The 144179-nt window shown below is 39.5% G+C and overlaps 3 protein-coding genes across 3 annotated transcripts; 2 read left to right on the top strand and 1 right to left on the bottom strand.

Annotated features, from left to right (window-relative positions):
• Window positions 1-23698: 23698 nt before the first annotated feature.
• LOC137584671 (UBX domain-containing protein 4-like) lies at window positions 23699-25942 on the bottom strand. Its single transcript, XM_068300184.1, is given in 2 exon segments — window positions 23699-25351; window positions 25353-25942. Coding segments are annotated over 2 exon segments (1959 nt in total). The 5' UTR covers window positions 25825-25942; the 3' UTR covers window positions 23699-23864.
• A 19913-nt stretch (window positions 25943-45855) lies between these two features.
• Window positions 45856-55269, top strand: LOC137585683 (uncharacterized). The gene is made up of 2 exons (XM_068301566.1): window positions 45856-46145; window positions 53984-55269. Exon 2 carries the CDS (start codon window positions 54012-54014, stop codon window positions 54906-54908), a length of 897 nt encoding a protein of 298 aa, XP_068157667.1. The 5' UTR covers window positions 45856-46145; window positions 53984-54011; the 3' UTR covers window positions 54909-55269.
• Window positions 55270-73470: 18201 nt separating this feature from the next.
• Window positions 73471-137123, top strand: beat-VI (beaten path VI). The gene is made up of 7 exons (XM_068299948.1): window positions 73471-74162; window positions 100605-100653; window positions 120619-120776; window positions 122276-122367; window positions 122637-122747; window positions 133842-134111; window positions 134220-137123. Exons 3-7 carry the CDS (start codon window positions 120647-120649, stop codon window positions 134601-134603), a joined length of 987 nt encoding a protein of 328 aa, XP_068156049.1. The 5' UTR covers window positions 73471-74162; window positions 100605-100653; window positions 120619-120646; the 3' UTR covers window positions 134604-137123.
• The last annotated feature ends 7056 nt before the right edge of the window (window positions 137124-144179 follow it).

Below are 144179 nucleotides of genomic sequence, written 5' to 3'. Positions count from 1 at the left end.
GTTTCGAGTTAATTAAATTTTAATTTTATAGGCCATAAAAATATTTATACAAATTTAGCAGTGCTTAATAAAACGTTTCATATATTTAACACATATGCAGCCGTTAGGGTGTGTCAAATTGAAGTGACATCAAATGAACCATTTTTTAATTTAGGTACAAAACGATTATCCTTAAATCTGGCAGATTAAAAGCTTAATCATGTATGCATATATATATCTAGTTACTCTTTTGATTTATTATTCAAGTTAGTGAGTTAAAGGATACTTTAATTATTGACCTATCTTTCAATATCTTTCATTAACTCAACTTTAATTGAAATATAACCTTTGAAACTAAAAAAATATTCACTTCTTTTGAACAAATTTATATACATTAATATTAATTTAAGTCCAAGCCAATATTTGTAAAAGAAGAGCGTTTAGAAATTAGGTCTAGATGCTTAAAACCCCATTTAATAATCTCATCAAATTTTCGTTTAAACGTATTTGTTTGTGGCCAATTTAAGTTTCTAGCTTCTCCCACATTTTCAGATTTCTAGTTTCTAAACTGACTGGAGGCTGTTGTGATGGTTGAGCAAATTAATTGGCCTAAAAGCAAATCTTCTCCTGGACCACCCTACTGGAGAATGATTTATTGTGTTTTGGCATTCAAAATCATTTGTGAATAATATTTTGGTAAATTAGAAATCGATTAATTTAAGTAATTTAATAATTCATTTGCTTGCAATGTGTTTTTTTTTTCTATTCATACGCTTAAAGCCACAAAAAACAGAAAAGTATTCACCGCAGGCAGCCAGCCGCCAGTGGATTTCTCCTTTTTCTCTGCTCCTCGCATTGCTTTTTGTGAGATTGTAGCAACAAATTTGGCAACGCGTGCTTATTTAGTTAATTATCTCAGATTACTCACTTGCTCTTGATTATTTTCAACCATTTGCCGTAAAGTCAGCAAGTTTGGCTGAGTCTAGGATTCTTGGTCTCGAATCCAGTCTCCTGCTGGCTTGGTGTCTTCTGTCTGTTGACTGTGTTGTCTCATGTCATGTTTGCTTATTTCGTCGTTGCCGCAGCAGCATGTGGTCCTAGAGCAGCTCAGCAGGCCAATGCCAATGTGGATTTTCTTAGACGACAACGACAACCAGCGACATTCACAGACCAGCAACCGAACGTCAGTCTGTCCGACTGCCCAATCGTCCAACCATTGAGAAGGGGCTTCTGCTTGGTCTTGGTCTTGGTTGTGGCTGATTCATTTGTAGCATCGTCGCCATATCAACAATTAAATTAAACGTGTTTGCCTTACACAAGCTGTACGAGGCGGCTTAAGCGTTCAATCAATGTTCAACACGAACCTTTTACTGCTTATTCAATGCACGTGCGGCATTTTAAATTACTAATTACTCGTGTTTCCCAGGTATGTTCCCCCTTTGACTCTCGTCTCTGCTTGCTTGCTGCACACTAAAGCCAAAAGTCTGTTTCATTTAACTTTTGCGCTCTTGTGTCCACATTTGAAACAAAAACAGTCTCGGGGCTATTTTTGTTTATTAGTTTGGCTTGCAAATAAAATTGCTATGAATTATGCGATTATTAGTTTTAGATTCTTGGTTAAAGCATTCGCAAAAAACATAGATACACACATGCTTATGGAAATTTCAAAAGGGAAAATGCTGTGTGTGTAGGTCGACACGTATTGCGGTCAACATTAACATCGTTGACCATCATCGATGGGCGGGTTGAGGGCGGGGTCATGACCTAACCAACAAATATGTATGTATGTACATATGTGTGTGTGTGTGTGTGTGTGTGTGTATAGGGCATAAATGCAGTTTCAATAACAACATCAGCAACAGCAACAAAAACCTTAACCTAAAAACCATTTCGTTGGTTCCGTTGCAAATGAGCTGCAATAAACGCCAAAAGCAGGAAAATTCGAGTTAATTACGTTTTTCAATTAAGCGTTCAGCATTGCTCCCTGATTCTGACCAACACTATCCAACATTGAACCATCATCCTCATCATCAACATCATCATTATCGTCATTGACCTCATCAGACCCTTACGCAAAAATCGTACGCCTGCAAATTTTTGGGTGGCGATTGCAATTGATTTGAAGTTAGAACTAAAGCCCACTTTATTATTTGCCTAGGATACATTTTAGTTAGCCATTGCAACGATATCCTGTACCAATTTAGTCAGTTTACTGCATTTGAATGCTGTGATTTTAAAGAAGATGCAGCAACTCATGTATTTCAATTGATAACCATAAAGTTATTTAAATATTTGAATGCCTGAAATATTTCTTTGATGACTGAACATAACTTTGAATTCCTTGACATTTACTGCAATTAAACACATAACAGCCAAATAACATATTTTTGACTACAAACAGCTAAATTGCCTTTGAGTACAAATGAATGTATGTTGATATTTTTGGAGGGAATAACTTGTCAATGGTTGTGACCACCAAATATAATTCATCATTCATGTGTCCAAACTGACACGTTTGTGGCCACAAACAGAAATAAAATTCACTTTGTGTGCGGTTGGCCAATTGTGTATGCTGGGTTTTTGCGTTCTACTCAATATTTTATTTATTCCATTTTGTTCGACAATGTTTGGACTTTAATAACGCTTCATTTGGACATTTTTTTTTTTGGTTTTTTGAGCAGGCCGAAACTAAATATCAAATATTCATGCAGAGTATACACACTCGATGGGTTTTTTTTTTTGTGTATATATATTTCAATCTAGAATTAATCACAAAAATATGCGCTCAAGTGGAAATATTTTTTTTTTTTTTTTTGGGTAATCATCAGAAGGCAGTCGATTAGCACCTGGTCCCTAACCACTCTATGTGAGCTATATTTGCTTGGCCTAGAGCAGCTAATAACTTTTTAGGGCTTATATAGATGAAGTGAACGAAATGGGTGGGAATCATTCACTGGCGTCGGCGGTGGCATTAAAATTTTATATAAATTTTAATTTTTAAATAGGCAGCGAAGTAGAAGGAAGGCGAACGAACGTCTAAGAGCTTCAGAGTGGAAACCCAAGCCACTCGAAGTCGTATAAATCCAAGATTGTGGCCTTTAACTTGTCGCAAGTGTGGAGCGAGTGTACATGTATGTGTGTGTCTGAGTGTGTGTGGTTGCTGCTATCTTGACTTCATCCATGACTGGCACTGAAGCTGGCCTCTCTTGGTCTCTTGTGTAAATGTGTGTGTGTGTATGTGTTTGACTGTAATTGAAGCAAAATGAAAATCTTTTATTCATGAGGCTATAAAATTGCCCAATTTTCAGGCCATTAGCAAAATTTACGCCTTTTTCTCTGCACGCAGCGCATAGTGCCCATTAAATACAGTCGCCTGCATAAGTATGCATGCCATACGATGCCATGGCCATTTGGTGGTGGGAGTTTAGATCTCTTAATCGCGTTCTTGTTTAAACAAACAAGCATCTTCCTCTTTCCATCTATCTATCTATGTGTGTATATACACATTTAACACTTTTCTAGTTGGCCTCTGTCATCTTGTCGTTCTTGGTCTTTGGCGGGTGGCCTCCATAAATCGCGCTGTGCCTCTTGACAACGCCGATGTCACTGCCTAATCCTATTAGGCTCGCTCTGTTTGTATCGAAAGCAGCTTAGACATGTCAACGTTGTAATTAAAAGCAGTTGAAAACATCAGTCTCTCAAACCAACCCAAACCAACCCGAAGCAATAGCTAAGAAAGTAGCGAAAAACATAGCCTGCCAAGTCAGTCACGCATTGCCATATTGACTGTCGGCTTTTTTTGGGGCTTGAAGATTTTCAAGTTGAGATGCTTGCCCAATTATTATGTTAATTTTATGGTCAAGTGGCGCGGCTCGTTGCGTGTAATTAAAGTGCACGCAATGAGCTGTAAGCCCTAATTTGTAATTTCTGGCCAAGAAATTTCTTCTTTATATCATTTGCCAGTTCATAAGCATGCTATACTTTTTGAACTCGACTATTGTTATGTTTGGTAATATTTAACAAAGTTTTAAAACGTTTTACTTAAAGTGATAGATAGTTTTCACCCATAATCTGAACTTGAAATTTACTAGTAATCAAAAAACATGTATGTCACATCTGTTTGTGTATATGCTTGCCCTAATAGATTTTCAATTTTCCAGCAATTGGGTTACCACGGAAACAATAACCAAGTTTTCAGAGGCTCAGGAGTCAAAAGGCAACCACAAGTTGCCAACTTGCCAGACATGTTGGCTGCTTTATGAGAGAGTCCTGCAATCGCAAGCAATGCTAAAAGCTGGCAATTTGCCTTTTTGCCATTGCCATTGAGTCTGAATCGAACTTGTGCACCGACTGATATTGCATTAGTGTGAAAGAGCAAGCGAGAATGTGTAAAGTTGGTAGATTTGTAGTTCTGATTGTTCTCGGTTGGCTTTCACTAAAAGTGGTTAAAGTATCTTTTCCTCTCTCCTCGCTGTGCAAGTGAATATTATCTGTTATCTGCATAAGAATTCATTTCTCTATAAAGCAATTTGTATGATTATTTTCTAGAATACCTATTTACATCCATATATGTATGAATGATGGATATAATGATTTTTCCTTATGAGTACACAAATATCTTCAGGCATATTCACATATTCAGACACTTTGGTTTGTGGTCTTTGGGTTAATAAATATTTATAATAAATCTATAAGCCAAATCTCTGGCCAAGGCATAATTGATTGCGTACGAAAATTTGCAAGAATTTAAAGTTTAAATTTTGTATAACAAGTTTGCCATTAGAAATCAAACAACAATGGCAGGCAAACTACTGTTCCATCTGGCAGGCCAGTTGGTGTGGCCATGTTCAACATGCAAACAAATGGTCAAAAAAATGTTTGTTCACATATACACACATGAGGCACACAAACACACACACACACACACACAGCCACATGTAGATAGAGCGTGCCACACTCAAAGCGGAAGTATATAGGGGCATTTAAATATGCAAAGGAAGTGTGCACTTAATTTGTGCCATCCTTGTTGTTTGCCTTTGTTGTAGTTGTTGCTGTTCCCGTAACTAGTTGTCGTCGCCGGCGCTTTTGTTTTTGTTTGTGTGGACCAAAAAAGAATAGAGAAATATATGAAAAAAAGGGGCAAGGAAAAAAGGAAAACGAAACGCTGATCTGACCATAGAGCGGCAGCAATATTCAAGCTCAAACACAAATTTCAACTAATGTGGGACGAAAAGTTTTGCGTGTGCCCAGCCGAACCAGCCAGCTGACTCTCTGTTGACTGTTGAGTGGCTTCTGCGGCCGGCCAGAATGTTGGCCATGGCCCGCTGAATACTGCCTGACTGCCCTGCCTGCCTACTAGCCAACCAACCAACCAGCCTGTTTTGGCCATGTGCCATGGCCGACAAAAGTTATCAGTGGGCCACAGCTATGCTCGTTCTTTTGCCCATTTTCCATCTCTGACAGTTTTAATTGCCTTGAATGTTTGCAAATTTCTTATGAGGCGTTTTCCCGGTGCCTTGACTAGGCGATGGCCCCACCAAGGGGTAGATGGAAGACGTGGGATACTGTTGAGTTTGGGGCGTGTTGGCTAAATTGTTGTAGCTTGCGGTTGGCTAGACAGACGGACGCCAAGATCTCAAGCTTGGCAAAAACTTCTTCGTTGTATTTTTCTAAATGCTATTGCAAAAGTTTTACAGATACATGCTATAGATAAAGTGACTAACATTGCACTAAGATTAGGAGTAAAAGGGGGAGGAAACACTCTGTGGGAGTGGGAGAGATACAGAGAGAAGTAGCTGCACTTGGCCCCCAAATCTGTGCCAAACTATAGCTCATAGTTAAAGGAAAAAATATGTTGATAATTAATTTGAAGAGAAAACTCTCTATCTAAAATTTCAACTTTAATTAACTTTTCAAAATTTTTTTTTCTTTGTTTAGCATTTCTTGTTTAAATCTGAAAATAAATTATATTTTTTGTTTTCCATCAGTCTTGGTTTGTTTTTATTTAAATCAATGTTCCATTTCTTTATTTCTTTTATTAAATTATTCAAAAAATTTTCATGTGGATCAGCAAATAAAATTTGATTGACTGCCCCAACCCCAACCCAGCAGTGTGTTCTATATATGTACATGTACATACATATATGTGAACATTGCACTGCACTTCATCTTCACACATTTTTAACATCATCTGTTGTATGGTACATATTGTTTTCCTATCGCATACGTGCGTCATGCTGAGCTGCAATGCGATGCTGGAGCTCATCACTGCAACATGCCGCAGTATCAGCAGCATCGACTTGCAAGCTAGTTGATTTTGGTTTTACTTTATTGATTCCACAACGCAGCAGGAAAACCATACATACAGTATATACATAGAAACAACAAGAGGGGGGCAGAATTGGATAATAACAAATTCTAGTTACGACTACAAAACACTCTTCAAAATGAAAGTGTAAGATTAATCTTTTCAGTTATTTTGGAATAAAATCTTTAACCAAAAGATAAAAATATAAGAGATAGTAATAGAGTTGTAGAGTTAATAGACTGAAATTGTGTTAAGAAATGTCCTTTTTTTAATTTTTAATGATCCATAAATAAAATATATCTATTTGAAACTATATAACACATACACATCTTCAAATGAATCCTAGAATCCAGCAGTTTGAGCCAATGGAAAATTTGCATTTTTTAATTAATTTTGATTCGGAATAATATAAGAGATACTTTTCACTCGCGTCCATGGACTGATTGCATCGCTTTTGCATTAAATAATCAAATTACTAGCTCACAGGTACACAAGTAGATAAGCTGCCCTCAGGGACTGATGTCGAAGAAATTCAATATGTTCTTTTATATGTTTCACGTTGCACCATTTTGAGCCTGTTTAGCTACAATTTTGATATACTCTCTAGATAATGGGTGAAAAAATGAAACAGGAGACACAAAAGGTTTTATGTGTATGTGCATACATATAAGCTACATGTGTGTCAGTCACCTCATACTCATAACCTTTTCCAATGGAATCTTGTGTAAAAGCCAACAGGCTACAGTTGGGGGTCATTCTCTTCATATGCAAGCTTATTATTTTACACACAACGTTGAGCTAGTGGCCGGGCGATTTGAGTAATTAAGTTTTAATTAAACTTAAAGTTATTACTCAACTCACGGCTGATGAGAATTAAAAAGAGAAATAAAAGTGTACACACACACACACACAAACCCATACCCATAAAGCCTTTTTAGTCGACGAGCAGAAGGAAGAAGACAAATGTTTGATCATTATTGTGCTGCCATAAATAAGGCAGACAGCCGGACAAAAGCGGACTGACACAGAAACCCGGGGAGGCAGATACCAAAAAGAAGAGGGACAGAGACGGTCAGAGGCAGGTGAAATTCCAACCGTGAGACACACAGAGACACAGCACACCGGGGCACACCTTTGCCGAGCTTAAACGATGATGCTAAAGCAAGGCAGCTGTGGAAGTGGGAGAGAGACGCAAAGTTGGCCAAGTGGGGCGGTTTGCGGCCGTTTGAATAACTGCGATTAAAGGGAACAACAAAACAATTATTGAGCATTTAATTGCTCGACAAAATGTAATTAAGCAAAGTCCAGCACCAGCACGTCCCAAAAGGACCTCACTCTGACAGATAAACCGCAGTTGGTCAAATGCCCCTCAAACGCGTTGGGTTGGCCTCGGCGCCGTCGTCGTTCTGAGCAATTTAAACGCATTAAATGCAGTGACGAGTGTGTTAAGGGCTAGCTTACATTGACAAAACTGAAGAGGCCTATTAACAACAGCAGCCTATGTGTTTGTATGTAAGTATATGTAGGGAGGCTCCTTACGCAAAACTAAAGAAGACATTGTGCTCACTCATCAAATTGGTGGACGAACTACGTGTTTTGGCAAAGTGCTCTGGCAATTTTGTCTTGCCACAATGTTAAAACTTTAGCACCAAGTTTCAATTTATTAACGAAATAAAATGCAGATAAATGCTTTGAGGTCTTGGCAATGGAAACAGCAACAACAACAGACCCATAAGCCGCAGCCGCTGTCTAAAGTTTTTGATGGCCCAGAGAGTCAAGGACTGATGCTGCTGCCATGTTGCCAAAGTTTCACCTGGGTGTGTGGGCTTTAAGGCTACACATACACACCATGTGAGCTTGGCTCGAAGAGATAAGGAATTTCGATACATACATATGTATATATATTTCAGAAAAGCACTGGATAACCTGTATTGAATTGCTGACCAAATGGTCTATATCCTTTTCTCGTTCGAAGCATGGGGTATCCTGGGCATTTCGGTCATCAATGGCAACAAAATTGCGAAATTTTATTCGTTACGCGCTCGCGATTTTCATTGCAATTCCATTTCGAATCCCACGAAACGAATTGATTTCTTTCTTTTCATTTTGTTTCTGTTTTTTTTTTTTTGTAGGCCGTTTTAGTTTCATTGTTTGCTTTTTCGTTTTGAGGATTCCATTTGTGCCATGACATTGTGGCTATACTGGGAAAAAACATATTGAAACTAAAATCGGGCAACCATTCGCCAGTTAGTTAGCCTGCAGCCGGCTATATTGTTGAAGGCTTTCCGTGTTTTTTACAAATAGAACAATTACAAGTACAGCCTGGACCTATGAGTGCTGAAATTAACGAACAAATCAAACACTTTCAACAGCAATATAGAGCTCTATAGACTAAGCTTGATTACGAGGGAGGTGGACATAAAAGAGGCCGCAAAACGAAAGAAATAAAGCTATGGTTACAGAAAGAGTAAAAAAAAAAAAAAAAAATTTGTTCTCTACAAAGAATCTTACTCTCCAAAAAGAGTAATGAAGTGAGCTAAAAACATTCCCCTGCTAACTTTTGAGACAATCAGAAAGTATTCCAAGGTACATATAAATTGTACTGCTCCATAAATATGTCAAAATGCTTGCAATATAATATAAAATAATGACAATAAATTGGATTCAGTTAAATTGCTTTGCTAACAAAAATTTTAATTGAATTGGGCTGAATTTTCCAGTGTAATTGTATCACTTTAATTAAAGGCAAGAAAAACATAGATCCAAATTAAAATTGGATTTCCGGAAAAGTTTTAGGGTTACTTTAATTCGAATTTGTTTAAAATTTTAAAACGAAAAGTCTTATAAGAGAGTTTCAACTCTTATTTTGAAATAAATTGCTTTGTGACGTGTGACCATGTTGCCTTTGCTCGAATTATTTGGTTAGAGTTTACACTTTTACTGTTGTCATAAATTATTAACTGGCATTCACTTGCAAATTATTAGAGTCTAATTCGTGTTGATAGACAGTGATATATATTTAGATATGTATATGTATAAAAATATATATAAATGTGTGCATCTGGATGTCTATCTGTTTTTCATTCGAATGAGCAATGAGCTGTGTAAAGTTTTTCGATTAAAGTTCATAATTACACTTGCAACAGTTGCTGTTGTAGTTGTTGTTGTTGCCAAGTGAACGAATTAGAACTAACTCAAACTGCTCACATATGCTGATTGCCAAAGTAGTTTTAATTGAAAATCTTTAGCTTTCTATGGCAAAAGACACACACACACGCTGGGAGAAAGTGAGACAGAGAGAGAGAGAGAGAGAATCTGTTGCCTCACTTTGACCCGCAAAATGGAACATTGCCCGAGTCCAAATGAAGCGTTTTACATTTGCCCCCTAGCCTCTAAATTTATACCCACTTTCCTCCAGTTCTCCTACACCACCTACATACGTACACATTTATACTCCCTATACACCCTAAGCCTGTCTGTCTCTTCTAAGTGCAGCAACGAAGTAGTCCTGCAGACGCGGCGCCATCAACTGTGCACAGTGTACATATGAGTACACACATCTATGCACATACATACATATACATATATCTATGTATATATGTTATATATACTTTATACGGATATATATAACTATGCTGTGCTCCCTACGCATTTATTTCAATTCCTATTTGACTGTTTAGCCAATTCTCTTTTTGCTTCTTTCGCAGACAGAATGTCTCGTAACTCTGACTCTTTATATATGTACATATACATATATAAAATCTTAAATATATATGTGTATATGTCGGCATGTACAAGTCTGTATGTTTGTCTAACTTGCTTGAATGACTTAAATGTTTTAAATGTCTTTGTCTGACTAGATGGATGGATGTATGAATAGCTATTGTCATGGGCGTATGCAATGGGAGAGGCATTCCTTCAGTTTAGTTTGTTCTTTTTTCTCAACTTAAAATAATGATGTATTCCTTTTAATAAAACTTAATAATGACTTTGCTTTGATAAACAATTTCATTGCGTTTTCGTTCCATTTTTAATTGGTGAACTGGTAAAATACGAAATATAAAGCTATTAGAAATATGTCCAATAAATAATTTCCATTTAAGTAAGTTTGTACACAAGGCAATATATGAAGTTAAATTAAAATGTTGTTTACGTGCATTTTTGATTAAATCGATCTTTGTTCAATATTTTACAATTGTAAAAATTCTGATTGTTGTGTTTTTCCTTATTGGAAAATAAAAATTCTTGGACTACTGAATAGTCTCTCCGTCTTCATCTATTTGTCAGATTGTTATTCATAAATCACAATTAAATTTGTCATCATGTTTTTGGAATTTTTCTTTTCTCTTTTTAATAAATATTTGATTTTGTTTTATGGACTGACTACGCCCTTGCATCGAAGATTGTCCGGCTGACTGCGTTGTCAATCATGTGCATCGCCATGATGTCACCCACAACAGCAATCGAAACAAAAGTAGTAAAAGGAAAGAATGGGGATGAGCAAAGCCCAAAATAAAAAAGGCAAAGGCGAATATGGGGTAAATACAAAAGGGAAACTAGTTATTCCGCATACACTTTGTAGACATTTATCAGTGCAGCTCATGATGTTCATCTCAGCAGTTGTGCTCTGGTTTATGGCTTTATTGTTCCACTTACATGTATGTACATACATATGTGTGCAGGAACAGGGTAGGAGTATGGCCACGTATGGAGAGGACGAGCAACACTATTTTACATTTAAATTAAAAATAAGCAAAATACAATTTAAAAACGCGTTTAACTGCAGTGTTTACGTCATTTATTTGTTTGTTTGTCTGTTTGCCTTCTGTCTTCGCTCAGATTAAAGGACAACAAGGTGAAATATTTGCGTGAATGCAATAAATTTAACATTCATTTGCTGGCGGCTGTTTAAATTCATGGTAAATCATTTCTTTCTGAGGCTTTTAATAAATTCCTTTTGGTTATGCTATTGGCCAAAGAAAACATGTTACAAATTAATAATTTCAAGGCAATTAAGTTGTGAAAGAACATTAAAGTAAAAGTAAAAGTTTGCTATAGGTAGGTACATTAGATTTGTATCTGGGTTTTTGCGTTTGAAACATTTAATCAAGTTCATCACGTTTATTTGTTGCCAGAGCTTTCAACTATTGATATTGTTTCTACACAAAAGAATTCACACGCACATGCCAAAAGGATTTTGTTTTATCAGAATCTTGTCAACATATTAAGCTAATCCGCTTTTAATCCCTTTGTCGACCCAAGGTCATACCCCAGCCAAAATATATGCCATGGAACTCACCTGTCATTTATCCCTTTTGCTTTTTTCACCCTTTTTTTGGGATCTCTTTTGGTTTGGCTTGGGCTATAAAAACCTTTTTATAATTATGATGACAATAAACAAGGCAGCCAGCCATCCTGTCAACAATTTGCGAGATCCTTTTTCCAGTCTCTCTCTTTGTCTCTGTGTGTGTGTGTGTGCAAGTGGTATTGGAGGTTTTTGGGACCAAGACTTTTATTAGCTGTTTTCCTCAAGCATTGTTACACCTTTCATAATGAATTTCTCAGACAAAAAGACACAGAGGGGTACTGAGGTAGAGCGGGCCTGCCGCAACAATGCCAAGACCAAGGATATTTCAATTTAGCTCCTCAAACAGTTGCCACTTTGACGTTTGTCTGCTGCCGTGGCATTGCCTGTTGCCTTTCAGGCCCGGGAATGTCAGACGTAAATATTTATGCGGCACAATGCCGAGCAAAAGGTGACGATGTCAGCTTTTTAACAGCTGCGGAATTTGTTGCCTGTCTTTGTCTGTCTCTCTGGCAATCTCAACTAATCTGCGGTTGTCGTAAAAATGTAAGAGCTTTCTCTTAGAGGGTCTCAAATGGATAGGGAAGAGAGAAAGTGGAGTTTTGTTTGGCGAAGTGGGGGGGCTGTACATAAAATATTTGAACAATGCCAGGCAAGTTCATCAATCATACCAAAAAATGCTTATCGCATTTGAAGTGTGTTTGTTTGTACTGCGGCCTATAAATAAGCAAAAGATAGCCCAAGATACTCTTTTAATTGTACCACAAGCAATCATTTTTCACAAGGCTAGAGATGGATTTACGAATATAGATATAAATACAAATAGATAGGGAGCGATGGAGACTTTAAAGACATGGCCCCGGTCTAGCGAGACATCAGTTGTCGGCGTCAAGGGGTCGGAATGCTTCTTTTCATTTCATTTCATCTGCTTCGGTTTTGGTTTTTGGGGTTTTTTTTTTTTGTACTTTCTTTAGCTGCGCTTTAAAGAGATCATCAATCTTGTTTAATGGTTGTCCGCACGATTGAATTATTACATGTGTCAGCTGCGCGTGAGTTATTGATATTGTGTAACAAATGAAGAAAGCGCAGAAATAAAAATCAACCATCAAAAAGCACACATATACACCCCAAGTCATACGGAGACGTACATATGTACATATGTATGTATATAAAGAAAAGCACAGCCTTGCTAGGTGCTTTCTTTCTTTCGTTTTCTCCTTTAAATATCGCCTGCAATTTGCAACCAGTTGCATGCCATCGACAAAAGGAGTACCAGCAGCAGGTAGCACACTTCTAGCAAAATGTTCAAGTAGTTGAGCCGCCAACAAAAAGAAGGCGAAAGCGAAATGAAACGTTCAAATTGCTTTGAGTACGACATGACACATAAAATCGATGGGCAAGCAGCAACGAGAATGGAACAAAAAAATAGAAAAGCAACGTGATTTGCATATATTTATTTACTTGTGGCAGCGCCCTCAGCTTTTGAGCTTCCAAAAACGAATTGAACTGCCGACATGAATATGCTGTAAAATTGTTTCGATTCGATGGGTCGACTATTTTTTTGAATACCCTTATATTTGAAAATTGAAATTACGTTTTGTATATGTATATCTTCTATATAATGCAGCAATTTCTATGAGAAACAATTTTTGTTAACATATAGTAAATAAATTATCTTTCAGACTTTCAACATGAATATGCAAACATATACACAAAAAAGTTCAAACAAATTTCTTGCTTTCACGAGGTTTGATTTTCTTACTTTGCATTCTTTATATTCATCCTCATTTACCTCTGTACGTTTTCGTATAACGTCTAATTTATGTAAAGGGAAAACTTTAGTGAAAACTTCCTGCAAAGAAAAAACGAAAGAGTATTTTGAACAAACGAGTGAAAACATGAAAATAAGTGCAAGTCACGTGCTTCGCATTCAAAGCTTAGAAAAGCTGCAAAAAGAAAATCTTAAATTGTCATTTCAATTTAATATGTTATTTTTACGGACACCTAAATATCTTCTAGAACATTTGCACACACACACACACAGTCTTTCCTTTGGTGAAATATTTGCGGTCGCTTTATTATGCCTGCAAAGTGCAATAGTTTGGCTCAAAGCATATTTGTATGTCGGTTAACATATAATGTTTATTTATGCCACATGAATTTCTTGCCGTAAACTGCATAGCCACACCCTTGGGCTCCATTTACATATATGCAAATGCAATTCTGCTTTAGCCTAAAGATAACTCGGCCGAAAATTCATGAGTGGACTTAACTCAAATATGTGAAATAGTCAATTGACTAAGTTTTAATTGACCTATGTGAATGATTTTCTAATAATTTGTGAAAATCAAGGATGTAAGTTGTCTTTTTACTTGGCAACTGAATTTGTTAATGGGTAGTTAAAATTACTGGCTTTCTTTTTAGTTCGTATGATAGCTAGAAGAAGGATTCTAGATAGCTAGAAGAAGGATTTCAAAAATAAAACATTTACATTCGTTTTTTATACCCTGCTAAAAAAATGGGGCATAAAGTTTCGAGAGCTTTTTGTGAAACAATTGTGATCCAGGCGCTTAAATACTTTACATTGTTTCTTACTAACTACATTTTTTCTCATTGTAAATATATAAAATGTATTTTTTGCGCTGAAATGTATGCTACATAAATTGACAGATAAGCAAGAGCATGGATAATAAAAATCAGCATTGTATATTAAATGTTGTTATGAAAATTGTATTAAAGAGTATTTCAATGTCTTCTCTCTCTTTTGATGTATTCTGCATTTCTGGTATTTTGCATTTAAGGTAGATTGTAGTAGATGGACGACAAACATTTGAAGAAGCGTGTCACAAAAAATTTCATTTCACTTACAGAAAACGCCTTTTCTTGAGCATTTCTCTCTTTCCCCCTACGGCTCTCGTTTGTTTTCTTCATCTCCGTTCATCTCATCTGTTGGTTGAATCTCTTGCTCTTCGTTCTGTGTGGTGTCAGCTTTTATTTTAGCTTAAAGCCGAAAATAACATTGAATGAAATGGCCCGTTTTTCTTCTTGTTAGATGTTTTGCTTTTTTCTGCTGCTGGTCCTGTGTTTTGTTTTGTCTCCTGGTTTTTTGTGTGTTTGTGTTGTTGTTCACTTTATCGCTCATTCGCTTTCTCGTTTCTGAAGGCGCGCGCTAAACGCTTTGGGGCGTGGCGCCGGTGTAAAACAGCATGAAAACTCAGTCACAGCCAGTGCAAAAACATTTTGACACTAATTTCATTTTGTATATAGAAGAACAGAACATTCCATTTTTGCCTTTCCTTGCCTCCTCTTGTTTCTATCCTTTTTTTGTTTTTGCTAGCCTGTTTGGCGTCAAAGAAACGGATAGATTTTCCTGCTTTTTTCAATGATTTTATTTTTTTTTGTGTGTTTGGCTTAAAAGACAACAAAAAGGTTGAAATAGAAAAACAAAAAAAATACATACAACACAAATGGTGAGTGAATGGAAAGCACATTGCCTTAGGGGATCATCAAGCTCTACACCCCAAGGAGTTATCCTTTTTTTGGTTTGGTTTTTGTGTGCTATTTTTTGGTTATTATTGCTGTGATTTGTTGAATAAAAATTTATGCGGCATGCTAATTAAAATGCCGGGTGCAAAATAACTTTCAATTCTAGCCTACGAAACAGCAAAACAAAAAAAGTTGAAGGGAAGATGAGAATGAAGCACCGCATGCGTTTCCATAATAATTAGCATAATTTTTCGGGTTACTCAACACTTTTACACCTCTGGGAAAATGCCAACCAAATGGGAGGGCATTTAACGCTTCGGTAAAATTAACTGCCGTGAAAACATTTTACAGTTAATACCCGTTTCCCCAAGCCACTTCATTGCCCATGCTAACACAGTTAGAAGGTAAAGGTACAAACAGAAGAGATGCAAAAACAAAAGCGAAGAATGAGCGACAACTACACAGTGCCATCTTAAACGAACTTGGAAATCACTTTAAATGAAATTGCAAAATAAAAATGGAAGATAGTGATTTTAAATGATGTATATTGGCTACGAACAATAGGTTCTAAATTAGGAGATAAAATGAATTAGCCTGGTCTAATATCAACTATTGCTAACGTTATTAAAGTTACTAAAAATTAACTTTTGATTACTAACAGAATTTAATCAACATTTGAAGCTGCAATAAATAGATTCTGAATCGTTTTTGAGCTCATAAAGAGAAAAGCGTGAATTTGTTGCAGAAAACATTCTGGCATTTGTAACCTTTAATTAACAATACGAAACTCTTACAATTGTTGCACTCTCTGGAAAGGTGCTGTCGGATCAAAAAAAAAAAAGTACTAAGCTGGGATTGAAATTCCAAGTGACATTAAAAGTACCTTAGAGAGACTGAGTGGATGGCAGAGAGATAGCCTAAGCAAATGGGTAACGTAAAAGCAAAATACAAAGTCTTAGCCTAAGCTGTTGACTAGACAAAGAGAACTGAGAATGTAACATGCACAATTTTTGGTTCAGGCGACAGTTAGGACCACAAGAGAAAACAGGCAACTTCGAGAGTTGTGGCTAAAAGCCTCGCGAGAACTTGGTTAATTTTCAATTTGTTGCCTAGATGAAAAGTGGGAGCGCTAAGCAACAATTGAATACAAAAAACCCAGAAACCAGTAAGACAAAAAGCAGTTGTGTATATGTGTAAGTGTGTGTGTGTGTGTTAAAATGCTGTAAATGAGTTTGCCACAAAACTTTTTGTTGCCGGGTTTTTCAATTCTCTTCGCTTCCAACCAAAAAATTACAATGAGGCGGAAGAGAAGGGCAAATAAGCACGCACAATTTACTAAAGAAAACATAAATAGTAGCAACAACAAACAGATGCCAAATGGTCTGTAGTAAGCAAACCGGCTTGCTGGCCAAAGGGGAATACAATTTCCATACAAACAAATACACACATACATGCAGACAAACAAACCCTGTATGTATCTGCGTATAAACCAGTGGGAAATGTAACTGAGCAAATGAAGTCATGTGTTCACCTGTTCAATGCAATTCATGTTCATTTGTATTGTGAATGGTTTTGTTGTTTGTTTTTACTGGCTGCCATTATCACAGCAACTGTTACGGATAACATCGGCGTTGGCGGCATGTCTATCGTCGCTACATGATATCTGTTACCCACCCACATCTTTGGGCCTCTTGTGTTCGTGTGCGTAAACATGATTGGAAATTCGATCACAGCTGCCCACGTAGGGCACATAAATCAGCTTCGGCCCTAGGCCAACGTTGAGTTGAGTCGATTTCAAGCCGAGAGTCTAGTCATCCCAGGCAACCAACAGAGACAAGCCTCTTTAGTGTGTGTGTGTGTATGAGAGAGACTGTGTGTTATACCCACATTGATATGCAAACGCTCTGTCGCCTGCTGTGTGCGTAAATTAACTGACCGCCCACGCCTATCTGACTGCCTGCTTGAACAGGGGCTATCATGCTCCAGTTTGAGCTTACATCCATGTCCTTCTTGGTATATTCTGCGGGCTATTCAACAATTGATTGTTGCATTTTGCCTATTTAAAGTAAAAACCACATAATTAATTTATACCAAAGCTTAATGAAATCCTTTATCGTGTTCAAAACATCCATAACTTAATTAAACTCTCTAAACAATATGTTCCAAATGATACAGACTAAAGAACAATAGTCTTAAATTATTACATAGCCATCCGGCAGGAGGCTTAGTTTAACAGACATAAAGATATGCCTATGTGTTTAATACGTAGTATATTTCCTGCATTTTAAAATCCACAACATAAATAAATTTAAATTGGCCATGCACAATGTTGTTATTGCTTACATCAGGCAAATTATATTACATACATACAATATAGAAACAAAATATATGTACATACGATTATGTGAAAAAAACTATTTTAAATTCATGTAACTTATACGATTTCAGAATGCCCTTACTTCTTGTAACATATGTTATCAATATCGCTTATTTACTGAAAGACCCCTTGCTTTTAAAACATTTATAAGCAAAAATAATAACTCAATCATTGATGCGTTCAATCACTAAATATATGTATGTATTTGTATATAGAGAACAGGCATTTTTCATAGCAAACTCACCAACTTTATGGCGCCGACTTTTTTTCAATAATAAAAATAAACTTATGGTTAATAATTAACTATTTTCATACCAATTCAACCATTTTTTACTAAAAGAGAGAACAGATTTTAAGCTGAATGCGTTTGGACAAACAATTTAAATATTCATTATATATTCATGAAAGTATTTCAAAATGTTTGCTTTTGTAAATATTCGTCTATATTATAGTTTACATTTTCTTTCAGCTAACAATTATTTAAGATTGAGAGATATTAAAAGCATCGACTAGCCAATGTACCTTACAATATTTCCAAGTGTATTCTGTGAATTCAAAAAACAACGTTGCATGCTTTTAGGCTGACACTTCATTTTTATAGTCGCATAAAATTTGTAGATGCGAATTGTTTTTACTGTTTGTGTTGTTCTTTTTTTGTATTTTTATATTTTTGTTTAAATAAAAACTACTAACTTTGCTTGATTATTTTGATGGAGCCAAAGCACGCTTAAGCGCGGAACAGTGAACATCACACACAAAATACCCATCCAAGATTTTGCCAACAATGGGCGATGGAGACGGCACCGTCGGCTGCTGCGGCACATGTCAATGACGAAGACAGACATATTAATGGAGCGCGCAAAGGATGGGGCGGAGCCCAATTGGCATATTCGCCCTAAGAGCGAAGAGCAATTCATTCATTTGCCACAGACAAACAATCACAGCTAAAAAAAAAAAAAAAAATCACCCACATACGTACGCATATGAATGCGAATATTACCAAATGAATGAGAGAATGGAGAGACAGAGGGAGCCGCCGTTTTAGGATGACGGGGGTGTGGTGACGACGCCAATGCCACAAACAGCGACATATTTTCAAATCAGTGCAAAATGGTAACTTCCGCTCGTTAAGCAAGTGAAAAATTAACTCTCGGCTGTAATTTGCTTATGCATGAGGCATGAACCAGAGACGAGGCGAACTGTGAATATATGCGTGTGTGTGTGTATCATGGTTATGGCTGGGTATTGCCTTCGAGCTGACAATGATGCGGCTTATGTGGCGTCGCCTCAGCCGCGACAACAAGAACAACAACAACGAGAACAAGAACAACAATAATAATAGCAATGGCGCCATAGTGCGCGTCTGGGCAGTAAATAAAAATAATTGCCTTCTGCTCCACTTCGTTGTCCTTTTAGGCTGCTTTGACTGTGCGTGCCCCAGCGACCAAGCGAGCGAGCGAATGAATACGTATGTGTATGTGTGTGAGTCATAAAAGCGTCTACATTATGAAGAAAGCCGGCTTAAAACTCACGCATGCCGGCAGTAGTTACTGCTGTTTGCTTTTTTCCTTTTTTTTCGGGGTCGAGAGAAAAGTTTGGTGTGCTGCGATTCGATTCCTTTTGCTGTAATAAATGATTACTCTGGTGCCTCCTATTTTTTCGTTTTTTTCACTGCTTCGTCTTTCTGTGTCAAATGGCACACAATACCTCACAAAAAAAAAAAAAAGAGAAAGAGAAGGAAAGAAAGGGAGTGATGGAGGGAAACACACACACAAACTGTCGATTTTTACTGTTAAATGAAACACGTGCCAAGGAAGCAATTTCTGTGCCCTCTGCCTACGGCTTTCTGGTCATTTTTGCACATTTAAAACGCCACGAGGCTCAAACTGGTCCACACTGTTTCAATTTGGCCCCCGCCAGAGTTTCCGTTCTTCTTCATTTCACTTGCTAAGAGTGTTTCAGTTTCATGGCTTTGCCAATTGAAACCTTAGTATTACGAAATTACTTTTTGCGCTTTTTATCACAAATTTTCACTATGCCCATCTTTTGTTTTAAGTGGTAGGTAATTTCTAAATAACAAAGAAAAATGAAAATTTGTATTATCGTATCATGAAAAAGAGTATAAAATAGCATGGTATAGTTTTTGTCTAGTTTTTGTTGTCATTTTCATAGTCTGTTGGTGTACAATTGGAATTGGTTCGATTGTTGCCGGTTTTGTCGTTGGCAACCGTGTGTTGCCAAGTCAGTTTTCAGTTTTCAGAGCAGGCCACCAGGATCAGACCTGACCGCCTCTATATTACCGGAAGTGAATGTTTGCGATGTTGTCGCTTATTTGTATTGCTGTTGTTATTGCACAGAGCCTCTTCGCCTGGCAGCCATGGAAATGATGAACATTTAATGAGAATTTTTTTTATTGTCTTCGTTGATTTCTGTTTTTCTGTAGTTGTGTTTTTTTTTTTTTTTAAGTCAACCTTAAGTCAAATCAAGTCTTGTTCTCTAATTAGATATATATATATACATACCTATAAAAAAAGTCATGAAGGTTAAAAATTTTAGCATTTTAGCAGCCAAGAAAATACACACACACACACACACAAGACCGTCGATGATGCAAGTTCTTGGCACGCTTTCCCAAGAATTCTCATTATTTTCTCAAGATTATGATTTCATAAAAATTATGTGCATGACCAGCAGACTCTGTACTCTTGGTCTCCAGAGAGCACTCAACTTACGAGAATGACTCTCGGACAAGTAAACACACACACACACACAATTATACAAACATATATACATCCATATACATATACACTCTTGAAAAGTTTTTCTATAAAATGGAAATATTAATTTCCGAGCAAGAAATTTGTTATTTCCGCGACGCCTGCGCCAATAAAATCATGGCCAAGCCTGCAGGATGGCAAACGAAAGGACACCAGAGAGGAGGAGAGTCAGCAGGGACCGGGCTGGGTGAAAATATTTTAATACGATAATAAATGACTAAGGCTTGAGGCCATATAGTTGCATGTACTCGTCGTCCTTTTTTTTGCCCCTTCGCATCTTTGTTTACTTTTGGGCCCTGAAAAGTAGGCAACGAAAAGTTGTTTAACAAAATTAAATTCCTATCGGACTTAAATAAAACTCCATCCGGGAGCATAGATGGTAGTGCAGTCTCAAGCGGATTTAAAGGCAATCTTCAAGACAGATTCTCAAACATGCACCTCATTAAATGCATCTGAGGCTGGGCATAATTGCTTAAGGTTGGTCCTCCACACAATCGTTCCTTCTCCATGTACCAGAAATGTATGTATGTGTCCAGATGCAGTGCTTACCATAAGTGTGAATTCATTTGGTTAATTAGAACAGAATTGTGAGATTACAATGTATGAGGTGAATAGACCAAATGGCCGTCATCCGTATGCGACGACGACGACGTCTCCATAGCACTTGGCCCGCAGACTAGAGCATTGCAAAGCAAGGCACATGCTTGCACATGCTACGAATGGATTTGTGGCTTTTGCCTGCTCCTTACCATGATTTTGGGGTTGCATCACTTAGCATACACTAATGAGGTGTCTGTGCCTTGTGAATGTGACTGTTGCTGTCCCTGCTTTTGACATCATACCATGTCAAAATCATTAAACGTGCCGACCAAAACTTTCCCAATGTGACAACAAAACTGTGACAAACAACGACTGAGACAGTAGCAACTATTTGCAACTAAACTGTAAATATTTTCAACATCACTAAAACAAAACAACAAAAAAAAAGGAACGACACAAACAAAAAAAAAAAAAAAATTGGATAAAAATTGAATGCTGTTTTGCACTTTTTTTGTGTTGTTTGTGGTAGAAAGAAAACTTTATGGCCACAAACACAAATTACAACATCAACAACAACACAAAGTTTACCTGGCAAACACAGACCAGGTGAACGCCAGCTGCAAATGGAACAGAAGAGGGCGCGAGAGAGAGGGGGGCAGAAAAGGAGACCATGCTGAAAGTGCTAGAAAAGTGCGCTGATTTACATGTTGCCCGGCTTGGCCATGGACTCTCACGGCCACTAAATTAGAAGTTACTCTGATGCTGATTTTTAGCCAGCAAACTGTGAGAAAGGTAGAGAAAGAGAGAGAGAGAGAAGGAGAGAAAAATAGGGAGAGACTAAGGCTGGCTAGAGCTTCCATTTTATCTCAATTAAAAGTTGTCCTTCAGCATGTCAGCAGGAGCAATGTAGATAGAGAGAGAGAGGGGCAAAGTTAGAGGCAGAAACAACGCTGTTGGCCACTTGAAAGTTTATGCCTTATGAGCCGCAAATGGCCACAGGACACGAACATGGACACGGCGCTCTGTCTCTTGGCTTATAATAAAGACACACGGGGCTCAGGCAACAGGAGTCGCAGCCAGCCAGCAAGCCGGCCAACCAGCTAACTAAGCTGAAAAAAAGATGTAGGAAAAAAATAATACAAAAACAAAAACCTGCTGAGTCAACAGAAGCTGTGTAGCCGGCTGCCCGACAGCCTCTTGGCTCTAGGGGGTGTTTGAAACCTGGTAGCGCCTCATCATTAGCATCAGCAACGAGCAGGCAGGCAGGCACCAGGCAACACCTATACGCGTTTGTCTGCGGTTCTGCACTGCTCGCTGTGGCCAATGTGCAAGGGTATGGCCAACCGCAGCACTAGAGCCAGAACCAGCACTAACAATAAAACCAAATGTGTGGCCTCGATGCTAGCTACCTACCTGATGGTGGGGTGGGGGTTGCATGTGTGTGTGGCACACATACTGACCACTTTAAGACCCTGTCCCATCCCTTTGCCCAAAAAGTATGCTACAAAAAAGCGCTAAAACTTAATTCAGTTTATTTGGCTTTGCTGCTTCTTCTTCTTCTTGGCTAGCAAATTCGGACCCAATCTCCATCATCTGTACATTTCCTCATCTCCCTGTCCCAACCCCAGCTCATTTTGCATGCAAATAAAATCGTTATGAATTATTTATATGCATTTGTCTGACTGCATGCGGTTTTGCCTGGCATTTGAAAATAATTTTTTATGTAAACTATACTCATGTACGATTTCAATTTTAATGCCAAGCGAGAATTATGTGAAAATACACACAAAATCACACACACACATACCATTGTAAGCCATTTTCTACTGCATTTAATTGCAACAACAACGGGGAAAAAGGCAACGAAAAAAAAAACATTAAACGACATTCAATAAAAATGCACAAAAATGATGTCAAAGATATTGTTAAAATAAACCACATTTCATAGATTATAATATTTTAATTAAAATCAAAGCAGTTTATACACACATAACCCACAGAAGCGAAAATATAATTCACATAATACAACCAGCAACAAATAAATAACATAAACTTTATGCAATTACCTAAGCCCAATGAAAATGCAAATTTAAATTTATAAATATCGAAATATTTTTACATTTGGCCACATGGTGATCAAATCAAATTGAACATGACTTCCTTTACCGTAATCCTGTGTCCAACTTGTTGTCTAATCTTTTCTTTTGATTCCTGCACAAAAAGCTAGCATTGATATTAGCGACCAATAACACGAATAGAAATATTACTCACCAAGAAAATAAGATCTTTGATTATCTAAATGATTGAAACTCACAGCCCAATGAAGTAATCACAACTAAAACCTGAGAGCATAGAAATTATTAATAATTTAAAACTTCTTTACTTACCCAAAATATTTTGAAATTTGAATAACCTAACTGAAACTTGTTATGCCGACAAACGATCTGAGCAATGCACTAACAATAACTGAGCATAGAAATAATTAACACTTTAAAACTTCTTATTCTTTGAAAATAATTCGAAATTTTAATTACTTGTTATGCCGAGAACCGATCGGGGCAAAGCCCACACTACGACTGATGCGCGCGCGCTTAGTTGGAACTTCTTTTATAAGCACTCGCAAGCATAGAAGAAGAGCAGTCGCAACTATGCTCTTTCACTAAACTGCACTCCCACTCTCCCATAGGCGCTCAGCGCATACGGCAGAAGAAGAACTATCGCTCACTGAACTGCACTGTCACTCACTCTCCCACTAAACTGCACTGTCACCTACGCTCACCCACCGAACTGCACTCTCTTGTATAGCCGCTCAGCCTATACGGCAGAAGAAGCAACGCTCACTGAACTGCACTGTCACTTGCTTGGCGGCTGAACTGCACTTTCGCTTACTGAACTGCACTATAACTCCCTCTCCCACACACACTTAGTTGTACTCTCTTTCTCTTTATTGTAGGCTTAACCGAGCGTGGGATCCCCGTTTGCGATTGATTTTTAGAAGTAATCAGATTTATTGCCATGTTGGTTTTTTTTTATTTTTTGGCGTCATCGAAAGCGTTTTATTCGTCAGTAAGTTGTTGAAATGTTGTTCTCCATTTAGGAAGATGCCTTGATAATTGGTGGAGTCTGAGCTTGTTGCGGTTGTTGATTGGTATGTTCCTTCTTGGCCTGCACCTGAGCAGCAGCTGCAGCGTTCTCCTTTGAAGGGGGCATTTCGGTATTTTGAGTCTTAGCAGCAGCAGATGGTGGTGGAGATGGTGGCGTCTGCTGGTGACCAGGAGTTGGCATTGGACGCAATACAAACATATCCATGTTGCGGCGAGCGCTTGCAGCATCACCCGGAACTAGAACGACATCGCCGCCTGCAGTAGCCTGTGGGAGTGGACGGATCCAACCAATATTGGCCAACATGTTGCGCAACTTTTGAGCAAAACGTTGAATGCCCATATTATTGATATAATCAAATGCTTTGGCCGCCGGTGTTAGCAAGGCCCAGAGAACAGTGGCGAACATGGACATAATGGAGCCACCAGTGCGAGTAACTCGATTGACGTGTTCCTTCTTCAATACCAAAACCACTGCATTTGGTACCAGATTCAATTCATACAATGTCTTCAATTCATCTTCGTACTGGAATTCACGGTGTGGATAACTTGTGGCCAATGTGAAATCGTATGTATTACTGACCGACAGCAACTCCTGGCGCACATAAATTCTCACCGTGGAGAGTAATTCGCCAGCGGGAAAAGATTTTGTGCGGTGAATGCCGCCTGGCAAACGGATCTGTAAGCGTGTCTCATCGATCGAACTAAGCGAAGAAGCACATAGCGTTGTGGCCGCCGATGTTGTGCTATTCATGTCGGCGGTCATAACAGCAACACGACGATTCAGCTCTGCACGATCGGCGGCTATTTGATGACGTATACGATCACGAGTATCCTGCTCTTCTTGACGTTCACGCCGTAATCGCTCCTGCATTGTTTTGATTTCTTGCTCTTTGACGTGTTCGTCCCTTGCTTCACGGTGGAATCGCGATTCGTTCTCCCGTGCCTGCCTCTGCTCCGCCGCCAAACGCTGCAGTCTATTCTCTTCCAAGGTGCGCTCTGCCTCTCTTCTTTCGGAGTCAGTTGTTGAACGTCCTTGTCCCTGAGGACCTTGAGGTACAGCCGATATTGCAGGCAGCAATGGTATAACATTCGGCATTAAATTGGATGTGTTTGTAGTTGCTGGGTGGAATGAAACAGCTGGAGTTGTAGTTGGTTGAAAAGAAACACCTGGAGGAGCTGCTGAATTCTCGTTACGAGAAACGTTTGCCGGTTTAACTTCCTGCTGGAGTCTTGGTGTCAGAACTAAAGTCGGCTCCTCTATAGGTCTCTCCTGATTAGGCACAACTGTAGGTTGATTCAAAGATTGATGTGGTTCATCGGCTTTGGGTGAGAATGTGGTTGTTGTAGGTGTAGGATAAGCGATCACTGGGGGGCTGAGGTATCTCTGCTTCAACGCCTTGGCGTGTCGGTGTATTTGATGCGGAAGTCTCTGCACTAACATCCTCTCTGTTATTGTTTTCAACTGTTCTGTTGCCTTGGTCATCTTGTCTAGCACTTTGTTGCGATTCTTCATCTGCTCCAGCTATGGTACGAGATTTGTTCTCAACTATAAAACACGACGATGTTGACGGCGCTTCAAATGTAACCTCAAGTGGCTTCTTTCCGGCCAACAGTAAGACTCTGTCAATTTTGGCCAATAGTTCTTCGGGACTGGCTGCTATACCAGTCGCTACTCCCAAAGGAGTTCCTGACTTTCCAATGAAAAATATTGAGGGAATAGGAACCACTTTATAAACCGACATAAACTGTGCGTAGTCCAAACTATTGCCTTGGATTTTAATTGCCACAAAGTTCGAGGTATTTAACTTATCATGCACCCGACTATCATCCACAAATCTCCTCAACTTGGCCGACATCTCATCCTGACCATCGATGTAAACCACAAATATGGCATCATTGGCTTTCGATTCTTCAACCGCTTCCGCTATATTGCCTATATGCCAAGTCATTTTTGTGGGTGATAAGAAATGAGATGATGAATAAAACAGAAAATTTTATTTTGTGTAGTTCTTTGAAAATAAAAATCTGTTAGGTCGGATTGTTGTGAGATTTTGACATTTCTCTCATTTCTCAATTCTGTATTTGAATCTAATGTTTGCTTGTTTATTAATTCTATTATTTAGGTACATATGAGGTTTTCTCCGGGTGGGCGAAGTAGAATAAAATATTACCTCATACTTTATTATTTTTGTTTCTCTTACCGTCTGATATATTTCATATTAATAGCCTGCTTAAAAAATGCTACGCGCCAGCGAAACGTATGTTCGGCATGTTCTATCGGATGACTGCGAAACAAAACACAGGCAATCAAGCAGCCTGCCAGTCAACAGGCTGGCAGACAGTCAGTCAGTCAGCCACAGTACAGGTGCCACCTGTATAAGAACGAAAATGATATGCGCGGCTCTCTGGCTCTGTGTTATAAACATTTTTGCTGGGTTGCGTGATGTATTACACTGTGGCATATGATTGTTCATTTCATGAATTTACACATGTTTACAAGGCCCCGCAACGAGTTGTTGTTGCTTGTTGTTGTTGTTGTGTTTTTGTTTGTTTGTTTGTATGCTGACGAAGTATTACAAATTCTCTGGTCGCATTATGTTTTGTCAACGCACCACGCACCTTTAAGCCATGTAATTTTCGTTAAAATATTGTTGAGCTTTGCATTTTCCACAATGACGGCAATGTTGTTCTTCTTATGATTATTATGATGATGATGATGACGATTTGCGGCTAAGCCCTTAAATGCTGCACAGAGCCCAAAAAGGATGGCATTCGCTAGCGCGATTTAAGTGTTAAATTCCATTTGGTCCAGGGCCAAACTCAGTCAAGAATGACGGCCAAACCCTTTTTTGTTTGCCACGCAGTTAACTGCGCTTGGCCTTTAGCATTCAACCCGTTTAAAAGAAAAAGATACAGAGAGAGGGAGAGAGAGTCATATCCTCATACCGCCAATTCGGGAAACTGCCACCAACTGCCTCAACTTTTTCACCCGTTGTAGCGGCTTTCACTTTGTGACTGTGGCGCACTGTTTCACTCTTTGTTCAACTCAGACTGCAAAAAGGATACTGTAGACGAGAAGCTCCTCTTGTTGAATTATAATTACTGGGAAGACAAAATCTGCAGCTTATTGTTGAGTGGGAATGGGAATTCTTTTTATTTTTTGCACAGGAATAATTACGAGTACAATGAAAAAGAGCATTTACTATTCGAGAAAGCCCTGCAAGAATATTTTGGTAGGTTTGTGTTTCTGCAAGGTCAACACGTGCCCTGGTTGGCCATTAAAATGATTAAAAACTGCTTAAGCAATTTTTAAAGCCTCTACTCGTATCTCTTTGTTCTTTTTGCTTTATTTTTTTTTGTTGAAGGGCCCTCAATAAATAAGTTTTACGTGCAGCAACTCAAATATTATGTTTGTAAGTCACATTGGACAATTTACGAGTGGCTAACAAAAAAGACAATGGCCCTGTATGTAACTGTGAATCGTGTTTCCTGGGCACGCAACAAATTCTCACATCAAGCTTAAGTCGCTTAATCCTTTTAGTGTTAAGCGCGAATGGGCCAAGTGGCAAATGTGAAGACAACTTTCGCCCTGGGCACAAGATGGTGCACAAGTATGTATTTCTTTAAACTCTCTCCCTCACATATACCCTCACACTCACATACACGAGTGTGGAATAGAGTTCGTTGGAGATGATGATGATGATGATGTTGCCTTGGGCTGCTGGCTTGGGCGACGTGGCTTTGCGCTTTACACGCGTGTAATGTGCAAAAACTGCGTTTAATGCTTCACTAATCCCTCAACTACAATACTGCCAATTTACGCAAGTGGAGAGCAGTACAGCGTGTCTTTCTTCCACTTGTTCTCAAACTTGCCTTTTCCTAGCCTTTCGCGATTCTAAACCAAGTTGTTAGTGAAATGAATGAATGAATGGTTCGTTGGTGAGTTGGCGTGTTGGTTGCGTTCGGTTCGTTGGATGGGCAACAACTTCTGAAATAGTATACCATCAATTTATTTAAGTGGATTTAGGCTGCGGGCATACATTTAAATTTGGCAAATATCACTGGCTTTTATGTATGTATGTAGACATTCGTTGAACCACTCATTCATTCATTCATTCGGGCATTGAGAATGGTGACTGCACTTCAGTTTGCTCTATTATAATAAAGTTTTATATGGGAATATGTTAAATTGAGCGCTACAAGACAATTTAACATGAATTCATTAAGATTAGATTATTGCTTAAACTGTTTAAGAATAGACTTAAACATTAATATTGATTAATTAATTTAAACAAGACTTTATCTGGATATATTGCAAACAAAAACCGCCAACTCAACAAAAAGGACAAAATTTTAAGCAATCCCTCACGTTTCAGTTGCTTTTATATGTTGTTTGTGTGTGTGTTTTTAAAATTGTTTGTTTTGGAATACATTATTTAGAAATCTATGTAAATAATATGTCTGTTATGGTTTGAATGTTATATGTGATATTAGAAGATTAACTGGGAAAGTTCCAACTCGAAATGAAATAATTTTATTGTAAAGCAATTTGGTCTGCTGCGCCTTTGCTTAGCTATTGCGGAGGCATTTAAAACCAAAACTGTTCTTACTACTCATTCTCTCTGTTGCAATTCGAAAATTCTTGTTGTTTTGTTGCGGCTTTTGAGAGCATTATAAATGAGAAACCGCAAAACCTTTGAATTTGCGTAAAACTAATTGGCCTCTGAGTATATAACCATTTAACCTTAACTATGTTTACCGAGATTTCTGCCATATGATTAATTCGAATGTTGCTTAGTTCAATGGGAGGAAGATATCTCTGAGGTTTTCTTGTGGCATTTTGCAAAATGCATTCCGCCTTCAATTTGCCCAGATCAGCTCAAGCTTAGCTCAGCTCGTTCGCTTTGTGCATTTTTTAGTAGAACAAAAAGCAGAAAAAGATGAAAAAAAAAAAAAAGAATAATAGAAGCAATGGAAACTACAGCCAAAGGCTGAGAGTGACTGTTGGAAAATGTTATTGTGCATTAAAGTCAAATCAGAGAGTGCTGCCGCATCGCTTCAAGGAGGAACGTTTGTTTTGGAGTCGGATATCCATCTCTCGTATTGTTTGCTTAGGCAGGCAGATGGCTGCAAAACAAAGTAGAATATATTATTTATGGGCGGAAGCGAGGCGTGGCAAGTGTCATATGCGTTGTAACAACAAGACAAACAACATAAAACAGGCAGTCTTAGTTGTCGTCTTCGTCGCTGTCTCGATCTCGGTGTGCCATTGCCTTTGCCGTCTGTCAACTGACTGGCAAATGAACAACTTTAACAACAAATGCAAGGTCCCCTGCCATTGCTGAGATTGTCACAACTTGAAAGATTTTCACACAAGTCAAACAGACTGACAAAGTCGACAATGATGGTGCAGGGACAGAAGCTTGGACTCCAAACACACACACACACACACACACACACACACAAACACACATACTATCAGAAAGTGAGATAGGGGACAAAACTCAACTTTCTAATGTTATTTAAAGCACTTTAAGTGCCATATTTCCTGCTCTTGCCATGGCTCCTACTGTGTCGGCTGCTTTATTTATTATGTGGCGCTACTGTGCTTACTTTTGGCACTCCAGCAGCAGCAGGAAGAATCAAGTAGTTTTTTATGTTTTCCGGCTGAACTGCAATGCCAACAGCTAGCGGCGAGCCAGCCATAGCTCTCGACTGCTACATGCAGTCCTTGCGGTCCTGAACGGCTAGTCTGCCTACTTTTATTCAAAAGTTTAGTGAGCCATTGAGAGCAGCATCGTCAGTCAAGGCGAGTGCGCGAGAATCTCTCAGTGCTGCGGATATATCTTGCCAATGTTTGTTTTATGTTGCAAAGTTTGCCGACCGACCAACCGTCCTACCAACCCACCAGAACAGACTTCGGCAACTTCAACTCCGTTTCCATGGTACCACAATTTAATAGATTTTCTATGTAAGCCTCTCATGGCTGTGGTCCTTAGATTTGACACCGACGACCACACACAACCCACCCACCCAACCAACCGCCAACCATCCGCCAACCATCATGCTCGTATCCGCCCACTAGGACAGCAGCTTTGTATGTACGATGTCCTTGTGTTTGTCGTTGTCGTCGTCGTCTACCTGCCTACAGATATTTTGCACATCACAAGGACACAACACAACTCGACGTCGTGTGAACCTCAACAACTTAAAATGTAAATAACTTTTCAAGTGGTTTCGCAAAGTTTTTGGCCCGAAGTTCTCATCACCTCCTCTTTTCTATCTATACCACCCTGATCCCTACTTGTTTCGTCTGGTGGGAGTCTGTGTGAAGTGCTCTGTCACTCAAGTGTTTCGTTTCAATTTTCGCCTGGGTTTTTATTTTTTTGCAAACCTCTACATGCATCTCCTCATTTTATTATTTTGGTAGTTGGTTAAAAATGGGGTAAACACACACACACACTCACACACATTTAAACACAAAGCCAATAGCTGCAAATTAATTTTGTTTTGATAGACTTTTGAGTATCGAGCCAAAATAATAATGAAAAGCACAAACATGAAGAACACACACGGCGTATGCGTAATGCGCGGACAAAATTTAGTCATTTAGACTAAAAACTGCTGTGAATCAATTAAAATGCCTGTACCGTATGCCAAAAATAAAAACAAAGATAATAAAATTACCCAAACTCAAAAGTTTATCCGACCTGCGAATACCCTCTTGATAGCTAAATTGAAATAGTCCCAAGTGGATACCATAAAACTCTTGGCGAAACTTTTTCTTTATGCTTACTTATGTTTTACACACTCTGTATGCGAGTCATTTAATTCTTTCAACTTTTTATCGAAATACACACTGAGAAATGTAGTTCACAGATGATATTTTTGTTACCAACATTTTTTTTTTTGTAGATCTTAATATGCCCCTTATTTCATTTCAATGCCTACGAGGTATGTATGAAAAAAACGAGGAATATTGAACAGGCACGCAAAACCAACAATGAAAATTGTTTGTTAAAAATGCAATTTATATGCGCTTCGCAGCAAAGCAATAACAACAACAACAACAACAGACACATACTCATAGAACGTGTGTGTGTGTGTGTGTGTGTATGTGCCCACTGACAATCGACAGGCGAATCGAACAAAAACAAAGTTGATGCATTTTCATGCACAGCTTCACAGCAATCAACTCTTCATTTTAACTAAATGGTTTAGGTGTGGGAAGAGTCCTATTCAGATCTATCCAATCTATTCCTGGCCAGACCAACGTTCCGTTGTCATGCATAAGCTAAAGCCAAGGGAGTTAACATGGTTCCCAGCTAAATATCCATTTCATTAACACGATGACAGTTCCCTTTATATGCATAATGGCTGGCTGATTGGCAGTCAGACATATCAATATTCACATATCAATTACATAATTTTGGCTTGCAACTATTTGTTCGGAAATTAAAGAAGTAAGAGCTGAAGCTCACGAGGTACATACATACATACATATATGGATATACATATATACCATTAATAAGAGAATATTCAAAAAAATTCTGTTGTGGAACTGTCTGCGCAATTTATAATAGATTTTTGTGGTTGAGACTAAAAATCACATGCCTCATTTAATATCATCCTTTGCCTATATTTAAAGCTGTTATTAATAAGTTATTGCCCAGTGTAAATAGTTTACAGAAATTAAAAATGAAAATGAAAGACTTCTATGTGCTCATCGCATTAGACGCGCTCTGATTTCTTGTCAGTTATTCTAAATTTTGCCTACTCTAATATAATGAACTACATAATTAGTTGAAGGCAAACTTTTTGTTGCAATTTTTGGTCCCCTTTTTTTTGTGACGCAGACGGACAACTTTATAAAGAACACAACTAATGCAAATTTTCAGGCTCTTATTTTGTCTCCATTTACTCGTTTTTTTTTTTTTTTTGCCAAAAAAACTTTTGCTTAATTGGCAAAGAGAAGCGCTGCAGAAGTAGAAGACAGAAAATGAAAATGTGAATGCAAAAAAAGGATGAGAAAGAGGGCAAAAGGAAGTGCAAAATGCACGATTTTGGCTAGCCGCCTTCAGTTTTCATAATCTTCAAGCCGCGAAAATGTGTTTAACTCCTGCACAATGTCAGCGTCATTGTCGCCAACTTGGTTTTTCGACTCGCCCTACATATTCCAAGGCGAACAACTGGGCAAAGTTTCTGACAAAGTGTGAGTGGAGTGAGGTCTTTGGCGAAAATGCGCCTCGAAATTTGTTGACAGTTTTGTGGGGTCGTTAACTTGGGGTCGCATTAGTGCAAGTTAAATATTGAAAACGCATAGCAGCAGCCATCTCTAAGTTATTCAATAAATGTCAGGGCAAAGAAACTTGTCAGGTGGATTTTGGTCGAGGGATTAGCCAAATTTTGGGCTTTAACACGCGCCATCGCGATGTCCCTAGAAACTTTGTCTCTTCACAATAAAGTGCGATGAGAGATTGCGTAGACTTATACTCTCACTCTCTCCTTTTCTCTGTGTGTAGTTCTCTGTGATAGTTTGCGCTGTGTGGTTGGCCTTCACATTTTTTGTGACCTTAGTCGTCGCCTGGCTAACCAAATTAATGCCAGTGTATGCAAAATTTAAACTTAATTAAACTTCCTGGCTGTGAGGACACGTGTGTGTACCAGAGGGCGTATATGTATGTGTGTGCTGTGTGTGGTGTATGCAAACGCGAATTGCACTTTAATTATGAACTTAAATCGAAAAACTTTGCATTTACACGTTAAGCAGAGCTCTGTGTGTCTGGTAGCTGAAGCCGGAGCTGGAGCTGGAGCTGGGTCTGGTTCCTATATAGGTCTTCCTTTCCTTTCTCGTCTCGGTGGGCTTTCATTCGTTGCTTTGACTTTGCAGCGGTCCATTCAAACAGACATTCGAGTCGGGTAGTATTCATGTTGGCCATTCATAGTCTCCCTCTCCACCCCATCTTCACCCCCTTCCCGCTCGTGGCTTGTTCGCTGCGTTTATTTATGCAAATTTTTATGGGTTTTTTTTTGTGGGTTGTTGCACTTGCAGCGGGCGAAGCTCCCCAACTTCCAAACCGTACAGCCAACAGCCGAGAGCTAATTAAATGTGGCGCTATGGATGGCCATAGAAAGTCGAGACCGTGTTTTTTTTCACTGTTGGCCGGGGGGTCAGTGGGTTAGGTGGGGGATGGACAGTCTTAAAGTTAATTTAAAGCATAGCTGCTCTCAAAAATTGGTTGGCGGCAGTTTCTCAGACAGAGGCCGAGACCGAGGCATGTGCCACACATCACGTGCCAGCGAAGACATTGCAGTCGATGCTCATGCATACAAATGCAGCCTCTTATGACGTAAAAGTGTGTGTGTGTGTATGTGTGCAGATATGCGAAACTATGCCACGACTTTTGGTGTTGCAGCCATCGTCATCTAATGCGACGTTGCTACTACACAATGTTGCCATCGACAACAGCGACAATACCCCTGCTCCTGCCCCTAACTCTGCTACACCGCCATCTTCTGGTTCTTCAATTTCTTTTTTTTTTTTTTTTTGGTTTTTTTCAACAAATTTCCAAAATCAATATTTGCCGAAAGTGTTTTGCATACCAAATAATTTGCCAAAACAACTTGCAGGGCAACGAGCAAAATGAAAACGAAAAAAAAAAGCTCGAAGAAATTTGTAGTGGCAACAGCAGCTAAACAAATTGTCAACAAATGATTTTATTTTTATTTTCTTCTATTTTCCTTCTTTTTTTTTGGGTCTTGCGGGCGACTTGAATACCCATACATACACATACACAAACACACCCTCACACATACACACATGCTTGTAGATGTCCTGCCTGCTGGGCGTTTCGCAAACAATACAAAATTTGAAACCAAGTTAAAGTTGTGCTTAAAAAGCAAAGGTTATATTTCATTTAAGCCGCAAATTGCATACTCTTGTTTGTTGAAATTGTGTAGTTAACCTATATATGTATGTATGTAAATATATACACATATATATTTCAGAGTTGACTGCAAAAAAGTTTACAAGTATTAAAGCTAAAGTTATACTTCAAGAAAAATCTTCAAAAAGTGAAAGAGAAGAATGAAAATAAGAAAATGTTAAGCATATATGTATCTTTCACAAAAGATTTGCTGCTAAGCTTTTATTATTGATGGCGTGATATAATAACAATTAAGAGAACAATTTGTTAATCTTTCATATGAATGGTACAAATTATTATGCTTCTTCAAAAACAAAATCGCTTTCATTTCGTTGTGTATAGTTTGTATGTGAGTCCTAAGTAAATAAGTGTTATGGCTTAATGCCTAAACAAAAAGTTTTTGGCCATTGTATTTGCATAAATCAACAGGAAACGAAGCAAAGACCAACTCATATTTCAAATAGAGCTGAAGCCAGGAGCCATCAGTGAGAACCAGCCTTGGAAACCTTTCCAGCCAAAAGCAGCATCAACGAGGCGCATTGATATATTACGTGTCAGTAAGGCCCGCGTTTGTTGTTGATGGAGGGAAGGATGGCGAACTACCTCATGCCAGCCCAATGGTTTTTGTGGGTGGCAGACTTAAGCCCTTGTTGGCGTAGTACTTCCGTCAGACAGTGCAAGTTTGACACGCGCATCAACACGCGCTTTGTCAACCAACAGCTGCAACAGGAAGCACACACCACTAGACTCCACACACACATACACACATTCTGAGTGGGGGATTGCGAGGAGGCGAAGTTAACCTGTCCTGGTTACAATGTATGTATAGGAAATTGGTTTCGCTTGGCTGCACTTTGCTGGAAAACCAATACCAAAGAATCAACGACCAACCCAGGTGGCCATTCAATTGGGTAGGACACAGAACAAGAGAGAGAGAGAGAGAGTAAGAGAAAGTATGGCCTGCTATTGAAGTCAAGCAGGAAGTCTTCAGTGACCGACCGCGTCGCACTCGATAATCGGCAATGGCGGAGGCCCAGGCAATGTCCTTGCTCCTAGTGCCTACTAACAGTTTTCCTTCTTGCGTCTGTTTCTGGTTGCGTTCGTTCTTTGAACCTACAATTAATTTACTTTGTTTTTCCAGTTGACCAGACATTAACATTACATACTTGACTTCCGTGCGTGCCAGGCGCACATATGCTGGCCATCTCCCATAAAAGGAAAGGAAAGGGAATGTATGGGGTAAATAGCATCGATTGCTGACCTGCCATATGCCGGCATTTAGCTATTTACTTACTTTAAGTATCATAAATTATTTTAAGCTGCCTAAGCTTCTTGTTGTTGCCCTTGATGTTGATAATGTTATTTTGGCTCAGTCTCCTTTCTACTAATTTTACTCCTTCTCTCTTTCACTCTCATACACTCACACTGTCTCATGTGTTTTTATGGGTGGTTGGTGGGTGAAAATGTTTGGCAATTATGCCACACCTGGTCGCTATTAGGAACCGAGCTGGCGGCACACCTCCTCCACCTCTAATGACAGCCATTTGTGCAGTTTTTGTCAGTTGCGTTTATTTATTACACTTTTGTTACCGCTCGTAATTTGTTTATTTGTTGCTTTAAAAACTTTTGCCACGCGACCCGAAAGCAGCATTCAGATCTCCTTTTTTTGTGAATATAATATACAATATACATATATATGTATACTTGCCGCAATGTCAACGAGGATTTTGCACCGCGAACCAAAGCGGCCACCGAGCAAATATTTTGCTTTTGTTTTAACAAAAACAAAAAAACTAAGAGAATGAAAAAAAGAGAGCCAAGCACATTTGCATACATTGGGTTTAAATATTCATTTGCAGCAAGTTGCCACACACCACACAATCAGCCAGCTGGATAGCGTTTCTCCACTCTCCATCAATAGCTGGACAACAAACAACAATGCAGAAAAGGGGCCAAAGATTTCGCCTCGATGGCATTGGGAGTTCATTGCGAGGTCAGGCCACTCAATTTTCAGTTTGGTTTAACTTCAAATGAGACGCAATGACAGCAAAATTGAATTTGTTCCATGTCAATTTGATCCGTGCAACGTTTGAGCGCTAATTGAAGGGATTAGCACAGCATTGAATGAAAACAATGACGAAGGGTTTGTTCAAGATTACTCCTAGTACACAATAAACGACCAGAATAGGTTGGACAGAGGCGGGGTTAACAAATGTCAAATCGATAGTGCAAATTAATGGAGGGCAGTTAGCTGTTCGTTTGCTTTGAAGACTTAAGAGCAATGTATTACATTATTGCATTACATTGGAAAGTAGTCTTTAGAGAAAGCTTTAAAACTCTTATCATCGAGCTCATCGTTTTTTGTCGCATATTATCAAGAAAGTTTTCAAACTGTTGGCATCTTTAACATTGTGTTAGCAAATCTTCAAGTCTTAATGTCTAAACCAACTGACATCTCAGCAGCTGGTATTTTGCATCTACAAATCAAAGGGGATAAACGCCAAATACATGCAAGTGTATTATGTCTTAATCTTTGTTGGCAGATACTAATTTGATTTTCGGAATGCAATCATTCAATGGCCAAGAATAATGGCCAAATGTCTCAAGGTTATGTGACTTTGCAAACGACCTTTAAAGAATATAATTTATTCATTGCAATTATCATTGCAAACTGCTAAGTTGCTAATTAAGGCCAAACTCGTTGCTATTTATTTTGTTAGTTAAAAATAAAAGAAGAATCTAAAATTATACGAGTATTTTCTTCCGTTGAATGAATTCATCAAAAATTTATTTTATTCATTGGGTTCAGCCAAAAAAAAAAACAACAAAACTTTAAATGGCCTTTCCAGCAGTAAATGTTTCTTATGCATATACATATACAAAATTTTGTTGGCCAAAAGTTAATTTATATGTATAGTTTTCTGACGATTTGCGTAAACTTCAGTTTGGCCATTAATTGAGTTTGTATTTAATTATGAAAATTTCAAATGATTTTGTTTCAAGTTTTACAGTGAAATTGCTTAAAGCAACGCATTTGCTTAAGCAAATTGTTTAAACACTTTACTGATTCAATTTTGGCCAACAAGTTTTTCCTTCCTGTCATCTGCGTTCTCTTGCGCTCGCTCTCGCTCTCAATTTCGGCCTCAGCCTCAGTGTCGGTCTCTGTGTGTGCCTGACCAGGTTGGTGTTTGCCAATTTGTTGGCATAATTGCCGTAAAATAGTTTTGTTGTTCAGGTAAATATAAATTAGAAATTAGTTAATTTTCAACTGAATTTGCCAACGATTGCCAATTGCCTGCTGCGAGGCATACCACAACAAATCAATATGCATATGGATAATAAATAAATGCATTGACATATCGGTCCAAAAATATTTTAATTAAAAACGTTTGCTAATTTCATAATTTAAGCATATTAGCCTCATATATGTGTTTATATTTATGCATACCTACATACATATACATATATATTTATTCACCCACCTTCTTCAATAATTTTCATGAGCTACGGCTTAACGCACATTATTTATTTGCCAGCAATTTAATTGATTTCGATGTTAATATTTTTTTATTATTGTAGTTTATATGTTGTCATTTTCCTTTTTTTCACTTACTCACTCATTGCCTGTAATTATGTTTGCCATGTTAATTTAACAATTTGTCTGACTAAAATAATTTATAATTATTAATTAAATATATACATATATATACACAGAATGGTCAACTGAATAGTCACAACCAATTCGCCTTTGTTTAGTTTTTTCAAACAAAAAGGGATTATAGAAAAATATTTGTAACGAATTTTTTATACTTCTCACATAGAAATTTAAAATATTAAACGGTTATGACTGATTCTAATAAAAATGTAATAAATTTAGTATATTTTAGGCCAACACTTATTCGGCTAAAACCGAAAAGCCATCTTGGCAGAATCTGTCCATTTAAGCTCTTCCTCCTGTTGAAGCTAATTTTAAGAAACAACTTATATTCCGTGAAATCTCAGTGATTAATTGATTGATATGCTCCCCACAAATTTATAGACCTAATAGGTAATGTGAAATAATGGAATTATTCAAATACATTAAGTTTTTTTACATTCCATGGACACCAACATGGAATGTGAATTATTAATGGGACAGCCAACTATCGAGTGGCCAAAAAATTGTAGCATCATTCAAATTAGAGTTATATAGCTCTAGATACACACACTTATCCATGCACAGGCATAAATTGAAATTTGAAATTAATTTGCCAAAATAATTTCAATTATGAACAGATTTTCCAATGGGCACTCCCCACCATCCGCAAAATGACAAAGAAAATATAAATAAATAAATGGGAAACAAAACCATACCAAAAATGCAAAATGCATTTGGGTAGCCGGTCATGGTTGGCCAGCTGACCGGCTGGCTAACCCGACGGCCGACTGGTGTAGGAGACCCAAATGGCATTTGGTTTTGTGCTTGAACTCGAGTGTGATTTAATTAAGCTATGGCCATTGTGACTTCATGCATTTGCGGTTGTTTGAATGTTCAATTATTTTATTTAAGTGCATACCATTTTTATGCAGCAAAAAGCTGCGAACATATATGAATACTTTAGTTAAGGTATGCAACAATAATTACTTTTCGTGTAAATATTGAAACATTCTTACCTACATCCTAAACTAACTTAAAATCTTAATTTATTGAAAAATTTATGGGCATACATGAAACTCATAATCTTCGGCCCGCTCCTGAATCGGAGTAATATGCTTCTTCAATTTATTCATCTCGTTGTTGTCACATAACAGCTCTGGTTACCGAAATCTGTTCCAAAACCAGACATTGTTATAAAGTTATTTTTTTCTGCTGAATTTTTAGCTTCACTCAATTCGACCTGATAAACTTTGTGAAAAGGCCACTAGAAGTTTTCTGTTTAATATTGAAATTTGATTTTAGTAATCTTAAAAATCATTTTGCAACTAAAGGTATGTAAATATCAATGAATTTTTATTGTTATTGTCACCAATATTTAATTATACTTTTATGTGGAATGATGAAATGCACAAGAGAAAAAAAAAAACAGAATGGTATTTGGGCTTAAACTTACTCAGTTATTTGCTTAGTCCCTTGGGTGGGTCATGGTGGTGCAATCAATTAGAGTGCTCGGTCATTTCAGCACTTGACATTTTCTATCCTTTTGTTTGGCATTCCTGTAGGGGAAAAAGGGGAAACCTTTATCATTTTGCCCTCACAACTAATAATTAAACCCGCATGCCATTGTTACGCCCAGCCAAGCGCGTTGGCATTGCAACTAAGTTGCCTGCTGGACACCTTCAATCTGTCTGGTCTATTGTTTTTCTCTCTCTTCTGTCTCAGCCATATATATATTTTATACATATATACACTGGCACTCTGTGGCCTTCTAATTGATGTAACAAGTGTTTGGGCCATGTATCTGCCAGAATTTATAAGTGGCAAAAGAGTCAGCAGAGACAGCATAGTCAACATTGTCCAAGACCAGACCAAGACGACGCTTGTCGATAGTTGGTAGTTATGTGTACGTGTGTGTGTGTGGGGTCAGGGGGCATGGCCAAACCAACAGCGTAGATTTTACCCCCTAAGGATTCACACCCAATACAAAGCGACACGTAACAGGGGCAAGAAGTGAGACATAGACGGCCAAGTGCTGATGGGCCCAGACAACTGCGATTCAGCTTTAGTCTCAGCGTAAGCATCAGTAGTATAAGGCCCAACTATGGCTTTGGCTGATGCTTGTAATAAATTTGCTGCCAACATGCAATACCCCATGGGACAAATGCCGAGTGACTCAGAATCAGACTCGGACTTCGGTTTTGACCCCCACATTCCAGCTGCTCTGCTCGATAAACTTCTACTGACTGGCTGGCTGAATAGCTGGCTTTTGTTCTATCCATCGCTGATGATGTCGGTTTTGCCGTGCAAAGCCACAAATTGCCACTTGGCTGCCCGCTCGTGCCAATCTGCTGCAATGGACTGTTATAGTTGTATTTCCTATTATTGTTGTTGTTACTGTTGATGTGTATGTGTGTGTGTGTGTGTGCTGGTGTTGCTTTTCTCTTTTCTGAATAAATCTAAAGAAATAGCATTTAATGTCGATTTGCAGGAGATTAAGATAAAAAGGCATTGCATTGCATGCTGTCCACCGACAGTTTTAGCTTCAGGGACATGGGCATTCGTGCGGCTTATCGATCTTGATTTTCGTTCATTGTCCGATTGACCGGTTGGAGCAAAGAATTCTGTAATGGCCAGCTCGTAACTGCCACAAAACAAGTGACACAATCAACACTTGATAAAACAAACACTTCTAAATTAATTAAATTGCAAATATCCTTGAAGCACTTGGACACCAAGCAGCCACACACATACACAGTTCATACGTTCATACATATATATACATATATATATAGAGTTGTCAAAGTTCTCGTCAATTGTATGAATCTCTCTCACACTACAATCCTATGTCTTCGTACATCCTTTGCTCATCCTCTGCTCAAAGATAATCCTGGCCATCAATAATGCAAACAGTTCTTCCTGCTGCTGCTTCTGCTGCTTGAAGAGCAAAGGAGTGAAAAACACTCTTGCCCTGTTTGCTTTGCCTTGCAGTTCTTTTATGCTTTTGCTTTTGCCATGAAATAGTTTTGCTTTTGTTTTTCCATTTTTCTTGCAGCTACTACTACAACATGTATTTCTTTCACAGACTCAGAGTCCACATCCGCTTGAGGCCGTTGTTAAACAATTTGGCCAAAGATTTCTCAAGTTGATGCCGGAGTTTGGGTTCAACTTGAAAATTAAATGAAATATTTTTGAATAACGCTTATGCAAATGCAATCAACAGACTACAGAAATTTGGTCAACCAAAAACAATGCAAGAGGTTGAAGTTCGTTGTCAAACCAATCAAGCAAACACACAACACACCACCCACAACCCACAAAGAACATATATGTACACATGCATATATGCCACCCATCGAACCGCTGGCATTAAATTTGTGGTTACGGTGGTTATGGTTGCATTTATGTAATTCGTGCAATATAAATTATGGGCGCATGTTAATTTTTCCAATCGCTTAATGAGCGGAAGTGGTCATCATCATTATATCAACAGCAACTTATACCGATTTGAAGTAATGCGGTGATGGGCGTGGCATAGTCAGGTGTTTCACATTGCATTGCATAATTAATTGCCATTAGGTGGTTTTTGAAGAGTGGCACTAGAAAACTAATGAAACATGTGGGCTGGGGGTAGTGGCAGGTTCGAGGGTTGGGTGGTGCCTGTTAATTTGTAAAAGTTTGACCCGTTCATTGTGTTGAAATGTTGAACATTTAATTTATGGCGACCAGCTGTTAAATGTTGCACTTTGTGTGACAAATAGCTTCCAAAGTTGCATATGCACTTTGCATTTTTATGCAAAGGTAATTAAAAAACTTCTCTGCCAGCTCTGAAATGTATGCTACGGTTTATGGCCAGGTGTCGGTGAAACGCTTGGAATACGTGAAACATAAAACTATGAAAATGAAACATGACTCCTCCAAATTGGCCTCATTAACACTATCAAAACAGGTGAGAAGGCAAAAATGTATATATATATATACATAAATGAATAGCAATCGAGGTAGATTGCCGTGTTAAAATGTATATTGTATGTATGAGAACAGATTTCAAAGGCAAAGAAATGTAAAATATTTCTATGTCTGGAATTTGCTTGTATTCAATTTATTACATAACCATATCACATTAAATCAAGGCTAATCATTCTTAAATTTAATAATATCTATCATCCGCCATGTTATCCTCTTAAAGTAATACTTTGTTTATTAGCAAAATGTTGACATTTTAAACCTAAAATTTGGGGCACGATTTGGGCACGCTTTCAATTGTGCAATTTATGTTGGCCTTGACTACCAACCTAGCCGTTGCTGGGTATCATTTTATTTATTTTTGTGGTATTAAAGTTCTTAAAATCAAGAGCATTTCAGATTATTTTATGATGTTTTTACAAAATATTTATTTGTAAGCCTCAAAGTCACAATATTCTTCAATTGAATTCATCTTTCTATTGCGTCGAAACACAATTTTATGGCATTTAGAGCAGCTTTTGTCGACTTGGTGACGTAAATTAAATTAGTGTCAAAAGAGCATTGTGTGTGCCTGCTTGAGTGAGTCACTGAGTAAGTGAGTGAGTGAGTGATGGTATGTGTGTGGATGGGTGGGAACTGTAAGAGTGTGTGTGTGTGTGTGCTTGACACGACCGACAAACATAATGACCACCAGAAACGAGTCACCAACATACTGACAAAAGCCAAAAGCAAAAATTGTATTCAAATTATGCTTGACATTGTTTCAGCATACATTTTCCTTTTTTTTTTTTTGGCTTGCGCGCCAAGACAAAAGCTGACATTTAGCCCAAGGAGAAAATAAGAAAAAAACAACACTGCAAAAGAGACAGAAAGAGAGAGCAGAAAGAGAAGTAGAAACTTTGTGACATTTTTTGGCGCGCACAGCGGAAACGTGCAAAACTGGCAAATTTATAATGAGCCGCGGGTTCAACGCCGCGTGGCAGCCAGAGGCAACATTTTCTTTTGCTCCGCTAAACACTAAGCGTATTTGTCGTTTGGCTCTTCTCGCAGCTAAGGCAAAATGTTCCCTACACGCAGGCAAGCAGGCAGGCAGGAAGGTAGAAAGGATGGTAAATGAAGCGGGCAGAGAAATGGAAGAGTCGAGGCCGGCATCTTCACGAGTTTGCTTAACTCTGGCTTTGTGCTTATGACTAATACCGAAAAATGCTTTTAAGAGTTTCATACTTTGATTTATTGGCCATGTATATATGTAAGTACATAGATATAGGTATATACAGATATATTTAAATATGTATCACCCTTACCAGGAAAGATGGCCTTTCTCACTTAAGTATTTTGCATTTGCATTTCAAATATGCCAAGTCTAAAAGAGCCACAGCCAACAACGCAAATTGATGTATGGAATTCAAGTGGTGCCTGGCCGTCGCTGGCAAAATGCAAACTCAATTTATTGCATTATCGATATTAAATGCTGACAGGACGTTGCGACCGTCCTGCTCTCACCAACTGGCACACCCTTCCGATCCCTCGCTCTCTTTCCTACTGTGTAAGCCTGCATCTGTCTGCTGTTGGTTTGTGTCTCCTTTTTCGTTATTTAAATTTAAATTTTAATGCAGACAAAAGAATCGCATTGTTTTCACATCTCTGAAATTGTTGTTGTTTCTCACGCATAATAAATGTATTTCCGTGCTTAATTGCGATAACGCTTCACCTTCTATGGAACTTCAATGCGAACAACAATTTATTTACTCTTTTAAATTGTTAAATTCACCCTATTCTTTTTGCTCTGCTTCTCTCTCGCTCTCTTTGTCCATTTGCCAATTGTTCGCAAACTTGTTTGTGCCAAGTAATCAGTTTTGTACCTAGCCAACAATGAGTAAAAAAAAAAAAAAAAAAAGGGGGAACAGAGGTACCCTGACTTTGGGTGGGGGCTACGGAGGGGTTAGGCTGCTGACAAGTTCACTAACTTTTAATGCGGCTCACTTAAAAGTTCCTGGCCGTAGCTGCAACTCAGCTCAGAACAGAGTTCGCTTTATTAAAAAACAAAAACAGAAAGAAAGATGAAGCGCAACTTGACGCCATGTCAACGCGAAACAATTTTCCATACAAAATGTTTGTTGCTTAAGTGAAAATATTTGTTGACTTCACAGTATAGCGCAACTATTTGGTTAGGTGTGAGATATTATGCAATTTTTTTTGCCATTTTGCCATTATTATGAAAAAGTTCTTCTGAAATTCCTTTTGTTTTTCCAGATGATCTGCCACAAGTAGAAGATTATCACAATGTTTGAATATATTTATTGAAGTCTTTCAGACCGATTTTAGTATGTAAATTAAGTAACTTTACGTAAAAATTTAAAGGGAAAGAGAGACTACAAAAATGGATACACTGGACTGTAAAAATAAATCGCAATGTTGATGAAGATCAAGAATATATAATTTGATTGCACATTGTTTTACAGTCACTTTTAAAATTTAAAATATTCTAAAGAAACTGCAACTTAATCTTTCTCATTTATTTATTTTCAAAAGAAATTTTAGTTTTTTTAAATGTTTAAATATCAATTTAATGAATCTGTTAAGTCCATTAAGATTCAACTTGTATGTAGTTGGTTTTTGAAAATTATTAAAGTGGCAGACACTGGTCAAGCGTTAGTCCCATGTAATTAGCACATCAACTTTAATTCTTGGCATTTTGTGACGTTTCCCTTATGGGTAAAAACTCTTTCTTCACCATCCACAAAATGGACTAATGCTATTTTCATTTTGTGTGCAATTCAAACAACATTAATGTCTGTAGTATGCAAACATCAACTCAGAGCGAACAGAGAACAGCTCGAGCAAACGAAGCGAATATGAACAGAGTCAAGTGCACATAGCCAGCATCAGGACAAGGACCAAGAGCAGGACTAGGACCAGGACCAGACGACACTTGGTCAGCCAGACGGTTTGGCCGAGCGAGCACTTGGACACATGTAATAATTCAATTGTGTGAACATCTATTAAGGAAGATTGATGACAACGGGTGGTAGATGGAGCAGTTGTAGTAGCAGAAGCAAAAGCAAGCCACCATGCTTCAGTCCATGAGGCAGTCGCTTGTCAGTTATCCGGCCAGAGTTGAGTCCGTGTCGACAGTATACAATAAAAAAAAGAAATACACAATAAATAAATAAGTGAACGAAAGAGAGAGAGAGAGAGAGAGGCAGAGGAAGATGAAATTGTAAAGACTTCAGTGTGTGAGGAATCTATCGTACACTGGGGGCATTGCGTTTCCTTTATTCTGCTTTTCAATGAGCATCACACGAACATATATACCTACATACATATGTATGTACTGGTAGTTAAGGTGTGTGGCGAGTTCTGCTCTCATATATATACAACAGCACACCGCAGTATCGGATGTCAAATAAACTCTGTCAAATGGAAAATAATTCAAGCTGGGTCAACCAGAGCAACCATTTTTAAAGTGTCCCTCGTTGGCTTTCCCTTCTCGCCACCCTGCTCCATCTCTGATGACTGCAGCAATATTGACTTACTGCCGGGCATTTTCTACCTTATTAAGTTGACATTGAGGCAAGCTTAAAGAGCGCGGTTGCAAGTTTAAAGTATGCCAGAGGATGAAAAATAACGGAAAGAGAGCTGAAGTGGTGGCTCCCTTTATGGCAATACGCTTGAGTGCCCTCCTACCCAACTGGCAAAAGAAAAGAAAAGTGTGCGATAACTGGAAACAAGCTGACATTTATGCAGTTTGCCCAACAAGCCTGCAGGCAACTGCTCAAGCATGGCATACAACATACACATCTCCATCTCCAACGCCATCTCCATTGCCAACCATCTCTCAGCTCTAAACAGGGTGGTACATATTTTGCTGTTTCAGCAGCAACGGCGACTGCAACTGTGGCAGCAACAAAGCCAATACAAGGAACTAACGAGCTTATTTCCAGACAGCAGGCAGCACATCGCACTCAAGAGCCTGGCGGCTACATCACATGCATGATTGACTGCGCAGTTGTGCAGCGCCACCGTGAGAGAAGAAGGGTAAAAAAGAGAAGGGAAACTCTTGCACGACCGGGAACAGGTGCCGGCATCGATTGTCATAAACTTCTGTCACATGTCTTGAGTTTGAAGCAACTTTATCTATAAGTTTTTTGCCCCACTATTCCATTTTTCTAGCACATGACAACAGTTCAAGCAACAATAACAACGACAACAACAACGTAATCTTCAACCTTTAGCCAATTAAACTAAGTTGAGCTAATAAGGGTCACTTAAGGCAAGTGGGAAAACGATGCGTGTTCACGCCACCGGGTGAACAGCAGTGAGCGGCGAAGAGCAGTGAGCGGTGAGGAGTGAGGAGGGTTTTTTGATCCTCGGCGTCTACGGTCACACCAGGAGGAGTGACTTGATTTTTTCCAATGGGCACCGCCATCACTAAGAATCGAGCCTTTCACCCGAACACCCGTTCTCTTGCATTTTTTTACGATTTGTTAATCACTTTCAACCCGAACCATTTCCGTGTGTGCCGGTTTACCTGTGAATATTATATAAATAATAAAACCTACATTTAGTTAACCGAAGTTTCTCGTGCGTTTTAATTCACCACTCGCTCACCACAAACTGAAGAAATTGGCACCCGCCAACTCCTTGTATTTCATTTGGATCCTTCCGCCCCCCCACGAACATTGGTCCTTCGAGCCGGATATCCTTCCGCTCCTCCAGCTTGCATCGGCGGAATTCCTGATAAGTACAAAATTTCATTATTCATTTCATTTACATACTACTAAAAGTGTGAGGTTTTCCCGCTTCTCCATAGCGACCTACACACTTTTACATATTGTATGTACATACCTGACCTGTTCCAAGGTTTCATGGTAGTTCCTAATCCTTAGCGTGATTGTCCAACGTTCTCATTTTACATTCCACGATTATCCATTTTCATTTATGTTTTTTTTTCCTCGCACTTGTCCAAATCCACCTTTTTTACATATGCATTCACATGTACATGTAATTTCCACAGCTGTTTGCCAAATCCGCGTAAAAGTTTAAAAAACAAAAAAAAAAAAATTATTAAAGTGTTATAAAAAATAGGGAAAAATAAAAGTCAAAGTGTTCACCGCGTTTTCTTATGTGTTGGAATAATAATCTTTAATGCCAAACTTATTTCCACACGCGCGTATCTACGTACATACATACATCGTCACCTGTTGATGTACGCGCATATGTACATACATATCCATATACATACAATCCCTTCGCACATTTACCACGACACAAAAGGCAAAAAAAATATTCTTTTTTTTTAAATAGCACTTCACGTATGCACCGCGATTTCTTGCGCGTTCGAATTAGGTGCGAAATTAATTTCCTCACGCGCGTCTTTGGATACCGGTGCACTTGCTTACATACGTACATACATACATATGTATATGCTTACATAGTCATACATTGCACATACATATGTACATATCCACAACGCATAATACATTTCGGTGTCGCGCATTGATTTAACACAACCCCACATCCAATTAAATTACAATTACTTACGTTTTTTTTGTTGTTGTGAACAACGCGTGTGCATACATATCTATACTCACCTGTGTACTTATGCATGTACGTACACACATAGATCAAAGCATCTGTCCATATGCATTGATCGGTTGTTTTATTTGCGCACAACACTCGCTTGTTTTTCCGCACAACACTTGTTCTTGGTTTTTCCGCACAACCACAAAAAAAAAAATTATTCACATACATAATTAAACAACAAAATCAAAAACCAAATATATAAACAGCGGCCGACAGCTGTTTTCGGAGTAGTGGTGACACGTGAGTCGAGTCGTGATATCGATAGGCGGCTCAAGCGCGCCAAATTTAAATCACATTATTTCCGATTCTCTTTTTTCGCCTAATTATATATCCGCCCATATTTATAAAACAATACATATATATTTTTCCAGCATTATCGTGCCCACATTTATATATCCGTCCATATTTATAAATCATTTATATAATTTTTCCGGCCAACTTTTTGCGCTCACATATATATATCCGTCCATATTTATAAATTATATATATAATTTTTTCGGCCAGTATTTTGCGCTCATATATATATCCGCCCATATTTATAAATAAATACATATATATTTTTTCCAGCACTATCGGGCCCATATTTATATATCCGTCCATATTTATAAATTATATATATAATTTTTTCGGCCAGTATTTTGCGCTCATATATATATCCGCCCATATTTATAAATAAACACATATAAATTTTTTCCAGCACTATCGGGCCCATATTTATATATCCGTTCATATTTAAAAACTATATATATATTTTTTCCGGCCAGTATTTTGCGCTCAATATATATCCGCCCATATTTATAAATAAACACATATAAATTTTTTCCAGCACTATCGGGCCCATATTTATATATCCGTTCAGCTTTAAAAACTATATATATATTTTTTCCGGCCAGCCTTTTGCGCTCATATATATATCCGCCCATATTTCTAAATAAATACATATATATATATTTTTTCCAGCACTATCGGGCCCATATTTATATCTCCGTCCATATTTATAAATTATATATACAATTTTTTCCGGCCATTATTCTGCGCACACATATATATCCAGATCCAGATTTATATAAAAACGTATTTTCCTTTTATCCTATACATCTTTGTTTATATATTTCATCCGTGTTTTGTTTTATACGTACTCCCATCGGTAATTTTCAATCCGCATTCGTGCGTTCGTATATTATTCCGCATCTATCCCCATTAAAGAGGCTTCGTTTCCGAGCCACACGCGAGAAAATTCTCCCGCAATCCTGCGGTGCACAGTGAGGAAGTTCTTGCGTCCCCATACAGTCCACTTCTCACTTCCAAAACAAAAAAAAGGGACGCGCACAAACGCGGTGTTCGTCGGTAAGCTCGTCCCCTGAGTATGTCCACGGAGCCGTCCAAGACTGCGCCGAAGTCCAACAGTCTTTCGTCTCCCTCTGCAACTCCGGAGAAGGTTCGGCCTCCGACAACTCCGGTGACCGTGAAGCGTACGGATATTTCGCGCAAGTTCTCGTCAGTTCGCAGCCGCAGCGAATCCCCAAGGTCCCGTCCGTCTTCGTCCAGCTTACCTGAGGGTCGCAGATTCTCGGTTAAAGACTCGAGGGAACACCAAGGTCGTTCCAAGCTTTCAACTCAGACCCAGATTCCGCACGTTGTTGTGACGCACTGTTCTGACGCTCCCGTCACCCGATCCGTATCACAACAGCGTAGAGAACACTCCAGAATGTCCCTTTCCGATTTCGTTATAGCGTGCGACGCATTGACTCTGTTTGAAGCTCGCGAGAGTGAAGCTCTAACTTCTGAAGTGCCCTTGTTTTCCATTAAAATGCACTTAGAGCAGCTCAAATCCCTTTGGTCAACTGTCGAGATGGAATACTCCCGTTGTCACAAGGCCTTGACAATCCAAGCCGACGAGGAAAGCTTGGCAAACATAAGCCACATCAAGGCGAAGCACGAATCCGCTTACGCGGCATATGTGCGATGCGGGACGTTGTTCGGAGAACGCATCGAACAGCTCTCGGTACAGATGACGACTCTTAGGCGTCAGCCAACCGCTCCGTCGGGGCCACCGGGGCATAGAGTTCCTCCGTGTGAGGTAGAGACATTTGATGGCGACAGCCTAGCATGGCCCACATTCCGCGATTTGTTCGCCGCCATTTATATCGCCAATCCGTATTTGTCACAAGTGGAGAAGCTCTATCACTTGAACGCCAAGACGCGAGGGGAAGCGAGAACCATCGTGGCTAAGTCCCCCTGACGAATGAGGGTTTCCAGGCCGCGTGGGAGAACCTCACCGCACGGTACGAAAACAGCCGTCTGCTGGTCATGACTCAAGCCAGACAACTCCTTCAGATTCCCGCGGTGGCACAAGAGTCGGGCAAATCCTTGCGAGAGCTGCAGACCGCGTTTCAAGGGTGTCTTACCGCACTTGAGCGTTCGGGTGTTAGTACTGAGAATTGGGATGTCCTACTTATCGCCATCTGCACTAGTAAATTGCCGAAGGCCACAATCCTCCTGTGGGAGCAATCAGTGCCCAATAAGACTGTCGTCTCAACGTGGTCCGATTTGAACCAATTTCTTACCGATCGGTATCGGGTCCTGGATGCCACCGACGAACATAAGTCGGCCCCAAGTGTCCAAGCCATCCCCATTGGCCCCCGCAAATCCTCTGCAACGATGAAAGTCCAAGCGTTTCCAGCGAAAGCTCAGCTCAAATCGGCGTCTTGCAAGCTGTGCCATCGGGAAAATCACCCAATACGGCTCTGCCCTAGTTTCCTTGATATGCCTGTTCAGAGGCGGCTGGAAACCATTAGACAGCAGGGACTTTGTCTGAACTGTTTTGCCCGCGGTCATCAAGTGAAGGGCTGCTCCAGTGCGCATAATTGCCATACCTGCAAGGAACGTCATCATACGCTGTTGCATCCTAGTGATGTGTCCGTGCCCTCGCCATCCGCTGCGCAAGTCCCACCATCCAGCGTCACAGAGCGCCCGTCCGCGAGCGACCAGCTCACAAATGCTCAAAGTTATTTTGCATCTACCCCAGGCAGAGGCCTTTTAGGCACTGCGATTGTCACTCTGCACCATCGTGGTGTGGATCATCATATTCGGGCGTTGATCGACTCGGGAGCCGATTCAACTTTTCTCTCCGAACGCGTCTTCAGCATGGTCCAGCCCCCCTTCTACCCAGTAGACGCCGCGGTTACTGGCATGGGCCAGAGTGATGGAGGCTGCGCCGACAAGGTGTGTCTGCTAATGCTGTCTCCCCCGTGTGACAGATTGAACAAGATTGAGGTCTCCGCCCTGGTCGTATCCAAATTGTCAGGGGCCATTCCAACAGCTCCATTCCTTAATACGGTTCCGACGCAGTGCCTCGATCGCCCCCTGGCTGACCCGTACTACAACAAGCCCGCGCCTATTGACATGATCATCGGTGTAGACCTGTTTCCCCACATCCTCGGAGAACGGATCAAAAAGGATATTGGTGATTTTGTCGGGCTAGAAACCATCTTTGGATGGGTTCTGTGTGGGGCTATCACTCCTGACCCCCCGGTGTCTAGATCCGTTTTCGCGGCACAGACGCGAGTTAGTCCCGAAGCAAAGCTTGATGTACTCCTCACCAAGTTTTGGGAGGTGGAAGACCTTCCCGCAAAGCCGGAAAAGGAGGATGACGCATTCTGCGAGCGGAACTTCCAGGAGACCACCCAAAGGGGAAAGGACGGCCGATATGTTGTGTCCCTACCGTTCAAAGGTCCGAATAGCGTTGACTTGGGCCACTCAAGACCGATCGCGCTGGCTCAATTCCTGCGGAATGAGGCACGCCTTCTCAAGGATCCGGTTCTAAAAACGCAGTACGATGCCATTATTCAAGAATATGAGGAATTGGGTCATATGATTCGGGTGACGCCGCCTCAAGATGGGAAAAACTTCTATCTCCCCCATCATGCGGTGTTTAAGCCCGATAGCACCACCACTAAGGTACGCGTGGTATTTAACGCGTCGAGCCCCTCCACACAAGGCGTCAGCCTCAACGATGTCTTGCACACCGGTCCTACTCTTCAGGCCGACCTCACGCTTCAGGTACTGAAATGGCGGTTCTTTCAATTCGTTTTCAATGCCGACATAACGCAGATGTATCGACAAATCCGAGTCGATCCCAGGCATACCCCCTTTCAGCGGATCCTCTACCGAGACCGCTGCGGCAATATTCAGGATTACGAGTTACAAACTGTCACGTTTGGGGTTAACTGCGCGCCATTCTTGGCGATCCGAGTCCTTTTACAACTGGCACAAGACGTGCAAACGATGTATCCTCAGGCGAGCGAAATCCTTCGGAACTACATGTATGTTGATGATGTCCTTGCCGGCGCTCACACTGAAGCCGACGCTCGTCTCGCCATACGAGAGCTTCAAGCGGTCCTCCAATCTGCGGGATTCCCGCTTCGGAAGTGGACTTCCAATAAGAAGGAAGTACTTCAAGCCATTCCGAGAGAGCACCTGCTGCGAGAGGACTTTCTCGAGCTGGAAGACGCGAGCACCGCAAAAACCTTGGGTATTCGATGGCAAGCTGCTGAGGACGTCTTCTTCTTCACCACAGCGGACCCCCCCCTTGAAGGAGTCGATCTCCAAGAGGCAGGTTCTGTCTCATATCGCTAAGCTCTTCGACCCCGCTGGGTGGCTAGCCCCATTTGTCATCCGAGCGAAGATATTCATGCAGCAAATCTGGCTTACCGAACTGGGCTGGGATGATGCTCTGCCGCCTCTCCTGCTGCAGCAATGGCATGAATTCCTGCAGGATTACCCAGGCCTCAGTCGACTCCGCATTCCCCGTTGGCTAAACACCAGCGATAAGCTCTCGTGGGAGCTTCATGGCTTCTGTGACGCGTCACAGAAAGCGTATGGAGCGGCCCTATATGTGCGGGTTCGGTACGGCAATCAAGTAGACGTCCATTTATTAACGGCTAAGACCCGTGTAGCTCCAGTCAAAACAGTCTCGCTGCCTCGGCTAGAGTTGTGCGGAGCGGTTCTGCTAGCCGATCTCTGGGCGTCGATCGTTCCTGAACTTCCAATCCGACCTGCAACCTCCCAGTTTTGGACCGACTCTACCATCGTGTTGGCTTGGCTCAATAAACCTCCGTGCAGTTGGTCCACCTTCGTGGCCAATCGCGTATCCAGGATCTCCGAAAGCACTAGTGGCCAAAGCTGGTCACATGTGCGCTCCGAGGACAACCCCGCGGATCTGGCGAGCCGTGGAGTCTCCGCGGCCGAGCTATCGGCCAGCAGCCTCTGGTGGCATGGGCCGGACTGGCTCCAGAGAGCCCCCGAGTATTGGCCAACTCCCCATAACGAACTCCCAGACACCCAGCTGGAGCAACGGGTCCAGTGCCACACCACCGCGACCACGCTACTCGAGGACGTCAGCGAACGGTTCTCGAATTATGGTAGGGCTCTACGAGTCATCGCGTACATCCTACGCTTCGCCACCAAGAGGATTTCGACGCCTTCCACGGTTCGCCTCACCAATGACGAACTTCTTTCCGCCGAGCGCGCCTTGATTCGGACCTCTCAGCGGCGGGAATACCTCGCGGAGATACGGGCCCTGGGCGAAGGGCGACCCCTGCCATCATCCAGCACTCTACTCAATCTGAACCCATTTCTCGACCAGCATGGGTTACTCCGCTCCTGCGGACGACTCCGGGCCGCTGAGTCCCTCCGATATGATGAACGTCACCCTATTCTCCTCCCATATAGTACTCATTTCACTCGCCTGCTTGTCGCATTCGCCCACCGCATCACGTTGCATGGCGGCAATCAACTGATGGTGCGGTATTTGCGCACCAAATTCTGGATCCCACGGATAAAGAACATGGTAAAGTCCCACATCAAGGGGTGCAAGGTCTGCATCGTTCATCGTCGACGACTACAGACCCAGATGATGGGTGATCTCCCTCGAGAACGCATCACGTATTCCAGGCCCTTCACCCACACGGGCATTGATTTCGCAGGGCCGTTCGAGATCAAAAATTACACCGGGCGTGCGTGTCTCATAACTAAGGGTTATGTCTGCGTCTTTGTGTGTTTCAGCACGAAGGCAATCCATCTCGAGGCTACCTCCGACCTCACCACTGAAAGATTTCTGGCAGCCTTCTCTCGGTTTGTCGCACGGAGACAATGTCCACAGCGCATTTACTCCGACAACGGCAAAACCTTCGTAGGGGCCTCAAAGGCGCTCGAAAAAGATTTCCTGAACGCCACCAAGCTTGAAATAATGAAGGCATTCCCCCAGCACATCCTATCCTGGCAGTTCATTCCGCCAAGCGCGCCCCACATGGGAGGACTGTGGGAAGCAGGGGTCAAAAGTGTTAAGACCCTGTTTTACAAGTCCTCGTCCACTGTCAAATACACCTTCGAGGAACTTTCCACTCTCCTGTGTAGGATCGAAGCGTGCCTAAACTCCAGGCCAATCTCTCCCATGAGTGAGGACCCAGAGGATCTACTGGCCCTAAGCCCGGGACATTTCCTGATTGGAGGACCACTCTTAGCCATTGCGGAACCGGAAATTCTGGTCGAGCCTATGTCGCTGATCAACCGATGGCAGCGACTAAAGGCAATCCAGCAGGCTTTCTGCCGCCGCTGGAAGAGTGAGTACCTCAAGGAGCTTCACAAACGGAACAAGTGGAAATCACCGACTCGCAGCATCCAGACCGGCGACCTCGTGATCGTGTCCGAAGATCATCTCCCCTCCAACGAGTGGCGCTTAGGGCGAATTGAGCGCACTCTGCCCGGGGCTGACGGCCTCGTCCGAGTGGCTGATGTCACCACCGCGCGTGGGTCTATCCGAAGACCCGTAGCGAAGCTCATTCTGTTGCAAGACAGCAGGAGTCCTGAGTCTAAAACCTTATCGTGACTCCTAATCCCTCTATGTTTCCTCCGAATGTCCTCGTCTCCGTGCATGTTTCTCGTTCCCGTGCATAGACTAATCCACTCCCCCATACGTAATTTCTTTCGTTACAGTTCATTCAGCTCGCCCTTTCATAGCGACATGGCCCCCACGCGTCTGCCGCACCACCGCAGCAAACGAGCTCCACAGGGCACGAACGTGTACCGATGCCGGGTCTGTCGGGGGGTTCATGCACTCCGGCAGTGTCAGCGCTTCCTAAACCTCCGAGGGGAAAAGCGGCTTCGGGCGGTGCTCATCAATAAATATTGTCCCAATTGCTTGGCCCACGAGCATTCATCCGACGCGTGTCGGACTCGCCATGGTTGCCGACGATGCGGGCAAAGGCACCATACCCTGCTCCACATGGCCGACCAACCGCCGAGACGACGTGCCTCCGCCCGGCGTCGCAGCCGATCACCCCCCTCCAGTCGTGCTGCACCCCCGCTACAACCCCGTTCCCGATCATCGTCCGACCGCTCCGCTTCCCCAGAAGGCGCACCCGAGATTTCGTTATCCTCCCTGCTCCACGCCAGGACGACGACTGTCCTGCCCACCGCAGTCCTACGGTTGGGCAATGGCTCGAAATCCTTCGAGACCCGCGTCCTTCTTGATGCGTGTGCGGCTGAGAGCCGCATCAATCTCTCCTTTGCCCGGTCCCTGGGGTTAGCTGTGACCACGGTCGGGGTCGACCAAGCCTGTACGGCCGTCCTCGAGTCGAGGTCCGACAAGACGTTCCGACGGAACGTTATATTCCGGGTCGAAGAGGACTTGCTCATCCGCACTCCCATCCGGGAAGTGGCGGCGCCGGTCCGAGAGAAGTTCGCAACCCTGATCCTGGCCGACCCCTACTTCTATCGGCCGGCGTCGGTATCCGTGGTGCTCGGGGCAGACCTCTATCCTGAGGTCATCCAACCAGGCTGTGTGCCCGGTCATAGCGGTACTCCCGCAGCCCAGAGCACCGTGTTCGGATGGGTCGTCTCCGGCTCCTGTGGGATCTAGGCGCTCCAGGACGTTGCCGTCCCCCATCCTTTATATGTCCAGGGTGACAATTGCAACATGTTGCAAGGGGGGCGGTATGTTCACGCCACCGGGTGAACAGCAGTGAGCGGCGAAGAGCAGTGAGCGGTGAGGAGTGAGGAGGGTTTTTTGATCCTCGGCGTCTACGGTCACACCAGGAGGAGTGACTTGATTTTTTCCAATGGGCACCGCCATCACTAAGAATCGAGCCTTTCACCCGAACACCCGTTCTCTTGCATTTTTTTACGATTTGTTAATCACTTTCAACCCGAACCATTTCCGTGTGTGCCGGTTTACCTGTGAATATTATATAAATAATAAAACCTACATTTAGTTAACCGAAGTTTCTCGTGCGTTTTAATTCACCACTCGCTCACCACAAACTGAAGAAATTGGCACCCGCCAACTCCTTGTATTTCATTTGGATCCTTCCGCCCCCCCACGAACAATGCGTATACGTAATATCAGGTCAGGTATCAAAAAAAAAAGCAAAAAAACAAAAAATAAACTTGCATTAATAAATAAGAAGTGCAGTGAACCAGGAAAGTGAGTTTCTTTTTTTCTCCCCTTCGTTAATTAAAAACTCTTTGGCGAGGGATGCAACAAAAGGTTGCAACTTGTTTAGTTGCCAACCAAGCAAAAGAGGGGCATAAATGTTGCAAGGCTAAGGTAAACAGTTTCATATAATAATTAAGCTTTGCCATTTCGTCTAGCAATTGTGTGAATTTTAATCAAGTCTTTAATGCTGAGACTGATTGCAAGATTATTTGCATAAATTATTTAAATGGAACAGAAATATCTACCGGATATAAATTAACTTGAAAGATTTCCACTAAAATTTTTTTTAAAGTGCATTGTGCCACCATCCCTAGCAAAATTTTGCAATTATGAGAAGCTAGGCAACCATTTCATTCTATTTATCCTTTACGCCACAATAAGCTGCATAATACGATAATTTAATAAACTATAATTAATGAAATTCTAGTGCAGTTATGCCGTTAATGGCTGGTAGATAGGTAGGTAAGTAGAATAGCACGTAAGCTGGATGTGTGAAACAAGAGAAAGGATTTACTAAAACAGGGCTTTGTTTGCCATTTCCTTAGTCCATAATACGATTTCCTACTAAACTCAATTGTATTCTGTTCCCAGCAGTTTAATCGAAACACGCACAACGATGAGCAACAATTAAAACAAGCAATTAACAGACGATCAAATTGAGTGAGCTTCTTCCTATATATCCTGAACAACTTTTCCTTTGCTCTTCTCTGCACGGCTCTTTGTTGGGTCGAGTTTTATGTTGGGCTTGTGAAAACCAATGCGAATACATGACAAGAGCAAACAAGAAAAACCAATAAAATGAACTTGTCATAAAATTAACGCATTTATAAAGCAAACAATGCGGGATTAACAAACAGACAAACGGACAGACAAAGAGAGAACAAAATGATGACAATGGCAGAAACACTCTGGAGGGGGCCCAATTGGGTGGCATAAAAACTGCGTCGAGCTGTCGAACTAAAGCCATTTATAGGCCATTTTTATTTACATGCTGCGGATGAGTTGCGTGAGAAATAACTGCCACTTAATTTGCACAAGTTCTCCGTGACAAGCTGATAAGACAAACATCAGCACCAAATACAACAACTACAACAAAAACAGTAACAATAAACCAATGTTTATGACAGGCACACTGGGTACCATAATCAAGTTGAAAAGAAAGAGAGACAGAGAAAAGGACTCATTAAATGAAATATTCATTCAAAATTAAAAGCTTTTTCAATTTGGTATTAAATACTTTTGTAAAAGATATTTCTAATGCATTATATTAACTAATTATTTTAAATATAATTAAAATCAAGTTCGTATGCCTAAATTTTTTAAAGTTTTAATATTACTCTATTAGTAAGGCAGTTATTAGGGTAGTTCCCAATAGATCTGGAGGTAACTCTTAAACTTTACATTTTAATTAAAGATTAACAATTTGAGACAAAATTAATTTTTTTTTCAACTAAACTGCATTCCATACAAAGAAACAAAAGGGTATCACTTTTTCGACTTGAATAAATGCTATAGATCAATTTTATAGTTGAGGAGCATGCCAAAAGTGATTTCTTTTTTTCTCTTTTCTTATTTCTGTTAGGTTTTATTTTGTTGAAGTTATGACGAAGTTGTTGGTTGGTTGGATGATTCGTTGTTGGTATTGTTGTTATATGCACGACAGCTGGCGCACACTTTGCGCCTTTTGCCCACAAATTACTGCAGTCAAATTGATCGATTGTCTGAAAAGGAGTGACTGGGAGGCCAATGGGTTTGCTTTTGCAATGTAATTGAGTCGATTCTCAAATAGAGCCACAAAAAAGAGAGATGGAGAATATGCGACACCAAGGAGTAAAACAGACAGAAAGAGAGAGAGAGAGAGAGAGTGAAAGAGGGAGATGAGGGAACTTTTATGATATAAGGCAAAGGCAGTGAACTGTAGTAAGCGATTTGTTGTTGTTGTTTTAACTGGTATTGCATGCCACAAACACGCATACACAAACACGACCAGACATTTTCTCTCACACACACACACACCCAAACGAATTGAATTAAATTGGATTCGTTGAGTTTGTGTAAACAAAATTTTAATGTCTTTGTGCTTTTGAAGTCATTCACTCAAACTGAAGTTGAACAAGAGGAGAAGCTACATACCAACACACTCACACACAAACACATACACATACACACACATATGGTAGAAGACAAAAGCAATGGCTGGCGGAAAGTGGGGGTGTATGGTGTAGGGCAAGAGTCACCATGATGTTGATATGTCTGACATAAATTTCATCAACTGTCTAAGTTAATGACAGTAAATTTGTTTGAAAATTGCTTTAAAATGGCAGGGCAACCAAGCAGCGCAAAAACAGAGAGGAAACATTTGGATCTGAGAGGAAGTAGGGGAGATGGCACGGGTTGGTTAGATGGTTGGTTGGTTGCCTGGGTTGTTAAGGTAGGCACAAAGACGTACACACACACACACACATCTTAAGAGGGCAAGAGACAGAGAGAGAAGAGAATTCACTGGGGCGCCATGTCGCTGTGACAGCCATGTGCCAAAGATGCTAGCGCAAGAGAAGTAAAAGAAATGACTGAATCCAACGAAATGTGTCATGATAACTCAAATAAAGAATGGAAAGGCAGGCATTGCTCGCAGGTTGGGGCCCAATGCTCATCCGCCTCGCAAGTCAGTCAGTCAGCCAGCCGCGAAATGCAAAAGGCAGGCAGGAAGCAGCAGCACATGAGGCCAAAGAAGAATCAAAGAAGTGCAAAAAGGATATGCTAACCCAGAGACGAACTTATTACGTAAAAGTGAATTTATGAAGTGAAACGAGTTAAATGCCAAGCTTTTATACACATACACAGACACAAAAATAAGAGATAGAACACTAAGGGGCACAAACCAACATGAACAAGAACAACAACAGCAAAAGCAAGAAATCATTTTAGCTTGTTTTCTCGCCCCCATTCCAATTTTTAATCTGATGATGTCAACACAAATTGTGGCCTCTTCCGCTCTCCATTTCCATTTTTAACCCTCAAGCCGGAGACCGCAGCCAAAAAAAGGAGGAGAAAATAAATGCCAAAATGGTACTCAAGGACTACACAAAAATTCTCTGCCTGCAAAAGGTTAGACGGCGAGTGTCAACTGAAGAGCTAGCTGGCTGGCAGAATGGCTGGCTGGCTGGCTTACTCGCTCAGCTGCGAATGCCGCGCACCACTCCACACCGTGCCACGTTAGCAACTGCAACTGCAACAGCAAGCAACTGCGGCCTTGTAGTGTCACTTACAGCACATAAATTTGCGCGGGTTTTATTATTTTTTATACTCTGCATTATACAAGTGCAATTTGCAGTTGCCGCTGGAGGCGAAATCCAGCAGAGGGTGTCATGGCAACCAAGTATCGTGCTAATGTAAGGCACCACAGCATGAAGGATACATACCCTACATTACTATATACATAGATACTTCAGTATACATATATGTATGTACATACTTAATAGCTTATAGAAGAAATGGCAAGGAGTCTTACCAAACATTTGGCTTTCCTTCGCACAGGTAACTGAGCAGTCTATAGAAGATGCCACAAGATGCTGGCAAATCAAGTGAAGGTCATACGAGTTGCCCAATATATTCAAGAGCCAAATGATTCTGACAAATCAGTTGAAGTAAAATTTGGGGAAATTAAAAACAAAATGTAGTAGCTCGAAATTAAGTTATAAAATTTAAACTAAATAAGATGGCAAACTAATAATTATTTACTTTAAAGATACATAAATAGGACCCTGACAAATGAGTTATGTCAGGCCAATGCTGCGTATACGTGATCAATTGTATTTATTAATTATGTTACAATTGGTTTCCTTAAGTGAATACAATTTAAAACATTTGTTACCTATACATAAAACGAAGTTAAACTTATCTATTGCATTTTTTAAAACCATATATTTAACTAATTACCTTTCTGTGCTGCTTGATTAAGGTTAAAGATTATATTAAAGTCCTAAAATCAAGGAATATAACTGTATCGTATACCTCTGTTAGCCAATTTGCCGTGCGATATGCACAATGACAAGTGATGGTTGATATCTGTCTAGCCATCGGCTATATCTGTCAGATGTCTTTATCATTTAAAACGGCCACCATCTCCTGGGAGTGTGTGTCTCTTTCTCTCTCTCTCTTTGTATGGTTGGAAGACTGCCTAAGCATAGCGCAATTGCATTTAATTAAACAAGAAATCGAAATGCAATTAAAACATGCAAACACGACCAAGGAATGGAGTCGAATTCGGAGAAGGAATTCGTCCCTGGTTGGCTGGTTCGCTGGTTGCTTGGCATGCCATTGCCAGCGGTGTCTTTGCTAATAGATACCGCTATGGCAACATTTGCTACATGCACCTGCCACACCCTTTTCCCACACACACAGCCAGCAGCTGTAGGTCCAGGAGCACGCCAAAAGTCAGGGGCAATTCCTTATGTGTCCCTGTGTGTGTATATTCACCATATCTAGTTTAAATTATCGGCACCCACAAGTATATCAAATTTACGGCACCCACGGTGCATGCATAACAAGTTGTATCTGTGTGTGTGTATATGTGTTTGGAGTCGCCGCAGGCAACCAGAGTGTAAGAGGTAACAAATGCAATACAAAGATAACAATGACAGGGCCCCAAACAACATTGTCCAATTAAATTGCATTTTGGCCGCTTTTTCTCTCTCGTTCGGTTGGCTCAAATTATGGCCAGTCAGTTGAATGTATTGGCAAGTGCCGTTTATTAAATTTTTTAAATCAATAAACAACACACTGAAAAACATCTCAAAAAAAGAAGACTGAAAAAGGAGACAACAAAAGACGATGTTGGCGGCCAAAGGAACTGCAATTTAATGAAAGTATCACAATGATTGGTTTCTGCTAGCGACTAAGCAGCGAGACAAAAATGTCCAGCATAATGAATGGCATTGGCAAAGACACTGGGCGCCATTGCTATGGTCTCATCTTCGTTGTCCAAGTTGCATTAGTCGCCAACATGGAAATGCTATATATAAGCCCGGGTAGATGCAGGAGCAGAGTAAAAGAGCTCGGCCTGACAGGCAGCTTAAATCCTGCCGAAAGCAGGAACAGCAGCACTAGCAGCAGCGGCAGCAACTCAAGCAAGATGCATTGTTTGGCGTAGAATTTAATTTTAGTTTAACTTTGTAATTTATCGATGCCGTATGTCGTCGAGCAGCTAAAGCTTCCTAGCTTCCCTACACACCCCGACCTTCTTCATACCTAACGCAAACATAAAAAAGAAATGCTTGTTGGAACTGCACGAAAAATTGGGCAGGGCTGCCTCCCGACTACCTTCATTAGTGTTTTGTTTGGCTTTGGCTAACCATGGGGGCAGCAGGCAAGCAGTTTTTGTTTTGATGTGGGCAAGGAGTTTTTCTATTTTCATTTTAGGTTTTCTCGTTTTCCTTTTTTATTTTTTTTTTTTGTTCTATTGCTCAGTGCGAAATGCATCCAAGTTGGCATTGCAACATCATGACTAACCCACACAATGATCTTCTTGCTCAGTTCGAGTTGTGAGCTCTGAGTCTTGCATTTGTCTTCATCGACAAGCGCCAAGTTGCTAGCTCTTTTCATTTTTCTTTTTGGTCGCAAAAAGTTTTGTTCCATTCTTTTCTTCTTTGCTAGTTTTGCCAAGTCTGTCAGTGAGCATCAGTGGCTAACTCGTTTGTCTTTTCGGTTCACTTTACGTATACGTAATGACAATTAGAATTGACATACGTACACATGGAGGGAGAGAGAGAGTGAGAGAAAGAGAACGATGGAGATTGAAACTCACCGAAAAGTTATCCCAGCTGCTTCTGTTATTGTTGATTGCATCTAATCCCAAAGATTTAATAGTTTGATGTTGTAGTTTTTACCCTCGCATCACCAAGAGCAACTCCTTTGTCATTAGCCCATCCCATTAGCTCTTAATGAACCAATGGAAAGTATACCACCAAAGAATTAAATTTCGAATAATAAATGCCCTATTTTTAGGCTCACAAAAGATGGAGAAATATAAAGGATTTTGAAGCTAATTTACCTCGAGCAAGGGTTTTACGGAAATGTCTTGTGATATAGTTTGGGGAAAATTTTAAAATCAAAATACAGTAATTTACATTTAACAAATAACGTTTTAAAAACTTAAAAATTTTAAAAATATTACTTGAATCAGTCAAAGTTTCGACATACAGATCCATCTTTCACTTCTCTTAAGAAAAAAACCTTTTTTTTTTTTTTTCAAAAGCACTTTCCAATTTTATCAAATGAATAACTTGAACTTGTCGACATTCCTTCAGGAAAATACTCTTTGACCAGTAAAATAGAGATATTTTCGTCTACGATTTTCAACTTGTTTAGCAGTCATATTACGTGCTTTTTGCTCTTATTTTTGGGGTGTCGACATACAACACTCTTGCCCCCGCTCTAATCAGCGTTGTGAGTGTGTTTGCAACTCTTAAGAATACTTTCAAGTGCACTTGAAACATTTATTCCAAGTAGTTCAGGCCAATTAATATGCTCGCATTACAAATATGCGCTCAATTACGCATAATTAGTCAAGCACGTGTAGGCATCGCCCATGTCCATCTGAGAAAGTCATGTGAAGGGTGGAAGAATGGGTGACTTTGTGATTTGGTTCCAGACTGTCTGTCATGTACATGAAAATCCAATATCGCGTGGGTTTCATTAGCAACTCCAGCTTGACGAGAAAGAGTGAGAGAGAAAGACGTCTAAGCAATTTCGCCTTTGCGCTGTTATGCCACAGAAAAGGACGAAACCGCAAAAAATAATTAAGCACTCGGCGACTTTGGCATTTGACAATGACAGGGCGCAGGGCGCAGTGCTCAGAGACCAACGAAAAGTGGAAATAAAAGACGACGTTATTGAAAATATTTGCAGCCTTTCTTCCCTTTTTTTTTTTTTTTTTTTTGGCGTTTTTGTGTTGTTACGACAAGAAGACTACGCAAAATTGAAAATCTCATGCCTACATACCGCAGCAGGAACGGCAGCAAACATGTGTCGTTTAACATTTAGCCAGAGGCATACGCGATATTGGTTTGCTATTGAGCTGTATTTCTTGTCTGTCTATATGGCACCCAGTCAGCCAGTCAACCAGTCAGTCAGCCAGTTTGTTGGTCGCAATCAAATGAAGTGAAATCGATGTGCTGCTGACTCTATTCATATGAGCCATTCGACTACATACTACAGGCGAGCGGCAGGCATGCGGGCAGCTGTCAATGTGTCTACGGAAAGCGTGTACAACGTACATTTGAGTGGATTTGCTAACTGATTTTGTCATACAATCGAATGGCAGCGGATGCCTCATGCCGGCTGCTGATGCCAATGCCGATTGTGGCACTCTCACAGTCTTTGACTCTTGACTGTCCAAAGTATGTGTGTGTGTGTTTGCCAGTGTTTTATGCTGACAATCGAATTTGTTGACGTGGCTGGATTATTACTTCATAAGCAGGATGAACCCACAAGCTATGGCAAACAACAGCAGTAGCAGCAGCAGCAGCAACCAAAGCATTGTCAATTATCAGCAATTTCTTTGGTCGTGCCCCGCCTCCTTAATAAGGCAAACCCATTAAGCATTTCATTTGATTTTCGTATTGCGAATCTCATTTGCCAATGGCATTCATTTTCTATTACTTAGGTGCCTGGCTAAAGCTAATTTTCTCCCAAAAATAAATTGGAAAATCGTGAATCAGATGCGATGATGTCAATTGAAGAGCATCAGCGCTAGGATGTGTGTCTGCATTATCATAATGAGCTGACAAACCGTCAAAATCAATCTGATCTAACTGCCAGTGTGTTAAGTGCATAACAAGAGGCATCCAGCATATTTATATGTGATTAAATTTAGAAAATGTTTAGAGTAATATGTATGTATGTACAAGTATATGCTATTTTAAAATATAGAATTCGTTTCGCTTTGATGAGATTGACAAACGTTCAGTATGTCATTTATAACGGAAATACAAAACAAAATATTTTGGTAAAATTGTTCACAAATTGAATAACATGCGAGTATTATTCTTATTTCATCTCTATTGATTTTAGTTTCTTTTTTTTTTTGTCCGCATCAAAAGCGAATCTGGTTTGATGTGAGTGACAGACAACCATGTGATAAGCCATGGGGCGCCCTGCCAGTTAAAATGTTATTATTGTTCTCGTGCACAGAAAGGGCAGATATTATTTTTTTCTTTTATTATAAATTATGCGGAAATAAATATTCATTCACATGGAGTTTAATCATGGAATAAGTCTTGGGAGGGGTGAAATTTTGACAGCGTCATAGTGGATGGAACTTTAAATTGATTTTGCGTTGATACTCATTTCAATAAGCAGTGATTAAAGGAAATTGCATCTACATGGAAAAGTCGAAGTGACCTATATACTAAACATATAGAACAAAACCAACTAAAAATTTTATTTTATTAAATGTCATTTTAATTGCAAAATAGCCACTATCTAAATATACTTCGTAGTCTACTTTTTTGTTCAATGATCGAAAAAATATATATAAAACAATTACTAAAATAAAAAAACAAAAACTTTTACTAAATATCTAAAGAAAAGTATGAAATATTAGAAATACAAAGGGTAATTCTGTGTCTAAACCAAGTTTTGTGGGTTATAAAATCGAGGGAGCTGGTAATCGCATAGCCCAGGCCGCAAACGCACACACAGATAGACACACACACATACACATATTATGCTCTACATATATACGTATGAGGGAGCTTTGGGAGTAAATGTGGGTAAGTGTACAGTCGCCAGACCCGGCATAAAAAGCTTGTTCTATGCAGTCGTTTAGCTTAACCGCAACATTATGTCGAATGCCGGAATCTTCAATCTGCTTTACGAACTGAGCGCATAGTTTGCTGATGGGCTTTGGGTTTGTGAAGCGATGGCTTGGTCAGGGGTTTATGTGTATTTTCGTTGGGGTCAAGCATGAAGGCGCATTCATTTTCATTCCCATTTACCTAAAACTGCCACTGAAATATGCAGAAGAACGACGAAGCCACCATAGAGAGAGACAGAGAGAGAGAAAGAGATACAAGAGGACAGAAGAAATGAGACAGATGCGTTTTTGTGTGTGTTTAATTTTAAAATTCTTAACGTTTAAAAAGACCAAGGCTAAAAACGAATACTCATCTTAGTCACTCATAATGCATTTAAGCAAATAACCTCCCTTTCGACCTTTATCAACGGTTGCGGCAATGGCATTCTAATAGCAAATTTCCATTTAAATATTTATAAAAAGTTTTCACTTTGAGAAAGAATTTAATTCAATTGCCGCTGCACTCAAAAAGGAAGTTTTTAGCTGCGAAAGCAAGCAGCACCAGCAGACAGAAACCCAGACACAGACAGAGAAGAAAGAGAGACTCATACTCCAAGCGAGTTTTCTCATCGAGTCTCTTAGAGAGTGCTCACTGTTCGGGCACAAGTCCATTAAGTTGCTTTAATTATTTAGCAGCCTTAAAAGCAACGCAATGGCAGCAGCATCGCCAGCAAAATGCCTTTTGCGTTTTTAATGCCAAAAACACAAGCGTTTGCATTTAATTATAACCTATTTTGCCTATGGAGACAAAGTTCACTCCACTGTATAAACCAAAACTTTGACCCGCTGAAAGAGAAAAGGGCGACCAACATTATTTTGTGGTAAATTACGCTTTCCAATCCAAATGGAAAAATTGGCAAATAAATTCTAAGAAATATCTCTAAAAAAAAGGGGGGGTTGAGTAGGTAAGGCAAGGCAAGGTAAGACCTGGCCGATTGGCTTTTGCCACCTGACAGTTCAAAGTTTGGCACATACATGCACGAAATCATATTCACGCACAACAAACACAAATTCTCAACCCACATATACACATATACATGCAGAGCCACCGACACACGGTAGGTTGATCCCCGAGTAAAAGGAACAGCAGCGAGAGCCTTCAACGGCACAATTTCGTAATTTTTATGGCAAAAGTTCTCTAATCAAATTTAATGAATTGTGAAAAAGGCAACAAATATACGACAACTTTCTAGCAAAGAAAGTTTGTCCTGGCTAACACCCCTCCATAACTCCCTTCAATAGCCAAAAAAAAAAAAAGAAAAAGAAAAACCATCTCTTCTCCTTTCTAGCTCTGATATTTCTTATGACTGTAGACGTCGCCGCTGTCGTCGTCGGCGTCGTCATTTGATGTCGATGTTCGAGGACCTTAGCTTCGATTGGGTTAGCTTTCGGTTTCGGCTTTGGTGTTGTAAATTGGCGGATGTGATTTTTGTGGGCTGGCATTATTAAATGCGGCATAAAATCAGTCAGTCCACAAGTCCATACCGTCTGCTCAACAGTCATCCCATGTTGAAGTCTAACAAATGCGCACAGTTAGCACAGGGCAGCCAAACAAATTGTTGTACACATTTTTTTTTATTCTTTTTTTTGCTTTCTCTCTTCTTGTGGCTTGTTGCCCTTTTGTGTTGTGTTGCCAGTTGTTTGAGTGTTCTGGCTCGGCTAAAAGTTTGTCAATGTAACGGAAAACTGCGTTTAAGTAAATTTTTCATAAATTTTCTTGCCATACAACATTGTGGCATGAATTGGCAGAGCGGCAGGATGGGGACACAAGTGCGTTTGTCAAGTGGTAGAGGTCCAAAAGCTAATAGTTACTTTAATAGAAACGATTTCAAACTTAAATTTGACAATTTTTTCTTGTTAATTGAAAGTTTCCCATAAAATTCGGGGAGAGAAAGAAACTCGTCTTATTTCATAAGTTGTAATTAAAAAAAGTTTTCTCTGAGATTACAGATTTAATTCGAATCTAATCAATAAATTGTCATGAAATTAAGAATGATCTAACAAAGGTAAAGAATATATGTACGAGTTCTTGCTGTATTCCGAATCTAGTAGCCATAAAATATTGGCACACATGTAAACGTTTTTAAATAGGATGGAGTTAATTGCAGAATCAGCCGATTATGGGAGGAAATTTTTAAAAGAATCATCTTTTCCAAACGGCACCCTGTATACGTCGATTGTTAGACATGTTTGTGTGTGGGTGAGTGTATGTTTGCTTTCATAATAAGCAACCATAAATTGTTATATTTTATTAATGTGCCTTGAACGCGTCGAGTTTTGTAGCTCGTTTTTGCCATATGGAAGTATTAATCATAAAAAAAAGAAAAGTAGAAGGAGAAAAAAAAACGCGAACAACAAAAAGCACAACATTTTGGCGCTGCAAAATTTAGGCAATTTCTCATAATATTTTCGGGTACTTTAGCAAAGTTTATACCCATTTCCACACACACAAATATTGAATGGATGTGTAAGAGAGTGTGGGTCGATGGATGGATGTATGCGTGTGTGTGTTTGGCATGATTATGATTACTCATACGCTGCGTTGGCAACAATCATACACCACATTATTAGCTGTGTCAGGACTCACAAAAATAATGACAATGAGAATATGCCACGATTATTTGTATTATATTCGCTCTCTCACTCTTTCGCTCTCTTTCTCTCACTAGACGGCTAAGCGATAGTGTAACGGTAGTTGCCAGCTTTTTGATGCTGATGAAGCCTTAAGCCCCTCATCTTCAACGTCTTCGACTTGCTTGTCGTTGTCGTTGCCATCGTCTTGGATGTCGAGATTTATGTCTCGGCCCGATCTTTTGTGTCAGACAGCTAAGAAAATATTTTATGAAATAATACACACAAATACACACACACAAATTTATAAATAATATACATATATTTTGGCCGTTAAGTGCTTTCTGCTGCGTCATCTTTTGAGTATTTGCAGCATAATTAGCTCACCGAGTGCGTATAGAAAGCAAGTTGAAGCGAAAGTAGGAATGAAAGTCTCGACTCGACAGTGAAGTTGGTAAATTCAAAAGGTTTCTGAAGCACGTTTGATGACTCGGTACATTTGCCGTGCATGTATGTGCCTATATATGTACATGTGTACATATGTATGTCAGTGGCCTTAAAGTGTGTTGCTAATTATGCTAAAACTTTAAGCCTTTTCAGTGACGATTTCCATTTCTAAGGTAATTTAATTTTCTTTCCAATGCAAACAAAAAATTAAACTTTACTTAGAAAATTGTATGAGTTTAATTATTAAATTCAAGATATCTACACCATTGTCAAAGAAAAAAGGGGGAGGTTAAAAAAAGAATCAAACAAAACCACATCAAAGATATTTTTAGAGACCTTTTTTATCCACTTTTTTTACTTGTTTGCTTTTCTTTTTATTTCGTTTTGTAGTATAAATTTAAATGTTGAAGCTAATTAAACAAAACGGCTGGCTGGTCATTTAGAATGCTTTGCTCATAATTTTGATTCGTTTGGTCTCTAAATTGAGTTCATTGCACTTGACAGGCTGCAGGCCATGCGGCGTATGCGCAATATTTGCTGGCTATGCAGCATTTCTTTCTGGCCAAAAAGCGCAGTCGACTGAACTTTTTGACAGTCCTGGGGAGGTAATTTATGACTTGTTTTACAACACTCCTACATACTCACACACACCAAACCACTCCATCGATAGAAGGCGCCACTCGCGAGCTAGAAACTTGAAATATTTATGGAGTTTCTTTTGGTTACATTTTTTCTCTTCGCAGCGAACATGTTTGTGTGTGTATGTCCTTTCATATTTTTCTTTAGTCTATGCTTTCTGATGTGGTTTTATCTAAGCGACACGCCCACGATGATACTGATGCTAAAGCTGATGGTGACGCTGACGCACTGGGTCGCTTAGTCAACAGTTGACTTTGCCTTTGTTTATGACATGTCCCCTCATTCATTTTAATTAATTCTTTCTAGCATTTCGCGCCCATGGCAATGACGTCGCAATGCAAACAATAAAAAAGAAAATAGGAAGCGAAACCAGAAAAACAAGAAGCAAAATGAAAAAAAAGAATGATGAGGAGAACAAGGACTCGGACATTTCTCGACGGTGTTATGTAAAAATCACGCAGGCGTTTATACTGGGCCCCAACTATTTTTATTCTCATTTTCATTTTTATGTTCATTCTTGGCGGCTGCCTTACAAGTTCGAATCCCCTGCCATGCCGAGGCCATCACGGAATGGGGGGCATTATTGACGTAGTTTATGGAGCCATTTATGACGATTCAACATTTTTATTTCAACCGCAATGCAAGGCATCTGCGCTTAGTGTAAGAGAATCCAGAATGTTGCTGGTAGATGGGGAAGCGGAAACTGTGCGGAAGCAGCATCAACTTAAATTTACTGCTTGTAAAAGCCGCCAGCTCCGGTGTGGGCAAATAAAAACAAAAGAGACCAGCCAGTCCCTAGTTAGAGAAGGAGGTGTAGGAGCAGCAGCATTGGGCTAGGACTGGGTGCTCGGTGTATAAACAATGCCAAAACAACCCAGATAAAGCTTAGATGCGCAAAGCGTATCGAGTTTCTATTATCTTTTTTTCGGAGAAAACGTCGCGACGTCTAGGAGTCGAAAAGTTTTTACGTAAAAGACAGAAACTTAAAAAAAAATGCAGAAAAAAATATCCACCAAAAGAAGAATAAATAAAGCAGCTCATGTTAAAAAAAAAAAAAACAAAATAGAAAATACATAAAGCAAAAGCGCCAGCAGCTAACATCCAACAGAAGCATCCGCCACTCGTCTCAGTTCAACTTGACTCTCTCTCACACAATCGCATAATGAAGCGCGTCATTATCCTTAAGATACATAAACAATGGCAACAGAAGGTAGCTGTAGCGCTAAAGCCAGTATTCTCAACTATAAGCCAAACAAACAGCAACAATAACAACTACAATAAAAGCGAGAACAACAACAAGAAAAACAACAAAAAGAACAACAATAGCAAAAACAATAGGCAAGCGAGTGGAAAATATGCTTTGCATTGTTTTTATTTTCCATGCGCTTAATTACCAAGCAAAAATAGTTCCTCGAGTCATGCTTAAGTTTCCACTTTAAATACATATATTTATATATGAACATACATATATATATCCGTAGACAAGAAACATAAAAGCAGGTAACAAGTGCCACAAGACACAGCTTATGTTATCTGTTATATGAAGATAACAAAGTTTAGCGACAAAGCAGAATTTTTTTAAAATAAACTTTAAAGAGTTTGATTTGATCCTCTTCTGTTTAAATAGTTACTGACTTAATGATCGTAAATCAAAGCCAAAATGTTGTGTTCCTTTGCAACAATTCCTATACTAGAACTAGTTTATCTACTTGATCCTTTATTTAATAAGACCTTAAAAAACTTGGATAAGGCTCAAAAATTTGATAAGATTTACGAAACAACAAATAGCGTGACAAATTTTAAAACAGTTTCAGTTTGGGAAAATAATTATTTGTTGTTTCTTTATCTGTTATAGGATGCGAAAGATGATCTGTAAAACAAAGCATAAATAGGTATAACATTAAGCTAGTTATATTTTACCCAAAAGACACTAACATGGGCATTTTACAAACCAAATTCCTATTATCTCAATAGAAGCTTTAGTAGAAGCTATAAATAACTTGTATTCATTGGCAATGTATCTGTTGTTATGCATAAAAAAGGGAAAAAAAATGTTAGACCTCTGATTGATTACGCAATCCGCAATTAGCTAATGCAAATATTGTTTCAAGATATGCAGACAGTTGAATGAAATAACAAAATTAATCGATAAATAACCAAAAAAATGCTTAGAATAATATGCAAGCGGAATATTTTTAATGCATATAAGTTTATTTTCTCAGGGAAAATATTGTTGTTCTTTTTTATGTTTCTCGTTCCTTTTTTTGTGTTTTTTTGGTTTTGTTCTTGTTTCTTCGTAGTGCGCTTATTGGTTTTTGGATTTTAATTAAAATTTGATAGCTGGCGGCGCCAAAAGCTTTCAAAAATGTGTACGCCGTATAGAGATGAGACCTCCATGCGTGTGTGTGTGTGCGTGCTGGTTATGGGTAGTGTGCGTGTTATTGTTGCCTAATATTTTTGTGTGTGGTTTTTGGTTTTTGTTTGTTAGCTGCGTTTTGCAGCTACGCAGATATTTGTGCTAATAAAAAAGAAATGAGGAAACGTTGATGAAGCCATAAACACAGGAAAAGTGTTGTCATGAGGTGGGTATGCAGTTGAAAGGGGTTTTGTTTGACGAGTGCCGTCATAAAACTCAATCAAATTATGCAGGCGGTTTTGTGTTTCGTTTCGTCGTCAAAAACTCTCATTTGCGTTAAGCTTTCAAAATTGTTTTCCTTATTATTTTTGCTGTTGCACATGGCGTGTGAGTAATGTTTATATGAAAATTATGCACGGAACAAAAACAACAGCAACAAAGATGAAAAAAAAAAACAGAATCCGTTCGTACCCTGCGCTGCTAAAAAAATGTGAGCCAAAAGCTTCTTAAGGATTAAAAACGTCAGCAATTTTCACAAAGCAGCAGACAAGCCAAAAAACAAAAAACAAATCTAAAAGGGGTAGGTTAAAAATTAAACAATGCAAGGGCAACAGCCGCAAGAAAAAGCAACAAAAAAGAAAGTAAATATTTAATAAATTTTTACAAGTAAATAACCAGACACAACCTGTAAGCCAGGGCAAGTTGTAAAATCTGCAGCTAGCGTTATCCTGAATAGCAGCGGGTTTGTGTGCGGGTGTGTGGGGAAGAGTGCTTTGCCGATTTGCATGGGTGTGTGCGTGTGTGGCCGCATGTTAATGATAGTTTGGCAGCTGCAACAAATCTGTTGCAACGCCACGTTGCTGTTGTGTAGGTGGTATCGGTGTTGGCTGTCGTTATACTATGGCATGTAAAATAAAAGTCAAGTGCGTTGCGTTCCATGGTGACTTAAAACTTGTTGGCGACTTGCAGTTTGTATACGGTACATTTAGCTTTAATGCTGCATAATCGCCAAACAATTTCATTTCTCACACTCGCAGACATCGACAGTGAATGTCAACTGTTTTGTCAGCCTGCAGCACGCAAACCCATAAACAGAGAGACACACACACACACAACCCATAGAGGCAGATGAGAATGTGGCAAGGAGGATTGTGTTTTTTTTTTTGGTGTGTGGTACATGTAAGATGTCCTGGGCTGGTTTCGGGTCACTTAAGTTTTATGTGGCGAAACGCGTTACCAAATTGCGTTCAAATTGCGCACGCAGATAACAGTTTTTCATTACGGCACATAAAAGTGCTGGATGCTGATGACTCTTGTTGTTGGAGCTGGCTGTCCCTTGCAAATTGCTATGCCAACACGTGCCTCACTTTGCAGCTCATGTCAGCAGAAGAAGCATCAGCAACAGGCATCAGCCATCAGGCTTTGGTCCACTCAAATTTCAAACCATTTTCACATCTCTCATTCACTTCATCTCGCTCTCTTGCCTTAGCCCTACTATAGTACCTACGACATTGTCACATAGTTGATGCTTCGCTGGCACTTAAGGTCTCAAAAAATCTCTAAAAACTGGTCTGATTTAGTGGCGCCAGTTGTTGGACAAGCTAATTTTTCAACTGCCTAAGCGAGTGGAAGTCCTCTGTTTTTCTTTTTCGGCCTAGAGAATGTTGATTTAAATATGTCGTAAGAGATATTCGGGATCGGTGCGGGGGACATCAGATTGATTGGCGCCTGTTTGACTAGCAAGAACTTTTCACATGCTTTTAGGCGTTGACAATGAAAAACTTTTGTGCTTATCATGCGTGCAAGTTTCAGTTTCAGTCTTGCGACATTTTAATTGAAAAATACTTAGCAAACTGTTGGCATGGTGTCCTTGTAGTTGCTGCTACTGTCCTCATCGCAGTTCTTGTCCTAAGTTCAAGAGAGTGTCAAATGGCAAACACTTGTGCTTTGGTTCTGGGTCTCGGCTTTAGTTCAGCAGCCGCTCAAGTGCACTCAGGACTGCAGCTAGGTGTGAAATGCACACGCATGCCATGGCAACGCCAATGCCAGCACCAACACCAACGATGTCCTTAGTCAATAAACTCTGCTCAATTTTAATTGCTGGCTTAAGCTGGGAGCCGGCGAACCGGCAAAAGACAGACACGGAGACTTAAATGAAGATGACGATGGAGACGAAGAACGAGACACGGTTGCTAGTGTTGCCCTACTAACCCATAACGTGACACGATGAATTGTAGTTGCTCTTTTCCTTTGCTCTCTTTAATCTATGGCGCTCTTTCTCTCTCATTATTTACCGCTCTTTCTCTCTCTTTCACTACTCATACTCTTTGTCTGTTACATTCGCTATGCTAGCTATCGATGGCATTTTTAATTTAGCCAGGATTATGGCTAGCAACCGTGCTTAATTTAAAAACTCGGGCGTGTATGTGTGCATCACGTCCGTTGTGGCACGTCTCCTTCTTATGAAGGACTCGTAAAAGCAAACGACCGACTTGGCCGACTCGTTCTGGATTATAACCATTAACTTTACCATGAACTTGTTGGCCGTCATTTTGCCAACAAATTGTTGATGCTTAACCCTTTTCGAGTTGACACGCACGTGTCAGCGAAAATGAAACAACAACAACAACTACACACAAAACAAAAAAAAACACAAAAATAAAACACAAAAAAAAAACTGGAGAAAAAATGTACGAAGCATCGCATAAATTTTTAAGTGATTAAAAAATAAGATGCAAAAAAAACAACACACACAGATCGCTCCCCCTTTACCCACATAGACAGACAATAAGTGAAAACATTTAAATGCGCGCAACGTGCAAAAAATAAATTGTTGTCAAACTGTTGTCGGGTCGCGGGCGGAGGGTTGCAACGGAACCTTATCAGCATCCTACTACTACTGCTGCCATTGGAACATTTTGGCAATGAAACACAGCATCCACAATGGATTACGGTCCACAAGCCGGTTGAATTTCGTTTTACTCGTTTCTTCGTTTCGTTCACTCGTTTACATTGTTCGTATTGTACGATGTCGTGTCCTGTCGTGTTTTGATTGAAGGATTCGTTTACCATTCCGACTTACTGGTTTAGTTTGAAAACGTACTTCGTGCGGGTCGGTTTGGCATAACGGTCTCTTTACACCAGACTTTTAGCTATATAAACACATACATATACACATACTCACACATATATCTATATATTTAGGTATATTTGGTCATGCTCTAAAAGTAAACAACAACAAAAGAAATAAACTCCAAGTGAGGTGCCATGAAAGAAAGCAAAAATCTATATAAAAATGGAATGATGCCATCCTTAGCATTCTAATCTAAAATCAACGAATTGTAACAAATCAGACAAAAAGAAACATAACCCACCGTGCCCCACTCAAACATACACAACCACAGACCCACACACTTACACACACACACAAAGACACACCGCCCCCCATAACTGTCTTTATCGCTTGTACTGGTTTGTGTGGTTCCTGCTGTGGTGGTTTCACTGCCAATTTGCATTGATGAACTGGTCTCGCGACGTGCATAACAAAAATAAACCACCATATCCCAATAATCAAAACCCCAAAGAACTGCCTGTCCATATACCTTTACCTTTGAAGTCCTCCGCTTCGCTTGTGGTGTAAGTGTTTTTTGTGTTTTTTGGCGCAGAAGTGTGAAGAAAGGCAACAGCAAAAAAAAAAAAAACGCGCAAAATAAATATTAAAAGCAAAACGTGCGTGGATTAGAAAGCATCGACGGCGATCCATTGAACTTTAGCAGCCGGCAGCTGCAGGCAGGAGTCCGAGAATCAGGTTCGTATCATGTCTATGTGGCTCACGACTTACTTCAAAGTTCAATGCACCATCTCTAATATTCTCTTTTTCTTTTTGTTTTTATCATTTTTATGGTCATGGCCCTTTTCTTCAGTCTCAATTTCAGCACGTCGAGCGGCGCGGGTGTATAATTTACGCTAACTTTTTTTTTCTCTTTTACCTAAAGTTTGTGTCTTTCATTTGAATTTTTATTTTATTCATGCCAAACATATGCCACACACACACACACACAACAGCAATCCGTTCAGAGTAAACCTGAACAAACCACTGGGCTCTCTCTCTGTTGATTTATGATAATCGAAGATGGTGGCCCACGGACTTGTAGGTCGGTGCCTTATGCTCGCCACTCCAGTTTATGGTGGTAAGCAATTTCCTTCCAAGTGGAAACTAAATAATTATGCGGCCCAGGTGTAGTCGGAGTAAAGTCCCAGTTGCTGTTACCATCTTCCCGACACCATCTTGTTCTCTGTTTCTGACTCTCTGTCTTTCTGTTTTGGTGTCGGGTTGAGTTTAACGAACATTTATGCTATGTGCGGTTGGTTGGTTGTTTATGCTGAGCTCGAGTTATGTGGCACTTCAGAGGCGTGGCAGGGCACAGGGCGCTGGCACATTTGCCAGCCGCACTCATACGCCCCGTATGTCTGTCTGTGTGTGTATTTGTATGCATATGTTCATCAAGAATGAATTAAAAGTTATTTTAAATTCGTGACACTCGCCTAATTTTGCATGTGTGAGTGCGACAGTGCTACAATCTAGGGACTGTGTAGGGACTACCCAGTTGTTCTTGTACTGTGCTTAAGTGTCTGTGTCACATTGTGCCGGAAAGTGTGAGTGAGTGTATATGTGCGGGGAAGATGGGAAGAGTGTCAGGATCTGACACCTGCCAGACATATACTCGCAGTAGCAGCTGCTGGCTAAATTCTGTGACTATGACTCTGCCACTCACAGGTACCTACTAAACAGGCAGACATACAAACTCACAGGACTTGCATGCCACACACACAATCAAAACACATACACACACAGATGAATACTTCCCAATGGGCCAAGTGAATTAAATTTCAAATGTTTCTTAATTTACTTTTTCGGTTTCCCGTTGACAGTTCAAATTGCTATAACAAATTTTCTAGCGTTACGCATGCCATTCATTCATTCATTTCACTTTACTCACACTTACACACACCCACGCACATACAAAGGACTCGCTCACACAAGGACTCGAAGGGCCGCACATGCATAAGTGAAATATTATGTACAACTGTCGAGTTTGTTTTTCTTACTTGTGCGCTTTTTTCTTTCTTTTTTTCTGTTTCTTCCCCATCTTTCTCGCTTTTTTGGCTTTTTCCCTTTTTCTTTTTGTGCGAAAATAAATGAAGCTATTCGAGCGCAATCAGAAATTCGCATTAAAGCGTGGCAAACTCGCACGCATTGGCATGGCATGATTGTCAGATTGAGAGAGGTACATACATGGCCAAAAAGCAAAACCAAACCATCGTATGCCAAACGCATAACGATAATCGGCTTGCTTTGCATCGAACACAGAAGCTAGGCAATACATACACATAGTAAAACCCGACCAAGGTGTTTTTTATCCTTCCTTTTTTATTTTTGGTAACAGTAGTAGCTTACCTACTACCCAATCTCAATGTAACTGTAGCTAAAAAAATGGGAAAATTAATGACAGTATCGATTGAAATATGGTGTGGGGGGTGGAAATATGTTAAATTGAATAACAATTCAGTCAATGGAATTGTCTTCACTTGGGGATTTGAATATTGTTTTAGATTGTCTATGTCTGCAACTGAAGCGGGGGAGAAAGTGTGGTTGTTAAGTAACTTTCAAGATGAAAGCAAATTGAAAGCCTTTCAACTGTGTACGGAATGAAATGCATTTGAATAGAAACAATGAAGTTTTTGTTTTGTTCATCTATTTCATTTGAGCATGAGCATGTGGAAAATTGTTGTAAGAAATTGAATTGTTCGATTTACTATCTGTCAACGTCAGAAATGACTAAAAAAAAGCTTCACGAATTGAAGTAGTTTTGAGTTAAATTATTTATTGAAACTATCAAATAATTTACTTGATGTGTAATAAAAATTCTCGTTCAAGTTTGCTTAGCTGCGTAAGATGATTAGCTACTCTTCTTTGCAAATAATTTAGGATTCTTTGAAAAACATTAAATGCCAAAAATACTACTATGTTTAACAAAATTATTATTTTTTATTTAATTCCATTTAAAAATGGATCTTTAAATGTGCCACACTTCTCAATCGATTTAGCGATTCTCCTTGGGAAAGTGAATGCTAAAGCGTTTACTTTCTTTTCTTGAATAAACCAATTTCAGAAATAGTTTACATTTTTCCTTTTGAACAGAGCATCAGTGGCAATTGCACTTTTCCAACATCATTTAAGTTTGTTTTTCGTGATGTATACTTTGCGGCGCTTACGCTTAAAATACATTCCATTGGGTGAAAAGCAAAAAATACAAAAAAGAAAAGAAAGAAAACAACAACACTTGAGAACTTAGTTAACCAATGCGAAACAAGAGGCAACCATCAATGGCAGCTTGTCTGCCTGTCCGTCTGTCCTTCGTCAGTGGGTTTCCGTTTCCGTTTGTCTTAACCGCATAGCGCTAAAAACCATTTACAGTTTCCAGTTAACTCGAATGGCAAACAAAAATTGCTGCGTGCAAAATAAATAAATACTTGAAAAAGTTTCTGGCACTACAAGTAGACGTCGTCGTTCTCGACGTAGTCGTCATTGGGATAAGTGAATGAGTGGGTGAATAAGTGAGTGAGTAGGTAAGTAAGTGGGAGGGTGAGTGGGCTGCTGAGCTAGTGATCTAATACAGTTGGCAAATTGTACTTAAATGTAGTGCAATGCAATTACAACTTATTTAAGCAATACAAGCGTAACAGATGTATGCCAGTTTTTGTTGCTTTGCTATCTCACCGCATCCCATTGCATTCCATCGCATCACCGTGTCGGTTTCTTTGTTCCATCGAGATAGCCTCAAAAAATGCTTCAACGAAATGAAATTAGTGTCAAAACGTTGCGTCGCCAAGTGCCATCAGTGAATGTCATTACATAGATAGTAAGAGGGAGGGAGAGAAAGAAAGTAAGTTCTATGCCTTGTCAAATCCATTTCCGCGGCAGAAGCAGGAGAGAACACTGGGCGACAGACAGGCGACATGCTTAGGGCAAACATTTTGGGCGTAATCGCTGACATCGTCATGGCTCTTTCTCCTGTCTATCTCTCAAAGTCCTGCTCCTATTTCTGCTGGTCGTAAGTAGCTACCCAGCAACAGATACATCTCTAAATTCTATGCTGGCCCAAGCTTAAATCTTGTTTGTGCTTCTCCTTTTTTTTGCTCATCCTTTTGCCCCTTTTTTGATGTTGTTGGTTGCCAAGGCTTTTTAAGTTGATTATGGGGTCTAGGAGTAGAAGAATAGAACAGAACAGAGAGCAAGAGGAATGAGTAGGCAACAAAAAAAGCGGCGCCGTTATGTTGAATGAAATTGATGAAGTAGTTGCCAAAGCCGCTGCTGCAGGTGGACACAAAAAACACTTCCCTTAGCAAGGTAAATAGGCGTTGTTTTTTGCCTTCTGCTCTTTGCAGCTTGCAACTTGTTTGCTGTTCCCGTTTCCTTTTTTTCTGGCTTTCTCCTCCGTTGAGCTCCATGCTTTCACCTGCAAATTGAATGGGTTTTAGCGGTGCATTGCCCCAGCTTCAGCAGCAGCTTCGGGCAAAATTCTGTGCCTAAATGAACTTGCCGTTAGTTAACCGAACGGAATTTAAAGATTTCGTTTAAGTTGAGTTCAATTTAATTTAACACTCCATCAAAACCGGCTAGGGGATTCTGCTTCCAACTCAAAATTAAAATTTATTGCCAATTTGCGGCAAAATTCGATTAAGCTTAAATTTCGCGGCAGGCACAAAGCAAATCTCTGTAAAAAAAACACTCAGCACTGGACGTCGGCCAGTGTGGCGAATGAATCGAATCTGCTGGCATTTAAATCCAATATGTAAATGAAAAAAAAAAAAAAAAATGGAGATGGAAAAAAAAATGAAAACACAAGCCACCCGTAGACCAGGGCCAAGACCTACTCAGACTGTTGAAAAGCTGTTGAAGTTTATTGGAAAAATATTCAAATCACGTGGGTGGACTCAGACTCTTTGTCTCGGTCCTGTTCTCTTTTACATCTCACATTTCCCAGGCAACGGCAAACTTCCTGCCTTCCTGCTGGGTGATAAAAATGGCCAAAGAAATTACTTATAGATTGAATGAAATCGTCGTGGCTCAAGGCTGAGACCGTCTTCTTCGTTTTTGATCAATTTAAATGCCCAGGCTAAGACAATAAAAAGTCTTATTGCGGCAGCTTAGTATAGGATTTCTGAGAGGTCCTCTCGTAAATAAGTATTTAGCTAAGCATGCAATTAAAATTGTTGCTAGCCAGCTCAAAAAAAGAAAAAAAAACATAAACACACAAAAAAGAAGAAAACAACAATAACAAAAGCTAAAATGCCAAAATGATGAAGCCTTGGCTTCTATCATACAAAAAGAAACTTATCTAATAAGTGTCAGTTGGACAGCCAGTATGAAAACAACGACGTGCTGTGGCTATTGTTGCTCCCCTCCGACCTTTATATGCCACCTTTCCTTTTGAAAAGGGGACCAAAAAAGTTTCACTTTCATTTTTAGAGGGCTCAAGACTTTTGTCACTTTGTCGGCCTGACTAGACAGACAGACGGAGATGCGAAGCCAACGGGACGGGCAAGCTGAAGGGGTCTAAAGATGGTTGAGTTTTGGAAATTCGATGTCTATAAATTGCCCAACGCCCTGCGCCAACTCCTCCTTTACGCTTTATTTATAGCATAGGGATTTATGCTCGGCATATTTATTTATGAACAACAATTTGCCGGCTGCTTTAAGGCCTCATTGATGCGTAGAGTCGTAAATTAGCAACGGGCATCGGCATCGGCAGCAACAAATGTAAATAGTTCAATAACAAAAAGCAATACCCAATAACAATAACATCATGCTGCAGGGCATCAGAGCGAAAGCCCAAACCGTCTACTGTCTGAGTCAGGCAGGCAGCAGCAGCAATAACAAGTTGACATGTTTTATTTATGGAGAGCAAACGTAGACGCCGACGACGACGACGACAACAGCGACAACGACAAAGGACAAAGGACACAGAGAATTGCTGTTAAAATTGTTTTAATTTGCCAAAACCAGAAACAACAGAACGAACAAGCATAAACACCAAGGCCGTGTTGAATGAATGGGTCGCTCGGTCAGTCAATTGGGCAACATCAGCAGCAGCGGCAACAGTGCTGGCCATGTTGGCTTGTTTTATAGCCAAAAAGAAATATTAAGCATGTACCTTAATTGCTTATATCTAAAAAATCAAAATTTTAAAATTTAAGGCATTTTATTTTTGTTTTTATAAAGAATACGTTGTCTGTATGTTGAGTTAATTCCTATTTGTTTCCTAAATTCAAACATTTCCCAAGGCCCATTGACCTAAACGTATTTAGGCAAAGCGAACTTTATTGTCAAAGCAAATTATAGCTTTAGCTATAACTTGGCTATAGTCAGTTATAGTTGCCATAAATCAGAAATCATTTTCAGAAGGAGAGCAGAAGATGAAAAGCAAACATCGCAAATGAGATGGTAGTTAGTTTGTGTACTTGTTGTTTGTCTCGGGCGATGGATATGTGTATGGGGTAGGGGTTAAGTGCCCAATGGCCAAGCGTCTGTGTTCGACCCTGTTGTAATAATTCAATTGTACATAGAGCCAGAGGAGCAGAAGCAGCAGCAACTAACCGAACCGAACCGAACCAGGCGACCCCAAAGATTGATGGCGCGCATTCGAAGACTGAGAGATTGAGAGGGAGGCGGCTTGGACTTGGAGTTGCTTTTGGCGACATTTGTGTGACGTGTTGCCAGCGTCTTGTTGAATTATGTATGTGTAAGACTGTGTGCGTGTGAGTGTGTAAGGTTATGTGTTTGTATTGGTGCGATGAGGCGCAAATGTTCAAGCTAAAAACTTTGCCAAGTTTGGCCAACAGAAAACAGATAGAAAAAACCCAAGTAACTGAAGCAGGCAAGCACGTGAAAAGCAAAGCCAAAGCCGTCAGTGGATTTAAGTTGGCTTTTTCCAGCAAGAGCTAGACAATCCCATGGATGGAAAGAGAGAACAAGAGCCTAGCCATCTAGTCATACTCTCATATACTCGTTGCTAGAGATAAGCATTTATACGCATTAAAGCGACAGTCAACTTTTTGACCAACTTTTTTGCCTCTTCTTCTGGGCAAAGTTATCAAAAATTCCACTTGCGCAGTGAATCAAGTGCCATTTACTGATTGTACAACGAACAGAGCAACGCGGAGCGGCTCGGCACACTGAAAGAAGCGCCTAATCCGCTTCACATTTTATCAGTGCTGTGACACTGCTGCCTCAATGTATATATATGTCCCTTTCGGTATCTATCTAGTTTGCGTGTGTGTGTGTGGGAGTGTATGCGAGTGTGTGTATATACATATAAACGAGAAAGCACGCGCTTTCATAAGTTGTCTTGAGCCTGGCCTGAGGCGCTTTTAGGCGCACTTAGCTCTCCCTTAAACTTTGAGAGCGTGTTAAATCGTCTCCTAATGCCACAACTAAGCCCTTAACTACAACATTGGCAACAGCCATTCCCATTCCTGCCTCCATTCATTCTGGTCATCGAATGAATCCAAAGAGTCTAGTATAATGAATTAATCGAAGGGCAAGCGGAGATTTACATTTTAACCACGGCAGCAGCAAAAACTATTATTGAGAGAGCTAGTAAGGTTTTATCTTTGTGATCAACAAGAGGAAACAAAAGTTCTTAAGGGCTTTAGTTAATTACTGTGCTCTAATACAAACATTTTCTTGGAGAAAATCACTTAACGAATTATTATTATTTAGATGAATAGAAATTAAATTATAATTGAAACACGACTACCTTTTAATTTGAGTAATTTACTTGGTAAGAAATGACAATGACACAATAAAATTGTAATAAATGTCTGAAATAATAAGTATAATTTGTCTTTTTAAACTATGGCATACATAGAAAGGTTAATGTAATGCCAATAGCAATTGTAATTCAAAGAATGATTTAAGTTATCGGTGTTGCAGTCAACTTTGGAATGCATTTTCAATTGGAGCTCTGTTTTCTTTTCTTTTTTTACTTAATTGCTAGACTTTGCATCATTCAATTATTGTATATATAATAGGGAAAGCTTCAGCAATACAACAAAGATAACATTTGTACATATTGAAATATTGCTGTGCATGCAACTCAAGGAAAAAGGAAAAACAAGCGATTTTTGGGTAAAAATCAAAAATCAAGCCATTGGCTTTGAACTATGGCAAACATGGGACTTAGAGCCAGCAAAATGGAAGAGATTTGTGAAGAAGGGGACAACATGTACATATACTCGTTGTAGTTGCTCTCGTACGTAACTAAACATTTCCTCAATTTATTGCTGAAATACGTTCTGTGCCAAGAGACTTTTGCGTACGGGCTGATTTTGGTTTTTGCTTTTTGACGTTGCCGTTGCCGTTACGATTGCCGTTGCTTATGCTTTTTGTGGCATCAGGGCATTTTATGCAAATGTGGCAAGTTTATGGTCTTGTGCAATACACTCTCCAAAACATTCCGGGCATGTGATTTGGAAGTGACTTTTGTTATTATTACGATAGCCGACGCACTTATAAGCAGGAACTGAATCGATGTTCAACTGACATTTGACGGACATTTTCGACATTTGAATGGGATACAAAAAAAGAAAACGAGGATCATGTATGTAAATTCAGTTGAGTTAACAATTGCAATTTTTACATTGAGGCCCTAGTTTTTTTTTTTTCCTTCTGCCAGTCATTCTCTGCCTTGGCTTTTGCACATCTCTAAAAAATGTTTTCTTCTTGCTTTTGTCGAGTTTTACTGCTGTGTGTTGCATTTGCAGCATATTGTTGGCTTTCTATGTTTGGAAATATTGACAGATAAATCAATCAATGTTTCATATGTGTGCGCTTTGATGCAGACAGGCAGAGCGAGGGAGACAGAGAAGAAGAGAGAAAGAGAGATCGAGATAGAGGAAGAGGGTAAAAGAAGAAGAATGTTGCATGCATTTTGATTTTCGTTATTTCACAAAAGATTTTTTCTCTTTTTTTTCAATTAAAACTCAATTCCTGTTTCTCGAACAATAGTCCAAAAATCTTTAAATTAGCTAAAGGCATTTTGTCTTCCGCCTTTGACTCCATCCCAAAACATACACACACACACACACAAGAGTGTGTGTGCGTTTGGCAGCAACTCTTACATAATCGAAAAACTTTTACACTTACAATGGGTTTTTGCTTTGAGGGAATTTGCAGAATTGTTTGGGTAATAACGATATCCGTTAGTGTTTTACGTCTCCATCTCTAGCCACTTTTGGTTAAGTTCCATTAAAAACCTTAAAATAACATCAGAAAAGCAAAATTCATGCCTCTCCTTTTTTCACGTGCAACTTTCAGGCCTGGGCATAATTAATCATTTTCAGTGTGTTTCAAAAAGTTACCAAAAACTAAAGTTAAAACTAAAAAAATCGACATCGACATCAATTATAATTAGCCGCAGAGTAAAAGGCAGGGATGACGCCCTTAATTATACAATTTGCGGTTTTGCTTTTGTCGATGGCAAAGTTAGTAAACCGAATCACAGTTAAAAGGAGAAGGTTGAGGGGAGCTAGAGGCACAGTCAGGCAGAAACTACTACTTTTTGGCTGATTGCCAATAATCAAGTCCATAGACTTGACAAAAAGTTTGTAAAAGCTGCGTGATTTGCGTGTTTTACGCTCTTAGTTGCCACAATTTGTCTTGGTCCTACAAACTCACACACACACAAACAGAGTTACATAGTGAGAAAGGGAGAGAGAGAGAGGGGAGAGAGTTTTTAAAACAATTTTACTAAAAGTGGGCGGGCGCTATCAATATTTGCCGAATGTGTTTTGAATATAAAATGAGTTTGTGGGAAAATCCGTGCGGATTTTCAGTTTGAGGTCTGCTGTTTGTATTCTTTTTTCTTGTGTTGGGTTTCACTCGTGTAAATTCATTAAAAATTTGCTTGCCACACGGCGAACAAAATACAAATTTTGTGGCCTACAAATGTAGCCAGTTGAGAAGATGAAGACAAAAAGGACAGAAAACTATTTGAGTATCTATAAATAAACACGGAAGCTGTTGAAGAGTTTTTTGTGTCCCCTTTTTTGATAATTCTCCTTCTACTTTATTTTTTTTTTTATTTCCTTTCTGCTTTTTTTTCCCTTTTTTTGCAGTCTTTTGAGGGTTTACAACATAAATCGAATCGTATTTATTTTGGTTTTGGCAATTTCTGTGTGGCTCTTGCACACAGATAAAATGTATTGAATCCCCTAAATCGTTTGTACGGACCCCAAAAATACAAATATGTATCTACTATATATTTGTATGTATATATATGGGTATGCTTTAGACTAAGTCCTTTTAGCACTCTACCAATTGATGGGGGGCGACAGGAATCTTGACTTTGTTCAAGTTACTGTGGATTTTTGCACATATGCATTTTGAGTGCCATTAAATTCTGGACAGGGTATTTGAAATTCGTATTTATATTTACAAATATTGTCGCCATCTTGTTGCTTTATTTATTTGCACACAGCATAAGCGAAAGTTTAGCCAAAGAATTCGGGTCAACATTATGAGCGGAGTGAAGCTATATACGCCATATATTTTTGAAGGCAAGAAGAGTCTGCTGACACAGTCACAGTGCGTGTTGTGTCTCCTCTCACTAGGGTCGGCCGCTGCCGTGTCGCTGCTGTTCCTACTACTACTGTGTTTTCTGTATGTTTGTTTGTTTGTTAAATTCTGCAAAATCCTTTCATACAGAAAATTGCAAACAAACACACACACACACACACGCCCACGCAGAGACACACCAAACACATAGATATATTTTTATATACATTTATACAACAGTAGGGGAAGCAGCGAATGAATAAATAAATATGCCCGAGCCGTTGATGTTGCCATTGCCGTTGCCTTTGCTGCTTTTGGCATGTTGAAGAAGCATTGTGACTGACTGCTCTGGCATTTTTTGGACAAACGAAATGAAATGTACCGCGCAAGAATTTATAGAAATTTATTTATGTGCTTCGTTGGCCGTTCCTTCTGGCTTCTCTCTCTGTCTCTCTACCCCTCCGTATTCGCCTGCTCTGGCTACAAAGTAAACAAATCTACGAACGTGCCGCACATAGATTTCAACCCACGCTGATGTATGTACATGGCCAACACGCACACACACACATTTGGCGAGCCATGAAAGCGAGCCAGAAATTAAATTTTCGTAAATTTGATTTGAAATGCGTGCGTGGAAATTCATTTAACACAAAATGCCAAACAATTGAAACAGCTTTTTATGTTTAATTGCCTGTTTATGCGTCAATCAGGTCAAGCCTGTGGTTTCTTTAATGTACCACACTCTCTCCCAACTACGTCCAATGCCCGGATAAAACCAGGCCTGGCAATTTCTCTAGCAGTTTCTTCACGTACTGTCACGTTCTTGAAAATATGAAACGTCTACGGATTTTTAATGAAGCAAAACTTGTTGTGGTTCCAACATTCGTTTCCCAACGCAACTAGCAAAACAACAACAGCAAAAGGTACTAAAGTCAAACAACAACAAGGAAAGAAAACCAAAAAACTTCACTGTCCTCATAGGTCTCCCTTTCTCTGCAGGACTTCCTTTTTTTTTTCTTTTTGCTTTGCCTCCCCTACCAGCTTTCAGTTCTCTGTGTCTTTGATTAATACGTGCACTAAACGAGCTCGGTCATGGTAATACCTGCTGGACCCTAGACCACATCTTCTCTAAAGTCTCGGCTACATCGTTACGGTCATGTACGCAATAATTAAAAGTATCGAAACTTCTATATCCATATGAGTGTGTGTGTGTGTCGAATGGGTGTGCGTGTGTGTATTTGTAGCACTTGTCGCCTGGACGCGCGGCCGGCCACTCACTGCGGCTGATTGCCTGGACAAACATAGTGAGCAGAACCGATGCCTGGGCCAAAGATATGCTGGGTTACGTATACGACATGTGGTTCCTGTGTGTTTTTGTGTTCATTCTATGGTGTGTCTGTGTGTGTGCGGTACGTGCGCTTCAACAATCGTATGGGATTCAGCAATTCTTTCTATTTTTCTCTCACTCTATCTACTGCCTGCCACCGCCTTCTTCTTCTTCATCATCTATTTTGGTTGTTCGGTTGGGTTGGGTAGTCAATTTAGGGGTTTGGGTCCTGGCATAGATTGCCAGAGCACGAAACAAAGCAAACGACAAATAAACAAACAAACAAACGAATGAAACGAAACAAACGAAACATAGCTGCTGCTACTGTTGCACACTGAACGTGTGTATAAATAAAAAGTTTGCAGTAGTCGCCCAAAGAGGGAAGAGAAGGTATGTAGGGTCACATAGTATGGAAGAGCACAGAGGCTAGCGAGATAGCCAAAGAGCAACCCATACTAGGCTCTCCTTCAATCCCCCTCCTTCACTAATACACAAACACACTTAAGTTATTGTTACTGTTATTTAGTTAGTTTATGCCACTTTGTATTATATGTGCGTCTGTGAGTATGCGTGCGTATATGTGTGTTTGCTCTTTGTCTGGGCCCGTATTTCCTTTTTATTGTATTGCATTTTCTTGTGATTTTCGTAGCCGCCACAAAAACCAAACAACTTCACTTTGATTTGATTGATTTGCGCTGCGTCAGCTGGGCGCGTGTTAAGTACACCAGAAAAAGAGAGAGAGAGAGAGGGAGAGAGAGAAAGAAAACCAGAAAGAAGGGCATATAAACGAATAACAAACAAAACAGAAACAGCATATGGAGGAAGTGTTTCAAACATTATTAAAAAACAAAAAAAGAAACATATGAGAATTTCTTTCTGAAGAAAAAAGGTCACATTTGTGAACCTCTTAAGTGCTTCAAGCACTTACTAGAAAGAAAAATTCTTTCAACAGCCTACCAATCGATGCTGTAAATGTGTACCTTGAGCACTTACTTCACATTAACGAATGCGTTGATTCGCATTACAGACAGGCTATGACCAGATCGACTTTTAAATTGGCAGCTACTATAAACTATATCTAAGGGTTGATTATCTATTAATATTTAATTAAAGACCTAATGAAAAAATTATGAAACTATACCTTTAAAGAGGAAATTTGTACCTTAGTTTTTCTGTTATCTATCAAAAGCAACTTTAAGCCACATTTACTCAGTTATACAATCCCATCGCCAATTTTTGGTTAGTTTTAAAATCAAGCTATAAGCTATACTTAATTCATTTCCAAAGCTTTGCCGTTTTCCATTAACATCATCAGTGGGAAATGATAGGAGACTTTTTTTAGATTTGATTGTGTTAAGCTTAACTCTTACACCAACGGTTCAATATGAATGGCATATACATATATAGGCTTAGAATCCGGCGTATTATTATTTTTTTTTCGGTCTCTGTTTTGGTTTTCTAATTTTTTTGTTGCTTTTTTTTTTACCACTCATCCACTTTTATTTGATGCCGCTGATGTGGGTAACATGAAAATTTACTTTGCATGAATTTGTTCGTCATGCTTGATTTTTTATTTATACATCAAACTGGCAAACCAAATATGTCACATGGGTGTGCGTAGGCTGTAAAAGGGATAGGTATGCACGCCAGGTATGTGTATATGAAAGGGAATGAGTATGTGTGTGCACAACCGAGTTCTAGGCTTCTTTTTTGCAGTCTACTTTCAAGCACTTTCAGCTTAATGTCCTCACCACACTTTACGTGAGCAAAGGAAAAAACGAAATAGTACGACATCTGTTCGACCATTAAAACTCAGAGAATTAGGACAAGATTTAACTACGCCAGAGGTAGTACACCCTAGAATGTTTACTAAACTGTAGCATTCTAAACGAGAGAGTCTCCAAAAAAAGAAACAATCTTATGTCATGTTAGATGTTGAATAAAATAAAATAATTTAACAAACGAAACTTTTGAGTATGCGGTAACTTCTGACAGTTGTTTTGTGCGCAAACAGTGTTAAAACGATTCAAAGAATTAAATTACTCATACGTTTAAACAAGATATTCGGGCGTAAGCCAAGTCAAATAATTACAACAAATAAATGTATAACATTTTAAATAAGTGTTAAAAGACTTAACTAAGCTTTCAGCAACAAAAAAACAAAAACCTTAAAAACAAAGCAAATTACTCATACGCCCAGCTTTAAAATAAAATTTTCGGTCTACTGCCAGTTGACAAACAGTTTGAAGAAAAGGAAAACCCTCTGCTTGGACAAGAAAAAGGTCTGGAAATTCACAAAGTAAGGCCAGCCCCAAGTCAATCCTGCTGGGGCTTATTAAAATTTTATTGCTCAACCCAGTTGTCTGACGAAGTAGTTGACATGAAGGCGTGGAGCTACTACTACTACAACAACCGACGACGACGAGGACTTCACGACTGACTTCTGTGATGGTGGACGTTTGTCTTCATTGACACATAGACAGGATACAAACACACATACAGTACATTCATACATATACAAACAAAGGCGGACAGCAGACCAGACGGGAAGTTGTCCATTGGCGAGACAAACAAAAGGCAGGTGGAAATAGCGCACAAAGGAGCACTTACCCAGCATCTTTTGTTGAGGCCAAAGATCATCAGCAGAACGGCTACGCCAACGACTACCACGACAAGCATGACGACAACAAGAACGAACGAAGAATGGCGGGGGCATGATGATGACAAATAATATGATTACGAGCCAAGGCCAAATAACCAAATGAGCAAAGGCAGCAGCAAGCAGTAAGCAGCAATGTACAGCAGTTAATGTTGAGACTGCGGAAATATTTTAATAAAAATGTCAGCTTATGTTCGTTGACAGGTCGCGTGACACGCTGCCAGAGACAGGCGGTGCTTGAAGTGTATTTCGCCACAGCGACTCTCCTTTCTTCTTCTCTTTATCTACTCTCATCCCGGCTGCATACATATATTTATGATGAGCCAAAAACCGATCTCTGTACCCTGGCGGAAAATAAGGGCACCGGAAAAAAGAAGTTGTATGTGTCGCACGTTTTGTGATTTTGTGATTTTTCGCTGAAAATCCATTTGGCAGTTTTTCGCCGCGCACATGGGCTTACACACAGTTTAGTTTATCTGCGTAAAAATATTTAAAAGGGCCCACGTGGCAAGTGGTAAGCGACGTGGGACGGGCGGCAAGTGGCAAGCGGCATCAGAAATCAACGCATGTAGGCCTCATAATTCTGTCAGCGTCATAAACGCGTCGCTTGGCTCAACATGGCGATTGCATGCGTTCAGAATAATAAAAGAGAACATCCAACTCACATCCCTCCATCGACCTTCTTCTCTTCTCTGACCCGGCCCAGATGCCACATATTCTCACACACACACACACACACACATATACAGTGTCCTGGCCCGGCTTTATGTTTTAATTTGATTTGATTTGTGTTGTGCACACTGTCGTATGTGCAAATATTGTTAAGGCAACCAAATTTGATTTATCACGCGACCTTCTGTCCTCCCGCACTCAAAGCAAGGCAAAAGGGACACGACAGCATGCCGCGGGCGTCTTAATTGGTTTTGTGTGCAAAATTTTGGTTAGGCCAAATGCCAAATGCTGGGAGAGGCGGCAATTAGCTGCAATCCAAGTTCCTATCCTTGTGAGTCAGCTTTGGCGTGGGAAACTTGTTAAGTGGCCACAACGAGCAAAAAGCTGGCAAGCCAGCTTCAAGAGCATTTGACAACTGTGGCCAAGTCAATGGGACCCCATTGGCTTCTACTCTTGCTCCTTTTCTGACACTGACAAAAGTACTGTTAACACTTCAACAAAGTGCAAATGCTCTTGCTTTGCCAAACATTTCATTAGTCTTACAAAATGTATCTTAATGGAGGGCGAAGTGCAAAAGTTCTACATATATAAACCATTAAATCATTAACAAGAATTATTCAACACAAAAAGAGTAAAGCTTTAACATGAATTCACGGTTAAAGTAACAGAGCTGGACATAGTATTTATAGATTGGTTGGTAAGCAATCAATGCACCTAGAAGACACAGGTACGACAGCAGGAAAATAAAACCACAATTTAATATAAGCAATACATTTGGGGTATAACAAGTATAATTATTAGTATTATATTTTCTACTTTTTTTTAAACAGAGTGTGAAGAGATTGCTAAGAGTTTTGAGCAGATGTTCATTTCTCTTGTTTTTTCTTTCCTTTTGTTTAAAAGCTTTTGAACAGCAGGCTACGCTTTGGATTGAACTCCCATTTTAATTATGCAGCAGAAAGAAAGAAAGAGGCGGACAGCCGCCAGCAACTTTGGGAGCCAAGAGCTCAGAGCGGACGCCTTGCAGGGCCAGGAAAATTAATATAAAATAGCAAAAACTTTAGCTAGTGCATTACGAGATTGCGGTAGCCAGACAGCCAGTTCGCGCATTTCTGGGCCTCGCGATAGATGCCTGGTGGCTCAAACTGCAAGCCACCAACTGCATAAAATGTAACGAGAGAGTCAGCCAACCAGCCGGGGCCATGGCATGGCCAGGCATCCCGACGTTCGGTGGCAGCATTCAGAAACAATTTGCTACAGATTATGAAAATTGCTTAAGAAATTAAATTGCTGCAATGGGCCACAACCAGTGCGAGGTTGTGAGGGAGCAAACGATGACGATGTGGCTTAGAGTTAGGGAACAAGGGACGAAATGGGTTAGGTTGTTGGAGGCTTTTGGCGGGTTGGCAAAGGTCGCAATCGCGAGAACCACGGGGAAAATTTGCATTTCCATTTGCGGTTTTGGTCTACTGCCGCCACCGACTGTGCCTTTGATTTGCCTGGCACGTAGCAGCATGCCAAAAGGGAAAATGGGTAAAAAGGATTTCTGCTGCTGCTGCTGCCGCCTGTCCACTTTCTACTGTGGTTACTAATTCAATTTGCAATAACAGCAGCAACAAAAAAAATAAAAACAAAAAAACAGCAACAACAACCACAGCAATAGGCAAGGGCAAGGCAAACTGCCTGACTAAAATTCTCTAATTATATATAGCGGTCGGTGGTTCGGTCGTTTCGTCGTTGTGGTCAGCAAAAGCTGCTTAGACCATGAACTTTATAAAAAATATTTGGTCAGTACATTTACATACTTTTTTTTCTGTCTTCTTCTTGTTCTTTTTGCCCGCGATGAGTAAAATTTTTATGAGGCCTAGACCATTTTGGTAGCGGGAAGAGTGGGCAACTCGCTCTGTCTTAGAGCACGCGCTGAGCCTATAAAGTTGCTCCTTTTCTGTTTTTTTTTTTTTACTGTTCAATTAGCATAATGGCCACACAATGGAGAGGGTCAGAAGACGCGACTGATCCTTTTGGCAAATAAATAAATGCATAAATATAAATACAGTTGCGATGGGAATGGTAAATGCGAATGACGATGGGGTGAGGAGCAACAGCAATATCATTATCGTCATAGTCATCATCATGATTCCAGTTGCCCTTTTTGCCTTTTCGTTCATTTTGGAAAATGGTCAGCAAGCAAGCAAACAGGGAGGCAGGCAGCACATCATTTCCGGTTTGTTTACGCAAATCGAGCACATTTCGCATAATTTCCTATTGCCAGAGCAGGAAGAGGGTGAAACGAGTTGGTGGTTTCGGTGGATGGGTGGGTTTTCTCGAACCTTTAGATTTTGGAGCCTGAGGAAGGGGCTGGGAACCTCAAGCTGAAGCTGTGCATGGCATGCCAAAGTTTCTTACATATTCCCATGTATCTCTACATATTTATATGTGCGCAATGTTTTTCTTGTGGGGAAATTTTATGAAAATTCTTTCCAAATTGAATGAAAACATATTGACTATGCGATGACGACGATGACGACAACGTCAACGATGGCAACGTCAAGAAAAACAACGTCGTTGACGACCATTCACAAGAGCCAAAACCAGAGACGAGAAAGTACGGATGAAGGAAGAAGGACGAAACATCGACAGCAGCAAAACGTTTGATGTTAGCTCTGTAAATACATGTATATTTGCCTATAAGTGTATATATGCAGTATATGTGTGGGAGTAGGTGTATGTCCTTTGTGTGTATTTGTGTTATCGCCTGCTATTTGTATTTGCCTCCCGCTGTGTTTTCTGAAGATTCGGTGCGATGGTTGCGGGATCTGTGTGCGGTTTTTGGAATATGTCTCATTTAAAATTGTTCCTTTTTTCCCTGGCATTTCCTCTCACTTGTTTTGAATGCCAAAATCTTTGGTATTTGATTTTTATAAAAACATGCCTGTCATGCGAAATTTTTGCTTTTGGAGCAACGAAAACATTGACCTCAATTTGCTAATAAACAACAAAGCGCATAAATTCCAAATGCTCCCTCTGCCTGTTTTCTGCCTTCTGCTGCCTACGCCATGGCCAATTGCCTGCAATTTAGAAAAGTGCAACCGAGCGAATGTCGAGAGGCAAAAAACAACAACGGAAAAACGACAAAAAAAGTGGCTAGAAAAATTCCAAAACTAGATAGAAAGCAAATAACTACACCAACAAATAAGAGGGCAAAAGTGGGAAAGAGAGACAAAAAAGGCACCAATAGAAGCAGAATTTAAAGGACTCAAAGGACAAATATAATAATAATAATAATAATAAGAAAAAACTATCCACTATAACGTGAGGGAAGCTGTTTCTCTCTCTTTTTTATGCATACAAATAACTGGTTTACTTAGATGTATATATTTTCTGTCCCACCAATTCAAAATCATGTGATATACCAAGCAGGTTAATCTGTTATTTATGACAATTATCAGTTAAAATACAGTAAAAGCTTAATTTAATTAATTGGTATAACATTCGGTTTAATTATTGCAGAAGAATATAGTATGCGAATAAACCAATTATTGTTGTTCTATGTGCGTCTATTATGAAATTTGTTAAACTTCGCCCAGCAAAAAGTAAGAAGGCAGCAGAATGTTCAGGATCATAAAAAGTACAGTGAATCGAAGAAATACTAAATATAAATCTATATTGTATAAACATTGCCTCTACATAATTTATATATATTTACATATATGTATAGGGTAGATACATTTGTATGTGTCAAATGTATCGCTGTTGTTGCTGGCAAAATCACATTATTTGTCAGCCTTCCGGTAGGTTGTGCCTTTCCCTGTTTTTTTTTTTTTGTTTTTTTAGATTGTTTGGCAGGATGAGTGGCACCTCCATCACATCTACATACATAAATAACATCTTCATCTTGACTTGCTGTGCATAATTAAATCAGATCACATTTTAAAATTCCATTTATATTTACCTCTTGTCTGTCTGAATGTCGTCCGTCTTTTGCTCGTAAATCATGATTAAAAGCTTCGGGCGACAGACTCAACCGAAATAAAAGCGACGAACCTCCAACGCCAAGACCAACAACAACAACATCAGCAACTATGCCTAACACGTAGTCTTTTTAAGAGGAAGGGGAAAAAATACAACCCAAAATAGGGCAAAAACAATGAAGAAAAGAAGAAAGTTAAAATAAAAAGCGCTGCGACCAGTGAGACGGCAAGTCGGGCAGCGTTAGTTCTTCTGTATGCGATGTTGTGTGTTTTGTTGTGTAGACTAGTGTAGCGTAGATGCTGGGTGAGATTCAATTCTAGCGATACAAGTGGCAAAACAAGCAAAGGGCAAAAAAAAAAAAAAATAAGAAGGAAGCACAAACGTTACTAAAGTCGAGCAGTCACAGCCAACAGTGGTGAGTCACTTCAAACACACACACACAGACAAAGAAGACAGAAGTGGCGGCATCGGCTAAAGCACACATACACAGCAAAAAAAAGCATTGCTCAGATAGTACAGCAAAAACCAACAATACCAACAACTTGAAGAATATTGCACATACAAACACACAGTCACCCATATATGTATGTATGTATACATACATACCAACATAGATATGTATATATGGCTGGTGGTACATAAGGCGAGATAAATCAAATGTGGCGAGAAATTGCAACAACAATGCCTTTGCTTTTGCCGTCGCCTTTGCCGTAGAGACATGGCGAGGCGTCGTACAAAACAACATAAGCAACAAAAAAAAAAACTCTTTAAAAAAAGCGAAGCAAACCGGGAGAACGGAAGAATGGCAAAGCGAAAATGCGAAAAATTTATCCAATTTGGTAAAAATTTAGGTCACAGCCGGGGTTCTTGCTCTCTCTCACTCTCTCTCTCTCTGTCTCTCTATTTGGTGGTGTTGGCTGCAAAAGCGCAGCCACTGCTTCGTGTCCATGTGTCCGTGTGAGTGGCCGCAGGAAGAGCTCAAGTGCAGTGCCAGCTCTGCTATTGTCTCGTTCTTCTCATTTTGTTGTTGTTTTAGATAGCGTAAATTTGCCATGTCCAAAAAAAAAAAAAACTACAAAAAGAAAAACTCAACTGAAAGATGGGTCCAGAGTGAACAAAAAGCAAGGAGGAAGAGTGAGCTAAAATATAAATATAAAACATAAATGTGAAGGCACCAAGCAATGAGTAAGGCCAAGCCACAGCAACTGCAATGGCAGCAACATGGCAAACGACACATGCAATTTATGGTGCAACTGGCACACTGGCAACCAACTGCTGACAGCTAATAGCACATGAAATGAGTAAATTATCGCACACACACCAAAGACGGTAGCAGCAGCCAGTACAAGCCAGTAGCACCAATACCAGCCAGCTAATTTGCAGTGAAAAGTAAACCAACAAGCCACAACATTGCGTATACGTGATATTTGCTTTGCTCCACCCTTGGTACATGCTTTTTCAGCGAACTCTCCCGCTCTGTGTGTGTGTGTGTCTGTTAGTGGGTAGATAAGCACAAGGAAGAAAAAATAACAGCAACGTAAAAAATCGAATGCATATTTCACAAACACAAATGACAAGGCATTCGTGTAAAGAGAGAGAAAGTGGAGAGGAGAAGAGAGAGTTTGTTCGCCTTTACCTGTCTCTGTTTCCCTTCCTTTGAATTATTTGCAACGATATGAACTTTTGCAACAAGTCTCAGTAATTCCTGAACGGCCATTTTGTGGCATTAAGGTGTAATGATGGTATATCCTGCCCACTCAAACTAGCTCTGCTGTTGCCTGCCTGACTGGGCTGTTGCTCTGCATTAAATCAATGAATCGAATGCGCAACAAGGATGTCAGCACATTGCCAGTTTGAGAAATTAAAAGTGTCCATTGCCGTTTTCATTTCCGTTGCTGTTGCCGCTTGATTTCCTTCCGTTTTCGCCGCGATCTCCTGTGGCACTCTTTATTCGATGAGTGTCCACAGAGTCTTAGTCTCAGGTAATTCCCCAAAACACAATCCTATTAAAAATATATATATAAGTATAAAGGACGAGAAAAAGTCCGGAGAAGAAGACTAAAATTACTTCTGCCAGCAAGCCACAGCAAAGCACTCGATAATGATGTCCTAACCGTGGCTCTGTCTCCACCATTGGCCACGATAATAAGCTGCCTAATAACCCAGGGCGTTGAAGCAACCTGCTGAGGCAGTAATGGTCACTCAGCCCACCCACTTTTACACTCAACCATTCCCTAGATAAAAATGAGAAGGATGTCGATGGGCGTGTGCTGCGACGGCAGCGGCCGTGGCGGAGGCTGCCGCTTCCTTTACAGTTCGTCAATTTTAATGGGGCAGGCAGGACGTACGACATACTCGGAAATCGCTGCTAAAAGTAATTCAGTTTTATATTAAAAAGATTTTCGCTATGCCCGGGTCGCCGCTCATTTGCATTGCTATGTTTGGTTCACTCCTCTCCCTTTAGACCCATTCCACTGAAAAGTAATAAAATAAACAAGTGTCCGGACCAAAGTAAAAAAGAAAGTAAAGAACGGGAAAAAAACGCCAGCTCAGAGCAGAGGTCCCATGCAGTAAAAGCTGGGTCCGCCGCCGACAAAATGGTGTGAAAGTGATTTATATTTTAATTCAAAAATGAATTATTTAGCACACTTTTTAATTCCTTTTGCTCTCTGTGTGTGTCCGTTTCCACGTCCTTCTGTCTCCTGTGTTTCTTTTTTTTTCATCGCTATGCTTCAATCTTAATTTTTTTATTTTTCGTTCTTCTTTTTTATTTTATTATAGGGTCCCAGAATCTGAAATTCTGATTACTTTTTATTTGCTTTCATTTGAAGAGAGTTTATTGCATTTGGTTTCGGCAAAAATAAATGCAAATATTCGCTTGCCTCATTATTGTGCTACATTTAACTCGTAAAGAGGCCTAAAAGCTGTTGACACTTGGGCCCCTTCTCGCAATTCTATCAACAAATTTGCCACTCAACCGTGCAATGACATCGCGTGAGGGAACTTCCACAGAAGAACATGCATAATAAAAAGTAACAAACTTTTGCATGGCAAGTTGAAACGACTAAGTACATACTCGACTTTAAAATGTTCTTTCTTCATTTTTTCCTTGTATGTATGTATTACTGTCAAATACTATATACACAGATACACTGTAGAAAAAAAAAAACTTTTTGCCAACTTTACAAAGAATAAAGTGCGTTACTTAAATAAGTTGTAAAAATCATAAACTAAAGTAGGTATAAGTATTTTCGCCTGTGATGTTAACGAAAGAAAATTAGTTCAAGTGTTTCTGGACTTCTGATTTAGTTCAAATTTTTGTAGAACTTTTTCTTGAAATTGGTAAAATTGGTATTTGAGTTCAGAAAATTCAAAATCGTTCTAAAGGTAGTTTTATAGATTTAGCCCATTCATTTAACCTCTTAAGCATAGTAACTAAATGAATTCTTCTCTGAAGGGCTCTTACGTTTACAACCAATCACTTTTATAACATTTAATTCCATTGGTTTCATTTATTATAATGGGAGAACTTTTTCAAAAGATTTTCGTATACTTTTTGCCCCATCAAAATGCATATTTGTAGAATAGCTTTGAGAATGAATGCTTCTTCCTAATAAATTTTGCACAAATCTTATTTACTTTTCCCTTGTTATGGTAGAGTCATAACTATTTCGGGGCTTTTCTATGCGTGTGTGTGTGTGTCGTCCTTGTGTAAGTGCCTGTAAAATCGGCAGTAAATTTAAACGGGGGCGGGGCTGCATTCCCCCCCGTTTGCAACTGATTATTATGAGAGAAAGAGCACAAAAGGATCTAGGGGGCAAAGGCAAAGCAAACTGACAACCCTCAAGCCAAAGTCAACTGCAGAAAAAACAAAAAAAAACCCAAACGAAAAAAAAAAAAAGGAAGCAACTGCGAATAGTATTTGCAATGTCCTGGGCAGGCAGACTGCAGTGAGAAAAAATTTGAATATAAAATGCGTTATGCGGCGGGATAGAAGCAGGGACAGGACTGAGGAAAAGCACTAGAATAGAAGGACGAGAGTATAGCAAGTGCCGAACTAGGACCAGAACCAGACCAGCAGGATGACGACAACGGCCAGATCCTGCGGCAACAATGAAATTGCGTATGTAAATTTTATGTCGTTACCAGCAGCAGCAGCAGCGGCGGCAGCAGCAACATTGCTGAAATAATTAAAGTGGAATGCGACAACAACATGAAAAAATAAAGAAAACTATAAGCGGGGGCAGCATCAGAATCGGTGGCAGCAGTTGAAGCAGCAGCTGAAACTTCACTTGTAGTTCAGACTCCGCTTGGCTTAGCTTTACGCTTTGCTTTTGGCCTGTTTGTCTATTGCCAACTTGGCAGCTTGTCCTTCTCTGTCCATATGCAAAGTAGTGCTAGGAGCAGCAGCTGCTTTTGCTCCTGCACTCGCATTGCAAATGTGGGGACTACGATTCAACGACTGAGACTGTGACTGAGACTGCAACTTGTCAAAAAAATGTCGCAACAACAGCCAGAGACTAGAAGAGCCAACGCTTTGCCTTTGCTTTGGCATAAATATGAGTGCCATCAAATTAATATGCGCGGCATATGGCTGACGATTTTGTGGTATAACATGTTAAGTGCATTCGAAGGCAACTGCTGCTGCTCCTGCGGGGCATCTGCATAATGCAGGCTGCGTTACTCCAGGACTTAAAGATGACTCCTCAACATCTTGGCAGGTTTTTCACGCTGCTTGAGTGACAAGACCGTTTGGTCGTCTGTCGTGAGTTATGATGCTTAGCCGCATTGCTGGTTGTGCCACAAATAAAACTCACACACACACATCTCCTCGAGCGATTTTCAAGTGTGTGCATGTGCAGCAGGTACAAAAAAAAGGATATACACCTTCACACAGGCACACACGCACATACTGACAAAGTGAGCGTTTAATTTCAAAGCCGGAGTTGGCAGACACAACTGTCCACGGCACAAAGCTTTTAGCGGAATTGTCTATGACACCCGCACATGTTGCACTGTCAGCTCAAACGCTGCATGCGAGCGAATACATCCAACATATTTTTGTATGGAAGTTGTTGTCGTTCTTCTTCTGCTTCTACTGTTACTACTACCACACCTTCTTCCCGTTTTGTCGTTGTCACCTGTGCCCTTTGTTAATTTTTCAAATGGGTCTCAAAACGCCACATTTGTGGTTGTCATTGCCGTTGCTGTTGATGCTCTTGTTGCTTCTGTTATTGTGGTTTGCTAAAGTAAAAAGCCCTTCATTTGTGTAGTTAACCAAAGTACCAAAACCGAAAAAAGGATAAATTGTAAAAAGATCTCAAACGCAGGCTAAAAACATGTCACAATCTTCAAATTATGATATTTTCAACTTTTGGAATTTTCTAAATTTGAGTTTTCTTAAAACGTTAACCAACATATGAAATGTGGAATAGACAAACATTTGAATAGAGAACACTTTTCTGGCAATCACAAAAAGTTAAATGTCAAATACACTAAGTAATTTCTACTCAGCTGAAAGAAATTATATTTCTATCACTTAAACAGCTTTTTCTGTGTTCGTACTTCAAATAAATAAAAATAAACGATTATAAACCCTTTGATTTCTTGCCCCAATATTAATGTATTTCACTTAAAGAAGACTGACTTTCCATATACATATTTAGTTACAACTCTGATCAAATGATTGTTAAGTTTAAATTGTTTCCATCTAAACTGCCTTATATTGCTGTTTAAGATCTTTAAACGATATGATTTCTTTTTGATAAGTAATTTAATGTAAAATGTAAAGAAAAAAACGAAGCCGTTATTCAATTTTAAGTTTTTGCTGTGCTTCAGTCACTCTCTATCTCTCTCCTTCCCTTTCTCCATTCAGCACATAAACTTGTTCTATTGGTTAGCTAATGACATGTGAAATGTGTTGATAAAAAGCATAAGAATCGCACTAGGGCATTATAAATTTGCGTGTCAAACGGTTGGCAGCTGTTGATTCAGTCAACTCAACGCTTCAATGAACAAAAAGTGGCCCATTTAAGGACTGGGGACAGTGTCTGAAAGTAAGAGTATTGTATGAGCCGCAACGAAACGAAACGCAATGCCACGCCTCAACCGTCACGCAGTTGTCCAGTGTTAAGATGGGAGGCGTGGTGATGCTGCTGCTCCTGCTGTTGATTCTGCCGCTGTCCATGACCAACGGCATATTAGCAACGCATCAATGAACACCAGCCTGAAAAGTGGCCCAGTAAAATGGCAAAAGCATAGCAGGAAAGAGATAGAGATAGAGTCAGAGAGAGTTAGAGCCGCAAAGTAGAGAGGAGGCCCAAGCAGGCAGCTGTCGCATTTGATTAGAGTTTGGCCTGGGTCAGCTTAAAGGGATATTGATAAAGGCATTGCCATAACAGTTGTTGGATGTCTTTCCCAGCGTGTGTGTTGGGGTGTATGTGTGTGGGTAAAGGTATCTTCTGTTTAGCCCAGTCAAAAGGTTGCCTTTGACTTGCAATTAATTCGCTTTGTTTTTCACGCTTGACTGGGCAAGACAAACACAACTAGAGAGACAAAGAGAACGGCAGATTGACTGAGTGTGGGGATAAAAAAGCAACAAAAACAAAAAAGCAAAGAGCCACAACTCAACCGGACGCGCCATTTTCAACTCAATGGCCGACAACATAAATTATTTTATTAAGCCACTTCGACCGGGGGCCCCTTTTTTGGCACAAGCCCCGAAGTTATGTGAATTATTTTGTAAAAGTTAATTTCATGCAATAAATTCAAAATCGCGTTGCCAAACATTTCATGCTCCGTCTGAGCCTCACTCTTGGGCCGTTTCGTCGACTGTTTTATGGCCAGAAAACATTGAAATGTGTGAAAAGGACAAGGGTGGAGGGCCAGCTAGCACGCTAAGGACGACGTGGTCGAGACAAAGTGTGCGGTGTGTGATGGCAAGAGTCTGCCCAAAAGTATGCAACATAATTACATTTTCAGCAGGTGATTAAATGCGCTGTAATTGTTTTTGCCTGCTACTTGCTACTTCTGCCTCTTCCACTAATAGCCGTAATTAGTGGCCGATCCAGTTGAGAATGAAGAGCGTAGGCGGAGGTAAGAAGGAGGACTGGTAATGTCTGCCAAAGGTATCCCAGAGAATTGACTTTAATTTATGCCCGCGTGTCTTCAAGTCGTTTGTTGCTTCTGGCAACATTTAAATAACATTGATGCTTTTACATTTTGTTTTCCGTTTTGCTTTTTTTTCAAGCTTAGCAATAAAACTTTTCACTCAAAACGATAATTGCCGGCATTTGTCGTTGTCGATGGAGACACACAAACGCACAAAGCACACAAAGGAAGAGATTGGGGTGAGGTATGGGTTGGGTAATGCCCCACTTGACTTGCTTGTGTGGTTGTGTGTTTATTTGTGTTTGTCCTCTACCATCACTTGGGGGCATCAATACGAATCTCCTGATAAATGTCCAATTTAATTTTGTTCTTTTACTTATCTCTCCTTCTTTATCTTCGTCTTCATCCTTCCCTCAGTCCGACTGTTCGTTCGTTGCCGCCTTCTACATGAATAAAACTTTGCTGGCTTTTTTCCCAATTTGGTTTTCCTTACGTCTTGACTCAAATGATTTTTTCTCACACTTATGCGGCTTGGCAATCAGTGGGAAAATAATAAAATGGTCATATTGATTTTGCCATTTATTTGCCATTAACTAAATATAATTAGTTACAGCCACTTATAAATATCTTCTACCTAGCAACCATCAAGTGAAAAATCAATGAAATTAATTTGAGTTCATTATGTAGATGAAATGTGCATTAAAGTGTATTTTTGTAGTCGTTCTTGGAAATAATTAGAATGCCACTTTCTGCTCATCATCATCATCACAATTTTTACTCTGCACTTTTCTTTTTTATTTTTTGCCTCGTTGGTTTGGTCAATTTCAGTTTTTTCCAACTTGCGCTGCTTTAAATGTAATTTAATTTGTCTTACAATTTCTACTTGCAGACGTTGCTGCCAGCAGACGACGGCGTCTGGCGCCGGAACTGTCTAGCGGGTAAGAAATATGCTTGGGCTTTGATTTAATTGAACTTGCTTTAGTCGAACTAGACGAAAGTAGTAGTAGGGTGGAGGGAAACGTATGTTGCAGCTGCTCCATGGCATATTTAAAATGCGGCAACTTATTAAACAGGGAGATTGCTGAAAGCAGTACCGAGCTAATGGAAGTATGCCACTGATATTGCTTCTGGCCTCGCTCTTGCTTGCTTGTCTAGAACACATGTGGGACAGCAGATAGAGGAGGAGAGTGGGTGCCAGCATTAAGGCCGGTAGCAAATATTGTCTCATTTCGTATGCTGTATGCCATGGCTAAAATCAATAAATCAAAGCCAGCCAACAGACTGTGGGCAAATGCGGTGGACGGCGATGGTGATGGAGATCGGGGTCCAAGGAACAGCGATAGCGTTTGGGTCTTGAGAGCAACGTCACGAATGTCGCACTATGGCGCGTGCCTCTTGGTCCCAGCTGGGGCTGCTAACATATTTGCGTGTGGCGCAATGCAAACAATGCTGTCCCCATTACCCTCGCCCCAAACACCACTTCCCTCCATGGTACCGCGATCCCGCATAGCCTTCAAGGCCGCATGTTTATGTCTCGCTATGCCGCAGGCCACAGCCCGCAGGCCGCATTGATAGCTTGTCCTAATGCTGCACTACCGCCCACGACGGCAACTACGACACCGACAACGACAACGCCGGGCAACAGGTTGACCTCTTCTTGCATGCATGATATGCAAACTTTTTAACATTGCAATAAGAGTATGTCAGCTAGGGAATGGCCTCTATGTTTGGGTATAAGGGTGGAATGGGGTTTACTGAAGCTGGCCACAAAGGCAAATACGCTTGGCTAAAACTTGAAGCGGCTCAAAAGTTTTACGTTTTAAAGGCTTAACTCAAACTCAAACCCAATTCCAATCCCATTTCCATTCCCACAACGCTTCATTCGCAAAACCGAAACCATATACCAAGCCCCCAGAGTGCGGATCTGCTGCTGCTGCTTTTGCTTCTGCTTCAGCCAGTGCTGCTGCTGCTGCTTTTTTATGCGACGCTCTGTGGGTTTAAAAAGCAATTCCGCAACTGTTTTTGCAATGGTGCACACACACATCCACCATATACATACATATACATGGAAACATATGTGCCGCTTACTCCTCCACCACCACCACCGAATGGAAAGAAGGATTCCACATCCCAGCGGGTGAGACAGCAACAAAGCTACATTCAACCCAATCCCAACAATGCTGTCGTTATCGTCGTTTTCACTTCAATTAAAAGTTGGCAACTTTTCTTGCCATGTTTACCTAACTTGCCAAAAGGACGACAGCGAGCACGAGAGACTGAGTATGAGGATGAATTCGTACTCACTGGCACTCGTGTGCCAGAACGAGTAGAACGATGACGATGTCGCCGTTGCTCCAATTGCCATTATGCAGATTCGTATGGCTGATTACCAAATTACAAACTGTAATGGCAGCAATTGTTTTGCTGTGACGCTAGCATATGGCACGCAAAACGCGCAAGTAGGCCGCTCAATTGTCACAGAGTCGAGAAGAAACACAGAAATATAAAAAAGTAGAGGACCGGGGCTAACTTCGACGCTTCAAAGTTTGTATACCCTTGCAAATTTTTCGGTAACTCTTTCCTTACCTATAGCCAACAAAGTGGAAAAACGTTTTTTCTAAAAAGGCTAAGGTTTGCGGACAGATGGACGGACGGATGGGCGGACGGACATGGCTATATGAACTCGTCCCGTCATGCTGACCATATATGGTCGAAAATGCTTCCTTCTATGCGTTGCACACTTCTGCCCAAAATTAATATACCCTTTTTGCAAGGATATAAATAACTACATGCAAATGTAAGGAGAGATGGAAAAATAGTAGGCTTGAACAATGCCAGACTACAATTTCCATCGCATATGAAAAAGAAAGACAGGGTAATAGAGAGGAGATGAATAAAAGGTCGAATCGCATGGCCATTGCTAAGTCATACTTTAAAGCACGTTCATACGAGGTAGCCCCCCACTGCCCCAACCTACCATTCAAACGACTTCCGTGCTGTTCACGCCCGAATAACTCGACTATACCTTCTGCATTCCCAGAGCTTGTGCCTGCCAGGAATTTCCGCGTACGTTAATTGCGACAAGCGAAGACTACATACATACCTGTGGTAGGTGGAGCCAAAGGAATGCCATCTCTGTCATATGTATGTGTGTGTATGGATGCACCTGGCAGACGAAACCGTAAGAGAAATGGAAACCAAGAAATTTTTAACAAACTTGCCTAAGATTAGAAAGTATAGGAGAAACAGATAGAGAGATTGAAGTCAAAAGGACTGCAGTCCAATTCTTTCAAATAATACCCTTTCACGAAAAGGAAAAAGTCCTTATACAATAAATTATTTGAAATATATATGCAGACCAAGTCCAGAACTAATTCAATACTTTTAAGTTAATGAAGATGGCTTAATAGAAAAAAATAAGAAACATTGAAAATATGGAAACACTTAGAAAAAACAAAAAGACTGCTGCTGTAACTTTCATCAATGAAGAATATTAGAAAGTTGACACTCCGACTTGCATCATTTTTATATTTTCTACTGTTATAATCGATTGCCGTAAAGTAGCTGAGCAAGATGTTGCACAAACCTTCAAACCTTTGGCCTTTGTTTTTTTTTTTTTTTTTTTTTTTCTTTTTCTTTATTATTTGCTGCTGCTCACTTGAACCACACACAACAAAAGCAATGTCAACCTGCATATGTTGCAATGAGGGCAACCATTTTATAAATGTGCCATTTACCATTTACTTTGCCGCCTCACGCTTCACTCCCTTTCAAATGCCCTTCGTAGTGTTGCTTTTTCTCTTGTTAGATGCTGGGCAAATTTAGCGTTCGCATTCTCTAGTTCGTATCATTAAAATTGAAAGGTGCGTGTGTGTGAGTGTGGGCAGGTGAGCTGAGTAAGAAAACCATTCTATGTTGGCTTTTCTATTTGCCAAACGCCAAGGAATTTGCTAAATTGCTTTTCTTGCTTACCAACCCCGTAAACAGACCTGCTCGACTCCCTGACTTCCAAGCCACTTGGAACTCTGTGCGTTTGGTTTTGCAATTAGTTTTTTGCCTTTTGCTGAGAGCACACACATATATACAACAACAAAAAAAAAAGAAAATAAAAAGGAAAAAGTTGCAATGGCTGCTTAGTCATACAAAAGAGAAAACTAAACGAGTGGTGCGGGTGCAGGCAATGTCTGTGGTGTGGTGGGTGGGTTGAAGCTTTAGATGTCTGGGCTTTAGAGGTCTGGGCTTTAGACTCCCAGCACACGCACGCCACATTCTTCTTTTTATTGTGTTGTATTGTCAAGTTATTGTTGCGACTTTGGGCAACTGTAACAAAAGCGATTAAAACTGCCATAAAACCTGAGCCCATTAATAGCGCAATAATATTATCAGCTTATGTTCAATGCCAAACACACACACACACACTCATGATGCCAGCCAGTCAGTGTATATCCTGAAACTAAACTTTGTCTCTTGTATTTTCATTAACATTTATTGGTTTTTTACTTAGACGTCAGAACATAATAACTTTTGGGGGAATGGGATTGGGGATTGTAGGGTAAGGGGGGGTCTTGAAAAGCCAGTGCAAGTCCTTCAGCTTCTGTTCTGGGATGCTGTGAGCCACAATATTTCGCGGTCGTATCAGCGTCATCATAAAATAACGTTAATGACGGCAACAAGGTCGTAAAATCAAAATTTCTGCTATTTCAACACTGAAACCGCTGCGGTTGGGAGTCGTTTCTGCTGCTGAGACTGAAACTGAAGCTAAAGTTGAAACTGAGGCTGAGGCTGGCAGCTTTGGCAACATTGTTGATACGACAAGATGATGGCATTGGGGATCAGACCGAGACCGAGACGTAGGCCAAGAGTTGGGACAAATGGAGGAAGGGGAAAGGTTTCTTCTCATCACTTGCCCTTGTTGCAAACAGCAGGCGCCGACATGGAGGATGCCCTCAATACAAGCCTCTGACACAGTATGGTTGACTGCCTGCACCATGTGGTGTATGCGTAATGCCACTCAAATTTAATTACTTTAAAGGCATCTTTAGCGGTGTAGCTGATCTGGGTTATATAGATAATCATTTGGCAATAATAAAAAGAAAAACCAAAAGTGGAAAAGGGAAAAACCATTTATTGAAAGCAAATTAGACAATGTTTCAATTTTATTTCTCATGTCCTCCTTTAGTAAAATTTATTGAAAAGTAATAATATTTCTCCATTGTCTTTCATTGCATTAACCCACCAATAATTTTTGGTGGTTCCCTCACATAAATTACACATTGACTACGCCAGTAAATTTCAGTTTAATGCTCTGCCAACCAGCAACCAGTCGGAGGAGAAAAGAAAAAAAACGAGTCTATATCCTTTTTTCATGTGTTTGAAAAAGGGGCGTGCAACATATTAAATATTCATTATATAAAAGGATAGTTGTGCCAGCAGTAGGAAGGCACAGATGTCTGCCACATAGAGAGATAGACAGACATTCAGCCAGGCAGACAGATATGCTGACTGACTGAGAGAACTGAACTAAACTGCCTCTGGCTCTGTGTGGGGCCATCCAGGCAGTCAGTCAGTCAGGTCAGGGTCGACAGGCAAGCTCATTTTCGGTTGCAGCAAGTGAGAAATGATATTTGAAATTAATTTAAATCACCGAAAATTTGAGCCACAAATGAAAATGGGGTCTAGAGAATTGAAAATTGCCAGTTTATTGCGCGATTTCGTTTTCGTGTATAAACAACTGTGCCAATTTCTCTATCTAGTATGCTATGTTTATGTGTCCTTGCCCAGGGTTTATTTTATTGCATTGGTACTTTTGGATTTTATCGCACAAGCATTAAAATATCGTAAATGTCTGCTACTGTCCTGTGGCCTAAGTAAATCAGCATAAAACCTAACTAAATGAAGACAATCAAAATGTGGCCACGCCTTGAATTGTTTGTACATATGTCTATCTATACAGAGACATCAGATACCAAAAGGCCACTCCAATTGAGTCACACAGAAACAGCTGGTGCTCTTGCTGCTGATTTTGGTCCGAACTCTGGACTCTGCTTCTGTTGTCCTTCTGCTGTTAGCTTTTCTTTGCACTCGAAATTATGCTGTGGCTAGGACTTTGCCTTTTGGCCTCATTTCTCTCAAAATATTTGCAGCAAAAAAAAAAAGAAAGAAAGAAAGAAACAAAAATGGCACAACAATATGGTAAACTATATAAAAATTTGCCAAGCCAGGACCAGAGCATACTTAGGCAACTCCTGCTGCTTCTGATGGACAAAAGGTCGGGATAGCAACATCGTCATTGTCGTCATTGTTCTGGGTCTGGTCAAGTGGCTGGATAGCTAGCTAGGCAGGCAGGCAACCAGCAGCAGTAGCCGCAACCACGACAACGATGGCGACGATGACGACGACGCCGACTACGACAGCCGGCAAAAGCAACAACAACAACAATAATAAAGATTTTTACTGTCCTAATAAAAGACAAACAAAAGACTTTGGGTGCCACCCAATGGAGCTTTTTCGTATCGCAATTTTCATTATTTTATTTGCCTATAAACGAGGCAATATATTTCTGTCAGTGTATAGAAGTGCACATTGTATGTATATATTTTATACATACAAACATATGTATATACGATGTCTATATGTCCCACACATTTTGCCAGTCCATTTGTTTATTTGCCTACACTACACAATTTTAAGCAAAATAAGTAATTAAAAAAGTCATAAAGTGGTCTTGGCATGCTTGGGTTTTTGGTTTCTATCTGGACAATGACCACATTTGGGCCGGGCCGGGTGAGGCCGAACTGAGTTGGGCCAACATAAAAATCAATGCCGACAAACTGGGGCCACTAGCTAGTCGCTGGGTCAGATCCACTTGACTTTAAACATTAAAAACATACAGACAACAGTCAGTCGGTCAGTTCGTCGGGCAGTCAGTTCGGTCACTGGGTGAGTCAGACAACTTGTAAGCAATTAAGTCAACGTATTGACTTTAACAAAGCGAGAAAAAAAGTGTGAGAAAAATGGGTGGCAAGAGAAATGAAGAAGAAAGGACTAAAATACATATGTATACATATGCCTGTCGCCATGCCTCTGCTGGACAATTGCGACTCTGTTGACATACTGGTAGTGGTTTTATCTTAACAAAAAACACTGGCTATATTCACTTGAAAGAGTAGCAAGTGCAATGGAAAAACGAATTTCAATATTTATGACAACTTAATTTTTAATATTTTCACTATAAAAACTAAAACCATAAACTGTATTATTAAACAAGGAAACTAAAACACCGTATATACTCACATTCCATTTAGTTCTTTAATGTAGAGTATTTCCCCTTCGTTATGAGGAACAAAATTATTATTCGGTTTGTATTGCTGTTCAATGTTCATTTTTATAGCAGTTAACTGGCCTTCTCTTTGGTTATTGTTGTTATTTTTGTTCTTATTGTTGTTATCATTGGTCAATGGAGATTGGACGCCCACGTGCACAGTCAGAGCTTTACACACATTCACTCTCATACATACACAAAGAGAGTGAGAGGGAAGAAACATTGAAGTAGCTCAAGTGCTATTTATAACAGTCTTTATATTTAAACTGTAGCCTACTTTTTTGGGCGCCACTGGCCAATTAAGAATTTTGTTTTCTATTCATTTTTGATTTATTTCACAATTGTTTTTGTATCTGTTTATATGATCTGCATTTACAATACATATATAAATATATACTTTTTGATATATTTCGTTCGTTTTACCGCACAAAGTTAAACGTTTTGTATTTTTATTTTACATAAAAGTGTTTATGCGCTCTGAATTGAGGTCGTCAGCGCTTTTTGGGATATATATGCATGTATATACATATTCACATACATATATACATAAGTATGACTGGTTGAGTATGTGTGTGTAGTGACTGTGTGTGTGTGTGTATAAGTGGCAAGTTGTGGCTCATGGCTGAAGTGCCTGCCTTTGCTAAATGCTTGGCGACAAGCAGGCAGAGCCCAAAATGAAATTCTCTGCCCGTTTGCCACAGTTTTGTGTGTGTCTTGTTGTTGTTGTCAGCTGTTGTTGTTATTGTTGCAGCGAAGTTGCGCTGTGTTAATGAAATGCGCTTGGATTTTTTAACTGTGGCACAAAGCAGCGCACAACAACATACCGAGGCCAAGCACAAAGTTTTGCGACTCGCCTCCGCCTCCATTTTGGTCGTAATTAAATGCAGCGCATAACTGCTTTTCCCTTCTGTTGCTGCTGCCACATTTATACACACCAGCATACTCATGCGGTTTTAAAGGTTTTTTTGTGTCGTGGCATTTTGACCTAAAAATTTTTGTGTAGTTTCTCTAATGTCAAGTATGCTTTAAGCAGCACTGCCAACGTCGGCATCAGCGTTCACATCTCATGTGCGGCAATTATATGGTCTCCCTTTTCTCCACTGGCTATATGTATGTGCGAGTGTGTACATGTCACAAAATAACAACGACAACAACAGCAATTGCGGGTAATCAAGTAATGCTCATTTGGCGAACTGTTGGTAGCGAAGTGAAAGAGAGAAAAAAAAGAAATACTGAAAATTTGTATCGTCATGATAAAGACATCATGAGGCGGCAGCAATGCGGTCGCGTCAAATGTGACATGTTAATTCCAGGCGAGAAAACAGCAAAAGGGCAACCACCCACCACCTGGCACAACAACAAAGCTGATTGAAGTGAGATGCCTCGGCGATAAGCACATTTAACTGTGCAAACGTGTCTTATGAAAATGTCTTTTGCTGTCTACATATGCGTAAAAGGTGCCTCACTTGAGTGCCATACCTGAGTGCGTGTGCCTGTTTGGGGAAAAAAAAAACAACAACAAATTCTGTTCTTACTGCACCCAAGTGTAAATGAGGAGCCTACGATACATGAAAAATTTTCTAAATAAACAAAAGCAAGTCAAATGAAAAATGAATACACATATTCAAAGTTGCCTAAGCAATTGAAGTAAATTTATTTGCCAAAGCATAAACAACTTGAACGAAATTTTAATTTAACAAGCTTCCTTTTTTTCCCACTGGTTCCCATCAATCAATAAATACAAGTCAAAAGAGCGGTTTAAAAGGTAATCACATGAAACATGAATATGCAAAAAATGGAGACAACATGAGTGCAAAGATTTAAATTAGTTAACTATTTAACTAACTTCCTTTTATCTAACTATTTTAATTTTATATTATAAAAATATGTGAAACTGAATTTTAAAACGATAATTAATTTATGTAATAAATAATACATTAACTTAGTGTAACTTAACTAAAACTCACGTTCTTTGTTAGTGAGGCTGTAATATGAAGACAATAAAAAGCGAATTTCGTTTTCAATTCCATTTCCTATCGTGGACAATCTAAATCAGGTTTTGCATCAATCTTGTTTAACTTATTGAGCTACCCTCGAGTTTCTTACATTTATTTTAATTTATTTGCCATTCTTTTAGACACACAAACAAACAGAGAAGCAGTATCTAGCAAAAGGCTAAGAGAGTTGCCTTTTCATTTCTTTTTTTCGTTGTTTTTTTAAAGCAAACTTTTGCTTTGCCTTGTGCTAAAACAACAACGTTTAGCTACACGAGAGTGTGTGTGTATTGGTATGTATGTTGAGCAGCAGCCTGTCAAAAAGTTGCTTATTTTCTTTTAAAAACTTGCATGAGACTTTTTGCTTTCTGCCACCAATGCTGCCACCGCCGCCGCCGCTTTGCTCTCTTAGCGTTCTGTGTTCACGACCTGATTGCTCTGCCCTGTATGATGTTTACACTGCTTTTGCTTTTGATAAGGTTAATCAAAAGTTTTTTAATCCATTCAGCATACATACATAGACCGACAGCAAAAGCAGCATCAGTATCATCATCATCATCATTATGATCAGCATCCTCAGCCTCATGTGTCCTCATTATCCATTACCAAGTGAGCGAGAGACCGAGACGGGTGGCTGGCAGGAAATGATAGGGAGGCACTTTGAGCTCGCGGCTCATTCGAACTTTTGATGCTCCAAAGTGAATTTCATTAATGCAAAATTATATGTACATTTGTTTTCTTCAAGTTCTCTTAGCCTCCCTCCATACCTGACTCTGTTTCTCTGTCTCCTCTCTCTATCTCGACTCCCTACTCTCCAATGAACGCACGGAAAATCGCATAATTTATGTGCCAAAGTTCAGGAAAATCACTTTCGGCCATTGCCGGTGCAAAAAAACTTTGCAATTAAGCTCCGTTAGAGACAAAGTGAATCGAAGCAGTGCCCAGGCAGCTGCAGGTTGCTTCTGCTGCTCGCCTGCAACTTTTGCGATAACTTTAAATCATCTAATTATGAGTAGCAGCAACAGAAGCAGGAAAAGAACAAGCAGCCAACCAGCCAATGGATAACAACAATATCGAAGGAGTAATTTGGGGGAGAAGTAGCGAAGATGTAGGTAAAGCAAAGAGAAGGCTGATGGTCCTGCTGCCACTGGCAGCATTTAATTTCCGCTGCCTCAGCCTCACTTCCACTTCCCCCTCTCTTTCTATATCGTAACTAACCCCAACATAACTGACACTTTACTTCATTTCTGCTGACTGGAATTAATGGCTTTTGTTGGCATAGTTTTAACGCTTGAAGTTGTATATAAAATTTATGTTCGAATTTATTGCAAAGTTTATTAGACAATTCCCTTTTTCTTTTGCTCATTTTTTTTTTGCCAGCAAAAGAGAGAAAGAGAAGAGAGAGTAGCGAAGAGCAAAGGGGGTGGAAAAAAACAAGAAATTTATGAGCTTCATAAATGACCAAAGCATAAAGAGCCAGCTGAGTGGTCCATGCGGCGTATGAGCAACGTGCCAATTGCCATGATTTCTGTGTGTGTGTGTATGTGTGGCTGAGGTGCGACTAAGGGAAAAGGGAAAGTGGGATGGTTCAGAGGGCAGTTACGGTAACAGTAACAGCTCTTCACATTACGAAATGATGTTGAACTGAATGCAAAAATGCCATAAATATGAATGAGCTGGACGAGGCAGAAGCAGCCGCATCCTTTTTGATACTCTCCCCTCCGAGCCACCGTTTTTGCAATGTTGTTGATATACTTTATTTGTTACAACATATTTAACTGTAACTGTAGTTTTGCTGCCACCTGACTACTGCTGGGCTCAGATTGTATGTGTGTGTGTATAGCCCGTGGCATCATGTTTAGTTTAGCTGCCTCGGCCAGGCCTGGCCGGCTCTGCCTTTGCTTCTGATTTATGAAGGCAAAACATTTCAGAAGCCAACCCAGAAAGCTATGTGGGTGTGTATCTCTATCTCTCTCTCTCTGTGTGTGTTTGTGAGTGCCTCATAACTTGCTGTCCCTTCGCATGCTGCCACTTGTTGTGTGTCTCATCAAAAATGTATTAACGAGCTTGCATACCAAAAGATTTTTATCTGCCAGCGTTGATTTCATTTTGAGCTTTCCTTCACCATTTTCCCTTCGTATCCACGACTAACTTACACATACCGAGAGAGTGAGAGACTAAAGTTTAGCTTAGATTTGTATCGCTGTCATTTTCAACACGTGCATGCAAAGTTGCTGTTTTTTGGCCGCAGCTGCCATTTCTCTCAGCCTTGGCCAGGCGCCACTCGCTGCTCATCAGTCCGCCCCCTGCACTCCTACACACCCACCAACTACCCACTCATCCTCACTCACGCTCCGTCAGTGCTTTACTTGCCTTTCCGCTTTCCGGGGCAAAACTTTTAATGGCGCATTATTTCGTGCTATAAATTATGACTAAGGCGCAGCAGCGTGGTATTAACCGCGACCAGATAAAAACTGTTAACATTTAACAAAGTCAAGCGGCGCCAATGAAGAAAAGCACTTTGACATTTTCACTGAAAATGGAAATGGTGATGAGCATGGCTGACGACAGGCAACAAAGACCAATACAGTGAGAGTGAGAGAGGCAATGAAAAAGATTAAGAGAGTGAATGAGAGAAGCAAGAAGAAGTCACAAGTGAAGAGTTGAACTAAATGTTGGCCCATTCAAAGAACGGAAATAACAAAAACTAACTTTTGCAACAAAATAAATCGCAAAAATAAGTAGAAAGTTATCAATGCCCAAGCATTTAAATACAATAACTTTTCCAAAGACTCCTGAAGTCCGAACTTCTCTCCAAGAATATAAGATAAATGCTGTTACGTTTTAATCAGCTATATACATATATAGTTTGCACTTCTGTAGGCTGACTCTTGCAAGCAGACTCACCTCTTGACTTAATAATATTTAGTAACAGGTTAAAAATTCATTTGATTTTCGAATAGTCAAACAGGAGATGAAGGATTGTATATCTAAGAGTCGTAAAAAGAATGTATGCAACAAGAATTTGTTATTACATATCAAAAGGCTCTTTAATCTATATAGCAGATTGCTGGCAACACCTTAAGGAAACATGCTTTTTATTTCACATTGATGTATTGCTATTTAGTCGCAACCACAGCATAACTTTAATATGCTACAACCACAAAGAAGATGAAGTTATTTTTGATGCTAAATGATTTGACACTTTGAAAGTAGTTTACAGTTAAAACTTTATAGAATCAAGCTTTTGTGTTAGATCAAGAATATTATATTGCATTCGCTATTCATCGCAAAGTTTTAACCATAACTTATATACCCAAAGTCAGAATATATAACGGATGGAAACAACAACTGGAAAAGTGTAGTGAAAACAAGTTTCAAATGCCACTTTATCTTGCGTCCGATGCCAGGCTGGGGCTACACCTTATTTATGGGAATGTGTGTGTGGGTGTATGTGTGTGCCCCGCCACAAACGACAATACCAGCGACTTGTCAGTGAATTTATGTGGCAGACTTTTCAGCAAAATAAGCAACTCTGGCCCCCCCCACCCACACATTTTTGCACCGAAAAAGAAAGTAGAAAAAGAAAGTTATGAGTTTTGTGTCATAAAGTGCCACAGAAATAGCGAATTCCATTGCTAGAATCCTCCTCCTGCAGGATCTAGTGCAGGTACAAAGCACCCCTCCACTGGTTTGGCCATGTTGGCTCCTGAAGATGTAAGATGTTTATGCAAAAAGCTCATTTCATGCTTCCGTTTCCGTTTTTTCCTGCTCCCATGCAGCAAAACAAGCAACAGTCCCAACCTAACCGCCAACTTCCACTCATACCTTCCCCGCCCTATTACTCACATGTTCTCTCATTTTCAGAAAAAAACAAAATCATAAATTTGTAATAATATAAATAATTCCTTTATCCCAATGCGAAAGCAAGACCATAACTTTAGCTTAACATGGCAAATGGAAGAGCAAACAATGTTTCAACTTAATCCTGGAAAAGAAATTCTTATCGTTTGTTAAATACAAGAAACGAAAATTAGTGCAAATTAAATTAAAATCTGAGTACGAAATGATAGTTTTTTTTTTTTTTTTTTTTTTTGTCATTGATTTTTTTTTTTTTTACACTAATCAAGTTATATGCAGTTAGCAAAGAGAAAGGAAATATATATAAAAGCAAAGGCCAAAATAAGGATGAGGCAGTGACACATTAACCAGAGAACGACTGTGGCATGCTTCAATCTCAGCTTTCTGGCTTCTTTTGCTGGTTATTCCTGTTGTTGTTGTTGCTGTTGTTTTTGTTGGCGTTGTCGTTGTCATGCCACGCATCGTGTCGCCTACAATGTGGCAACATAAAACTATTACCACGACGACATGAACACACACAACTCCTAATTACCCAGGGATTTGCATTTGTCTTGCGGCGTGCACACGCACACACTCGCACACACTGAGTATGTGGCACATGCAAAGAGATGTAAGGCAAACGAGATATGTGGCATGTTTGGGGCGTGGGCGTCGGCGTCATAAAAGAATCTTATCTAGGCAATGGCTGGTTTTCGCAGTTGTTGGGTTTCTTCTTTCTTTTTTTTTTTTTTTTGTTTCTTTCTCTTTGCCACGCCCAACTCTTGCCTGTCTTTGGCATGCATTTGCTTTCGATTTGCTTGCTCTATATCCTCCTCTGTTTAGTCTTGTTTTTTGTGCTGTTTCTTTAATTTTATGGCACGGCAGCATCGAGACAAGGCGCCATTTTGCTTTTCACTTCATTGACAGTGTATCCCCACCCGCCGACTTTACGAAACCCCTTGACTGTGGAGGCGGCTGTTACTATTTAGCCCCCCAAAAGTCATTAGCTTGTCTCGTTTATCTTTTAATGAGTGTAAAAAATATATACATATAAATTGCATAGAAGAGAGAGAGAGAGAGCCCAAGACCAAGGCCGCCAACAAATTTGGTAGATGGAAGCAAATTATCAGGCCATTAAGAGTGGTGGAAGGGGGCCAGCAAGAGATATGGGAAGTTAAAGTTGAAAATATAATCTAAAGGTTAACTAATAGACATTAACTTGTCATTAAACCCACAAATTAAGAGTTACGCAAACCAAAATTAAAGTTGCCAATATGAAAAGCACTTTACTATAAGCAGCAAAATATATCCATATTTTGAGTCAACAATTTTCAGCCACTTTCTTTTTTTTTTAGCCATCATTATGAATATATGCACTTAACCCTTCTATGTTATGCCAGTTCTTTTTACTTTGATTCTTTTTTTGATTTAAAGTATTTAACATTAATTTTGCTTCGTTGTTTACATAATTCGCTCTAAGGTTTTATTCATTCTTTCATTTGTTTTTTTGTTTTTGTTTAAAGCTAAGAAGAGACTGAAGTGAAATGGTGTTTATCTAACGCTTTCTGCCTGCCCTTGGCTTCTATGTAGTTCCTACTTCTACTAATCTACCACTCTTAGCGTTTTCAACTTAACATAAAGCTTTGCCTTTAACCAAACGTTTGCCTGTCCACAAATCAAGTATACGCACTGTGGACCCACCCACCCCTGCCAATATTCTCATTTCTCTTGTGAATAGCTTGGTGCTGCCGCTCCTTCTACTGCTGCTGTTTGTGGCGTTCTGCCTGTTTATGCTTAAGCTGCCACTTAATCCAGCCACTTCATCCGCTTCTACTCCTCCCAGAGCCACGCCCCTTTCCTCGGTGCGAGTGGCTGTGTGTTTGCGTGCTCACCGGGGCACGCATTTTTATTTATTTTTTTTTTTTTGTTTTCTGTATTTCTTTTTTTTTGCTGTTGCCGTTGTCGATGTTGTTCCTGTTAGCCCTTAATTAAATATTAAATGCGCCTAATTGCGCATTTCATAACTCAGGCAACGGCAAGTAATTAATTATTTATATTCAACTAAATTGAGCAGCTTCAAGCACGACACAGAACAAGAATACACAAAACTTTACTCTCCTCACCTTGGGGCCAAGCGAGAAATCAGGTTTCTGGCCTGGCAACATACATATTATCATATTTACTTCTGAACTCATGTTAGTTCAAAACGTCAAAAGCAGTTGAAACATGCACACAACCAGAAGAAAAAACCCTTTAAGCCATTTTAGGATCAATTTCAACACCTTATACCACACATACACACACACATACCTATATGAACATTTAAGAGAAAGTCAGATGACTTTGAAGTGGAAACTTAAGCAAACAAAGCCTTTGGGGCATTTAATTATGGAAAACTACATAGATTCTGTCTTCGTTTACGTACTATTACCAGCTCGTGCATAAAATGAATAGACGAAAATTTTAGAGTATAGCCACGAACTTGATTAGCTTTCATCCAGGAAAAACAATTCTAAGCATCGAAATTAAAACCGAGAAATCACAAGGCACCATCCCGCTTTCATTGTTCGGCCACAATTTGTACAACTTTTGGCAGCTAGTGGTTAGAAAACTTTCACAACACATTTATACACACACAGAAAGAGAGAGGGAGAAAGTGGGAGACAAAGAGATAAATAGAGGGAGAGTTAGAGACAAAGACAAGAGAAAGTTGGTCTGAAAACTATTTTCATAAATACATAGCAGGGACCAGAGCCAAATGCAAACACAATTCCGTCGACGTCTGACGATGTTCCGACCCTTTCGTTCGTTCTTCGCCTCCAGCACTCCTGACTTGTCCTTCTGACAAACGGACAGTCAGCGTGAATCCTTTAAGTTTCTTTTGTTTGAAAATGTACTAATGCCAGTTTTTCACTGTGTGATTTATCGGTTTCGTGGTTCACAGTTCGAGTTTCAAATGCATTTTCCATGTTACCGCCACCCGCTCTGTCCGCCACGCTAGAAACCCAACCAAAAAAACCATTCTATGGCCATTCCAATGGCAACAAACAAATTTCAAATGGCTCTTTGGCTCTACCATTTTAGAATATTTCTTTTCTAGCCATCAGTTTCTCGGTGTCTTTTGCTTTTATCTCATTTGGTCTGTGCTTCGTTGGGGATGGCAGCAGGAAAGAAAAAAAAAAGGAATTTTTTTCCCAATTCCGCCTTATGAAATGCCAAATCATTTTGCAGTAGGCTCAACTATGTGAATAATATTCGAAGTAAACTTGGAGGCTTCATTAATATTTGATTTATTTCCACTACGTGAATAAGTAGACATAGCTAGGTAAGGTAGGCAGATTGGTCAAGGTGGCAATTGAAACTATAATCAAACCCCTGAGGTTGTTTAATTGTAAGTCACAATGACAAACCACATTTAGGGCACATGATTAAATATTGAATCGAAATTGCTTTGCCAAATGGCCTGTAAACACAAACACACACATGGCCACATCTTTTGGCGGCGTTCGCTTGACACGAGGAGACTGCAAACAATTATGGTTAAATTCATTAGCGAGCCATGCATAATTAAAGGACAAATGACCACATCACGCCTATGTTCCCTGCGGTTGATCCTGCCGGCGGCCTGCCAGGCATAACTAAGCGGAAAGATAGAGGACAGAGATTAAGAATTCTCGATTTTTTTTTCTCTGAGAGAAGGGGTATCAAAAGAAACCACTCAAAATCAATGTCCTTGCAGGAAGTGCCTTGGCAATTTGCAATCCTTTGTGCCATTACACAAGACTTCCGCAGGGTCCTGGACTCCTGAAGGTTGTGTCGCCTGCAGCGACAAGCTATTGCAATCAAAGTATTACGGAATAGCAGAGGACCAACAGCATTAATCCTTCATTGGCAATCAGACGAGAGAGAAAAACCTTGCATTGGCCCCTTTTTGGTGATCAACTCAATGTATTCCATACCAAGCTTTCCAGGCTAAAGGCGGAAGTTGTAAAAACGCCAACGCCGCACACAAAGCAAACATGAAGAAAGAAATTTTTGGTGCCTGTCTGCTGCTGCTGGTTTGCCTTTTATTGCCCTCTTTCTGCAGCTCTCACTCCCTAATTCTCTCTCTCTCTCTCTTTCTCTCTCTCTCTCTCTTTCTCTCTCTCTCTCTCTCTCTGTCTGTGTTTCTCTACTTTGAGGCAAACCCCACCTAACCAGTGGCACGGAACCGATTATAGTATTCCGTATTTGGATTCAGATTTGCCTGAGGGCATTCGTCAAACGACGCAGCTACTGAGGCAATTGTTTCGCCAAGTTTCCTTTTTGCTTTGTTCATTATGTGCTGCTCCTTGATGCTGCTTGCTTTCTTTTCCATTCGTTCATACCGTTGTTCGTTCCTTTGTGTTGAATAAACACTGATTGATTGATTAGAGGCTTGAGCTTGAGAGATGTGTAGGTTTCTTGGGGCTGGGAGGGCACACCCAGTGCGTTATACTTATATGATGGTGGCACTAAACTTAATGAGAGACCCTCAAGCAAGTGTCGCATCAATCAAGAGCGCATTTAATGCGTTATAAGTGTGTGTGGCAACAATTTCTCTTGATTTGCGATTATTGTTTAGGTGTTTTCTGTGTGTATATACGTGTGTGTGTATTTGTTTGAGATACATCTGACAGCTGGCGATTAGCAAGTGGATCACTTAAATGAATGGATTCTTCAAGTCACAAAATTCCCTTTTTCCCTTTACCCAATCTCTCGCTATTTTTCTTTAAGTCTAGTCACCTTTAAGGCCCAATCTCCTATCCCTAAACAACAACTGAAAAAATTGGCTACGTGGCCAAGCTCAAGTGTCAGGAATAGCAATCAACACAACTGAAATCGATAGTGGCGAGTGTTCTGTTCCCTGCTGGCTCAGCATTGTGGCATGTCATGGCTTCCGTTTTGTCTTTCTTTCTCTCTCTCTCTCTCTCTCTCTCGCTCTCTTTCCCTCTTATGCTTATCCACCTCAATCTTTCTCACAGTTTCTCTGGTTGGTGTCTGACCGTGTCCATGTCATTCCACAGAATCATTTCATCAATAGACTTTGGCCACTAGTTTTATACAGTTAGCACTGCTAACATATCCTACTCATCCTCTTATCCTGCTTTCTCCTGCTGCCTCTTTTCAGCATTCTTTTCCATTTTTCTGCTTGCTATCACTGGGTAGAAAAGTGCTCATTATCAGTTGAAATGTTGTCAATTACGGATTTTCGTTTGTTTTGTTTTGATTTGACTTTCAATTGAATTTCGTATTGGCATTTGAATATCCGACATTGTCTTTTGTCCTTGCCGTTGCCATCGTCACGAACAGTTTGCCACCCAATACCAAAGCAATCCCAATCCCCGATTCCAAATCCTCCCTCCCAATCTGTATTGCCATTAACCTAGAATGCTTTTTCAAAATCTCATCGCTTATGATGAGTCCCTACTTGTTTCTCCACGCTTCGTCGTTTGGCCTCGTTTCGCTCTCCTTCTCATTGATAAACTGCAAACTTTGTACATAAAAAATTAATTTGATTATTTCTCTTTCTTTGGAGCCCGTAGAATTTGCCTTAATGATGCCATAATCAACTGTTTTACTGCACTTAGCGAACAGAAAGAGAGTAAAGTTGACTTTACACCGATAAACTCGCATAAAACATTTCCCAAACAATTTTTGTAATTAAATTCTTTGGCAAAAACAAAAAAGGAAAGAAGAAAATAGAAAAGCTCTATCATAAAATCTGTCAATTTTATTTTTCTTTTAAACAAACTACGTATTTAATGTTTTGAATTGAGACTATCTAATCGGTATCTAAATATGCATATCAAGTAGAAATTCTCAATGCAAGGCACTTGGTTATTACATTCTCTAGGAAAGGCAAAAAAAAAAACCCCACACAATGGGGGCGTATTATTGAAAATTTCAATTAAAATCATAAAGGAAAATATTTTGCAAATTTTGTTTGTTGTTGCTTCTTTCTCTTCCCTTTTTATTTAAGGGATGATGTTTTTGTTGTTTTTGTAGCTTCTAAAAATTATGCGTAGCAGAAATTTTGCTAAAATTCCAATGGCATCGGCCGAAAAAACAATAGCCAAATAAATGGGAGTGCTTGTCGTCGTCGGCGTTCCCGTTGCCGTTGCCTGGTTGGTTGGCCAACCACAAAATAATTTGCTTTTGTGCTTCATCATAAAGGAGATTATTTTAAGAGAATGCTGCTTCTGAACTGAGTTGAACTTAACTGAACCGAACTGGAACAATAAAGCCAAGAGCCAAAGCAAACGAGACATTAAAGTTCAAAATGATGGCCCAACAAACTTAATCGACTTGCCTGCAATAATATTTAAATTTAATTTAAATGCTCACATGAGAGCATTTAACATGGCCAAACAAATCGATGACCATGCTGCTCCTCAATCTGCAGGACAATTTGCAAAATGGAAACGAAATGAAAGCAAAGGAAACGAAATGAACGGAAAGGTCCTTTTGCTATCCATGGCAAATGCAAAGCTATAAAGCTTCTGAGCATTTCAGAATTTGTTTTGGGTTAATGCGTTTGTTGTTCTTATTCTTGCCACAAGTATATATTTCAAGGGGAAGTTGGGCGGGTGAATAAGACAATGGACAATGTGAACCCACAGTTTAGTTCAGTTTAAGCTAATGACATTTTATTGCCACTCCCACTCTCCTTCTCTTGCTAGCTCTCTATCTTCGCCAGGGTAAATGACATTTAAATTCAAGCTTAAGACAATGAATATTTGTCTTAACGTAAATGATACATAAGACCTAAGCGGGGTGTGAGGCATAGTTAATACATTGATATGATGAGATCATTATCGAAAATTTCTTGCTAGAATTTGCTAACTTTTGACCCATTAGCTCTTTGCAATGTTTTTGCTGCCGCAAATGAAAGGAAAACAATTGCTCTTGCTTTTGGCTTCGTTGCTGCTGTTGATTTTGTGGTCTAATTGATACAAGAAGATATCAGAGTCCAGATATATATGGATGTGGCAACAACAATAACCCGGGCATAAGTCACCAGGCAAAGTTAGAAATGCAACCAGCAGCAGCTGACAATTGACAATTGTTTTCAATGCTGTTGTGTGTGGTCGGTCGGTCAGATGGATGCTATCCTATACGTTTCTCCTCACACATTCAATCTATTTCAGTTGTCAGAGACACAGGCGCTGTCAATCAGTCGAGAACGTTTGTGAGAGGAGAGAAATGAAAGCTGTAGGAAATGCTGGCAATGTGTGGGCGGAGGTGTGGGTGTTTAGTAGATTGCATACACTGCGTATGCTTAATGCCATTTGGCACACACGTCCGCATGTTGTGTGGCTGTTTAGTTAAAGGTTTTTGTCTTCCTGCAAAAGTTTTTAAGCACGTCGAGCTGTTGAAAACTTACGAACGCGTGTCATTGAAAGCCTTACAAAATTGTCACACAGACATAGACCCCGGCGATAGATAGATAGAGAGTCAGACAGACAGATGGACTACAGAGAAAACGTTGTACCAAGGAGCTACAGTTTCAATTTGTAAACTCTATGTGTGTGTATGCGTATGTGGAAAACTTTGACAAGTGGCCGAGTTGAGCTTAGTCAGACCAACGATGTTATCAATAAGCACCCAAGCAGCATCATCTCATCTCAAAATATGATTATATGCTGCTTGAAAAAACTTTACCCCTTATGCATTCTACTCTAAAATTCTGGTTTCTCTTCTTTTTTACTTTTTTTCGCCTTTTACAGCAGCCACAACAAATATATACATACTGCCATGCCCGGCCAAGGCAGAGGAAAACAAGGTGGCAGCGGCGGCGGACCTGTAGCTGGAGCTAGAGTCATGCATGCAACATTCAATATGCTGGTGCTGAGCTGGATTATAATCTCCGACTTATTGCTCAGTGGTAAGTGTACAAAGAGCTCAAACTCATACGCATACTCATATTTATACTTATATTCATACGATAGTATATCCCATCCGCAGCCATTCACATTCATGTCCGTCTGTCATGTTCAACAAGCTGAATTTATTATGCCAACTGCGTGCGCCAATGTGGTTAAAATTGATTATTTAATTTACCCCAAAATAACTGTTTATATTATACATTGAACTGCCCACAATCCGAACAGAGCTTACCCTTGTATCTTCAAACCCCCCTCTTGGAAGGCAGTCAATTTATTAAATATATATAACATACACACACCCACTTGCACACACATATCACCATAATACAAGCATGAGCCGCTCTCGCTTTTGATTAATATTGGTTTGTCCAATTAAAGTTGCCATAATTTGCCCAACCGCATTCGCTCAATCCCGGCCTGATTCCGACCCCGGCTGAACACAAAAAGTGTTCGACGTGTGGCCATGCCAACGGACAGCTCATTTATTTTTAAATCAGTTTTCATTTGTGTATGTAAATACGAACACAAGTGTTTTGACCCAATATAAGTGTATATATCCTGGATAATTCTGTTGAAAATTACATACATTATTTCATAAGATAATTGCCAAGTACATAGTACTTAAATTATGACTTCAATTATGGCTGAATAAATTTCAAGTAGATTTCTGCAAGAATAATTTTTGACTACGTATTTTCATTTGACCTTATAATGTAAAATAAATTGGACAAAAATAAAGTAATGAGAACAATATTACAGTCCCTAGTAAAATACTTGTACTTTATTGATGCACAAGATTTATCAGGTAATCTGAAAGGACTAGTTTCTGTGGCACGACTTTTAAACTTTTAACAGTAATTTATTTGAATTGAATATTGAACACTCATATATTGAATTGCAAAACATTTGTTTAGCATATATTATATGTGCATCCGTCAAAAGTTAGGTATAGTTACTTTTCAGATTTGATTACCCAGCAATTAAATGATATAGGCTTCAAGTTATAAAAATATTGTTATTTACTTGTTAATATTTATATGAATTACGCTTTTGTTTTGTTTTATTTATTTTTTTTGGCTTTAAGGCAATGCTGAATGTTTCAATTCGAGTGTAAATGAAATAAAATTGCAATATTAAATAAATTACATTAAATATTGGATAAAAGTTGAAATGTGAATACAAATGGAAGCATGATACGTAGGAGAGAGTTTGTTCGGCACTGGGAAGAACAAAATAGCCAGGGGCTGACTGTGTCATAAATTAACATTGCAAATGGATGCCAGACAGTTGAAATGCAACTTTTTGGGCCCTGGCGAATGCGTCGCGTAATTAAGTTTTTGTCGCCGTGTGGCATAATTGAATTCAAATTGTTGCCACATGCACCATCGTTTTCGAATGGGAATGTACTTTATTATTGAAGTTGTTTCTCCTGTTGCTACAGCCTGAGGTGTGAGGCTTTTAAACGGCTTACTTTAATGTCTTTCCTTTCTGTTTACAGTCCATTGCTTAAAGGACCTAAAAATATTCGTACCGGAGGCTGTCATAATGGGCAATGCAGCGACATTGTCTTGTCAATATGATTTGGAGCAGGTAAGTGACACTTTCCGGCACGAGGAGTGCCAGCTCAACAACAATGAGGTAGCAACTACTTCGAAGCGGCGGCTCGGCGGCAAAGGCATACTTAATTATTATAATTACTTGCACTTTGTCTTGTCTCGCTCTTGTCGTCGTTGTCGTCCTTTCTGTTGTTCTTGTCTTGGCTATCCATCCGTTCTGGCTACGCTTTTCATTAACGCATCTGTTTTCTTTTTCTTCCCTTTCTTCTTTGTTTTTTGCCTTTGGTCTCATTTCTCTTGCAGGCGGCACTATATTCTGTACGCTGGTACTTTGGTCAAGAGGAGTTCTATCGCTATGTACCACGCGAGGCCAAGCCCACATTTGTCTTTGCCGTGGCTGGCATTAATGTTGATGTAAGTTAAATTAAGCATGGAAATGCACCGCATGTGTCAAATTAATGCGGGAAAGTGGGTCCCAATTACGCGTTCGGTTACAGTCTATGGTTTGCTGGATCTGTTTTATGTTTTTAAGCGAAAGTGCAGTGATCTGGACGATATTTCGCCTGATGTTATATTTTATTTGTTACCCAACAATGTCAGAGTCCATTGTCAATTTAATGAACAAATCACACAAAAAGCTTCCAGAAATGGAAATATATATTCAAATGTTGTGCAAATATTTAAATAAATGTGGACAATGGTGGCGGACATGAAGCTTTTGCCATCAGCAGCAGCAACAATAACAACTGCCGGGCAAGGCGACTTACTTACTACCCATCTCACTCTTACACAATTCCCTTTTCTCACTCTAACTCTTTCTGTCTCATTCTTTTGATGCTGCTGTGTAATATTTGTACACCATTTTTATTTACAATTTTTGGGATTTTATTTTGTTTTTACATATATATATTTGTATGAAATATTCGGCTGCACAATTTGAAAAGTGCCACCGTACACACACACATGGCACACACACACAGTTGGGTAAAATATTGCGCAATGTGCAAAATAGTTTATGGCGCGGCTGCTGGCTAACAAAACCAACAAAAAAGTACATATAAATAGAAGTACCTAGTGACGATGACTGCAATTGTTTAGTATTCGCTTTCGCATTCACATTCGCATTCGAATTCGCATTTGCCATTGCAATCGCATTCGTTGTCCATGTCGTCCATGGCAAATGCTCCTGTGTGCGCTCATTAATAAAAACAACAGCCTCAAAGTATGCAATAAATTCTTCTTTGAGTGCGGCAAGCGAAAAAACATTTTTTGGACAGCTTGGTTGTTTTTTTTGTTCTTCTTTCTATTATATTTTTGTTGATTCTAAAATACTTACGATTCCAAATTTCAACCGTACTATAAAAACACCACAATAAATACTTTCTGACACTAAATTTCGTTCAGACGACTTAAAGATACTCCTTCAGAAAAAAGTTTAAAAAGGTGAAGTAATGTTCCTGCAGTTTTTTTTGTAAGAAAATGTTTAAGGTCATTAAATTTTTGATGAAGACGCAGAGTATTGGCATCTAACTAGGATTTGACCACATTCTATAAGCACGTTGAAATGATTAAAAAGTTTTACCAGTTCTGGTTCTAGGAATCTCTTTTTAATATTAATATTTAAGTGCAATATAATTTGATTCAACTGTTAAACATTTTTGTCGCACTTTGTGTGTACCGTTTGCAATATTCAAATATAAAGGTAAACAAATAATTTTGTAAATTACCGGTAAATGCAGCAGCAATAAATCAAAATGCACCAGAAACTCGACTTAACTTTTCAAATATTGGTTAACATCTAAAATTGTTTTATAAACTAACAGTTTACATTCATACAAATATATATTTATTGTTATGTATGGAATCATTTATTCAATTTATGGAATGTATTTGAGTTTGTCAAAGTTATTTTCGAACTTTTAAAGACATTCTATTTACTCCCATTGGACAATGGAAATTCCTTTTACCTTAAATTGCCCTGTGTATTAAACGAGCAGCGATTTTCATTGTGGCACTGAAAAGCAGCAAGAAAAAGTACAATATAAAACAACAACAACAGAAAAATAAAAAAAAAAAATATGAATCGCTTGTCGTATAATCATAAATAAATAAAATTGAATTTGCCATGAAAAATTTTTGTGTGCGAAATATAAATTGAAAACTCATTCGTCCGCACATAAAACTCCAAACTCATTTGCCAACACTTCATACAACATTTTTCAAATTTTCCCAAAAAAAACAAAAGCAACACAAAAAAAAAATTAAATCACGAGAGAGAGAGAAGGTTCAGGGGTGGATGGAGGGCAACGTTAAATAATAATAAATAATGGCATAAAGAACATCGAGAAGGGGCGAATGATGGAGTAATGTTTGTTTTATGTAAGCGAAACAAAGCAAAACCAGAAAACCAGTGGGGACGGCGGAAAGCTTATAGAAATCATTTGCCAGGCTTCCGCCTAGTTTTATCTTTGTTTCGCTCACGAATTCGCTCTCTGTCTCTCTCTCTCTCTCTCTTTCGCTCCCTATCTTGATTGCTTGCTTTCAACTGCTCTGTCCTCTATCGATAATCGCAATGGGGGTAGCCACATCAATCAGTTTGGCCATGCAGAGTAACCGGAATTGATTAATTTGCTTTGATTGTGTCTTTAATTTGCACTGAAAGTGGAAAACGAACGACCAGAAGCAGATACAATATGAATGAAAAAGAAAAAGAGGGTTGGACAAAAAAAAAAAAGAAGAAATGCGGTCCCCGAATACGAGAGGAATTCAGCTCGAATGTTAATTTGCCACTAATTAGCATTCAAAGGCATTTTTGTACTAATTAAATATTTCGATTGCAACCCAACTACACCCAAAGGGGCGTAGTGAGTCAGTTGTGCATGTTAATTTATTTTTTCGTTTTGTTTTTTGTTTGGTCTTACATAGCCAACGAATTGGAAACTATTCAAAAACAGTAGAAAAACTATAGGTAGAAAAATATCAAACCATTTGGCATTGACGCTAGTGTTTGTAAGGTAAATTTTTTTGTAGCCTACTTATGGAAGAGTGAAAATAAAATTTTTAATTTAAGCAAATTTACACTCCACCTGCTGCTACGAGCCAAACTACTTGAGATGCAATCAGCTATGAACCGCAAAAGGTGAAAAGCATAAGAAAGAGTAAAGAAAGACTACAATGCCCAACACAGAGAGCAAGAGTGGAGCCAGATGGTTACGAAGCGAAACAAGGACAAGTAGCTGGTGGCAGGATGGCGTATGGCGAATGGTAAAAATGGTAGCTTCATTTAGCTATGGTACTTCTGTGTGCAATTAAGTTTGAAGGTTAGCATAGAAGCCATATTAAAAGGTTTACTTTATAAAGCTCAGCTAGAGTCAACTTCTTAATACCCCTTAATAAGCATCTAAGCGAAAGAGATGCAGACTTTTTTGATCTATGATTCGAACACGAGGTCTAAAGTTTTATCTCTAAACTAGATTGAATCTACTGGAAGAGTTCTTTAATCAGAAGAAAAACAAATTTTATTGGAAATAAAACCAAGAAATTTTTTGGCAATCCAAATGACTTTAACAATTATTTCTGAAATATATTTCTTGTTTTATCTCTTACATTTGTTGAGTAAACTATTCAACATTTGTAGTCATTAGGAGAGAATTAAATTTTATAATGAATATTACTTGATAGATCGATCACTTTTACATGATAGTCAAACATTCAAACAATTCATTTTGCATCGTAAGTTACCGAATATGAGTGGGCGAAGCTGAAAGCAACCATTTCTAACAAGTTCATTCAACCTTTTAAAATTACAGGGTATTAAAAGCTTGCACCCCTGGAGGTAACAAATCAAAATGAGGCGCTGAGCAACCAAGTTGGGGTTTTTAATTTAAATTGATATGTAGTTCATAGGAACTAACGAAGGCAAATAGTCAAAGGCCAGGCCACAAAATGGAAGTGGAAATGGAATTTTTAAGTTATGCCAAGGCAAATATGTTTCAAATGCTTGCAAGGATAGTGGCAAAGAGATGGGGTTGGGAGATGGAGCAAGTGCCGTAATTGAGATTAAAACATTATAACTTGACTTGTTTTACTTTTGCTAAATCATTTCAAACAGCTAAACACATGCTTAATGAGAAAAGTTCTACACCGTGCCAAGTCATCGTCGGCTATTATGCATATGTGTAAATTTGAATGGGAGGGTAAGATAGGTGGGTGTGGCAAATGTATGGGTTGGAGAGTATCTCTCTCTTTCTCTAGCCTGGATGGCTGGCACTCGGGACCAGCAGCAGCAGCACTTGAAAGGCAGCTGCTGCTTTCTCTGATGCTGACATGCGATGATGCACTTGTGGGCGGTTTTTTTTTTTTTTTGGGAGGTGGAGATGGACGACGCCAACGACGGCGACGACGACGACCAAGTGCACTCCTGTCGTCCACTTGAGCGTTATTGGAATATAAATGTATGCATATTAAGGTGCGGGGCTCTGAGTCGCGCCAACCAACTTCAAAAGTCATTCAGTTCACCCCTCTACCATTCCTGCACATATTCGACAAACCTTTCACACACAAACACGTCAGGCACATGCGAAACATAAAAAGCAAAGATCATCATGTTAAATGTAATTAAATTTTTAATTTAGAGTCATCATTGCTTGCCTTGGGCATAGGCATGGGCTCGTCGTTGGCAAATCTTCAATTAAAAAACACAATTAAGAGTACCGCCCGCTGAGCTTGCTCACAGGACACAGGAATAGGATATGCCAAGTGCTCTAAAGTTTTGCGGCTTATTCATTGTCCGCAACAATAAAAATCACAAGCCAGCTCCAGCAGCTCCTCCTCATGGCTCATGGACTGACTGTGGACTGTTGTATGTATGTTGTGCCTCTGTGGCCCGAAAAGTTTTTTGCACACTGTCAACACGGAAGGAATTATTCCGCATTAAGTTTGCGGTAATGGCAACGGCAACGGCAACGACTGTGGCAGTGGCAATGCCAGAGTCACACACACGCACACCAAATACAACTACTGCTGATGTTGTTGTTGTGACTGGAGCATTTGCTTTTAACATTGTTAATAACCCGACACGCCTCACATTTATGCACAGAAATGTGCGCTTAAAATTAATGCACTTGGCTCTGGTAAAAACGAGAGCAAGAAAATGAAGAGGACCCCGCTGACAATGCCGGCGACAGGAATGGCCAAAAAGTTGCTGGGAACGACTCTGAGTGGACTGAATTCGTAGGGCTTCCACTTTTGCCTTCTCTGCATATTCTTTCCCCTTAACCTTTCCCTTTCTTCAAAAATGTATTATTTGGATGTAGGCACGCCGTGTGGGTGAGAAGAGAGAGGAAGAGTTCTGGGACTGTTATTAATTAGATGCACCAGGGGACCAACTGACACAAGGGAAGGAAGAGTAAGATTTTGGTACACATAGTTTTATCCTTGTAAGTTGCAAAAGTTTAATTGAGCACTGGTTGGGCAAAGATAAGTAATTAAAGCAATGTTGCCGCCACAGCTTGCTGTTTAAGCTTTAGTCCAAACAAAAATGCACTCAAATTTGTCTCTTGTAACTCCCAAGAGGGTACGGAAATGTTAAAAGTGATCAAGTTTATAAATATTTAGGTGCTTACACATATTTATTCATTACAAAAACAAGTCTCTAACATATTCTTTAAAAGATCGTTTTTATACATATCCCTGCAATTTAATAATCAAAATGTCAAACTTAATGCCACGGTACACAAAGGTATGGAAGAAGTTGGAAACATGACAAGCAATTGCCTTAGGCCTTAGCCGAAAACATAGTCCATATCTAACAACGTGTTCCGCAAAAGTCATGTTCCTAATAAGTGAACAACAATTTCAATCGATAACAATATAAAAAAAAAATTAACAAAGGCAACTTGAAACTTACTAAAATTGTTTTCCGTATAATACTTTTATATTAATATTGGAAAATATTTTAGTTTTAATATGTATCTAGATCAATATTCACAAATTGGCAGAGGATTTTTGATTTCCAATTTGGCAATTCATCAAGCATCATTTCAAGACTTTCAATCTCTTAACAGTCTGTTTTTCTTTTTCACTTCAATTACCGATATTCTCCAAGCGAATTGCTTGTTTTTTTTGGCCTTTGCCAAAAAGCTCTTGTGACAAATGGCAACAAATAAACATAATAAATATAAATGCGAATTGCATGCAATGCACACAGTCACAGTCACAGAATAGACTGAAACTAGCCATTTCGATTTTTCCACTCTTTCCTTTCCTTTACCTCTCCAGGGGACTCCGTGCACCCGCACAAAAATCTCCACAACAATGAGCACAATAAAAAGCCATGCATTTTCCAAACACCAAAAATTGTTCACAGCCAGCAACAGCAACAACTACCGCACCGGAAACATCTCATTCACTAAATTTGTGGTCGCTCCCGTTTTTTGCCCAAAAGCGTTAGGCAGTCGAAGTTGTGTCGAAATGCCAACGGCAACTGAACAAAAATGTGGAATGGCATACGACTGCGAGGAGAATGGGTTACGTATAGAGTTAGGGTTAGGATAAAGGGTATGGATATGGCTATGGGAATGAGAATCGGCCGTTAGTTACAACAAAGCTCGAGGCAAACGGAAATTCGGCATGACATAATACGTGCACACATGTGTGTGGGTGAACCTAACAGCACAAAAGTAGTCAGGGAACAAGTGCAGCAAGGAGTAGTGAAAGAGAAGTATGTGGTGTGGCTGGCTGGTTGGCTGGCTGTCTGCCGCGACTTGAGTTGATACAGCAATAATTCATAATGTGTTGCATGCAAACGAGGCTACAGCTGAGGCAAACAAACACACATGGAGCAGTCCATGCGACACAGCGTTGGCAAAAATTAAAATTGCTTTACAACAAACAGCGGAAACTCAGCGAGGAGCCAAGCACAGAAAATGAAAGGCAAGGCTATGCCAGGAGAGGCAGTGAGGATGACTGGAATAAAATTCATTGTATTCTTACTACTCTCGACGAAAGCGACTCCTGCAGCACATGTGGAGGAGGGGATGCAACTTTTTTGCTGCTTTTTTTTTTTTTTTTTTGTTGCAGTAAAGTTATTATTTCATAAAGCCAGAATTATTGAAACAATACTTTACTCTCACACACTCATGGCTTGAAGAGGGGAAAGAACACTTCACGAGGCACACACTTTTATGTCTGTGTGTGTGTGTGTGTAAGCTATATGGTATGCAAAATTAAGCTTTAGTAGCTTCATATACAGTTGCGAACTTAATAATACACCACTTGCTGAGGTAATGTATTCAAAGGATTCTAGGCTTATTTTAAGGTTCTAGGAACATGTGAATATGTTTTTGAACGTAAAATACTTTCTACTAATGAAAGCATAAAAAAATTCTATCAAAATCCAACGTTTTCAAAGATTTTTACAAAAAACCTTGATATACTCAAAAAATACCCGAAACTAAAAATAGCACCACTTTTCAAATATTTACTCAAAATTAAAAAATAACAGAAAAAAACAAAATTCATTAACAAGTTATGATCAGATATTACAAATAGTATTAAATAATAAACTTTTTACTTTGTTGCATTGCCCTTATTGGCAATAACCGCAGCACATCGTCCTAGTATTGAGTCAACCAGGTCTTGACAGCATTTGACCGTTATTTTTGCCCAGGACTCTTGGATTACTTCCCAAAACTTCTCAATTTTTGTTGGTAATGAAACAGCAACTGCTTTTTAATATCAGACCAAAGATTTTCAATGAGATTTTGGTCTGGTGACTGTCCCAGCCACTCAATTACATTCAGATAATTCGCTGAGCACCACTTCCTGGCTTTCTACTGGTGTGCTTTGGGCTGATGTCCTGTTGAAAGGGTCATATTAGCTGTATATTATCCTCAGCGTATAGTAGCAACACCGTCTATAAGATATTTACATGAACTTGGTGATCCATAATCGATTTGTGGACTAATATGTGACCGACACCATAATAAGAAAAACAACCCCATATCAATGACACTGTTTCTAGACTCCAGGGTGTATTTGGAGTTGAATTCCATGTTCTGTGGACGCCAGACGTATGGTCTATAGCCTTTTCTATTATATTTTACAACTTTATTTTCATCAGTCCATTGTACGTTCCTCCAGTTTTGGACAAGCCAATTCTCATGATCTTTGACCAACTTAAGGCGGTTGGCAATATGTCTAGCGTTCAAAAGTGGAGGCTTTTTCGACTGGAATCTTTTGAATTGATCTTCCGGAGGTTGTTGTGAACAATTTGGACCCTAGTTTGGGACTTGAAGTCCTTTTTAAGATCTGTTACAGCCTTAACAGAATCCTTATTGCTCTCTCGCATTAAGGGACCGACTTCTTGCTGCTTCAGGCTTGGCTTTCGTCTGCGAGTTTAAGGCTTCTGTTTCAAATAGATCGCTATTCGGATCACTCTGTTGGAAGTACCAACCAGTTTTCCATCTTCAAGATCCGATTTTTCTCCGAAACCTGGTTTTGGATGACGTTTCGCTTTTTCCCGGGGCAGTGTTTTCCCCGACCCATTATATCTAAAAGTCTCGGATTTTTGTAGTGCTGTTGCTTTTAAAATCGACTTTGAACCAGGGACTGTTAAATATGTGTTTTTGCTATGCAATTCTGCGAAATTTAACGGTATTTTGCAAAATACTGCAAGTGGTGCTATTTTTAGTTTCGGGTATTTTTGAGTATATCAAGGTTTTTGTAAAAATCTTTGAAAACGTTGGATTTTGATAGAATTTTTTTATGCTTTCATTAGTAGAAAGTATTTTACGTTCAAAAACATATTCACATGTTCCTAGAACCTTAAAATAAGCCTAGGGAATCCTTTGAATACATTACCTCAGCAAGTGGTGCTATTTTTAAGTTCGCAGCTGTATATGCACATGTTGTTGTTGCTGCTGCCTGCCTGCCAGCAAAGTTGCAGCTGCGGCTGCTAAAGTAATATAAAATATAAATAGAAATTAAAAGCCAACAAATAAAAATAAATAAAAACAGGAAAAAGTGCTGCAGCAGCAGGAACAGAGGCAGAGCAAAAAACAAAAAATAAAAAAGAAGGAAACTTTTTGCACGACAAAAGCAACTAAAGTTGCGTTGAGTTTTCCTCGAGTTGTTTGCTGAGCGGTAACAGTTACAACAAAAATGACTACCAGTTTTTCATACATGTATGTATGTATTTGCGTATGAGCAACTAAAAGTAGATGATGCCAGGCAGGCATATAATTCCTCAAAATGGCAGACATTTGCGTTTTTTTGTTTGGCGCACTTCCTGGCGCTGCCACTTCCGTTTCCGCGCAGTCACACACACACACACAGCCATAGACAGTAACAAACAAAGTCATGCAATTAAATAAATATGACAACAATAACAAGCAACAACAACAACTACAGAAAACGCAACGAAGCCACAACAATTTGCTGAATAAAAAGGCAGTTGCATAAATAAAACAACAGTCAAACCTGCTTCCAATGGTTTTTTCTGCCTCATTTTTTAATTGAATGCCTTCTCTCTCTCTTTTTATATGTTTGATCACATAATTAGTGTCATTTCATTAGAGAAGCACAGGAGCGGAACCATTTGAATGAGATAATAAACAGAAGCTGCTTTTAAAACTTTTAATAATCTACATTTGTGATAGTTTTATAAGAACATAAGTATGTACGTTTCTTTAAGAAGAAAGCTGGCTCGGGGTTAAATTCTCGACAACACAAAGACGGTCCCAAGATTTTTGTTGAAAAACCGTCAACATTAGACTTCATAGAACCTGCCATCTGTCAATCTAGACATGACAAGAATCGCCTGCGGCTTCAGCCCAAAATAGTTTGAGATTGCCCCTTAAACACATCCAACGCTAGTTGAAAATTCCAACTAAATGAAGCGATAAAGAACGATGCACAGCATTTAACTGTTTGTACGTCAGCACAAGTAGAAATCAATTGAAATTAAATTTCATTGTTTTGTCTAACCATAATTAGTTCATTAATCTAAAGATTAAAGCAATTCTCTTCATCTAAAATTGGTCGAATGATTCATAAATTCATTATTTAATTTGCTTTAATTTAAAAATACATTCCATTGAATCTCGTATTCAGTTCAAACAATTCTATGGCGTTTCCTTTTAATGAATGAAATAAAATCTATCCTGGTCTAAAGCATAAATTTCATATTGCATATGCAGTTAAATATATGTATGTTCCACAATTGTTGTGATTGCTGATTTGTTTAAACCTGCACTCTGCAGTTCCACAATTCGGCTTATTTCAAATGTGCACACACACACACACCCACATAGAGACCAACACATGGAGATGGAAATAAATAACTCATGTAAACTAATTCGAAATTAATGCGGAACTATCAGTGGTCCAGCAAACATTATTCATAGCTCATACGACATAAAACAACACCCAGGATAGTCCCACGATGGTTGTAGGTCCTCCTACTGCTGTTCCTCCCACGTCTGCTTTTCATGGTTGTGCATATATATAGACAACCTTATCAATACGTTTCGCATTTGTTTTCATTTTATGATTGCGTAACGAGATCAACGACAAAAGCCACTAAGACCACACAGTTCCCTCGAATTGGTTAGAGAGTTCTAGCCAATATGCCAAATGGATGGTTGCCCTGGAGCTTAATATGGGTGGGACTGGGTGTCGGTTATCGAATGTTATCTGCTTGAAACTACAAGAGAAAGAAGCAACAACAACAAAACAGAGACCACCATTCATACATACATATGTACATATAGAAAAGTCTGTCGAGCAATGCGCGAAAGTGTTGAAACAATCGTAAAAAGCAGTTGTGCGCCTCAGGCACAATTCGAAATGGCAACAGGGTTGGTTGTATAACGTTAGAACTAAAAATGGGACAACAATGAGAGGATTAGTCGAGATGCAAATGAACAAAACCATGGGGAGAATATGTCGAACCAACCAACCAGCCAACGCACGAACGAAAGAACAAACGAACGATAGAACCTTTTGGCAGCATATGCAAAACTCAAACTAACTAAAATACAAAAGGCCACGTCTGCGATAAAAGGACCAACACAAGCGCGTTAATCGCGACTGCGTTACTGAAGTGGATTTTGAGAGTACGAGATTGCTGCAGTGTTCCAGCCAAAGTGGCAAACTCTTGCTGGCAATTAACAGAAAATGCTAAATTGCGACAACGACCAAAAAAAACTTAATAAGACTAGGCGAACTTTTAATACACTTACCAATACTAAAGAGAGATATCTATTTAAACAGAAACATGGTATGAAAATGAGTTAGATAGAATCAGCATGGTTTTTGAAAATCTTTAATGAAGTAAGGCACAGAAAAAAGAGTATCTATATTATCACTAGTATTGCACTTGCACTCATTTCTGGTCTGTTGATTATGTCTGGCAAAAAGACTGTCAAGTGGTTCCTTTACGAAGGAAAATGCAATTTTAATTTGCGGTTGCCAGTGGTTTCACAATGTCATTTTTCTCATTTGCAGTTATCCAATTCGGATGCCACATCCGTCACACTGAAGGGCGTCACTCGGGAGCTAAGCGGCATCTATCAATGTGAGGTATCAGAAGATGCACCACTTTTTCACACAGACATACGTTCAGCCCATATGCAAGTGATTGAGTTGCCCAAAGATGATCCCGTTATGCAGGTAGACAAGAAGGTGATTGGTGTAAATGACAACTTTAAGGCAGTGTGCACGGTGGGACCATCATATCCACCGGCGAATATTACCTGGTACATCAATGGACGCAAGGTAGGTCTAAATGGCAAATGATGGCCTTATGCTCCTTGCGATTATCCAAATGTGTTTGCATTCACTTATGTATAATGGTTTCTGTCATCCGTTTTTGCCTATTTTTAGGTTTATAAGACACCCCTACAGCGTATCACACAGGATGCTTTTGAAGGTTCCACTACATACTCCTCGCTGGAAATCTATCCGCACAGTCAGGTGCTGCAGGGTTTCTTTCAGGCCATGCCCAAGTATCATCCAAGTATATTGCTGCTTTGTGAGGTATCCATACTCCATGTGTTTACAAAGAATGTTCAGCAACGCATAGGACTAAGCAATGCGCCGCCAACAACCATTTCACCCAATTTACTGGGCCTCGAAGGCTCCAAGCGTTATGTCAACGGTGATCCGGACAATTCAGCTCTGACGGGCGCCTCTCAATGCACCTGCTGCACTGGTGCTTTGGGCCTTCTCACATTGACACTGGCCACCCTGGCGTTAGCTCATCTGTGACCACCACATGTGGCGGCACAAGCAGAGGCATAAACAAAAATATCGGGAAGCGAAATGGAAACATGCAGCGTGTCACCCAGCCAGGCTCGAGTACACTTATATAAAGTGTAATTAAAACATAACACAAAACCGAAAACAAAAAAAAACAAAAGGAAACAATAAAAAATTAAAAGACAAAAAAAATTACGTGAAGCGTGGAAAAAAAAGAAGAAAAAAAAGAAATGAAAACCAAAGAAAATGAAATATTTTAAAAATATATTTGCAAATCGTTTTCAACGCCAAGTAGCATGTGTCCAATGTGTCTCCGTACCTTCTTTTTTAATACCCTGTAACCAAAAGCATAAAAGTCTAACTTGAAAAGGGACCGCTCGCTTGGCTTATGTCTGTCTGTCTTTTTATCTGGTGGCTATGCACTATTCTCTACCCTGCTGAATTACTTAGAATTTGGGCTTTGGTTAGTTATCGTTTTTGTTTTATGGAGCTACAACTAGAACTAACACTATTTTTGACTCCAGAATAATTTATTTATAACAATCACCAAAATGAATCAAATGATTTAGGTGATTTTGAACACCCGAATTAAGTTTGCTTGGTATGGGGTAAATTGTAGTCGGTTCACCGACCTGTTAGCAAGACTATTTTTTATACTTTTTTTACGTTATTTTTGTTGTTTGCTTAAAAAAAAAGCACACCGCTGGTCAGGAGAGACATTTAAAATGAATATTTTCAATACATTAATTAATTTGTGGCCGCTGCATAACAAAAACAAAAAAAAAAAAAAAAGAAAATCAACAATTTCCGATAATAACAAAATTATGAAACACGAGTAAGCCATAAACGAAAAATAAAAAAAAAATAAACAAAATTTAAAAAACAAAAAACACAAAAACCGAGGCGAGAAGAAATTTAATTATCTAGTATAAATAAAATACGTAACAGAGGCGTAAATAAATATGTTGTGGGCGTGGTGTGATGTTGCTCCAAAATAAGTGAGCACAAAAAAATCCAAAACCAAAACCGAAATCAAACTTAAAGAGTAAAAAACCACAAACAAAAGAAAAAGCAAATCGATAAATAAATAAAACTAATTAACATGCACACACTCACACATATTGGCAAAACGTTAAGTAAATTGCAAAAATTAAACTGAGAGAAATGCAAAAAAGAAATATGAGAAATGAAAACAATTAATAAGCATAAGTCAGACAAATTTATGAACTAAGTACACCCTCCCCCTAACCTACCCTCCAACAAGAACAACAACAACCGCAGCCTAGAACCATAAGTTATGTAAATAATAAATTGTAAAAAAACAAAAACAAAACAAAAAAAATTAATATGAGATGAGTAAAAAAAAAACACTATTGTGCAAAGCGTAAATTAAACAAATATTAATTAAAGCAACAAAACAACAAACAGCAAAAAGACAAAAAAAAAACAAAAATGAACTAATTAAGTCCTAAAATGAAATCAATAATTATAAAAAACAAAAACAAAAGAAAAAACAAAAGGAAAAACAAATTGTCGTAAATGATTGGAAAAATTAATTTGCATTGCGGTTTTCATTTGCATTTCAAATTTTGATATTGTTTTAAACAATTCTCTGTGTTAGCTGCCTAAGATGAACATTATGAAGTTTGTTTTTTTAGTGAAAATTTACATAATATTAATGGATAAACCGAAAAACAAATCCAAAAAGAAGCAACAGATAAAAGTTTAAATATATAAATTAATGAATAAATGTAAGCAAATAAATGTTAGTTTAATTACTAAGATGTTAACTTTAGAGTTCTATGCTCAGCGCAATTGATCGAATCGATGTTTGCTTAATAAATATATTTATTTTCATTTGTCTTAAACAATTAACTATAATTAAAAACCGATGACTAAGATGAATTGCGCTTGGCATGGAGTTCAAAAAGTTACAAAACACAACAAAAAACAAAACGGAAATCAAATTGTAAATCAAAAACAACAGGACACAGAAATTTAGCAAAACAAAAATCAAGAATAATAAGTAAAGAGAACGAGAAAATGAACGAAATTATTTTAGCCTCGAATTTGCAAACCCCACAAAAAAAAAAGAAGAAAAAAAAAACAAGAAAAAAACGCGATATATAATTAAATATATATAAATAAAACTACAACTAAATAATAATATGTAAAATCAAACTTTAATACAGGAATAATGAACAACAACAGAAAGAAATAACAACAAAAATGCAGAAAAATTCACAATGAATCATATATGTATGTATGTATATATGTATATGTACATATGTATGTGCATTTTATGAATAAACTAATCGAAGTTAAGCAAAGCCGAAGAAAATATAACACTAAATCAAGGCACACACACATATACACAAATACAAACACATTCACACAGACACACTGACACAAAGGCAACTAAAGCATGCAAAAGTTGCGTGAATTTAGCTCAAAATGAATGCCAAGAAAATTATATGATGAAATAAATCAAACAAAACCGAAAAATAAATATATAAAATGTATGCAAAATGCGTTTCATTTCTTAATCATATAAATTGCCCTCTTTTGTTTTGTAGATTAAGTTGTCAATGAGGTAAGATATCTATTATAAAGACATTATGAGCTGCCAACAAAATCCAGGTAGTCCAACGTAATTACTTAATCCTTGACGGGTGGAGAAAAAAACTCAAAGTGTTTAGCTAATCCAGTTCAATTAGGAAAGTGATTTGAAGGAGACATAACCATTTGGAGGTTGTTTCTTTGGTTTTTTTTTCATAATCATCGTTTGCCAAAATTAGTAATTAAAAAAAAACCTAAAATCTATTGAAATCAGTTAACTTTTTTCACAATAATCTTATTTTAATATATATTAAGCATTTTAAAAGCTTCCATTTTTATCCATTAAAATGTGGATACATTTTTCAAAATTGCCGTTAGTTTCGTGTTATATTATTTATAACATAAAGAGATATAAATGAAAATTTCGCGTCCCTTAACAATTTAAAAAAAAAAAACAATAGTAACAGCTAGCCAGTAATTAGTTAGTTATAACTTTACTGTTCATTTTCAAAATTCTGTTCATTTCAAAATATTTCGCATATTGTTTGTTTCAGTTTATGCTGTTTAAAATTTATATGAGATTTCTTCATGCAGATAATTATGACAATGAACCTGTTATTAGCACACAGCACATACACATACTCAAGCACACACACATGCTTACAAGGCAACATATATAGGGAGCCTGACATTGCCATTTGCCAGACCGATACCAAAGTTGGGTCCATGTTGTTATGTTACCATGTTACCAACAGCTGCACTTATGTTTGTATGTACACAGATAGGTACTTGCAATGCCAGCTAGATTCTGAGTCCTGATGCTGATGTAGAGATGTTGAGGCAGTCGGCGAGTTGGGCAAACATTTAACAGGGAATAGACATAGCCCTTAGGTGGGGGCTCATTCGCACGGCATTGGCAATGTTGCTGTTTTCTTCCTTCTTCTCCTCGTCGCAGTCGACGTCGTCGTCGTCATGTTTTGTAAATTAAGCAAACAAATTAAGTGCACTTGGCGCCCGAGTCTTGGGGCGCACTGTTGCGCTACATGTAAACACATTGTGATTGTAACAAAGCCATATATCAAAACACATACACAGCAGAGTGTAAGAGTGGGCCATTGTGGGGGAGTGTGTAATCGCCCTTGAGTAGAGGCACCGTTACTTAACCAAGGACACGGAGTTTTTAGTTCGCGACCCCATGAAAAAACACATTGCCACACACGCACTGCACACGTTAGTTTGTCTTAATTAGTTGAAGCGCCACCAGCAGAGAGAGCATCAATTCCTTCCCCGCAACTCTTCAACACCAACGGATATCGGTTGCATACACCACAAAATGGTAAAGCCAACCTTGGCCACCTGCTTTTGCACGTATTATTTACAAGCCATTGGCTGCTGTTGCCTGATAATGCTGCTGCTGCTGCTGCTACCAAGACTCAACCACAATTTCAACTCCCTAAGCGAACGGTCCTTTCCCCATAATTGTGCAGTCATCGTGCTGTTTAAAGTTTTGCGCACTCGCATATTGTTGGCTGCTTGGCTGGCAACACGACGTATGCGTAATGCAAAATGAGTAGGCAAAATATATATGTATATATAACAATATGTAGACGTTGCCACGCGCAAAAGTTAAAGTGAGCACGTGCCACAAGAATTTACAACTCGTCCTCTACTAACAATTCACTCCACTTACGCACTAAATTAAACGGCGAACCGAAAAAAGTTGCTGACACAGCAACTAAGTCAATACTAGGCACTGTAGATAATATACTAAGTGTGTATGTACTGTTAGTATATATGTTAATCTTCTCCATTTCAACTCAAAACTCTTTATCATATGTATTGATCTTTTGTGTAAGTTGACGTAATTTGTAAATTGTGGAGCACATATTTGTAAAAATAAACAAAAGGCTCCTCAGTCTTGGCTCAGTCAAAGTTATTATTGAGCGCTTACAGACTGGAAAATTAACCAAAAGTCGTATTAAATGAGTTTAAGTTTATTTTCTTGTCTGACTATCATTAAATTCCGATCGATCAAGAGAGACTTCGCATCGCAACTGGGTGGCCAAGAAGATGAGAAGAAGTTGTAGCTTCCGCTAGTAATATTAATAATGTTATTGTACTTCTCCTCAATATACATATGAATAGCTGTTCTAAAACATTCAGGATTTACGTAAATAATTCAGCTTATGCTTAAGGCTTAAATATACATTTGCAATACTGTGAGAGATAATTTTTTACACATACATGTATGTATGTATATGTATGGTCAACATAATTTTAAAATGAATTTAACGGAATTTGGAATAAATTATGTAACCTCAATCAGCAATGTGCAGAAGGTAATTTAGTAGTAGATTTTGTCATGTTTTATTTGCCTGCAACTGCCAATTTTGTCCTGTTTTTCAACGTTCATGTTGCTAATGCAATTCGGAATCGGCGCAATGCTAATGTAAATGCGATGTTATAATTAAATGCGTATCGGGTACCGAATAAAACTGCCGCTCGCCAAAAACATCACCAAAATGAGTTGCATATTTTGAATCGTTTTGATATGGAAGCCTTCCTCCCTTTCGTTCTGCTCTCTCGGAGTCTATCTGGATGAAATTTAAGCGGCTGGGGGACTATGTTTTATAGTCTCGCAAGGGGCGTGGCTATGCTGAATGATTTGGTTTATGGCCTTTGCATGCATTTAACAACACAAACAACGGGAGGATGAAGAGATGAAGAGTATTGGCCAAAACTGCCAGAGGCAAAACAACAAAAAAAAAACATTGTTAAAATGCAGCAACATTTGTTGGATTTATAGCGCGCTAATCGCGGCCAAACAGTAAAAAGGAGACATTGGGCCGCCCCCAGCGGGTGGATGTCCAGCCCCAGACTGTATGTGTGTGTGTGTTTGTTGCCGTTCCAAAAATGTAAAATTGTAATGGAAATTGAAATGCAAATGCCTGGCATGACATTTACGAGTAGAGTGGAGTGGAGCAGCAGCAGAAGCAGAAGAAGCATCAACATCAGGCATTGCCAAAAACTCAACAATAAAATGTTGCAACTAAATGGGCAAGGCGCCGTATAGACAGAATTCTTTACTCTATACACATATATATATATACTATATATTTTTCCATTTTGCAAATGCAAAACAAGACAAGCAGCCACGCCCACGCCCAGCCAAGACAGCCTATAAATTTTATGTTCTCTTGCACAGCAATTAGTGATGGAAAGAAAAAAATATCTAAAATTCTGGAAATCTTCAAAGGACGTACAGACGTTGCTTAAAGATATAAACGTTTTATGATACCACCATTTCTATGGCCACGCCTCACGCCCATTCCCTTACCCACACCGAAAACTGTGTGATGAGCATCTTTTATGACAACTATCCGACGCCTCGGACATGCCACTGACGGCTGATGCGATGTGATGAATGCTACTTGAGCTGCAACGATGACATTGCACCATAAATTCACCAAGGCGACAGCACCAGCAGCAGCAACATCCACAGATAGCCGAGGAGGAGTTGCCAAGGTTGAACGGGCAATGGGGGGATGGCTGAAGTTGAAGATGATGGCCATGTCATAAGGCTTTTACGTGCATTCGATTTGGCTTTGATTCGCGAGTCATACATAGATCAGAATTCAGAGGTTGCCACTTGCAAGTTTCTGATTTCAGTGATGTTGCCTTAAGCATAGATACACACACTCACAACATACATTATATTATGTAAAGTTTACCGTCGTTTAAGTAAATGAACTTTGCCTGTTTTGTCAGCCGTTGTTTGGCTTGGCAATTTGTTAATTTTACCCTGAATTAAGATAAAATCTGATTACATTGGGCTTATAAAACCAAAGTTCCCAGGCAACAACACCATAGAAAGGCGGGTCTGACTGGCAGGCAGGCAGCCAGGCAGACAGACAGACATAGTCTATTGTTGTTGCTGTTATGGGCTTTGACTTGATTGTTTTTACATCGGCATCAGCTACAGCAGCAAGAACAATAAGGTTACAGTTTATTATTTTTGCTCATCAGACTCCCAGAGACTTCTCGCTTAGCAATCCTTTCTATGAAAAAGTTTTTTTTTGCCTGGCAACCTTACTGTTTCATGTTTTGCTGGGGCTGTTTTGCCAAAAATCCTTTTTTTGCACCAGCAACAGCAAAGATTAAAACTTTTAATTTGCTTTTAATTAATTAAGTTGAAAATCGCAGCTTAAAGTCACAAGGATTTCTCACGCCCAACTCATTACATTTGCACGTTGCACGCATCAACAAGTCAAAGCCCCTCCCCGCCTAAAATCACTTTACCACCTCGCCCCAACTTATTTAGACAAAACGATGGAGTGTTGTGCAGAGTGAGGTATGTAAATTAATTTGCCTTGCGGTTAGTTTGTTATCATTGAAACTAAGCAACTTTAAGTGAGTGCTTGCTTACTTACTCAAAACAGTTTTGGAAATGTTAATTTAGTGAAATGTCCATGTGAGTTGTTTGTTAACAAAACAATCAAACGCCTTGTGGTACAGACCAGAGGCTGGGAGTAAGAGAATGTGGCCGAGAGAGTAAGTGGAAGAGGAAGTGTGTTTAAGGTAAAAGTCGAAAAGTTTTTTGTTGGTCTATTTAAGTAGCAAAATTCAATTTGCTTTTCCATTTCAACCCCCCCGCATTGCTTCTAAAAGTCAAAAACTTTACCCCCAAAAACCAATTGAAAATTATTTAAATTCCTATTTAGTGGCTTGAACAGTTTAAATCACTTTAGAATAAGTCCATTTTTTGAGAGTTCTTTTGGGGATTCCATGCCAATTATATTTGTATTTATTTTGGCTTGAAATGGCATTTAAAATGTCTGTTGAAATTGCAATTGAACGAAAGCAAACAGGTTAAAATTTCCTAAGATTTTGCCTATTTGAAAAATCAGAGATTGGAAAGAGAACTTTAAAAACTTTATTTTGTTCCAAAGTGATATGAATTCGGAATCAAGAAGGGTTTTTCCTTTCCACAAGCATTTAGCCGCGGTCAGTCGCCAGATAAATGAAACCAATTGTTCATCATTATACTGTGGGCAAAATGTAAATTTTTTTGCCACTAACCACATTTAAGTGCTTGAGAATTTATATTTTGCAAGTACAATGGATTAACTCTCAAATCTTTATTATTACTTACACCTACGAATTAAGATATACGTGGTCTAAAATTTAATTAGTTTCATTTAAATTTATAGCCCAAGTAAAGAAGCAAATACTCATGAAGATTTCAAAACTTTTTGACTTTTTACCCATGGTGCATACGTATAGAGTATGTCCTTTACTTTAGCTGAAAAGTATACTATGGGAAACTACAACTAGACCCCCCAAACACCCCCCATTCTATTGTTAAACATTATCTTTTGGCTGTGTTTCTTTTAGCAATTGGCAAGTTCAACGATATGTATGTATGAGTACACCTGTATGTGTATTATTTTTTTTCTTTTGGTGGTATCCTCACGTTCCTTGCCGCTCCTTTGTGTGCTCAACGTGACGGAAATTAGCGTGCTGTATGTGTGAGTGTGTATGTGTATTTCGAGTATTTATTTTTCCACTCTGCTGTAGTTATGATTGTACACACACACATATAAACACACACTGGCAGACATATTCAATGCGCATCTTTTGAATTTGGAAATTTTCGTTGCTTATTTTTTGTATTTTTTTTTTTCCTTGCCATGGAATAGGGTTTTGGTCTTGGTCTTGGTTCCTGGTCCCGGTCCTGGTCCCGGTCCTGGTCTTGGTGCTGTGATTGATGTATGCGAACATAGAGGGTGGGCCAACTCCCTTTTTTCGACAGCCGCAAACAAACATTTTACGTTTGAGTACGCGCCACTTTTGCTTCGCTTTGGCTTCGACTACCGTTCTTGCCACTGCCAAAACACGAAATTGCGCATATTTACTTTGCTTTTGCCCGCATACCGAGAGCAATGGAATGAGTTACATAGGGAGTGGTATGTGTGGTATGTACAACTCACCCAAACACAAACACACACAAATACTTCAATCTTTTATCATAATTTTGATGCTGCACGCCTCATAAATTTGTTTGCTGAACACATTTTCACTTCATTTATTAGAAAGAAGGAAAGAAACCAGAAAAAGGGAAACCGAGGAAGACCCAGTGCCAACTGCATTCTATATTTCATTCCTGCAATGGTTTTTTAACCATTTGCATATTGCAAATTGCAGCTGCTTGTCCAATTATTTGGGAAAGACAAAGACAAGGTTTTTTATTCTTTGTTTTTTATTTTATGCGTTAATTGCTTGAAAATTGAAACATGAAATTAAATGAAAACAGCCTTGGCAGTCTCTCATACATACAGACATATGTATGCATGGAGTGCCACCGTGTGGTCTGACGACCAGTTGCCCACCCCACCGAGCCGCTGTCCGTAGCATGCAGGTAATTAATAAAAGTTCACTCCTTGTCCTGGCCAAACCGCATACGTTACGGGCGCGTGGGTGTGTATCTGCCTCTCTCTCTATCTTCCTTTCCCTCTCTGTCTGCCTGTCTTTTGCGCCGACAATCAAGTGAAATTTCTCAGCGACTCTGGGTCTGAACATCCGGGAATTATAAAAATGCCAGTTGGCCAACGGACATAACGTTGCACCGTGTGACAAGTGACAAATAAATGCGATTTCAATGTGTTCGTTGTCCTTCCCGCCTGCCTTCGTGCCTGCTGCTGTCTGTTTACTACTTGCTCTTCTGTGCTCCTCCAGCTGGTCCAGTTGCCAGTTGACAGGACAGTTGCGTACGTTAAATATTGCAAAACGTTGAAAATTATGAAAAACTCGAAACGACGTGGGCGTAGACTTTTCGCTTGCGTTTGTATCTCTCTGTGTGAATATGTGTGTTTGTGTTTTTATGCCGCAATATTGCTCGCATATTTTAATGAAACGCCTACAGGACACGACTGTCCCCAACAACACATCGCATGCAGGCTAACAGTTGTTGATCTCCAGTCCAGCCCAGCCACACGTTCTGTCCTTGGCAGTATTGACTGACAAGCA

The sequence above is a fragment of the Drosophila tropicalis genome, unplaced genomic scaffold, assembly GCF_018151085.1.
Source record: "Drosophila tropicalis isolate 14030-0801.00 unplaced genomic scaffold, ASM1815108v1 contig_878, whole genome shotgun sequence".
NCBI classification, from domain to species: Eukaryota; Metazoa; Arthropoda; class Insecta; order Diptera; family Drosophilidae; genus Drosophila; species Drosophila tropicalis.
This window is presented reverse-complemented; position numbering and strand designations above follow the sequence as displayed.

Bases quoted from the DNA above. Each gene is read 5' to 3' on its own strand.
- LOC137585683 (XM_068301566.1), top strand. From the start codon at position 54,012: ATGGCCCCCACGCGTCTGCCGCACCACCGCAGCAAACGAGCTCCACAG.
- beat-VI (XM_068299948.1), top strand. From the start codon at position 120,647: ATGCCCGGCCAAGGCAGAGGAAAACAAGGTGGCAGCGGCGGCGGACCT. The intron at 120,777-122,275 runs GTAAGTGTACAA...TTCTGTTTACAG, and splicing joins CTCCGACTTATTGCTCAGTG to TCCATTGCTTAAAGGACCTA. The intron at 122,368-122,636 runs GTAAGTGACACT...TTTCTCTTGCAG, and splicing joins GTCAATATGATTTGGAGCAG to GCGGCACTATATTCTGTACG.